This window comes from Gigantopelta aegis, chromosome 3 (genome assembly GCF_016097555.1).
Source record: "Gigantopelta aegis isolate Gae_Host chromosome 3, Gae_host_genome, whole genome shotgun sequence".
NCBI classification, from domain to species: domain Eukaryota; kingdom Metazoa; phylum Mollusca; class Gastropoda; order Neomphalida; family Peltospiridae; genus Gigantopelta; species Gigantopelta aegis.
In genome coordinates, this window is record NC_054701.1 from 84,545,261 (window position 1) to 84,689,439 (window position 144,179).

At 37.3% G+C, this 144,179-nt stretch overlaps 8 protein-coding genes across 13 annotated transcripts in view; 3 read left to right on the forward strand and 5 right to left on the reverse strand.

Annotated features, from left to right (window-relative positions):
• Positions 1 to 5,296: 5,296 nt before the first annotated feature.
• Positions 5,297 to 30,599, reverse strand: LOC121369211 (PX domain-containing protein kinase-like protein). 3 transcript variants are annotated; one of them, XM_041494142.1, is made up of 15 exons: positions 30,404 to 30,599; positions 28,744 to 28,932; positions 28,229 to 28,325; positions 26,907 to 26,984; positions 25,080 to 25,153; positions 24,034 to 24,108; positions 23,042 to 23,285; positions 19,442 to 19,566; positions 18,238 to 18,355; positions 16,811 to 16,889; positions 15,538 to 15,664; positions 14,967 to 15,050; positions 12,029 to 12,185; positions 10,875 to 10,910; positions 6,082 to 6,217 (listed from the first exon to the last, which is right to left on the reverse strand). In XM_041494142.1, exons 1-14 carry the CDS (start codon positions 30,506 to 30,508, stop codon positions 10,900 to 10,902), a joined length of 1,563 nt encoding a protein of 520 aa, XP_041350076.1. In that variant the 5' UTR covers positions 30,509 to 30,599; the 3' UTR covers positions 6,082 to 6,217; positions 10,875 to 10,899. The 3 variants fall into 3 exon arrangements, with proteins under 3 accessions (XP_041350074.1, XP_041350075.1, XP_041350076.1); XM_041494140.1 differs by lacking the exon at positions 10,875 to 10,910 and having other exon boundaries at positions 5,297 to 6,217; XM_041494141.1 differs by lacking the exons at positions 10,875 to 10,910; positions 30,404 to 30,599 and adding an exon at positions 29,588 to 30,389 and having other exon boundaries at positions 5,297 to 6,217.
• A 4,513-nt stretch (positions 30,600 to 35,112) lies between these two features.
• On the forward strand, positions 35,113 to 47,699 carry LOC121368897 (N-acylglucosamine 2-epimerase-like). The gene is made up of 11 exons (XM_041493655.1): positions 35,113 to 35,252; positions 35,695 to 35,807; positions 36,129 to 36,729; positions 37,606 to 37,681; positions 39,583 to 39,658; positions 41,109 to 41,278; positions 42,209 to 42,433; positions 43,322 to 43,403; positions 43,945 to 44,252; positions 45,944 to 46,031; positions 47,482 to 47,699. Exons 1-11 carry the CDS (start codon positions 35,146 to 35,148, stop codon positions 47,541 to 47,543), a joined length of 1,908 nt encoding a protein of 635 aa, XP_041349589.1. The 5' UTR covers positions 35,113 to 35,145; the 3' UTR covers positions 47,544 to 47,699.
• A 2,247-nt stretch (positions 47,700 to 49,946) lies between these two features.
• Positions 49,947 to 71,331, reverse strand: LOC121369212 (emerin homolog 1-like). The gene is made up of 7 exons (XM_041494143.1): positions 71,194 to 71,331; positions 60,226 to 60,359; positions 58,819 to 58,929; positions 55,392 to 55,416; positions 54,403 to 54,444; positions 53,327 to 53,443; positions 49,947 to 51,420 (listed from the first exon to the last, which is right to left on the reverse strand). The coding sequence occupies exons 2-7, from the start codon at positions 60,317 to 60,319 to the stop codon at positions 51,258 to 51,260; spliced, it is 552 nt and encodes a 183-aa protein (XP_041350077.1). The 5' UTR covers positions 60,320 to 60,359; positions 71,194 to 71,331; the 3' UTR covers positions 49,947 to 51,257.
• Positions 71,332 to 71,428: 97 nt separating this feature from the next.
• LOC121366369 (DNA-(apurinic or apyrimidinic site) endonuclease 2-like) lies at positions 71,429 to 81,446 on the forward strand. The gene is given in 7 exon segments (XM_041490847.1): positions 71,429 to 71,572; positions 74,485 to 74,568; positions 76,872 to 76,910; positions 76,913 to 77,054; positions 77,369 to 77,512; positions 78,969 to 79,038; positions 79,879 to 81,446. Coding segments are annotated over 7 exon segments (1,767 nt in total). The 5' UTR covers positions 71,429 to 71,457; the 3' UTR covers positions 81,052 to 81,446.
• Positions 81,447 to 83,291: 1,845 nt separating this feature from the next.
• On the reverse strand, positions 83,292 to 97,176 carry LOC121369213. Of its 2 annotated transcripts, XM_041494145.1 has the most exons (7): positions 97,055 to 97,094; positions 96,711 to 96,739; positions 94,098 to 94,256; positions 93,484 to 93,728; positions 92,508 to 92,646; positions 88,835 to 89,188; positions 83,292 to 87,549 (listed from the first exon to the last, which is right to left on the reverse strand). In XM_041494145.1, exons 3-7 carry the CDS (start codon positions 94,195 to 94,197, stop codon positions 86,471 to 86,473), a joined length of 1,917 nt encoding a protein of 638 aa, XP_041350079.1. In that variant the 5' UTR covers positions 94,198 to 94,256; positions 96,711 to 96,739; positions 97,055 to 97,094; the 3' UTR covers positions 83,292 to 86,470. The 2 variants fall into 2 exon arrangements, with proteins under 2 accessions (XP_041350079.1, XP_041350078.1); XM_041494144.1 differs by lacking the exon at positions 96,711 to 96,739 and having other exon boundaries at positions 97,055 to 97,176.
• Positions 97,177 to 103,888: 6,712 nt separating this feature from the next.
• Positions 103,889 to 121,913, reverse strand: LOC121366381. 2 transcript variants are annotated; one of them, XM_041490859.1, is made up of 7 exons: positions 121,778 to 121,913; positions 116,112 to 116,245; positions 114,379 to 114,626; positions 112,726 to 112,867; positions 111,562 to 111,918; positions 106,060 to 106,398; positions 103,889 to 104,596 (listed from the first exon to the last, which is right to left on the reverse strand). In XM_041490859.1, the coding sequence occupies exons 2-7, from the start codon at positions 116,212 to 116,214 to the stop codon at positions 104,082 to 104,084; spliced, it is 1,704 nt and encodes a 567-aa protein (XP_041346793.1). In that variant the 5' UTR covers positions 116,215 to 116,245; positions 121,778 to 121,913; the 3' UTR covers positions 103,889 to 104,081. The 2 variants fall into 2 exon arrangements, with proteins under 2 accessions (XP_041346793.1, XP_041346787.1); XM_041490853.1 differs by having other exon boundaries at positions 106,060 to 106,401.
• Positions 121,914 to 123,340: 1,427 nt separating this feature from the next.
• On the forward strand, positions 123,341 to 133,541 carry LOC121369214. Its single transcript, XM_041494146.1, has 6 exons — positions 123,341 to 123,453; positions 124,474 to 124,589; positions 127,413 to 127,660; positions 129,183 to 129,315; positions 130,726 to 132,780; positions 133,155 to 133,541. The coding sequence occupies exons 2-6, from the start codon at positions 124,499 to 124,501 to the stop codon at positions 133,382 to 133,384; spliced, it is 2,757 nt and encodes a 918-aa protein (XP_041350080.1). The 5' UTR covers positions 123,341 to 123,453; positions 124,474 to 124,498; the 3' UTR covers positions 133,385 to 133,541.
• A 7,029-nt stretch (positions 133,542 to 140,570) lies between these two features.
• Positions 140,571 to 144,179, reverse strand: part of LOC121366398 — a 4,781-nt gene continuing 1,172 nt past the window's right edge. Inside the window, exons 2-4 of one of the 2 annotated variants that reach the window (XR_005957151.1) lie at positions 142,870 to 143,005; positions 142,126 to 142,280; positions 140,571 to 141,039 (exon numbers count right to left, since the gene is read on the reverse strand). Coding sequence is in view for 1 of the 2 variants with exons in the window: in XM_041490866.1 (XP_041346800.1) it covers positions 140,768 to 141,039; positions 142,126 to 142,280; positions 142,870 to 142,990 (548 nt within the window). In the remaining variant the exon portion in view is untranslated. The remainder of the gene's footprint in view (positions 141,040 to 142,125; positions 142,281 to 142,869; positions 143,006 to 144,179) is intronic. The other variant, XM_041490866.1, reaches the window with a different exon arrangement.

Genomic DNA, 144,179 nt, shown 5'->3' on the forward strand with positions numbered 1-144,179 from the left:
TACACATGTTTACAAACTACATGCTATCCCCTGTCACTTCAGTCAAACAGTTGCCACTTCATAGCTGTCTGCCATGAAATAATCACAGTCAAACAGCAGACTACTTGCGCGGTGAAACTTCCGGATTTTCGACAACCAAATGGGAAGATAACTGTAATCTGAGGCCAGATGTATTAATTCAAGTTCCAACCAATCACAAACTGTGTTACTGGAGCATTTTCAATATGGCGTCAGTTCTGTATACTCTTCTACTAATCGACAGGATCTAGAGCAGTCTGTAGTGTGCTCCTGAGGTGCTTGGGTAACAAGATCGAATCCCTGTGACTTTTTTTCTCTCGATGATGTTTCGTTAATCAATATACTGTAGTGGTATCATTAAATAAAACATGTTTTAAATACTATAAATCAAGGCACCAAATAGTTATAGTTTAAAATGTGCCGAAATGTAGTTTAACACAGATTTCATTCCTTGTCACTTGTTTTTTTTGTTTAACAAAAACATTGACCATAGGCTACTGGACCTCGAATGTACTTTCATGCAGACAGGGCAGTACATACCACAACATTTTGACATTTTATAGGGCACTGGTTGGAATAAGAAAACAGGCACGTGAGCAGGAATTTATGGTGAGCGAAGTTAAGGGTGTGTGTGTGTGTGTGTGTGCTCCCCAGAAAATATATTGGAAAAAAAAGAGGAGAATTTGCTTGAGCAGGTGTTTGTGTGTTTTTGTGTGTGTGTGTCAACCCCAGCACCTAGATCCCACCCATTCTTACTACTGGGTGTCCGTTTAACACAGGTTTGACTGTAATGTTGTCGGCAAACTAATCAGTGATATAACATCTTGTTGCTTCTTGTTACAAACATAAAATACATTAAGATAAGTAAAACTGTAACATAAAAAACATACTAATCAATAACATGTTTCTACTCAAAGTTTCTTGTTGAAGCTTGATCATAAACGTGTACACATTGTACTTTACATCATATATGACATACCAGAGAAAAAAAAGCAAACAAAGACTGCATTTACTTCCTAAAACTTAAAATTAAATAACTATTCATCTGGAATATGGGTAGATTACATGTGTAAATAAAGTAAAACATAACAACCATTGTGCACCCTTGAGTAACATCTATTCATTAGATTTTGTTCCTATATACATGTAAATACAGCACAGGTATTTAGTAAAATAATACAATAAAACTCATAACAGTATCGATATAGATAAACATGTATAGATACTGTAACACACATACAGGGAGGGATGCACCTAACTACATTATTATGCATGCACGCACACACACACACACACACACACACACACACACACACACACACACACACACACAAGGAATGGGTATATATTATAAGTATAGATAACACAGACACACACACAGAATGGGTATACAGTATAAGTACAGATAACACAAATATACACTAGGAATGGGTATATAGTATAAGTCAGATAACACACACAGTATATACATGTATGTAGTATCAATATTAGTGAACAATCAAACCTGGAATATATACAGCACCGTGATATACTGGATCAGTCATTAACAACTGACAATTACAGATAAGCTTCAAGCATGTATAAGTGTTAACAGACAGCATGATAGAGTTTACACAACCGTGGCCAAATTCATTAACAATTCTATGGAGTTTGATGTCCTAAGACTGCAACATTCTAAATGTCTGGGATTGTACTTCGGAGCAGCTGCTTAAAGGCATCACACTACCATTCTGTTTTTAGGAAATAGATTATAATACTGAAATGCCTCTTAAAATCTTTCTTTTTAATTTGTTTATGATAACAAGTATGTTGACCTCTGTAGTATTTTGGTAATTAACCCATTGGCATTGGTTTTAAGTTACTTGTTATTTTTAATATTAAATTATAACAAGTGTGCAAGTAATACACTGTCACTGTGCATGTGATATACTGACGCGTATATAACAGCTAAATGAGGTGGTACTCTGTCCTAGGTATTAGACACTACAAGAATAGGACATTCAGATGTTTAAATGTGCAATTCTTTCTGTTTTTATATATATAAATATTATGATTTCATACCTGGCAGTGGTATATTCTAAATTGCTTGGTTCTAATAACATGTCACTATATGACTTTAAAATATATAAAATGTCAAAAACAACAATAACACAAGTTGATAAACGTCATATAGTACACATGCGCGTAAAAAAAAACCTCTCTCGGGAACGGCGGGGGGACATTGGGGGACTGACTGAGATCGAGAGTGCAAAGTAAAGTTTTTAGAGGGTTCGGGGGGTATATTCCCCTGTACAATGTTGAAAACTAGGATATCCTGAAATCCAATTTCCTGCATTCAAAAGTAAAATTGTCTCTGCATTAAAATTCACTACCAATAATATTTCTGATTCAGAATTGGGGGTCCCCCCTCTGCTTCGCCATGCCTGTCTCTTTAAATAATATATTATGCTGAATATCATTGCCACAAATTTGTTGTTTTTTTTACACAGTTAATGAACACTTGGCATGTAAATTTAAAACTTTTTTTGCTTCGAAACATCAAAACTAAATAAATAGACATGTTAATGCATAATTCTTTTGTTCAGTAGTAATTTCATCTAAGATACGATTAATAAAATTACAATTCAAGAATCTAGCTTCATTTTGTAGTACAGATTGCAAGTCAGGGGTAGATAACTCACCTGAGGTGCAGTAGGTCACAGGATTAATTGCCCTTGGTAGACATAATTAATTTTTCTCCCATGCCCGAAATGGTGCCCCACAACTTTTATATCAAAGGCCATGGTATGTGCTGTCCTGTCTATGGGAAAGTACCTATAAAAAAATCCTATGTTTTTTATTTTAGCAGCAGTAACTAATGTGATGGTCTTTTATTTCTGAGAAAGCTTTGCACCATTCTTCATCCATCAAAACACAGCACTATTGTTGCTTATTATAATTGCAGACTTAACATTAGGTGCAGACCTAGGGTTTGTGAAATGGAATGGGGGGGGGGGGGGGGCACCAGACATGCGAAGAGGTGTTTCAACATGTCAGGCTTTTATTTTTATTTTTATTTATTTTTTCACGTCTGAAAAAAAGCGGAGGGCACCTCACCCTGGATCCACACCTGGATCCATACCTGGACATGACTGATGAAACAAACAAAACAATGATTTCATTTTTTAAAATAATAATAAATAACATCAACAGTAAATGTTAGTAGCACTTTGCTGTATTAGAATTTGAATAACACTGGATGGAATGATGACATTTCTCCACTGGAATGAAAGTCTTTGATGGACACATTTTAAAGACGCTATTCTCGATTCTACTGTTGTATGATATTTACCAGCTCAGTGGTAAAGCATCTGACTGATGCATGGTCATTTTGGGATCAAGCCTCATTGCTGGGCCCATTGGGTTATTTCTCGTTCCAACCAGTGCACCACGACTGGTGTATAAAAGGCTGTGGTATGTGTTATCCTGTCTGTGGGATGGTGCATACAAAGATCTCTTGCTACTAATGGAAAAATGTAGTGGGTTTTCTCTCTAAGACCATATGTCAAAATTACCAAATGTTTGACATCCTTAATAAATTAATAAATCAATGTGCTCTAATGGTGTCATTAAAACAAAAAAGACTGTTTAATGTTTAATGACATCAGTGTCCACTAAAGAACAGAGCACAGTTATTTACTGATCCTCAGCGATTGGATATCGAACATTGGGTAATTCACAAGACATTGAGTGTATTTAGTGGGATACATATCATATTCTTGTTAGTTGTGTATTTAGTGGGATACATATCATATCCTTGTTAGCTGTGTATTTAGTGGGATACATATCATATCCTTGTTAGCTGTGTATTTAGTGGAATACATATCATATCCTTGTTAGCTGTGTGTTTTGGGGGAGTATTCCCATACATACATACATTGTAATATATGCTAGAGAATTTTTTACTTTTGATTATTGTAGGTGCCCATTTTAAATGTTGTGCCCCTCTCTTAATACAGTAAGTGCCTTTTTAAAAATGTTACACCCCTCCCTAGAGAAATTCTGGATCCATCTCAACAGGTAGGTAGTGTTAAGTACGTCACACACTTTTCCACTTTTATCATTTAAATAAACACAAAATAATTTCTTACAATGTAAGTAATTTGTAACAATAACACATACATTTATGAGTATTAGTCCATCTAAAATACAGCTAATGGCCTCGTGTCTGATGAATGCACATGTATTTAAAATAAAGATGGACTATGTCGGATACATATTTAAAATATAAATGGCCACAAGTCTGATAAATATTTATAGAGTTTCTTAAACAGAACTGGTTAGAGACTGCTGGTACCATAAATTCATTACTTCTCTTACGCAATATAGCTAAACAAACAAAAAGACACAAACATTTTTGTGGCTTGTTCGGTTATCAAAATTTTCACAAGAATACAAACAGCACTATTTTATGGTACCCGTAACTACCGTACTCCATCTTAAAAGTGTACATAAAAATGATGATGATTTTGAAAGGAGTACTTTTGGAGGGTTTTTAAAGTATACACTAGCCGTAACCTCCTCATTAGCATATGGTAGATTTAGAATTGTCAACGGCCTCTGAAGCTAATTTCATATATAGTCAAACTTGATATTATAATGGCCACATTGTATAACCACCACCCTGAAAAACCACCACTCCTTGTAACATCCACCCACAGACCCATAGGAATGATATGTGAATTAGGGGTCACATGCTATTTGGTGGCGGAAGAAACATTTTTGGTTTATATATACAGAAAGAAAAAATGTTTTAGATCTCATGTGTAGGTGGGTGGGGGTGGGGTGGCACAGACCCCCCCCCCCCCCCACCTCCTGTTCCTATCTATCTTAAGCAGTTACAATATGCTTCGTTCTGCACATAAATGCAGTTATTTTACCTGTATCATACTGACCCTTGATAATAAAGGCCATACTTGAATATTGCTTAGGTCGTCTCTATATGCAAGTTTGACTGCAACATAATGTAAACATATTTAATTGTCTAATGATATAACAATGTAATAAATGACATATGGTTTTAGTTTAGTTTATTGACTATAACATAATGTAAACATATTACAGTATTTATTGATACAAAGCGCTAGCTCGATGCGCGGTTGGTCTAGGATCGATCCTCATTGGTGAGCTCATTGGACTATTTCTCGTTCCAGCCAGTGCACCACGACTGGTATATCAAAGGATGTGGTATGTACTACCCTACTACTCTGTGGGATGGTGCATATAAAAAATCCCTTGCTGCTAATCGAAAAGAGTAGCCCATGAAGTGACGACAGCAGGTTTCCTCTTTCAATACCAACGGGGATCGATCCCAGACCGACAGCACATCGAACGATCGCTTTACCACTGGGCTACGTCCTGCCCTTCATAATCCGAAAGTCTCGTGTTTGTATTTGTAGCAGTGGACACACACACACCCCACCCCCCAAAAAAATGGATATGCCATTTGTCTAGACAGTTGTTAATCTCTGAGGTGTAGTAACAAAAACATGATGGGCCGAGCTTATGAAACCTGTTTTTCTTAAATGCAGGTATTTCAGCATTGTAAATCTATGTAGTTACACACACATACGTATAAGACATAAACAGACTTTGTAAATTTGGTCCGCTGTGTCTCAGTTCACACATAAATGAAGTAAGCCTTTACGTTTGATATGGTATTTCATAAATGTTGTCATCTATTAATTTAATCAGAGAGAATGATGACTACAAAAGGGTGGGGTTAAATTCACAAAATACAGAATCAATATGTACCAAACCCCATTATTAATATTGGTAATTTGGTATTTGGACCTCCCACTATTAAGACCAATTTTAATAATTTCTGCAGATGGTCGTAATAGCTTCACCGTATATCCATATAATACATGAAATATAGTTTCTAGTTTATTTCATTAACATTAATGACAGATGTGAAATATATCGAATTAACTCCCTTCACTGAACTCTCCTGCTGCAGAACATCAAAGAGCTCTCTATACTTTCGGCCCACTTTTATCAACCGTGGTTGTCTTCCTCAACGCTCCCTTACTGAAGCCGGCAATGGATCCCAGCAGGGCTCCTCGTCCTTCTACTGGTGCCACAGATGAAGGGGCCGCTCCAGAGGGTGGTGGCGGGGGTGGAATTGATATCGGAGGTGCAGCCGGAGGTGGAGGTGGAGCTGAAATTGATAAAAACAGAAGAAAAATATAGAAAACATGTACATTATAGTTACTAGTAGCACTAAAGTGACATTTACAATCATTAGTATATTTACCAGCGTACAAAGCGTATGTGTTTTCTTTACCTCTTCCCCCTCCTGAAAGCATGTTAAAAGAATTTCATTTTGCTAAGAATATCAGGAGTGTATCTAGGATAATTAAAATTATAAAATTAATATAACACGGAATGTGTCAAAAAGTAGGGAAGGGCACACACACACACACATATATATATATAAATACATGTATAAATATATAAAAACCATTGCTGCTTCTACAAAGTGGGGGAACACATGCACCCCCACCCCCTCCCCAGCTTCCTACCCCAGTGTATAATGTACATTGTAGTTCAATAGCGTTGATAAACAACACTCAAACAAAATTAATACAGTCAAACTCCTCTAAACCGGACACGCTCACGACCAAGTAAAAAGTCTGGTTTTAAGAGGTATCTGGTTTACAGAAGTTCTCTTCTGCACAGATATTTAAACAGGGACCATGAAAAACGTCCAGTTTTAAGGGAATTCCGGTTAAAAGAGGGTCCAGTTTTGAGGGGTTTCACTGTACCCTATCTCAATCAGAACCTGGATATTTGTATATACATTATTTTTCAGTGAAAAAGCCTCCCCCTACTTTGTACAATTAATAATTGTAAATGGCCCCAAACTGTCATGAAAGTATTACACAAAATTATATCAATTTGGGATTGAAAAATGAAAGTTAGGCCATTCTTTTATTTTAAAGCAACAAACTGAAGTATACTTTTAATTATTTATCCATTTAGAATAGATAGTCCACATTTCTGTTTCTTCCATTCCATTATATTACATTACATTGCATTACATTACATGCCATTCTTCTATATTCTTTACACATAGGTGCAGTCACTAATTTAGGTTGTTAAAAATCTACAGTATTAATTCATCTGTAACACTCAAATGTAAGACAACTGTTTGGTGTAACTATTTTTTTAAAAATGGTGACCGACTTGCTTGCCATTTCAAGGAAGTCAACCATGTACACCATTGGCGAAGATTCATATTTATTAAAATGGTAATTGTGTTTGTATGTTGCATTACAAAACAATGTCAATACTTTAAAACGGGCCCCACTAGTCTACAGTATTTACTGAATGTAAAATATATTAGTCACTTATTTGCGATCAAAATGTTAATGCAAAAATAAAGTGAGACTGTTTATTTGTGTGAGTTAGTCAACATGTTATGCAGCATCATTAGAGCACCTCATGGTGTGTAGTATTTGTTTATTTGTGTGAGTTAGTCAACATGTTATGCAGCATCATTAGAGCACCGCATGGTGTGTAGTATTTGTTCATTTGTGTGAGTTAGTCAACATGTTATGCAGCATCATTAGAGCACCGCATGGTGTGTAGTATTTGTTCATTTGTGTGAGTTAGTCAACATGTTATGCAGCATCATTAGAGCACCTCATGGTGTGTAGTATTTGTTTATTTGTGTGAGTTAGTCAACATGTTATGCAGCATCATTAGAGCACCGCATGGTGTGTAGTATTTGTTCATTTGTGTGAGTTAGTCAACATGTTATGCAGCATCATTAGAGCACCTCATGGTGTGTAGTATTTGTTTATTTGTGTGAGTTAGTCAACATGTTATGCAGCATCATTAGAGCACCGCATGGTGTGTAGTATTTGTTCATTTGCGTGAGTTAGTCAACATGTTATGCAGCATCATTAGAGCACCGCATGGTGTGTAGTATTTGTTCATTTGCGTGAGTTAGTCAACATGTTATGCAGCATCATTAGAGCACCGCATGGTGTGTAGTATTTGTTTATTTGCGTGAGTTAGTCAACATGTTATGCAGCATCATTAGAGCACCGCATGGTGTGTAGTATTTGTTCATTTGCGTGAGTTAGTCAACATGTTATGCAGCATCATTAGAGCACCGCATGGTGTGTAGTATTTGTTTATTTGCGTGAGTTAGTCAACATGTTATGCAGCATCATTAGAGCACCGCATGGTGTGTAGTATTTGTTTTTGTTGCATATTATAACAAGGAATTATGCGAACACACTCAAACATATGACCTCAAAAATCTAGGGCTCTTTCACAATTGTCAACATTTCAGGAGAATAAAAAATTGGTATTCCTGTCACCCCTTCCTAAAATAAATAAATAAAAAAAAAAAAAATAAAAAAATATAATAATTATAATAATAATAATAATAAATAAATCTATGTACACTGGTATTAACACTTTTAACATTTCAAAAGGTGGAGAGAAAAAAACCTCTTTTTGGGGTATTTTTTCTACTCCTAAAAGCAAAACTATTTATTTTGTGAGAAATATTTTATCACATTTCAGTAGTGGCAAAAAAACCCCTCTTTTTGGTATTCCTCCTACTCCTTCATAATAGCAAAAATATTGATTTTGTGAGGAATATTTTATCAATATTTCTTCTTTTAAAAAAAAAAAAAAAAAGTGAACACTGGCATTAAGACAAGCACCCAGCATAAAGCTTGTATGCTTGTGAAAACATTAACTGTGAATGGGCAGTCAGAGACCTGAATAAATCTAATTTCATTGTTAGTTTGATGTATAGCAAACCTTTATGGCAAGTGTGGTCGTACAATACTTAGAGCAGTGTGTAATGTGAACCACACAAGTAACAACATGCATGTACCGGTAGACGAGAACAAAGCAAAGAGAATCAATCCTCTACAACTTCAGGCAAAAGAACCTACTATTGTACATGGATATATATGTTCTAAAAATGTCCTTTGATTACTAGAATTACAATAAATATTCATGCAGAGTAATAATAAGTAAATTAATTAACAACTAGAATAAGTTATAAGCATCTACACCTGTACACCTGTACGTGTGTCTATTAAGAAGCATACTTTTATTTCTGGTTACTCGCGAACTAATAGATAAAATATTTCTATCACTGTATGTACATCTCCTAAACAGTTTAATTAATAAAAAAATATATATATCTGGGGCATAACCAGAGAGGAAAAAATGCTGAGGCAAACCCAAACCTGTAAAATAAATATCAATGTCATGGGAAAAATAAAATAAATCTGGGGAAATTCCAGACGAGGCAAGCACCTCGGCTGCCTCATGCTGGCTATGCCATTGTATATATGCATTTTTATTTCAAAATTATTGCTTAATTCTGAAATTAGTGTTCTATTAAAAAAGAACAAAAAAAACCCTACTTTTTTTGTATGCACTAGCTTGACTGTGGCAAAGAGGATAACATTTAACAAGCATTACAAAAAGTGTAAACCATGTGCTGACAGCAAAGTCAACTTTCCACAACGGCTGTATGTCTCAGAGCTAGGAACTACTGATCAAGCAAAATGCATTAAACAAGCATTTTGCTTTCTTTTCATTCAAACTTAAAATGAAAATGAAATGACTTTGAAATTAATATTTTTAGTACACTTTTTATAGAAATGTACACCCAATATATTAGTTACACAGTAGTAAAGCAAGCAAAATAAAAGTTATTGAATTTCTTACCAAATGCTTTAAGAATAGCAGTACTGGCTCGTATTTAGCATGTTGAAAACCAACCATGCAAGAATGCATTTAAGTATACTAATATTTATTATAAAACTGTATTACCCAGTACATTTTTAAAATGTATTGTTTATCATCTATAATTTCCATTTGTTCATATTGTCTTGAATACTTCTATTTAAATCAAAAGGAATACATGGCACTGCAGAATGCTTTTAAATGAAAGAAAGAATTCATTGTAGTAACTTCTATGTCACATATTGAACTAATAGAAGCAAATAAAACAAATACTAAACTTTATATGGTCTTGGTTTTCTTTTCTCACAGTACACAAATGTCATGTATTCATTTATTTCATTTATTTAATACATTTATTTATGTAAAAAAAGAATTTTATTATTTATTTATATAATTATTAGTATTTTTTTATTAATTAATTTAATTTTTTTGTTAATTATTAAAACATTTAAAAATTATTTTTACTTTTTTAAATCATTAGTATTTTTTAATTTATTATTATTTTCAATCTATTGTTTTTGGTAGAGTATATTTAAATCTATAAAATTAACAGAGCATCAGCTTAGTTGCCACTGTTGGTATTATTATGTTCCTATTCAAACTGGATAAACATTAGTTTTTATGCCATTATTCTTCTAATGGCATGTGGTAGTCTAAAATGGGGAGTTTTGACAATTATATAACCTAATGACATTGTTTTTGACAGGAAAACAATTTGGAAGGTAAGATGTCTGAAACCCATCTAGATATTTTCTCTGATTCTTAGTTGACAATAAGCTTGAAAATAGATCATCATCATCATCATCATCATCATCATCATCATCATCATCACCACCATCATCGTCATATCAACAGAGCATAACACATAACATTAAAAATATTCTACATGCATGTACATGTATATATACATTTTTTAAAGGTTTATTAGGCCATTAATAGAAATTTTACATGTTAAAACTCATTAATATATAAACATGGGTTTCCATGGAAACGACCCGACACCAACAGCTACAGTAGTAAATGCAGTATTAAGTAGCATGCACCAATACACTGACAACAGAGAAAAAAGCCACTGAGAGAATGGACGATACCTAGTCACACTGGCTGTTACTCCAGTCACGGTTCTCCTGTTGGCAAAAGAAACCATAGCAACAAGTGTAATCATACAAACACAGCAAATAAACATCAAACTCTTAACTCCTGGTACATATAATAATTCTATTTTACTGGCCTTGGTGGTGTCATGGTTAAGCCATCAGACATAAGGCTGGTAGGTACAGAGTTTGCAGCTCAGTACCGGCTTTCACCCAGAGCGAATTTTAACGACTCAATAGGTAGGTGTAAGACTACTACACCTTCTACCCACTGTCCTGGACAGACAGCCCAAATAGCTGAGGTGTGTGCCCAGGACAGCATGCTTGAACCTTAATTGGATATAAGCACGGAAATGCGTTGAAAGAAAGAAAGGATTCTATTTTTCCGACTTTCATTTTTGAGTAACTCGAGCATTGTTGTGCCTCTGTGGACAAATCAATTCAATAGGAGGGATGCGATTTTCCACTTCTCAACAATATGAGCAGTGCAGCTTTCTATTTCCATGGGTTTTTTCAAAAACAAAAGTATTTATGTGCAAATGTGAAGCCAAATTCAAAAATATTTAACCCTCATCCTCACCCCACCGAAATTTTTCTATTGATGTTGATCATCACCTTATTTGTTTCCATTACCATAGTTTGACACCCAATAGCCGATGTATTTTTCGTGCTGGGATGTCGTTAAACATTCATTCATTCATTCATTCATTCACCCCACCGAAAAAAAGAAAACCCAACAAAAAAACCAAAAAACCCAAACTCCCACATAAAAAAACAAAAAGACAATCTGAATGAACCAAGCTAAATCCTCTTCATGTGCTTCAATTTGTTATCTGTGAATTTGTTGTTTAATTTAGTTAAATATTATGGGAAGATTATATTCAGCATTTTATTCAAATTTAACTAATTTTTTTTACACCAAACTGTGCTATAATCCACTGTTGGCCAATGCTTCATTTCAGTTTACCTGTGATTAATCAAACATTTCATGCAGTTTTTAACACTGAAAACATATGAGGGCCTTGCTATACATGAAACTGGTTAAAACCGTGTAATATAAACGTAGAGTAACACAGACTGACTTACGATCGACTGAAGCATTAGACGCAAGCCAGGGAAGGGTTTAAAGGAAATATGATCTTTAACTCTACCTGGACTGGCCGTGGTTGAGGTTGTAGTGGTGGATTCCGGGGATGCTGGGAGGGGAGACGTGGGCGACATTGGTGTAGATGGTGTGGTCGGTGTAGTTGGACTCATTGGGGACACCGGTGATGTCGGCTCTAATGGATCTCCATTTTCTAAAGCTTTCTGGAAATGGAAAGACAAGGAATATCAGCACATTTTAAACCATGGTTATTTGGTGTTTAACCTAAAACACACACAGAGAGAGAGAGAGAGAGAGAGAGAGAGAGAGAGAGAGAGAGAGAGAGAGAGAGAGAGAGGGACAGAGGGACAGAGAGACAGGGACAGAGAGAGAGTGAGACATAGACTCAATCGTTTTCTGTTTAAAAAAAGCTATTTTCCGTTTCATGTTTTTGTATATTCCGTTTCAGAATACAATATGTAGGCCTAATTAACAATTTAAATAACACAAGTTGTGATAAATTAACATAACAGGCAGACAACACTGTTTACTTTTTAATTTTTCATAATTCTTGGCGAAAATAAATTATAATTTGGTTAATCTACAAACCTGTAACACACTTAGATCACGTTTTTATCAAATGGAGTGAAAAAGCAGGTTTTATATCAATAAATACCATGGGAATCCCCATGTCCCAATTGCTTGAAATAATTTTGAAAGTTAGTATTCTGATGTCACCGGTAGATGTCGCTCGAAGCACAACAATGCCTACGTCACGACAAATTTCACAGACTTGGGGTGCGTTCGTTTTACCTCTCCTGGACATGTTCCAACTGTTCTGACCTGGTTGTATCCCCTCTCCAGATATCGTAAGACTTAGCAAAATTATTGCTTTTAAGGGTTTGTAACGTTTTGTATTGAGACACTTACTTGTCTGAACTTTATTGTTACTGAAAATGTTCACGAACTGTGAAGAAAAATCTCACAAATGAACAACAACAAATCGGATGTTGATTGCGCGAACCGTGCACGAGAAAACAAACCGAACCAAAATGATAACGGTCACGTGATATACCAATGTCTGTGACATTGAAATGGAAATATCCCCTCTAAAAATAGATTGGACCTCGCTTGCTTAACGTTTTTTTCTCAACAACACGTCTTGTGAAAAAATGCAAAATATTTGTGAAAAATGGGGTTTAATAGCGAAAAAAAACGCCGTAATGGTTAACAAATAAACGTAACTAGGGTGTGTCCCTTTGAAAGATGAAAAAAGTAAAAAGTACCTTTTGTCATATATATCATATATAAAACAAATTACCGTTGGGTCTGTTTTATTTACTTTGTACAAAACCAAAACAAGGGTCCGAACATTGACTGGCGTCGACATGCGTCGCTATTTGTTGTTTAATCAAAGTAGGCCTTCATATTAGTAGCGAAAAATCGGAGCAAAGTTACAATTATAACAACTATATAAAGCATATTTGTCCAACAATTGAGTGCAGTTTTATTCAACAGGGCTTAGTGTTAACAAAACGTAAAAATTAATTTTTATCACCGCTTTGACAGTCTAACGTCGTCTGCAATGTGAAGTATGCGCATGACACAGCAGAAATAAAGTAACATTGCAATGTTCAGCCAGCCATTTTTTGCTAAACATTTGCAAACATATTTTGACTGGTTCCCGAAGTGGTCATTAAGTTTAATGTGTAGCGTAAAAATCAGTCTTCCAAGACGAGCGTTAGTGACAAACCGCTGGCTGAACTTACTCCTGAAAAAAACAACCTGTCCCATCTGCGCAGGCGCAACAGACTAAGCAGTAAACCAGCCCCAAGTTCAGCCAGCAAACGTTTCGCTAACGTTCGCGAAGTATTTGCCATTTGCTTTACCATGAAGCGTATAATCCAGTCTAGCGGACGTTTTTACATTCAGTCTGGCTGAATGTAGCCCGGTAAATACGACACTACACGTTTGCCAATAGTACTGCACACAGGCTAATCATCAGTTTTACAGTGTGTGGCAATAGTAAAATGGTATTAATGTTTTTAACTTCGCAGAAAATTGTAATTCTGTTTCACAATGGGAATTCCGTCCGTTTTCTGCGGTCGCGGAAAATCACTGGGTCTAGAGACAGAGAGAGAGAGTGAGACAGAGAGAGAGACAGAGAGAGTTTTATCAGTTTGCTTAAATTATTCTGAGTAACCGTATCCAAGCATGTACATTTAAAAACATTATAATAAGACTTATGTTTTACTACAGACAGCTTCGAAACTTAGTATGAAATGTACAATTCGGTGACAAATACTTGTTACATTTTTAAAGAAAGCTTCTTAAGACCTGAAAACAGCAGATGATGTGGTTAAGAAGAATAAGTTTGTTTTGCTTACCGGCACCCCTAGAACACACTGATTTATTCATTATCGGCTATTGGATGTCAAACATTTGGTGATTTCGACACATCGTCTTAGAGAGGAAACCTGCAACTGTTTGCCATTAGCAGCAGGGTATCTTTTATATGCATGTTCCCACAGACAGGACAGCACATACCAGTCATGGGGCACTGGTTCGGGTAGGAAATAAACTGATCCGAGAATAGTTCCACTGAGGTGATGGAAACCTACGATGCAAGCACCTCAGGGGAGTTCTCTAACCGACTCTTAGCTCCCACCCTCCATGATATGGTTCAGTAAATTCACTGGCCTTGGTGGTGCAGTGGTTAAGCCATCAGACTACAGGCTGGTAGGTACAGGGTTTGCAGCCCGGTACCAGCTCTAACCCAGAGCGAGTTCTTAAGGGCACTACACCCTCTTCTCTCTAAACTAATCATTAACAACCTAACAACTAACCCACTGTCCTGGACAGACAGCCCATATAGTTGAGGTGTGTGCCCAGAACAGCATGCTTGAACCTTAATTGGATATAAGCACAAAAATAATTACAAATGAAAATGAATTCATATCTTTTATAACTGATGCAGTAGTCAATTGAATTATTTTAACTCCAACCTTTCTGGATTTTCTGCGTTTCTTCTTCTCTTCCTCAGACATGTGGAATTCTTTAGCTTTTGAAAGACGTTTCACTTTGCTTATCTGAAAAAAAGGAAAACAAGAAAATAAAATAAAAAATAACAATAAAATTACTTTGTCAGTACCTAATTAAAGTTTGAGCCAACAAAAGAATGTGAAGGATAAAAGGAATGGATAGCAACATTTGTTTATGACATCTCAGCACTTTTAAAATTATTGTTATTTCATATCTAATATCTGGTCGAGATCGACAGCGAGTGAGAGAGAAACGAGAAAGAGAGAGGGGAGAGACCGAGAACAGAGAAAAAGAGACAGACAGAGAAAATGACAGACAGAGAGGGAAATCAGCTGCTTATATGCACTTTCTCACAGACAGGACAGCATGTACCATGGCCTTTGATGATATGGACTGGATGAGTGGAGGGAAATACTGAGACCACCGGGGATGATGACACGTCAGGTATAGTAAGCCTTCTAACACCAAATTACATCTGACCCAGTGAAAAATAAAATATAAAAGAAATAGTTAATTATAGAGAGAGGTTTGTACCAGTTTTTGTTCTTCTTTGAGCCTGAGTTCCATGGAGTCTCGTGCAACCCTCACACATTCCTTCAGTTTGCTGGGCACCTTGAACTGCGGCTTATCCATCAGGCCAAATGTCACATCACTGAACAGTCTGAAAAATAATACATGTATACACTCAACCATCAGGCCAAATGTCACATCACTGAACAGTCTGAAAAACAATACATGTATACACTCAACCATCAGACCAAACGTCACATCACTGAACAGTCTGAAATACAATACATGTATACACTCAACCATCAGACCAAACGTCACATCACTGAACAGTCTGAAAAACAATACATGTATACACTCAACCATCAGGCCAAACGTCACATCACTGAACAGTCTGAAATACAATACATGTATACACTCAACCATCAGGCCAAATGTCACATCACTGAACAGTCTGAAAAACAATACATGTATACACTCAACCATCAGACCAAATGTCACATCACTGAACAGTCTGAAACAAAAATTCCACAGAATAAAATGTCTCACCTACCGTAAACCAAGTTTGATGCACTGTGATGAACTATAAACCAAGTTTCATTGACCCAGGACTTGTATCTTATAACAACTGAACTATTCACACATTATACTGTATCAAGTTTTTGTATAAATTTTTTGTTTTTAAATTTCTGGTGTACGTTTGTATCCTGTGTTACTGAGGTGTATAACATATGTTCAAATTAAAGGTGATTTTGAAACATAGGGGTAATTTCTGCACTTAAGGTCTCACTACACAAATGTCATCTGCCATTGAAACCCATGTTAAATTGCCCAACTTCAAATGAAGATTGGCAATAGAATAGGTTCATGTTGGCACTAACAACATACACTATTGAGAACATACATTATATAAGCATTTATTTTCACTCCAAAATTGAGAACATTTCTATCTCAGTTTTTTGCTATATGATCACATCTGGCTGTAGTACCAGTCCAAACAGGTGGATCATTAACCGATTCACTCTGGCTGTCTCTTGTGCTATATACCCATGTCCCAAAAGGTCAATGCACAATATTACAAATAACATGGGCAAAATACAGCCAGAAGGCTTACCATTAAACATAAATATTGTTTTAATTCTTTACCATTTCCTAGAAGTGAATATGTGAACCATAACATGTGCCACAATTAAGAACTATAGTGGACCATGATGAATGAATTCTAACCTGGAAGTCAACTGTGTAGTGAGACCTAAGTAAAAATGTATCTTTAAAATTTCAAAATAAACTTTGTACTTACGCATGCTGTAGTAGATCTCCCACTGTGGGCAGTCCATTCTTACAGGCCTCGGTTGTTAGAATCGATTCCAGCACAGACCCTACAGACAGGCAGTTGTAACATATATAGCGATTGGTTCAAACCAACCATCTCGAAGGTACATCATACAAAGTCATGTCACATGCTTAAGCTATATTTAATAACAACTATTTCCTAAGAACTGATTAACCATTTTTGCAGTGCATTCTTCAATATTTTGTGTTACCCATATTAAAAATATATACGAAAGAAAAAAATAATCTTAGGATGAAGCGAGTGTGTCGTTTTTATAAATCTGTTACTTTTTCAGTTTTATTTTAACAATCTAGTTAGAAAAAACCCCAGTTAAGTATGATGCTATCTTAAAGATATATATTTAATTTTTTGTTCATCATTTTGTGTTTGCATTTACCATAGTTTGACACCCAATAGCTGATGTATTTTTTGTGCTGGGTATCATTAAACATTCATTCATTCATTCATTTTTTGTTATTGTTTTTCAAAGACAGTAATGCATATAAAATGAAACTACCTCAGTCAATTACAGAATGGATGAAGCTGGATAACAAACAACAGGTCTACATGCTTTGAAAGAGCATGCGATAACAGAACAGAGTGGATGAAGCTGGATAACAAACAACAGGTCTACATGCTTTGAAAGAGCGATAACAGAGTGGATGAAGCTGGATAACAAACAACAGGTCTACATGCTTTGAAAGAGCGATAACAGAGTGGATGAAGCTGGATAACAAACAACAGGTCTACATGCTTTGAAAGAGCGATAACAGAGTGGATGAAGCTGGATAACAAACAACAGGTCTACATGCTTTGAAAGAGCGATAACAGAGTGGATGAAGCTGGATAACAAACAACAGGTCTACATGCTTTGAAAGAGCGACAACAGAGTGGATGAAGCTGGATAACAAACAACAGGTCTACATGCTTTCAAAGGGCGACAACACGGTAACCAGGGCTAACTCTCGCACTCGACAAAACAAGTAATAACTGATATTTTGTTGGAGAAATAACTGTGGTTTTGCTTTTTTAAAGATAATTTGGTGAAATATTGAGCTCATCCAGAGCTAGTTCTGGCAACACTTAATAGACATGTGTCAATAATTTGTTTTAACCTGTGCGTTCGTGTAAGTCAGTATCTTCTGCTTGTATATCTTGACCCTATTTATGTGCATGCATGTGTTGAACTTGAGTGTGAATCAGTTTCTGTTAGTTTTGTTACTTTTTAAAGGGTTCTTTGGTTGCCTAGAACCTGGATATGTATGTAAAGCAGTGATTCGGGGCTTCCAACCCCAACATTGCTATATGATCAGGGACAATAAATATATCTTTTAACCAAAAAAACCCAACTTAACAGTTGGTGCAATGAATGTGAGTAAGTTTACAAAACATACGTATCTGTGCTGGACAGGATGGAGGGAATGAATCACAGGACGGTGCGTTCAGCTGGTAACCCAGCACCATCTCGTACAACAGATGTCCAAACGTGTACACATCAATCTGTTCTGTTGTCTGAAATACAAACAGAAACGGAGATACAGTGAAACCTGTCTAAACCGGACACTGAACAAACTGGAATCCTGTCAAAACCAGCCACGTTTCATGGTCCAGAATTTTATAGGTGATTTCTGACAATCAGTAGCAAGGAATCTTTTGTCATTTCCCACAAATGGGAAAAAACATGACATCACCTTTCGCATAGAAAAAAAGAAAGAAAGAAAAAAATGTTTTATTTAACAATGCACTCAACACATTTTATTTACGGTCATATGGCGTCGGACATATGGTTAAGGACCACACAGATATTGAGGGAGGAAACCCGCTGTCGCCACTTCATGGGCTACTCTTTTCGATTAGCAGCAAGGGATCTTTTATATGCACCATCCCATAGACAGGATAGCACATACCACGGCCTTTGATATACTAGTCGTGGTGCATTGGCTGGAGCGAGAAATAGCCCAATGGGCCCACCGATGGGGATCGATCTTAGACTGACCGCGTATCAGCGAACACTTTACCACTGGACTACGTCCCACCCACCCACCCACCCCCTTTCACATAGCAACCAAGCTCTGGTTTGGACAGTAAAACAGTCACCAGGGAATGTAGGAGGATTAATCCTATAACCCACCGACCCACTGGCAAGTGTTCAAATACTTGGCTACATCCTGTCCCTATCATTTATTATGGTTACAATTTAGCAAATATTTTTCACAATTTAGCAGTATTTTGTTTTGTTTTTTTAATATAAATATGTAACCAAACTGCACTTGTTTTAACACAATAAAGGTCTTTGAATTATGTCTGTTTGTACTTAAAGCCATTTAAGATTCAAGCACACTGTCCTGGAGAGAGAAGTTGGTATAGTAGCCTTACCCATTGAATTACTAAACATGCTCTGGGAGAGAGCTAGTACCGGGGTGCAAACCCAGTATCTACCAGCCTCAAGACCGATGCCGTAACCTCTACACCACCAAGGCCGGTATTACCGTGTGTGAATTTGTTTGGAAAAATATCAACAACAGTGAACGGTAGTTCAAGCACTGAAAAAACATTTAATAAACGTTTGGTATTCAATTTAGGTGGTTGCCATGGTACCTGTATCTTTTTAAACTCGGTGACGTAAACTCGGTAGTAGGATGGGACGCCCAGTAACCAGTTCTCCAGCTCGGTCAGACGACAAACGTTCTTCTCCACAAACACATTCCCTGCATGCAAATGTCCTACATATGGAAAGAAAGAAGAAATCTCTAAACAATTTTAAAACAATAAGCAGTAATTGCTAATCAATTTTCAATTGACAAGAAATATCGCTAATCAATATTTTGAAAACAAAATGTTCCCTGTATACTAAACAATATCACATACAATCACGTAAGGTCAGCCGTAACAAAATACTCAGTCTATGTAGTGTTATTGCTACATCAAACAAGACAATCAGCCTATGGAGAGTATTTGCTAAGACTACAATGTAATTCAGTGTATTGACGGGAATTGCCGTAGCTGCGATACGAATTGCTGTAGGTCAGGAAATGGTTTATTTAACGACACACTCAACACATTTTATTGACGGTTATATGGTGTCGGACATATGGTTAAAGACTACATAGATATTGAGGCAGGAAACCTGCTGTCGCCACTTTATGGGCTACTCTTTTCGATTAGCAGCAAGGATCTTTTATATGCACCATCCCATAGACAGGACAGCACATAAAACGGACTTTGATGTACCAGTCATGGTGCACTGGCTGGAGCGAGAAATAGTCCAATGGGCCCACTGACGAGGATCAATCCCACTGGGTTATGTCTCGCCCTTACAAATGACAGGTTTTTTGTAGCTGAAGTGATAATATCTGTAGGCAGGTTTAAAACTGTTCTTGGTGAGTATTTTAAGTTCAAGTCCTGTGTTTGCTGGCATCTTATTTTTATTTTAAAATATATTAAAACAATTAATAATTATGACCAAATTAAGTTAGTTTTATGTATAAACATTTCAAGAATTTTTTTTTTATAACTGAAACATCAGTATGGTGTATACTTCACAAAACACACCCAAGCATATCCTACTAATATAATGAGATATTGGGCATCAGTATTGCTTTTTTTCCTACTAATATAATGAGATATTGGGCATCAGTATTGCTTTTTATCCTACTAATATAATGAGATATTGGGCATCAGTATTGCTTTTTATCCTACTAATATAATGAGATATTGGGCATCAGTATTGCTTTTTATCCTACTAATATAATGAGATAATGGGCATCAGTATTGCTTTTTATCCTACTAATATAATGAGATATTAGGCATCAGTATTGCTTTTTATCCTACTAATATGAGATATTGGGCATCAGTATTGCTTTTTATCCTACTAATATAATGAGATACATGTATTGGACATCAGTATTGCTTTTTATCCTACTAATATAATGAGATACATGTATTGGGCATCAGTATTGCTTTTTATCCTACTAATATAATGAGATACATGTATTGGGCATCAGTATTGCTTTTTATCCTACTAATATAATGAGATACATGTATTGGACATCAGTATTGCTTTTTATCCTACTAATATAATGAGATACATGTATTGGGCATCAGTATTGCTTTTTATCCTACTAATATAATGAGATACATGTATTGGGCATCAGTATTGCTTTTTATCCTACTAATATAATGAGATACTGGACATCAGTATTGATTTTTATCCTACTAATATAATGAGATACTGGACATCAGTATTGCTTTTTATCCTACTAATATAATGAGATATTGGACATCAGTATTGCTTTTTATCCTACTAATATAATGAGATAATGGGCATCAGTATTGCTTTTTATCCTACTAATATAATGAGATATTGGACATCAGTATTGCTTTTTATCCTACTAATATAATGAGATATTGGACATCAGTATTGCTTTTTATCCTACTAATATAATGAGATATTGGGCATCAGTATTGCTTTTTATCCTACTAATATAATGAGATATTGGGCATCAGTATTGCTTTTTATCCTACTAATATAATGAGATATTGGGCATCAGTATTGCTTTTTATCCTACTAATATAATGAGATATTGGACATCAGTATTGCTTTTTATCCTACTAATATAATGAGATATTAGGCATCAGTATTGCTTTTTATCCTACTAATATGAGATATTGGGCATCAGTATTGCTTTTTATCCTACTAATATAATGAGATACATGTATTGGGCATCAGTATTGCTTTTTATCCTACTAATATAATGAGATACATGTATTGGGCATCAGTATTGCTTTTTATCCTACTAATATAATGAGATACATGTATTGGGCATCAGTATTGCTTTTTATCCTACTAATATAATGAGATACATGTATTGGACATCAGTATTGCTTTTTATCCTACTAATATAATGAGATACATGTATTGGGCATCAGTATTGCTTTTTATCCTACTAATATAATGAGATACATGTATTGGGCATCAGTATTGCTTTTTATCCTACTAATATAATGAGATACTGGACATCAGTATTGCTTTTTATCCTACTAATATAATGAGATATTGGACATCAGTATTGCTTTTTATCCTACTAATATAATGAGATATTGGACATCAGTATTGCTTTTTATCCTACTAATATAATGAGATAATGGGCATCAGTATTGCTTTTTATCCTACTAATATAATGAGATACATGTATTGGGCATCAGTATTGCTTTTTATCCTACTAATATAATGAGATATTGGACATCAGTATTGCTTTTTATCCTACTAATATAATGAGATATTGGACATCAGTATTGCTTTTTATCCTACTAATATAATGAGATACATGTATTGGGCATCAGTATTGCTTTTTATCCTACTAATATAATGAGATATTGGACATCAGTATTGCTTTTTATCCTACTAATATAATGAGATATTGGACATCAGTATTGCTTTTTATCCTACTAATATAATGAGATACATGTATTGGGCATCAGTATTGCTTTTTATCCTACTAATATAATGAGATATTGGACATCAGTATTGCTTTTTATCCTACTAATATAATGAGATATTGGACATCAGTATTGCTTTTTATCCTACTAATATAATGAGATACATGTATTGGGCATCAGTATTGCTTTTTATCCTACTAATATAATGAGATATTGGACATCAGTATTGCTTTTTATCCTACTAATATAATGAGATATTGGACATCAGTATTGCTTTTTATCCTACTAATATAATGAGATATTGGACATCAGTATTGCTTTTTATCCTACTAATATAATGAGATATTGGACATCAGTATTGCTTTTTATCCTACTAATATAATGAGATACATGTATTGGGCATCAGTATTGCTTTTTATCCTACTAATATAATGAGATATTGGACATCAGTATTGCTTTTTATCCTACTAATATAATGAGATACATGTATTGGACATCAGTATTGCTTTTTATCCTATGAGATTAAAAAAACAAACTACAGTGAAACTCCTCTAAACCGGACACCCTTGGGACCAAGTAAAATGTCCGCTTTTAAGAGGTATCCGATTTAGAGAGGTTCTCTTCTGTACAGATATTTAAAAGGGGGGCCGTAACAAACGTCTGGTTTTGAGGGAATTCCGGTTTACAGAGGGTCCGGTTTTGAGGTGTTTCACTGTATTTTTAAAAATAAAATGTAAACATTAATCTGTCAACACTTACCGTAAGGAAAACCTTTATCTTGCATATATTTCAAAGCCTCTAGTATTTGCTTCCCATAAGTCTTAATACACTGCACATCTAACCCTGATGGGGCTTTGGATAGAGAATATTTTTTCATAAAGTGTCCTTTTGGTTTGCATTTGCAAATAATATCCCTTAGACTCCCATTTTCATTGAAAGACCTCGTCACCATTCCTCCTGTTTCATTGGTTGTCGCATATAAAATGGGATGCAAAAATGGATGCTGTAAAAGAAAAAGAAAGGAATGTATGTTTAATGACACAGTTTAAGCCAGAGCTATTGGTATCTAACATGGTTATTTCAACACTTGAAAAGGAAAGGAATGTTTGTTTAACAGCACTTCAGCATATTGTAAACTACAGCTATTTGGTGCCTAACTTGTGGATAGTTCAACATTTGGCCGATAGAGAGAAAATCTGCTGCCATAACAGATGCTAATCCTAATGATAAAGTATCAAGAAAATCTTTTTAAATGCACTTTTCCTTAGACAGGGCAGTACATACCATGACCTTTGATGTACTAGTTCAAGTGGTAATATTTCAAAGAAACCACATACGATAACAGCGAACTCGATTCACTATTTGTTGGTTCTTTTATCTTTTATTTCAACAGTAAGCCATCAGCAACATCCCTCCCCTTACAGTACATGTTTGGGGTTTTGTACCCTGACCTCAAATAAAAAGCAGAAGCCAATTACACAAAACATCGTAAATCTACATCTGTGAGTAGCAGTTAAACCGGTCATATGTTTACATGTGTTTGGAATCTATTTCACGCAGAATATGACATAATTACGGAAAATGGTGCATTTTATTGATAAAACAAAATGAAATATGTGTATTTTAAACTATATATATTTTTTTTTTAGTAGTAACAAGAACTGTGCTTTAGTCGTAGATTTATGTTTACGTGCAAAACTAAGCTGGCAACGTTTTGTGAAATTGGGCCCAGAAGCCTGATATTGACTTACCTGTATTGTAGGTAAAAATTTCATTAACGCTGAAAGCTCCTTTTCTGGAATGGTTTTGTCTGGACCAAAGTCACACTGAAATAATTATTTTAAAAATCAGTCTCTATTATCATGGACTGCCAAAGTGACAGGAACCACTAGTGCACATTGACTAATTAACCATCAGTCAAACATCTGGCAACTCTGACAAGCAGTCTTCAGAAAAACCTACTACATTTTGAATTTTCCATTAGCAGCGAGGAATCTTTTATATGCACTTTTTGCACAGACAGGACAGCACATACCATGGTCTTTGAGGTACCAGTTGTGAAGCACTGGTTGGAATGGTAAACAATGACACAGATGTATTGATGTGATCAATCCAACAACATATTACAGTGCAGATGAATGGTGTACACACTGAGCTACATTCCATTACAGGTGGCTGGGTTAAAGTAGAGCATCTACAATATAGTAAAGGGACATTCCCGAGTTTGCTGCAATTTTTAAGATGTTATTGACTAACAGAGACTTTTTAACAATTGTAATTACATATTAAATATATTTTTCTGCATCAAATACTATTGGCTGTATATTAAATGTGTTTCTGATTGTTGTAATATTTGTACTAGTTTTTCATTTTATTTCCTAAAATATTGCTTTTTCATACGTACGAAATTATTTGAAGACAAATTCCAGTTTAGGCTTCTTACAAATATTAAGACGACCAGAAACACATTGCATATACAGACACTGATATTCTAAACAAGAGATTATAGTTAAAATTATGTAAGTTTAATCGTAGAAATATTTTATTAGTCGGAAACATCTTACAATGCAGCAAACTCAAGAATGTCCCTTTAATATAAACTTTCATCTAGTGTGATCTAACTATTAGTTTTTAAAGAAATTTCATTACAATAAATTCTAACATTGTTTTTAAAAGTCACTGAAGTGAATTCAAACATGATTTTTAAGTTATGACAACACAAACATTGCAGAGTTATTTTATTATCATAACAAAAAAAGTAATAATGGGGAAAAAACCCATTAATTGGAATCATTACCCAAGATAACATCTGACGAACTTTAGGTTGAGCAATAGGTCTGATCAAGATGTGAGCTTTTCGTAACCGCCATCCTGAAATTAATAATATAATATAATTAAAATCAACACAAATTAAAATTAAAGCAAGTTAAACTGAGAAAAATTTAAATGTTATGCATCGTATTGGTTATGTGGTTTTGTAAATGAGGGGCAAGGTTTTGTTACAACTAGAGCTGGGCGGTATTGAAATTTCCGTTCAGTATTGGTATTTTGGGGGTGATTTACCCAGTATCGATATGGTATTTGGTATTGATAAAATATCAAAACTGAGCTGTGTTTTCAATATAATCGGCTTTAAATGCATGCCCGGGTTAAGTCTCACCTGTTAATTTCATCTAAACAAAATTAAATTCCATACACAAGGTCTTCATCTCTCTCTTCTTTATAGCTATTTTGTGGTCGTCAGATATATTGTTAGTGCATTACTAAATGGCGTAAAACATTTTTCACATTTTGATATTTGCTTGGTATGGTAAATTGGTATTGACATGATACCAATACTGAACAGTATATAGGTGTACCGCTCAGCTCTAGTTCTAACTAGAAGTATTTTGTGATGGGTTAAAATACAATTCTTTTTATAGAGCTTCAGCTACAACATGATCCAAATCTATATTAGTGATGGGAATCGGCTGGAATCCAATCATTGATCATCACTTATAATCAGTCTGCACCATCCGATCATAGAGATTATTATACAAGCTTGTGTGTCGTACTGATTTTATGAAACGAGTGTCAAGATTACTGTATTACCTAAGCAAGAGCGAGGGTAATACATGAATCCTGACACAACTTTCGTAAAATCAGTACGACTCACACGCGAATGTAATAATTTCTTTATTGTTCTGAATAACAAGCTAAGACCATGTCAAAACGTTTAAAACGTAACTAAAAAGAGAAGACAAAATGATGTCATTTTCCGAAATGACGTCGTTTACAATGACACACGTCGGTCATACTGATTATATTTCCCTGAATATCTTGAACTATGTGAATAATAAAACGCTTTATTACACAATCAGTTAGAATTTGAATTATAAGAACCATGGCACTTTAGTGGAGAGACCCTACAAACCACTATGTTTCCTTCAATAACGGTTTAATTAGCTTTTTCTTTATGTACACATGAAAACAAACACCAACCCAAATATATTTACATCAATTCCATAATCTAAACTGCAAGAACAATTACATAGTTAACATTTTCTGTGACAATCGATTATAAATTATTTATAATCAATCATCATACATGTACCAATAGAGGCCAACCAATTAGTTTTTGGATTATAATTGATCATTGGAATATATAAAGTTTATTCTGCCGCGGTTATGTGTCCAGAACAGCATGCTTGAAGCTATAATTGGATATTAGGCCTTTGATGGGTAACTAGGAAGGAAGGAAGGAAATGTTTTATTTAATGATGCACTCAACACATTTTATTTACGGTTATATGGCGTCGGACATATGGTTAAGGACCACGCAGATATTGAGAGAGGAAACCCACTTTTGCCACTTCATGGGCTATTCTTTTCGATTAGCAGCAAGGGATCTTTTATATGCACCATCCCACAGACAGGATAGCACATACCACGGCCTTTCATATACCAGTCGCTGTACACTGGATGGAGTGAAAAATAGCCCAATGGGCCCACCGACGGGGATCAATCATAAACCGACCGCGCATCAAGCAAGTGCTTTACCACTGGACTACGTCCCACCCCGTTGATGAGTAACTAGATGATTAAACATACAGACCAGACAACTGTTACCGTAATACAAACTTACCACAGTCTGGAAACGGTTCCACCACATCCCAGTTTGGTTCTGATCGAAACAACATTGATACGTGCTGCAATGCCATTTCTGAAAATATCAGTGCATCATTTCTAGTAAAGAAAAGTTTGTTAAAATGTTTAATGACACCACTAGAACACATTGATTAATTAATAACTGGCTATCAAGCATTTGGTAATTATGACATACAGGTCTTGAGAGGAAACTCGCTATGTTGTTCCCATTATCAGCAAGAGATCTTTTATATGCACTTTTCCAGACAGGACAACACATACCACAGTCAGTTGTGGTGCACTGGTTCGGACACAGATAAAACCCAATCAGCAAATGGGGTCACTGAGTGGACTGAATCCTTCAACTCAAACACGGCAGACAAGGGTTCTACCATAGGTACCCCCAAACAGAAACCCCATGTACAAATACTAAAGTTGCATACAAAAAATGTACTCTTTATTATATAACGTACGTATAACATATCCGACGTTATTGTTTGGGGATACCTGTGGTTCTACTAACTGAGCTAGATCTAGACCCGCTCATTTTTAGTATAAGAACACAAAACAAACTGTATTGAAATGTAAATAACAAGATTACTACTTGTATTTATTTATTCCAACTTATTTTTGTTCTTATATCCAATTGAGGTTCAAGCACACTGTCCTGGGCACACACCTCAGTTATCTGGACTGTCTGTCCAGGACAATGGGTTAGTTGTTAATTGTTAGTGGTTAGTGAGAGAGACGAGGGTGTAGTGGCCTTACACATACCCACTGAGTCGTTAAAACTTGCTCTGGGTGAGAGTCTGTACAGGGCTGCGAACCCCGTACCTACCGGCCTCAAGTCCGATGGCTTAGCCACTGCGCCATCTAGGCCGGTAACTACTTGTAACTGCATTCACCTACATGTACTCACATGGTCAATATTATTGTTTTTATCTTATGGACTAAGTAAGAAACATCAAGGTGAAACATCAAGGGTTACTACAATGCTAACTGAATTAAGGCTGTTTCAAAATTCACAGGGGGGATGCTATGAGATGTTTTATTTTATTTTAATGCATACTAGTATACTTCAAATGTTAACACATTATACACAAACAATCATACAAAACAAACATGCATACACAGACACAACACATCATCATACAGATACAACACAAACCATACATACTCAAACACACATAATATATACGCTACACACAAAACACACAACACATATACACACAGACAACATATATATTTAATTTTTTACAAAGCAGTTGTTAAAATATCAACAATTTCAAGCAAAGACAGAGTGCTGTAATTCAAAGTTACCTAAAAAGTTTGCTGAATATGTTTTAGGATCAAGGAACCTCTTCACTATGATGCTCTCACTCAGCAAATGCTGGCTCATGATCAAGTGCAGCAAATTCTGCAGAAAACAATTCAACATCACTGAATAATAAAGCAAAGTGAACTATATACAGAAAACATAACACATCTGATTCATTCATTCTCTGTCTCTTCGTCTCTCTCTGTGTCTCTTCATCCGTCTCTCTCTATCTATCTATCTCTCTATGTATGTCTTTTCATCTCTCTCTCTCTGTCTCTTTGTCCATCTCTCTATCTATCTCTGTCTGTCTTTTTGTCTCTCTCTATCTCTCTCTGCCTGTCTCTTCGTCTCTCTCTCTCTCTCTCTCTCTATCTCTCTCTCTCATTGTTATCATATATATTTTAATATTGGTGTGTAGATCAAGTGTCAAAATAACTGCATGTTTTTGTAAAATGTTGTTGTAATTTAAAATGTTTTAAACAAAACATTGCTTTCCTTCAAGTGAATCTGAAATTACCTGAAGACCCTTTTGCCTCACAGCGACAAACTCTCGGTCAAAGTTACCGAACACTTTCTTTGGTGGTATAGGAAGTTCCATCCCGTAACCTTTGAGTTGTGCAACGAGGTTGTCAAAATCACTGTATCGTTTGGTCAGCTGCCAGGAATTGTCCTTTAATGGTCCACGCTGCACTCTAATAACATATTCCTAAATAAATAAATAAAAACAAATAAACAATCAAATAAATAAATCATAACTGTTCACTAAAATATAAAACAAATTTCCAGATTTTAAAAATACATGCAATGTCTGCAATACATTCTGAGCTCTATTTTTAGAAAGACCCGGCCCAAAACTACAGAAACTGAGTCTGGCACTGTCAAAATATAATGCATGTTCTATGTCTTCTGCTGCTGTAGTTCGCACCAGCATAGACGCGGTATGTTTTGTCACATTTGATTCAGTTTCATGCATTTCTTTTTTAACTGGTACTATACTCTCCAGACCCTAAAATCAATGGTCACCCAATGGACTACCTTTGTAAAATTCTTAGTCGCCCTTAACCAATAAAGGTCACCACGGGCGACTGCTAATTTTCAACCCTGCAGTACATTTTAACACAGAACAATATTTCATGCAAATTGTTCATCTACAGGTTCGCATGTTGGTTATGCAACTTTACATACACCAGGGAAGATTTTTTTAATTCTTGATTAGCGATATTTCTAGTCAATTGAAAATTGATTATCAACTACTATTTAATGTTTTAAAACTATGTATCGATTTCTGAAACTTGGGTAGCAAATCACAACGCGATACTGAATAAAATGTTCCCTGTACAAGTAAACATCTCTCTCCCTACCTCTCTCCATCTTATCTCCTTTATTTCTCTCTCTTCCTCTCTTTCCTCCATCTTCAGAGCTCACCCTGTTCATTGCCAAATTAGCCAAATGCTAAGGTTTATATAAACAGACTACATTTAGTCTTTGGTTTATAAAATATTCCTTAAATTAATCACGTTTTAATAATTTTCAAGGAAATATACCTGAAAAATGGCTATGCTAGAATTTGTTCCAGTGTGAGTCCTGCATCTTATTTCTCTCTCTCTCTCTCTACCTCTCTCCTCCATATTATCCCCCTCCTCAATCTTCTATTTCACTCTTGTCCATATCCTCTCTCCTACTCTTACAACAACCACTCTCTCACTCTCTCTCTCTCTCTCTCTCTCTCTCTCTCTCTCTCTCTCTCTCTCTCTCTCTCTCTCTCTCTCTCTCTCTCTCTCCCTCTCTCTCTCTTTATTATTGCCTATGTGAATGTGTTCAGACACAAATACATCAGTTACATGTATTGCCATGTCACAAGTTTTACATGTTAATTTCCTCATAGGAGAGCTGTAAAACTCTAAAGGTCACCAATATATTCAAGCTATCACGTAACACTAAGAACGTGTGTTGTAATTTAAGTATTAATTTTTGTTGGTTTATTAAATTAACTTTATAAAATATATTTTGCTGAAACACATTTGTACTATCAGTAGCAATGTTGCTAAGAAAGATACATTATTCAATTGTTTGACTGGCATTGGCTCTAAAAAGCTCTACCAATCAATTAATGAATACGTGTTAAAACGGTTCCATTTGTCGTTTGACAAACCCGGAAGTAGGATCCAAAAACTTACAATATGATCTCCACTCTTTTGGGCAGTTTCTATGAAACATGTTAACAACTGCGTGTCATCTAGCGTCACCTTGGATGATTTAATGTCTTCGAATACTTGCGCCATATTTACCAGGGTGAAATATTTATGGCATGTTAGATTGTTTAAAACATAAAATGAAGCGTCAACGGATTTGTTTTCTTCTGGGGGCGTGCCATCCAACCATGTTGCCAAAAACAAATTCACAATATTGTCGTAAAATTAAATATAAATTTGAACAGGGACCTAAAATACTGTTTGTTTTTGTTTTTTATCTTGTAAAGCAACATATACGTTACTTTTAATAACGTTATTAGTGTTTGTCTCATTCCATTCAGATAGTATAATGCTTCACGACTATATAATAACATCGGCAATTTTCGGACGTGTTCGTTATTTCATAGTCGGAAGCCAAACAACAGCTGGTGCTTTGGATAGGTGCTGTTAGCCAGACGACTAAATATTTTCCCGACGATTTATGTTTCATTACTAGTACTATATATCGCATTGCCATGTGCATAGTCAGGCACGTGTGTCGAGTGTGGTTTTAGGGGGTCGAAACTCCCTTCGCTTAAGCAATTTTTTTCCATTCTCATGATCCTGCACCCCCTACCCCATATATTTTCCGGGGGAGCATAAGGACCCCCTCTATAACTTCGCTCGCCAAAAACTAGACCCCCGGCACATATTAATCAACCAATCATGTAGCAATGAACATCAGTGATTACTTCATGCTCTTATCTTCAATTTGTGGCGTGATGTATAAACCTACCATTAAAACTTTTAGATTCATATATCATTATGTTTCCCCTACCCTTAAATATAAGAAATTCTGACAAACTTCCATATAACAAAAATCATGCCATTATATATTTTATATCGGAACCAGTTAACTAAACCTGTTGTTTTTCTCCTCTATTTGCCAAGACGTAATAAACCACATTTCATAGAAATAAGAGAGAAGTTTGACCAAAGAAAATCAAATTTTAGGCGTTACTTAAAAACAAAGTATGACCTTTTGACCTCTTCTAACCTCATTAATCAACCAACTATCTAGAAATGCACATCAATGATTACTTCATGCTACTACCTTCAATTTGGGTGGTACTATAAAATCATACCATTAAAACTTTTAGAGTTATATTGCATTATGTTTTCACTACCTCTAAATGTTGTAAATTTACAAAAACCGTCATATCACAAAAATCGTGCCATTAGGGCCTATATATTTTAAGTCGGAACCATTTGACTAAATATGTTTTCCTCTTCTATTTGACTAGAAGTATACAAAAACTGTTTAAAAACGTGATAAATCACATTTTACAGAAATAAGTCTCACCAAAGAAAATGGACCAGTTTTAAGCTTAGGTTAAACATTGTGACCTTTTGACCTCTGGTGACCTAATTAATCAACCAACCGTGTAGAAATGCAGATCAATGATTGCCTCACGTTATCACCTTTAATTGGAGTGGTAATATATAATCATATTTTAAAAACTTTCAGAGGTATGTGGCATTATGTTTTCCCTACCCTTAAAGGGACATTCCTGAGTTTGCTGCAATTTTTAAGATGTTATCGACTAACAGAGACTGTTTAACGATTATAATTGCGTATCAAATATATTTTTTCTGCATAAAATATTAGTGGCTGTATATTAAATGTGTTTCTGATCGTTGTAATATTTGTACTAGGTTAAATTTCATTTTATTCCACCAATTGTTTTTGTTTTTTCGTACGTACGAAATTATTTCAAGATAAAATCCAGTTTTGGCTTCTTACAAATATTAAGACGACTAGAAACAAATTGAATATACAGACACTGATATTCTAAACAAGAAAATATATTTAATATGTAAGTTTAACCGTAGAAATATTTTATTAGTCGAAAACATCTTACAATGCAGCAAACTAAGGAATGTCGCTTTAAATATTGGAAATTCAGACAAGCTGCAATCTCATTAAAATTAGCTTCACTATTACATGTGGATCTAACACCAGCCAGTTGGAGCTCATGTCCACCAATCAAAACCTGACTTGCAGAATCCTGCCAGTGATTTAAAAATAATTTGAAAACATTCCGAATTATCCTGAGGGTATACGACATATTTCGTGTGAATTACGAATGCCTTAAAACATGTTTTATTTTATAAAATAAATAATTTGTAATGTGAAACTGAAGACTGATTTGGTTTTGGGTTTTTTATAAATAAATAAATAATTTTTAATGTAAAATTGAAGACTAATAACCCACCCCGAACGTATTGGTATGGTTCGCTGTACTGCGGCCACTAAAATAGACTCGCCCGGTATTTTTAGAATTTGTATGCTCCCAAATAACGTTATAAAAAGCGAAGTGGATTGGTCAATATTTAAATTATTATTTACAGACGAAATGTTACCTGGACATTGGGGACTACGCAGTGTTGTTAGTTTTAAATCACTGGCAGGATTCTGCAAGTAAGGTTTTGATTGGTGGACATGAGCTCCAACTGGCTGGTGTTAGATCCACATGTAATAGTGGAGCTAATTTTAATTAGATTGAGACAAGCTGTTATATGAAATCGTGTCATTATATATATATATATATATATATATATATATATATATATATATATATATATATATATATATATATATATATATATATATGATATGTCGGAACCAGTTAACGTTTTCTATTGTTCTCCTCTTCCATGTACACAGAAAGTATACCAAAATAGTTTAAAAGATTTAATAAATCACATTTTACAGAAATGAGAGAGAAGCTTGACCAATAAATAAATATTTACCTTGTTTGAAAGTTTATGAATAGATAGTAGAGACCAGTAGCGTTGATAGGGTCATTTGTTATTATACCTAGTATATTGACCGAACTACAGACATTTTAGTTATCCCTACCCCCAATTCCTTCATCGCGCAGATTTCAACACTATCATTGAAAACATCTTTTTTTTTTTAATCAGAATAGATTTGACAACTAAGAACTCCTATTCCATAAACTAGATATATCAGGGTATTTTTGCCCTCAGACCTTTTGGATCTGTTCGGTTAAATAAACAACCCCCTGGCGCTTGGACTATATCTGGACTCGTGCTTATAAAACGTTTAGAATATAGACTCTGTTTTTAACTTTATTTCATTTGTGTTTTATTCCCCTGAGGAAGTTTAAAGCTTTTGAACGAAACGTTGGCATTTTTAGATAGTTTTTTAAGACAATTTTAATATATATTTTGCACCAGAATATAGACTCTAAACGTTTTATAAACACCAGGCCCGGCGCTGAAGCTCCCGCTGGTACAGCTCTGAGTACTGAGCCATACAAACTACCCCACCACGCCAAGCAATGGACGATGAGATAGAACATTTTGTTTAAAGGTCAGAGAAAAGAGACACTTGAATATACATGTATTTAGGGAGGACGGGTCCCCTGGTACCACCCTAGGGTCTTCCTCTGCAATACAGCCGCCAAAAACATTTCTACAGCTTCCATAAATTGCGTGCACAGATGAATGTTTCAAGCAAGGGACTCTTTTGTATTTTACACAGATCTATATTAAATAGTATTTAATAGTTTTATCGGTCAGATTCAATTCGTATATGGCTGTTTCAGCGAACATCTGCAGCCAATATGTAAGCACAATTGATATGCTCCACTTTCCAATCATGTAACGTAATATGTTACTGCGTATAAAGTTAAGCACAAAGTTCTACAGCTTTTAATAATATCGCCTATCTTCAATTGCAGCGGCAACACACAAAAGATCGTTAAAGTCACTGACCCTGTAGTTTCCGAGGTACATGTACGTACCTTTCAGGCCCGGGGGAACAATATCTGGGGACACAATCTCTAGTGGGGTGGGAGCGCAGTTTACATAGTAGGCCAGGTGTGTGTTGGGGGAGGGGGTTACAAGCAATATTTGTACCTTTGAGTAGAGTAGGATAAAAAAACAAAAACATTGCATTTTCGTCCTCGAGGGGGTCATAAACCTCTGGTTCCGAAGGGCTCGACTTTTCTGTTTCGTACAAAATGCTTTAGCAGTTACTACAAAGAACACGATGATCACAAATACATTGGACTGACAACTTAATGAAGCAAGTAAGTAATCTGTAATTTGATGGGGAATTGGCTCTATTGGACAGTAATTTACAATGCTTAATAAAAAGGATCGGTATCTTTAGTATAATATTGTACTACTAAATAGGCCAGACGCATTCCACCTTCAGACACTGATATAGCGGAAACAGAATGTACAGTTCGCTTGTTAAAGCTATACAAAAAGCGAACTACTATTTAAGGAACGAAGGACATGTTTTATGTAACGACGCACTCAACACATTTTATTCACGGTTATATGGAAGAAGAAGTAAATGTTTTATTTAACGACGCACTCAACACATTTTATTTACGGTTATATGGCGTCAGACAAAGATATTGAGACAGGAAACCCGCTGTCGCCATTTCATGGGCTACTCTTTTCGATTAGCAGCAAGGGATCTTTTATATGCACCATTCCACAGACAGGATAGTACATACCACAGCCTTTGTTATATATATATATAAAATGACGATCCAGTCTGTATGCACAGATATTAGTGAGACTGGATCTTTAATACAGAAAAACTAGGACACATTCAATCGAAACTGTGCACATGTTAGATAAGCTAGTAAGAAGTCACTATCTGACCGAAACTGGTGGTGTTTCGAAGGCAATAATTAAGGATCATGTCAAACGTAAAAGAAAGACTACCCGAGTTTTTGGAAACAGTAACCAATGATCTTCACAGATGCATCAAGTTCTGGTTGGACCATTCACACGATTCTGAACACGGGTAAGAGTGTGTGGTTTGGTGATGCTATATATAGTAACATATGGACTAAGTGGGCCAAAGCAACGGGAGGGAGGGGATGGGGGTGGTGGATACTGTTACGGTTATGTCGTCATACGATACGAATGCCTATTAGAAAATACCCGATTGCATAGCTACTGATGAAATCGCACTACTGGGGCGTAGCCAGAGAGGAAAAAACGCCGAGGAAAACCCAGACCTGTAAAATAAATATCAGAGTCATGGGAAAAATAAAATAAATCTTGGGAAATTCGTCTGCCTCATGCTGGTTTCCTCTAAAAAAAAACCCTGTCAGAATGACCATATGTTTGACGTCCAATAGCCGATGATAAGATAAAAAAATCAATGTGCTCTAGTGGCGTCATTAAATAAAACAAACTTTACTTTTTACTTTTAATCCTATGGGACATTCAAAATTCAATAGTACCACGAGTGCCCCCGCCTGCTTCGTGCCCCCGCCCGCTTCCGACCCTGGGTGGGCTGCTGGTGATCTCTTGCACTTGCCAGGGCTGGCATCAGTCAACATTAGTGCACGGGGTAAAAAAAAAACCACTTACTGCGTCCCTCCGGACTAGGGTTGACACCTGCGTCCATGGCAGGCGTGCGCTACAACAGCTTGCTCTGACTGTGCACGTTAAACCCTAACACCAGATCAGACCAGACCAGGATACTCCATTACTGATCCCAATTATCTTCAGTTGTCGGTCATTATGTAAACTGTATTAACATTTATTGACGGCTGTATTTCTCATTCCGCTGATTGATCGCTACGAAGCTGGACGTTTCACCGTGCGCTCCCAACTCCCCCCCCCCCCCCCCAACTGGGGGGACTTATGGCAAGTTTCGGAATGCTTTTAGAGTTTCGCGTTGCGTACATCGGGTCACGGATGGTGTACGGGGACGCAGACTCTAAGAAGAGGACGAGAAGAGGAGGAAGGAAGAAGGAACGTGCGCTAGGGGCGGCTCAGGGGAGACCAAAGCGGGCGGCGGTCCCTTCTGCGTCGCCGCCCCCCACTACTTCGCCGAAGAGGAAGACGAGCCACCGGCTGAGACGCCCTCTGACACTAAGTACGGCTTGCTGGACACCGCCATGGCCCAGTCGCCGCCGCCGTCTCCAGTCTCTACGTCTACGACCATGCCTGCTCCGATGCAGCGGTAGACTTTACAGGCCGCTCCCATTGAGCCGCATGTGGATGTTGTTGGTGCGACCATTACCAGACGAATGCTACTATGAGCTCCACACAATCAGGCTACAAGAGAACAGGAGGGGACTCATCGTGACCCAACGGCGCCAGAAGATCTACCGCCAAGCGATTCTACTGACAGAAATGGACAACAACACTATCCATCGAATCGTCACGACAATCTGCGGCGCCGGCTACGAAGTTGTCCTCAAAGACTTGGTCACAAGACGTCAGCTGCTTCCGTCCCTGCGTGTGACACCGGTCCTCAGCTCGCCGTAGGCCAACCTTTCCTAGGACAGGTAATCTCCTTTTTGGGCTTAGTTGGACTTTAAAAATGTTCGGCCGCGGTTCAAAATTCTTATGTTTATTTCTTTGTAAACAGTCCAACGCACTTTACTTTGGCGCCCGTTCAATTGCTCAAATCACCTTAAAACCTTTTAGGCCGAGCATTCAAAAATACTTTTGGATTTAATTTCTCAGTCCAAACATGTGTAGGATACAGCAGGTTATTCTCTTTAGGACTTAGGTTTTTGACCGACCACTAAATTTGTTTATTCCAAATTCTGCCCACCTCAAACTTAGCCCCCTCGTTGCCCAGACTTAGTCACTGGCGAAAGTCAGAGATTAAGCCTGTGACAGGCGTGCGTGAAGCTTTCGTGGCATATACGCACGTGAAAAACTTACCATGACCATGGCTGTATTTCTAAACGTAAAGTTCAGCTATCAGTGGGGCAGTAATTTAATTTAATTATTTCCAAGTACTTTAACCATTTTATTTTTATAATATACTTTATTATTACATATAGTAATTTTATTCATACAAATATAATACAAATTTTGTTTCTTAGTCTGGCCTGTACATTAATATTGTTATTATTATTAATTGTTGTTGTTGTTATTGATGTTGTATGTTTGTTTGTTTTTATCTGTTTGCTAACACCAATTTGTTTGGTAATATGCAATAAATTGAATTGAATTGAATTGAATTGTGCGTGTGTACATGCGTGGTATATTGTGAATGAGAAAGCTGTTATTGATAATAGCAAGTGTATGAGTGGTGTAGTTGCCACGACCGTAGGCCTGCATGATTAACTAGCGGGACAGTAAAAGAAGTCTGAACTGATTTTGAAAATATTTCTCTATATTTATAGGGGATTTTTCTCGTGTCTGTGTGAAGATGGCAAAATATATGATGAAAACAAATATGGCTGGCTGCTCAGCAGACAGGTACATGTACTAGTCAATCTGATTAAAATTAGATTGATGTACTAGTATGCGATGTAGAACCTTTTGCATGATGCATGTGCCGCAAACAAAAGTTCAGGGACAACATAACTAGAAGTAGCGAAAAACAAAGTTGAGAATTGTGTCCGATCACTTACTGCAAACCAATTATTTTCTCTAAGTATTGAATTTTGAGTACACTTTGCCAGTTAATTAGATATCAGTGAAAAATTTAAACTACATTCCCAGAAATATTTTTATTATTTAAGCATATAGAACAGAAAATCCAGTTACGTTTAGTGCATATATTACGCCGCACTCCGCATTGGTTTCACTACGCTGGCTTATCCAGGTCAAAAACAAAGCCATGATTTTGAAAGTGGAACACTTTTGACGGGCTCGTACCAATCTCGGTTTTCATTGGCTTATCACAAGTATAGAATTCCCCAACAAGAGATCACGTGAGATTTCGCAATTTTTGAACAAATTTAACTGTCTTGATTGAGGGGTCGTCTCATATCTCCAAAACATATTTATATCCATAGAGATATGGTACAATGCCTTTCCAGGGGTCGGTGAGTGGGGGATTTGCCTTGAAATTTCGACAGTGGCCAGCTGTTGGCATACGCGTTACATGTAAGGGTGTGTTACTAATTACGTGACGCTCTAGGGGTAGAGGAAGAGGGTACTGTGTTCGATTTACGTAACATTTTTCAAGACTATATGTTATTTTTATTCATTACTTAGACCTAAAAAGGTGTTTTTTTGAAAATGTGCGGTCAGTCTAGGATCGATCCCCATCGGCGGGTATATAAAAAGACCATGGTATGTGATATCCTGTCTGTGGGATGGTACATATAAACAATCCCTTGCTAAAGAAAAATGTAGGGGTTTCCAAGGCGCGTGTGCAGGGATTTCAGCGGGGCTGGGGTTATAGACTGTGTTAAGCGAAGTTTATATGGGGCCATGTTCCCCACAAAAATACATTTCAATTTTTTTTAAGCTTGGGCAAGTAACGGTTTCGACCTCCAATACCCTCCCTCTGCACATGCACCCGATTCCTCTCTAAGATTATGAACAAATGTTAGACATCCAACAGCAGATGGAAGGAAGGATAGGATATGTTTTATTTAGCGACGCACTCAACACATTTTATTTACGGTTGTATGGGGTCGGATGATTATTAAATCAATATGCTTCATCTATGATGTCGTTAAACAACCCCCCCCCCCCCCCTCAACTTTACCCTTTCCAAACGAAATAATATTTATTTGAATGTGTCGATTTTAACACGTAAAATTAAGAAGTTCATTGTCTACTTTAGTATATTTTATTTTAAAAATATATACATGATTAATGTGTTACTAGTATACAAACTAAACTTTGAAAGTTCTACTAACACTTTATAAAATATCAATTCTGAAATAGGAAGGTACGACTGTCGATAATACGTTTTCAAGATCAAACCGGTTTTAACTACAGCGCAAGATTTCTTTTTTATTTTTTGAGACGAACCCTACAATTTGAAATCGGCAAACGCACGTGTTAACTGAAACTGACAACAGGCTGTTGTTTGTGCTTTGCCGAGCTATGGCGGCACAGGCGACGAATCAAGCGTATACGTTTGACGATATCCGTTCATAGCGAACACACACGACTGTTTTTAAAAGTGCATTTGAGCTTGTATTTCACATTTGTACATGATGTTATAATATGGTAACCAGATAATGTAACTTTAATAATTGGAGTGTGATTTGGTTTTATAACTATTAACTTATAAAGATATAAATATTTAAATTTATTATTTTCACTAAAATTTTGAATTATTGTACATTTATATATATATATATATATATATATATATATATATATATATATATATATATATGATACGTGTGTTTCAGGTGTGGACGTACGCCAGAATCTACAATGAGGTAGAGGGTTATCAAAAAGAGGACATATTAACTGCAGCAAAACAAGGTATGAACATGAAATGTGTTATGGTAGCTACAATATATACAACTTATATACATAAAACATAGAAATAATTATGTGTTTTAACGAAGAAAAACCACACACACACCCAACAATCCCCCCCCCCCCCCAAAAAAAAAAAGAAGAAAAAACAAAAACAAACAAACAAACACCCAATAACAAAAAAAACTAAAAAAAAACTATACACATGTATATATATATGTGATCATTAATGAACTCCTTTCCCTGCTTTGATAACTGGGATGTCATCAGTGGGCCTAGGCTTCTTTTAAATGACAGTGATTATTGTTTTGTTGTTGGCAGAATAGTTAGAAGCTCGAAAAGACTTGGTGATCTATTTGCATGGACATTTACGAGTCTGTTTTTTTGTTGTTGTTGTTTGTGTGTGTGTGCGCGCGCGCGTGTGTGGGCGCGTGTGTTTTTCATTACTGGATTACCGTACGCAGCAATACCCAGTGCAGGCCTGCACAAATTGCACGAACGATCGTTTCGTTCTGCTCGGTTATGAAATTTATTTCGCATAACCGATGTTCGGAAAACTTTCATCAGTGGAGTCCTAAGCTTATTTTAAAATGACAAATGTATTTAATTTTTTCTCTCGGAACAAAGCAGTTTCCGTGTTCGTTTTCGCTTGTGGGTGACATAGTGTTCGCACATTCTCGCACTATTGCAATTACAAATGTGAACGATCAGAAACGTGTGTGTCGACGAAAACGTGTGACCGTACGATACATCGCGGGTACAAACAACTTGACTGGTTTCCGATGGTTACGGAAATTTACGAGTCTAGCTGAATACTTATATTGTGAAGTGTAAGATATTCTCATTGGTTGTTGGATGTCACCGAAGGGAATTCCTTCAAAATGCGGCCAATCAGAAATTGCGATACTTCCATTAATAAACGTTAATCGGTAAACTTCGGCTGATTACGGGAAAATTGTCAAATATCACACATGGCGATGAAAAATTTGACTGTATAAGTTTGACGTGTATACGCGTGTATGGGCGCGTGGTGTTCTTTCATTACTGTTCTTTTTTTAAAAAAAACCGCAAATCAATAGGTACCCAGTGATTTTCCGGTTAAAATTTTTTAATTTGTGCACACCGACCCTTGAAATACAAAATGATGTGATGGTTGTCTCATCTTAACTTTGTCGAAATATATAAGTTTTTAAATTTTCCCACCGCGAAGTACAGCGTCAACTTATAAATGTGTGTAGTTCAGCGTTACGAATTTATGTTTAAACCATCTCTCACAAACAATGCAACTTGAATTGGTTTATAGTTGCACACGTGAATGTTCATCTCAATGCATGATTAAAAATTTTAAAATGTATTAAATTAAAAATAATAATAATAAAACTAGATTAATCATAATCCTAAACATAACAAATGATTTCTTTATTCACCCTGGAATTAAATATGACTTCCACAGGTGGTGATTTCATTATGAAATTTGTGAAAGATCCGAAATCTATGAGGTGTTGTCTTAGCCTGACTAGAGACGGGAAGACTATCAAAATCCAGAAAACAATCTTCTCGGAGTGTTTTTACGCGATGGCCATGTCGGAGCTTTACAAGGCTACTAAAACACAGATATACAAGGTATAGTCATCTCACTAGATCTTGCCTGAGAAGAAAGGCGGCAATTTGGTTTAAAGGGTAATTTAAAAATGCAAAATACTCTATTAATATTAAAGAGACATTCACGAGTTTGCTGCAATTTTTAAGACGTTATCGACTAACAGAGACTTTTTAACGATTGTAATTACATATCAAATATATTTTTCTGCATACAATATTAGTGGCTGTATATTAAACATGTTTCTGATCGTTCTAATATTTGTACTAGGTTAAATTTCATTTTATTTCCTAAAATATAGTGTTTTCGTACGTACGAAATTATTTGAAGACAAAATCCAGTTTGGGCTTCTTACAAATATTAAGACGACCAGAAACATATTGAATATACAGACACTGATATTCTAAACAAGAAAATATATTTAATATGTAAGTTTAATCGTAGAAATATTTTATTAGTCGGAAACATCTTACAATGGAGCAAACTCAGGAATGCCCCTTTAATGCCTGGGTAACATCATATATATATATATAGGCACAACAAACGTGGAAACTAGAAATAGGTTTGACCGATCTACAAATGTCACTATTTTTGAACGTACAAAATAACTCCTTTGTGACCAGATGTCTTTTTGGTTTTCTAGTATAATATAAAGTTGGTTAATAAAGTTAAAACTTAATAGTATTAGTGTCATAGGCGTGCATGGCGTATAATATTAAAGGAAAGGGGTCCTTTTCTTAGTTCATGCTGTATATATTTTAATAATTTTCCTTATAACAAACATTGGCCATATGAAAGCAAAAATCTCATATCTCTCTCTCTCTCTCTCTCTCTCTCTCTCTCTCTCTCTCTCTCTCTCTCTCCTCCTCCTCCCCCCGCGTCTGTCTGTCTCTCTATCTGTCTCTAGCTCCTCTGTTTCAAAAAGCTTTGTGAAAATGATGATTTTCTTTCAGGACGAAGCAATAAACATTTTTGAAAAAATCATCTTCTGGGTACAGCAAGACGACAGCGAATTAACAGGTCCCAAGTTACCTGGACACGAACCCATAAACCAACTGGCAGTTCCCATGATGCTCTTTTGCGTTAATGGCCAAATGGAATCAATGGACTCCTCCTTGTCCTCAACATGTGCCGCGACTGCAGACTGGTGTATTAAACAGATCCTGCCTCACGTCCAGGTAAAAAAAAAAAAAAATTAAAATTAAAAACTGTAAATTGTTTGTTGTCAGTGTTTTCCGCTCAGTTTACAGGTTCAAACATTTTCATAATTTATTGTTTGTTGTTCGCGTTTTTACACTCAGGTAGAAAACGCTATCAAATTACCCATTGATCGTGTTTTACGCTCACTTGCAAATTGTCTATTGTTAGTGTTTTACGCTCAGGGAGCAAATGCCTACACATTATATGTTATTCGCGTTTTACGTTCAGGTAGAAAAAGCTTACAAATTATCCGTTGATTGTTTTACGCTCAGGTAGCAAAGACTTGCAATTTTGCAAATTGTCTGTTATTCGCGTCAAGCCTCATGTAACAGACGCTTGCAAATTACATCGTATTAATAATATTAGTGTTTTATGATGGACGCACACTTGCAAATTAGTCGTTGGTGTTTTACGCTTGGGTAGCGAACACTTGCAAATTAACCGTTGGTGTTATACGCTCGGGTAGCAGACACTAAAACATTATCAGGTTTTAAAAAAAAAGTTTTTGTCTGTTTTACGTTCGGGTAGCAAGCATTTGATAATTATACGTTGTCATACAGTGTGTTATACTATTTTCTTCTATTGTATGTCTAGTTTAATAGCTTCATGTTCGGGTAGCAAGCATTTGCTAATTATACGTTGTCATACAGTGTGTTATACTATTTTCTTCTATTGTATGTCTAGGTTAATAGCTTCACGTTCGGGTAGCAAGCATTTGCTAATTATACGTTGTCATACAGTGTGTTATACTATTTTCTTCTATTGTATGTCTAGTTTAATAGCTTCATGTTCACACATAATTTTAACAACATGCCGCCTGAACGGTTTGCTACTCTCCAATACTAATTATTAATATTGGTTTCTAGCGTAATGGAACAGCTGTCTTGGAAAACGTGTCACTAGTTGGAACCGAGTTGACAGGAAGCGCGGGTCGCCTTATGAACCCAGGTAGTTTACCTTGTAATCAGAGACGTATTATACAGTATTTTTGCGCCCAACTACACCCGTGTCTCCAATACGATAATCGAAATACTATGTAGGATGGATCTGGCGTAAATAATAGATTATACTGCTTAGTGTGAAAAGAGAGAGAGAGAGAGAGAGAGAGAGAGAGAGAGAGAGAGAGAGAGAGAGAGAGAGAGAGAGAGAGAGAGAGAGAGAGAGAGAGAGAGAGGAGCATGACACCAAACACTACTTACGTTCCTATATTTCTAATTAAGGTTTAGGCACACACACAACAACGCTTACCACAGCTTTTAATATGCCAGTCATGGTGAACAATCCAGTGTCCACCATCATGGAGGTGGAGGTTTCGATTTACAAATAAGAAAAGTTACTGTTGAACAACCTCCTGTTCCACTACCGATAAATACAATGTATGTATAGTGTAGGGGATCATTATATATGTATATATATGTAATTACAGTTCAAGCACATTTGAAACAAACAAAATAACCAACGCAAAAGATGATTATGTATTCATGTCTAGGTCATGCCATTGAAGCTGGTTGGTTTCTTCTGAAGCACGCCGTTAAAACGAACGACGAACAACTGAAAACTACAGCAATCAACAAGTTTATGGTGAACTCCTTCGATCGAGGCTGGGACGAAAAGCACGGCGGGATCGTCTATTTTGTCGATGTTGAAGGGTTGTCCCCTACTCAGCTAGAATGGGACATGAAACTCTGGTGGCCGCACAATGAGGCTCTCATTTCGTTCCTGATGCCGTACAAAGAGACAGGCGATATTGAACATTTGCAGAGATTTGCCAAGGTTTTAGACTGGAGCTACTCACACGTAAGATTAAGCACACCACCAATCAAATTCTCAACCTATTATATACTATTGACACCTTCTAAAAACTGTAATGTGTTCATGTGTTCCTCGGTGAATAGCGTTGTAAAGGATATTCGTAGTATAAGCTTTCGTCTAACATACAGACTACAGTGAATCCTGGAACACCTAAAACTGTTATATCTATATTAAACATTTAACAAAATCGACGCACCTTCATGGAAATCTGGAGCTAACGAATCATGTATGCACGTTATTAAACATCTGAAGATTTTAACATCACAAAACATCGGCGTGCATAGGGGGGGGGGGGGGGGGGGGGGGGGTTCGATGGGTTCGACCGAACCCCCCCCCCCCGAAATCGCTTTTTTTATAATTTAATATATCTGACATTATTATATTTACTCAACATAGAAATATATGCCCAATATCTCTGCAATCTATTTTGGAACCCCCCTTTTCAAAATCCTATGTATTGGAACCCCCCTTTTCAAAATCCTATGTACGCCCATGCAAAATGTCACAAATTGTTCAAGAGTCCTCTCCGTATATGTATATTTTTATTTTAAACATTTACTACTAAATAATAAGTCGCCCAATTCAAAAAGCTCTCTTGGACAAAGAAAGAAGTGTTTTATTTGACGACGCACTCAACACATTTTATTTACGGTTATATGGCATCAGACATATGGTTAAGGACCACACATATTTTTTTAGAGGAAACCCGCTGTCGCCACATAGGATACTCTTTTACGACAGGCAGCAAGGGATCTTTTATTTGCGCTTCCCACAGGCAGGATAGCACAAACCATGGCCTTTGTTGAATCAGTTATGGATCACTGGTCGGTGCAAGTGGTTTACACCTACCCATTGTGCCTTGCAGGGCACTCACTCAGGGTTTGGAGTCGTTATTTGGATTAAAAATTCCATGCCTCAACTGGGATCCGAACCCAGTACCTACCAGCCTGTAGACCGATGGCCTGCCACGACGCCGGTCCTCTCTTGGACAACGTTGTGTATCGTCTTTTTGCATTGCAGTTACGAAATTGTAATTACAAAAGTGTAGTGAATTAGGCCCCTGAATAATTTCTCCTCTAAACGTTTTCTACCTCAAATATATAATAGTTTTGGGCAAAACAATAGTTCAGGGCCATACCCTCCAGGAGGGAAGGGGGCAGTTGCCTCCCCTCCCCCCCCCCCCACTGAGATTCTCTTCTTTTTTTTTTACTTCAAAAAATAGCACACATCTCAGGGTTTAATTTGTATGTTTCATTTGTTTATAAAAAAATAGTGACCCCCCAAACCCAGAATTTTGATCAGGGTACGGCCCTGTATTTCAATATTGCAATTAGTGAGCATTCATTAGGGGGAGGGGGAGAGGGTGGGGGCGGGGGCGAGAGATCATTGGACGATCAGTGGCTGGTGGGTTTTGTTATACTTGCACATTCGAGTTAAGTCCATTATATATATGCAGTTTGTTCACACAAATTTGATAATTACTACTGATAATCAGTTTTATTTTCCAATCGCAACTATCTTGGAATTTTCAAACCGTTTGACTAACTTGGCAATATTTTGCATACGGCAAACGTACTTTACAAATATCATAATTTTTTAATGCACTATTAGAATTCCATTTGTAAAGAAACACTTTTATGTAAGCTTTACTTTTACTCTTAATTTTCAATTTCTAGTTTGTAGACTATGTTAACGGCGAATGGCATGGGTACCTTAATCGACAAGGACAAGTCACACACAATTTCAAGGGAGGACCGTGGAAAGGTACCCAATGTTTGTAAATCTGTCAAATCAAATTATCCCTCAGTAGTTAGCGATAGATACATAAAACAAAAACTTAAATGTGTCTTAACTGTTCTTTTAAAGACGTGTTACAAGTTTTCTTTCTTTCTTTTTGTATAATAGTGGATTAAAAACAAAAATACTTTTGTATTTTCACTTGAGATATTAAACATGGCTATTCATAAGACATGTAACATGTAATATTGACACGACTTGAAATATACCAGTTGTTTTCATTCAAAGCTAACGCTAACCACAATAAACCGTTTTGCAAACATTTTGAACACATGAAAGTTACCTCAAAATACTTTTTTCTTTTATAAAAATGACAACATGAATTACCAAAATATCAATAGTAACAAGTGGGATGAAATTAAATATATATATCGGGCGATAACGCACCCCCCTCCCTCCTCCCAAAAAACTCACCCAACAACAAACAAAAAAAAAAAAAAAAAAAAGACACACACAAAAAAAAGTATGCACCAAATAATTTATTATAATATGTATGGATGGTTGAATTTTCATTTTGATACATAGTTTACTTTTAAAATGGCACGCAATGTAACATACATGTAATATACAAAATTATCTATACCAATGAGAACCTGCTCAGCATCTACGTACAACCAACTGCAGGTTCTCACTGGTAGAGCTATTTTTGGAAATATATATGTTTTAGGCAGCAGTTTCAAATAGGCAAAACGCTAAAATTTAACAATTTCGAACTAGTACACATTTAAAAGGAAGAAAGTTTCTGTTTTAATTAATATTATGTATGATTATTTGCAAACAGGGATTATATACAGAGCAGGGCTCACACTGGAACAAATTTTGGTTTAGCCAATTTTTAGAAATATGATAGTATCTTCTTAAAAATTATTGAAATGTGGTTAATTTAATGAATATTGTATTAGCCAGAGACGAAACGTTCTTGCCACTTTGTATACAAATGAGCCCTGACAGAAGGAAGGAAATGTTTTATTTAACGACGCACTCAACACATTTTATTTACGGTTATATGGCGTCAGACATATGGTTACGGACCACAGATATTGAGAGAGGAAACCCTCTGTCGCCACTTCATGGGCTACTCTTTTCGATCAGCAGCAAGGGATCTTTTATATGCACCATTTCATTGACAGGATAGCACATACCACGGCCTTTGATATATCAGTCGTGGTGCATTGGCTGGAGCGAGAACTAGCCCAATGGGCCCACCAACGGGGATCGATCACAGACCGACCGCGCATCAAGCGAACACTTTACCACTGGGCTACGTCCTGCCCCAAAGCCCTGACAGAGTATTAAATTTTTATTGATTCACGTTTCTATTATGGCTCAGTATATTCTCAGATCAGCCGTGGCATAATCAGGAAAGCAAACAAATTATCAACTGAAATCTAATGCTTGATACGGTCTTTAATTCCAGGATGCTTTCATGTCCCAAGGTGCTTGATGATGTGCCAGAAAATGCTACAAGAACTTCAGTAGGGTGACCACAGACAATGTATCAAATGGATCACTATTCATTTCTGGGACAAGATAAACCAACACGTGAAACAACCATTTTATACGTGTTATGTTTAAAAACCGATTCCATGTAGTTTATGGGCAATTGTAAAATAAAATAAAATTTAAAAAAATGGACAGTGGACTATTTATAAGTCGACCAGTCAGTCAGTCAGAAAGAAATTGATTGATATATATATATTGTATATGTGTAAATATGTGTATACAAGTATATATTTGTTTTTTCTTGGTTTTTCTTTTGAATATACTACATGTAAATATACAGGTGGAAATGATAGCATAACAAATTAAATAATTACAAGAAACCATTCTAGAGATTAACCTTTGCAACAGTTATTTTCATGTAAAATAAAGACCTTTAAAGGTAATAAAATATTTTAATTTAAAGATTTTCCTTATTTTCTCAGTATCTCACAGTTAGTGATGTATACAATAAACATGGGATTCTCAAAAGCTTTTAAATAGAACTAAGGAGAAATGCACATGTATCAATTAAGAGTATTTTAGATGTGTAGGTTTTGGAATAATTTGTTCAGTAAAATGTGATATCACAAAATTAAATAATCCAAACTATCACACTGATAGGTGGTTTTTTTTAAATATGGCTGTTGAAAGTAATAGTATGTCAGTACCTATTTGAACCATCACCCCCCCCCACACACACACACACACACACCTCAAAAACAAAACAAAAAACCCACAAAAACAATCCCTAAGGACATTTAAATGAAAAATAAATTTGTAACTACTAGTATGTCGTAAACAGGTATAGAAATATGTTCATAAGTAATTCAGGTTACCAGAAGGTACCACGAGACTGGCACTCCGTTATCTACAAAATCAAGGGGTGATGCCCGATGTGCAGTCGGTGTGGGATCGATCCTCGTCGGTGGGGCCATTGGGCTATTTCTCGTTTCAGCTAGTGCACCACGACTGGTTATCAAAGGCTGTGGTATGCGCTATCATGTCTGTGGGATGTTGCATACAAAAGATGCCTTGCTACTAGTGGAAACAATTAATGGGTTTCCTCTCTAAGACTCTATGTCAAAATTACCAAATGTCTGACATCCAATAGCCAATGATTAATAAATCAATGTGCTCTAGTGGTGTCATTAAACAAAAACAAAACTAAACAACAAAATCATATTAAACAAAATTATGGACCTAAATTTGGATAATTTGTTTCTAAATGAAATATAGACATACATGTACAAGAATCAATATAAGGACACTGACGCAAATGAATAAAAAAACATATCAGTGTCTGTCAAGGAATTTTGTAATAATAATGGGAATTGTAAAGTCAATCTACACTATAAGCTTATTTCAATGCCTGTTATACAATTCATAAGTACACCTACTAAACAAAATATGCACAATGCAGTAATTGTTTTGAAGTTTTATTTTAACATGAAACTTTACAAGCAGTTACAGAACACATTTTGACATCTTTCATTCAGTAGCTCACTAGTACAAGCTTCACAAATTTCTAACATAAACAATAAACAATGCACAATCAATGAAAAATTTGCATTTAAAAAACTCCACCCAAAACAATCGATAATCAAATGTACACCATATTGCCATCTTTTTGTTAACACGATTCATGCAACAATCACTGAAACGATACAAACTTTGCAAGATTCTGCAAAAAGCAAAACATACTTTAGAAAGATAATACTTTTTAAAAAGTTAGTTCAATTACTTTTAGAATTCCATATGAAAAGAACCAGTTTTAATTAAATTTAACAATAACACTGACAATTATTTTGAACCAAAAAATTGTCCATTTATACATATGGCACATACATGTAAATGCAGAATAGTTGTGTAGATGTCATCCTAATTAATTTAAACACTTTGATTATATTACAAACAAATAATAAATAGACAAGCATGAATTCCACAAATGCTGTTACATCGTTTACTAGACATGGCCACTGCGATTATATTTCGGAGGGGGGGGGGGGGGGGGGGGGGGGGGAGAGAGAGAGAGAGAGAGAGAGAGAGAATTGGTGAACTGTTATAAAAAAAAAAAGGAAATCTAGAGGGGTTCAGGACATTCTTGAAATCCTAGGTTAAAATCTGTGCTATCTGACACATTTTGGAGGAAAGGATGATTAAAATGCGCGGAAACGCAATGTTCCATGAGAGGAAAACAGCTGATCCGAGGAAAATTATCACCCCTGATATTTTTAACAAAAACAACCACGTACAATATTTACGAGTATGTTGGGAAACAGCAAACAATATATTTTCAAGGATGACCCAGTTCTCAATCAAAATGTAGTTTTGTATTTTGCTCCAGGAATTTAATTTTAAAATCATCATTACTGAATCTTCACTCTTATTCTATGTTTGATGAAACTGCAATTGAAAATGAAAAAAAAAAAGAGAGAGAAAAAGAAAGAAAGAGAAAATGGAATGAATTATCACAACTTGCTCAAAACCAAATACTGAGTTTAAAATTTAAACAGAAGCAATAATATTTATCTCCCCTACCAGGGCAAGTTCAAAGGTCATAAGTTAAAGCTATACATAAAATTTAATCACATTGCAAAAAAACTACCATGGAAAACTAATTTTTGTATATCAAGGGCTGTAACGCTGTCAAAAATGGATAAATCACCATGAAAGTCAAACTTGATCTATAACAGTACATGATAAAGCTATATACAAAATTTGAACTCAGTATCTTGAGGCATAGTGCAAAAAAACATTGTGAAAACAATAAGTGGGACAGATAGATGGATGGACAGAAATAAAACTGTAGTCCCCTCCATTTGGACGGGTAGCAGACTAAAAAGTAATGTTAATATTTATCAAAAACAAAGAATGGTGTTAAAGTAACATTTTATGAAATGCCATTGCAGTTTTAAACAATTGTTATATATTTATAACACGTAGATGTATTTACACAGAATAAGTAATTTTGTGTGGAAAAATATGTTACACAAACAAAAAATGTGACACAAAACATGCTGTTTTCCAAGTGCTTAATGTATAAACAGTCTGTCACGGTCACAGGACTAAATACACACCAGCACATAACCCTTAAGTCTGTCATCACTATGTACACAACCATTCATCGCCAACAAAGTCATGCATGTTAAGATCTGTTTTAGTCACCACCCTACCCTCCACCCACCCCGTGAGCACTTATCTGACATGGCAGTTTTTATATAGAAACCAAGGCTGGAAAATGACAGAGCAAAAGAAAATTTCGCACACAGATTTCCATTTCCATTTCAAAACACTGCACATCTATTCAGATTAAGTAGTTAGCACAAACCAGGGCTAGCTCTGGCAGTTGCCAAATGGCAAATTTTATTTTAATTTGGTGAAATAATTTATTGAAAATAATGGTGGGTTTCTGTAGTTTTTTAAGTTTAATACATAATTTGGCGAGGTTTTTTTTTGCAGACCCAGAGCTAGCTCTGCCCACTATGTCGACATTAGGATGACCAATATGTTAAATAATCCTTTTGGTCCAGCTTAAACCATATAGATAGATATATATAGATATTATTTATTAATTTATTTTGTGCTGAAACCTAACTTTTTATTGAGTACGTTGCATTCAATCGTCCAATTTCAGATTTTAGATCACTCAAAACCCAGAATTAATTAAGCAGAGTCTTTTAAGTATTTCTGTCCATACTTGTATTCCAGACCCTATACCTCAGCCTCGATCTCCTGTGGTATGTTGCTTTGTGCACTTGATTCCATATTTTTAACAATCAGAAAAGCTAAAATGAGAAGAACCACAAAGATGGAGACTTTAACCACGAGAGGTATTCCCTTCTTCTTCACTGGAGAGGTAGCAGCTGGCATTGGTCTGTTAAAAAAAATAAAAAATATATATATATATAATGCGGTAATAGATCGAAGACACATGTTCAAGATTGATGAAAATTCCATAAACCAATAGAAATTACTGCAGCATATGATAGCCATTTACAAATAAAGCTGAAATGATCTTTACAAGCTGGTAAAAACACCTCAAATATGTAATTTTTCACAGCTTTTCAGATCAAATGAAATCACCCTACTTCAAAATATTCTTCTAGATTTAAACATATCAAAGAAATGTGACGAAAAAAGGAAGAAAACTCCAACAATAACCATAAACCCATGGGATATGTAAGACAAAAAAAAAACCCACCATATAATTTTTAAAATGTATGTACTGTCACTATATATGAGCAGCACAATATTCAACTGAAGTGAAATGCATGATGTGACAGAAAGATTGTATTGAAAAATATGCCTTTAAATTAAAATACGGGAATTCTGTAGAGTGGTCTTGACGATAATCCTCATTTTCATGTGTGTACAAATAATATTAGGGCCTAATCTTGCTGGCAAAATGAACATTTTCATTGCCGAAAGTCGGCCCAAGTCACCAAGTTATTAGCAGTAGTGAGAATGAATGAATGAATGAATGAATGTTTAACGACACCCCAGCACGAAAAATACATCGGCTATTGGGTGTCAAACTATGGTAATGCAAATAAATAAAGTGATGATCAACATCAATATAAAAATTCAAGGTTTAAACAAAAACAGTGTAAAGAACTGTGCAAAAATACAAATACAAATATCACAGAATTTTACGGACACCGAAATTTACTCTAAACTTCAATTTGTGCTGTATTGGCCATTCTCAAAGTGAATGTTACACCCCTGCACCACGGTGAGGTTACAGCACACGCAGGGGCAGTAGTGAGAAGTCGAAGTGGCCGTAAGATTTTGTATTTTTCCAAAACCAAATAACAAAACAGTCGTCAAGACTTGTTTAGTGTCATAGCTCACTTGTCACCTTGTTGCCCCATGTTTTAACTTTGGCGCAAGACTGTACATCGACGAATGTCTCGTAGTTTGCTGTGACCAGTCGAGCGTTGTTAATCCTCGGCTACATTCATTTCAGTAATGCCAGAACATATCATACTAATTATTACTTTCATTTTAACATAATGACACATTATCAACTACAGTGGACTCTGTCTAAACCGGACTCACTTCGTACGTCGAAACAGTCCGGTTTACATAGAGGACCAGTTTAGACAGAGTTCATCCAGAGTTATGGTTCTTGAATGATCGACAACTTTTTTATTGATTTAATACACATCAAATAGCACGCAGAGTTTGTTGTTTTAACAAGTGTCACATTGACTGAATGAACTATATCGAATAAACAAACATTTTATTTAGTTAAATAGCAAGTGTGGAATCAGTTAGGTATCAACACACACACTTATATTAATTATTTGATAATAAATTTGACCATTTTACCAACAATGAAAATAAATACATTTGGGAATATGAATTATAATTTGTTTTCAAAAGAAGGTGTGGTCTATAAATTAGCTGATTGTAAAGAAGTGATTGGAAGTAATGGTTGTAAATACACATACCGGTAGCCAAAAGTTAAAGTGACATTATTATTTTCTTGTGGAAGTTATGACAATAAAGGACAACCCGTTTCGTTTGATCACTCGTGAAAGTGATGACAATAGTGGACAACCCGTTCAGTTTGTACACCCATGAAAGTGATGACAATAGTGGATAGCCCTTCAGTTTGTTCACTTGTGAAAGTGATAACAGAGGACAGCCCGTTCAATTTGTACACCCATGAAAGTGATGACAATAGTGGATAGCCCTTCAGTTTGTTCCTTTGTGAAAAGTGATGACAATAGTGGACAGCCCATTCGGAGTGATGACAATAGTGGACAGCCCTTTACCTGCGAGGCACTGGTCGGAGATTGCTGGCCGGGTCGCCAGCGGCCTCGTATCTCGGAATACGTCCTGGTGATGGCTCCTCCCGCTCCAGCCGTCTCCGGGGTTCTGAATAGGCCGACCTGCAATACAAGTGAGTAACCTATAGTCCGAGTAACCTATAGTCTGTCCCACAGGGAACACCTTTGTTCATACTATGGAATTTACTACAACTTATTATTTCTGAGCAGACTGTTTTCTAAACTGCACACAAAAATAGTATTTTTTTATTATTTCAAAACAGTTACTTTTATTCTTACATCAAACTAAACTGAAATTATTTACAAAAAAAATGTTTTTGTAGGAGGATGGGATAGGTTCAATACACTGAAAATTTTGTTTTCAAAATCTTGATTAAGGACATTTCTAGTCAATTGAATACTGATTAGCAACTACTGTTTAATGAAACTTGCATAGCGAATGGCAACGCGATACTGAACAAAATGTTCCCTGCAGTGCAGTTCGAACACTGGTGTGTGCTATAACAAAGGGATGAATGCTTAACAATACCTCAGCATGAAAAAGTACTTTAATGAAGACAACAGCACTATATGGATTCCCTATAACCTTCTGATCAAATATAAAATGCCTATACTTGTTTTGTATATTCGGCATATAAAGAAGTCAAAACTTCGTTTTGTTTAACAACGTCACTAGAGAACATTGATTGATCAGGTATTAGATGTCAAACATTCGGTAATTTTGATAGAAACCCACTACATTTTTTCCATTAGTAGCAAGAGATCTTTTATATGTACCATCCCATAGATAGAACAGCACATACTATGATGTTTCATATACTGATTGTGGTGTACTGGCTGGAACAAGAAATAGCCCAATGGGTCCACCGACGGGGATTGATCCTACAACGTCCTTACCACTGGGCTATGTCCCACCAACGTCAAATTTAAAATGCCTATACTTGCTTTGCACATTCGATATATAAACTAAAGGGACAGAACATATGAGAGAGAGAGAGAGAGAGAGAGAGAGAGAGAGAGAGAGAGAGAGAGAGAGAGAGAGAGAGAGAGAGCGAGCTCACCCAAATAGTGTCTTCTGCTGCCGTACTGGATTTTGTGTTGACCTGAATAACAAGAAAGTCAAAAACACTTCAAACAATCAACGATATCAAATCCAGAATTATAGGATGTGATATACATGTCTGTATGTATGTCCGTCCATCCATCTGTCTGTACCGGCCTCGGTGGCGTCGGGGTAGGTCATCGGTCTACAGGCTGGTAGGTACTGGGTTCGGATCCCAGTCGAGGCATGGGATTTTTAATCCAGATACCGACTCCAAACCCTCAGTGAGTGCTCCGCAAGGCTCAATGGGTAGGTGTAAACCACTTGCACCAACCAGTGATCCATAACTGGTTCAACAAAGGCTATGGTTTGTGCTATCCTGCCTGTGGGAAGCGCAAATAAAAGATCCCTTGCTGCTAATCGGAAGAGTAGTGGCGACAGTGGGTTTCCTCTAAAAATCTGTGTGGTCCATCCAAAATAGGTCGTAGTGACCTAGCTATCATATGCAAAACTCACATCCCTAGTTGTAGTTGCATCCAACGGATTGATGATCCTATGTGAATTGATACGGAAGATACGGTCCAGACAAGAATTTCCTTTAATATGAGGTAAAGTGCAAAAAATAGGTCACTGTGAGCTAATTATAGCACGTGAGATATAACCACCACAAATTGTACTTGCAAGCAAGGTTTGATGGCCTGGACAAGGATTTTCTTCAATGTGCAGTAATGTGTGAAAAGTAGGTTGTAGTGACCTAGTTATGGGATGCAACACACCACCATCCCAAGTTATACTTGCATGCAAGGTTTGATGATCCTATATGAATCAATAAGATATGCTCCAGAAACAAAAAAGTTTGTGGATGAACTCCATACCATAATATGATAAAAAAAAAACAGGAGATAGAGTAGGACAGCTTTGTCTATGAAATATTCAATATGTCATTCTGTCTTAATAAACATACCAACTCCAATTAAATATGACAAAACATAAATGTTTGCTACATACCTTGTATATACCGTCTCTATGATATCTAAAAAAGAAGAAGAGAATTTTTTTAAATACATTTTAAAAATAAAATACATGTATTTATCACATATGATGAAGACACTGGTCCATATCAAAGATATGATCAATCACTAAAAGTAATGTTGACTGGTACTTTTGTATTTGCAACAACCCATCTCACAAAACATTGTCAGTTAAAAAACCACATGGATGTTTTTATATTTCATGCGAATCCAATGAAGTTGCTGCTCTTTATGTTAAATACACTGCTTATAAATATTTGTGCAGCAGAGTCATTCAGACAATGTTCATCATTTGGTTAAAAGGGTAGTTTCATTGAAAAATAAAGAAAAAAATATATATAACACATACATGACATGTACATGTATGTTAAAAAAAAAAAAATCAGCTCCTTTCATTATTTCAATAGTTTTGATTTATTTTCAGCTTTAAGACTGTCGTCATGTACAGTAAAGTTTGTTTTATTTAATGACGCCACTAGAGCACATTGATTTTTTATGTTATCATCGGCTATTGGACGTCAAACATATGGTAATTCTGACACTGTTTTTTTTTAGAGGAAACCTGCTGTTGCCACATAGGCTACTCTTTTACGACAGGCAGCAAGGGATCTTTTTATTTGTCCTTCCCACAGGCAGGGTAGCACAAACCATGGCCTTTGTTGAACCAGTTATGAATCACTGGTTGGTGCAAGTGGTTTACACCTACCCATTGAGCCTTGCTGAGCACTCACTCAGGGTTTGGAGTCGGTATCTGGATTAAAAATCCCATGCCTCGACTGGGATCCGAACCCAGTACCTACCAGCCTGTAGACCGATGTCCTAACCATGACGACACCGAGGCCAGTCGATATCTACAGATACTAAACACTGTATTAGATTATTCTGTTGTTAATGTCTCTAATAGTTGGAGGACCCATCTTATAGGATGTGTATCAGGGCTCACACTGAAAAGTATATTGATTTTGCCGATTTTCACATCCTCACTGGAAAGAATTTTGGTTTTGTCAATTTTCACTTAAGTACAGTATTTCCCCCAAAAAATTTCAATAGTGGCTGATTGAAAGACAATTTTATTAACTCATTCATCCAGCTTTACAACCAGAAAACATCATCACTGACCCAAGTTTTAATTCACCACGGCACTTTTTTTTGTTTTTACCTTGGACCATATTCAGGTTTTTTCAATGACATTTCATTTGCCGTGAACATTTTCTTAATTGCAGGGTTTGCTTTCAACAAACATTTTTTCAACCTTAAATTGTAAGAAAATTTAACTAATGTTACATTCTCTTGATTTGTGTAATATTTTAGGGGATATCTTACACAAAAAACTTTCACAGCAGAACTTAATTAGTATATTAAAAAACTATTTTTTAAACCCTACCAATAGTAGCATCATGATCCATGACATCATTGTTTATGATGCTTTCACAAAGTTTATTTTCACTTTTAATCGATGACGAGTATCCTTTACAAATCTTCAGTTTTCATTAAATAATAATGTCCAACATGTTTAGAAAGAAACATTTTATAAATAGCAAGAAATCGAACCCCTGTGCAAGTTACATCATCAATAACGTTTACACAAATTTAGACCAGATTTTTTAGGTTCTTTTCAATATTGCGATAACAATTTAAATATGAATACAAAGTCAACAAAATACACTGGATGTGTTCGATTGTCATTCTACAGTGTCCTAGTGTTCACTGAATCAAGATAGATAACTCCTGTGTTTACGAGGACCGGTCGCATCTCGACTAGTTAAGAATATGTTTTTATGTTAGTTTTGCACATCTCGACTAGTCGAGAATGGGAGGGAAAGAGTTAACCAAATACTAAATGTTGTAGCCCCTCTGTATGGATACAGTGGAACCTCGTTAGTCCGGACAGTATGGTTATTGAAAAAAAGTCCGGATTAATGAATTTCCGGATTACTGAAATGTATGTGATGAGTAACCTCCCTTGATCACAAACAAAATAAAAACGAAAATAAAAATGAAAAACCTTTAAAAAAATTTGGTCAGAATTATATACATGTGCCGTACAGCAAACGTCATTTACATCAATGGTTCACAAAGTACTCTGTGATAGCTGGTTGTCCGATTGAACAGTTTGGTGCAAACAAGTTTTGCATTGTGTTATACGCATTTAACAAGTCACGTAACTCGGACAGTGGTATGGCATCGTCTTCATCATCGTGTGCTTCAGTCTCCGAACTAGGTAGAATGTTAACATGCCGGTAACAGTTGCAGATCATTGCACATGTCACCTCACCCCATGAATCTTAACGCCTGTCGTAAACTGAGCACTTGCGGTTCGCCATCTTCAACACATCTGAGAAACAGCGTAACTAAATACCATTGGTAGTGTGTCTTGAATGCTCGAATAATTCCCGCATCCATTGGCTGTATGTGTGCTGTGGTATTTGGTGGTAGAAAATGGACTTTAACATTACCCAATGCCACATTCCCACAAGCGTGGCTGGCCGTGTTGTCAATGAGAAGAATAACTTTGCGACCACGTGATTTCATGGGCAGTAATTTCATGACGTTTTCTTTTGGGGGGGGGGGGGTTGACTCGACATAGTGATTGACAGCGAATTGTGTCATAATTGGCGTACATTTGTTTTTATGTTCGGACCTGCTGACCACTTGTGCTCAGAATTGTATTAACTAACGAATCGAACATTTATTATAGATCAAGGAAATTATATTTTAAAAAAAACAACAAACACTTGTGAACATTTGTGCTCTATACGACTAACACTAAATAAACACAGGTGAATGGTTAAATAAACTGCGGTGTGAAACCCTGTGCAGCCATTTTATCTCTGTCAATTCTTTGAGCGTTAATTGGCGGATTAGTTTTATGTTCAATCAGTTCAAACCGGTCAAACGAAGCAATTTGCCGTTACTTTTTACATTTGGTTCAGAATTATAACCGTCCGGTTCCGCAAGTTGAATATCTGGATTAATGAATAACTTTACTGAGTGGTTGTTTCGTTTTGAGAAAAAAAATGTCCATAAGGTGAGGATTCCGGAAAACTGGAATCCAGGCTAATGAGGTTCCACTGTATTAGCAAAAGGCTAATTAGGCAATGGACAAGGAGAGCACTGGTGTATGTATGTAACATTTATAATCCACTTGAGAACATACAATTTTGTTCTTTTCGGTCAACATTCTTCACTAAGGGTGGGTATAGGTATCATTGTTTGGTTAAAATACAGAAACTGTGACCAATATTTGTTTTTTTTACAAAGTACATATATCAAAATTGATTTTTTTTTTTTTTAAAACTCTTCATTATATTATATTATAATTTATATTTTTATGTCAATCCGAACTGACATTAGGGACAAAAAACACACTGAGCTGGAACAGGGTGTAAGTCTTATAGTATCACCTTCATCAGACTCTTCGTCATCGTCAACTGGCTCGTACTTGCTGGGGCTCTCAAACTCCACCCCTGACAACAGCTTCATCAACTTCTTCTCATACACGCTGCGAGTCGTCACTGGAAAATCATTTACATACATGTACACTGCACCAATACAGATGGGACTGGCAAGCAAATCTCAAGCCCCGGGGTTTCAAATTTTATGACAAAACACCTTTTTGGTTCAGAAAGAAATGTTTTATTTAACGATACACTCAACACATTTTATTTACGGTTATATGGCATCAGACACATTGTTAAGGACCATACAGATATTGAAAGAGGAAACCCGCTGTCGCCACTTCATGAGCTACTCTTTTCGATTAGCGGCAAGAGATCTTTTATATGCACCATCCCACAGACAGGGTAGTACATACCTTGGCCTTGGATATACCAGTTGTGGTGCACTGGCTGGAACAAGAAAGTGCAATGGGGCCACCGACGGGGATCGATCTCACACCGACCGTGCGCTGTACCACTGGGCTACATCTCGCCCCTTTTTGGTTCCGTGTCCTGTAATCATCGGTATGCACTGTAAACTACTTTTTGGTAACCATGGTAATGGTGGATCGTAATACATGATAATGGGTAACAGACTTTCGGTTTCATGATTGTGCCAGTATGCCACTGGAATCAATTGTTTCCGTGAATTCCTGAGGCTTGAAATCGCCAAACATTTTAACTATTATAAAGACATTATAAACCTTAAATAACCGGGAAGTCAGTTCATGCATGTTTTACTTACAGGTAAGTAATTGCTCGGTTACACTACCTACATTGGCATAACCAGTAACACACTTGGTCTATGGTCCTATGCTACACTGATCGTTCAAATGTATCGATTAATGAACTGATTTTCAATCTGACTTCAGGATGTGCTCTTAATGTTAAAATGTAATGATACACCATGTAACTGATTTATTTATTTCAACTTATTTTCGTGCTTAAAATATATCCAATTAAGGTTCAAGCACGCTTATCCTGGGCACACATCTTAGGTATCTAGACTGTCTGTCCAGGACAGTGGGTAAGCTGTTAGTTGGTTAGTGGTCAGTGAAAGAGAAGAGGGTGTAGTGACCCACTGAGCCCTTAAGAACTCGCTCTGGGATGGAGCCGGTACGGGCTGCGAACCCTGTACCTACCTTTCTGTAGTCTGATGGCTTAACCACAGCACCACCGAGGCTGGTATGTTACCAATGAGGCAGTTTGCATGATTAAACCAACATGCAAACAGAACATTATCCTAACTGGCTACAGAAAACAAAATGGATTACTTTAAAAAAAACAATTTTTTAGACATAACCCATAAATATATATTTTTTAATTTTACATTTTCAGACCTGAAATACTAGCTTAAATTATGACTGTACTTACCAGTAATTGGTCCCACGTCCACTCCATAATCCCTCAGCTTTTCTACTAACTCTTTGTTCGAGAAGTTTGAAATTTCCCTAGGAAGGGGAGGCATCGTTATACTGGTCCTTGTGGCTTCTTCCTGCTAGATTAACCTGAAATACAACAGTACATTGAAGGGTGGTGGAGGGGTGAAGAAGGTGGGACCAGCCCGCACTAGCAGGTGCAAGGAAGCATAGGAAGCCTGACCGTGGTCGGTAACAGGTGGGGTAATAATTGTGAGATAAAAAGGACTATATTTGTAATACAGTGAGATGACATCACAAAACTGTTATAGATAGCTGGGTTATAAATACACTCTGAACTTCACTTTCATTACATTTTATTCACATAGCCCAATATACGTATTATGATATAAACTGAACGATTGTAATAATAAAAATGTGTCGCCTGCATCAAGACGCTGAAATCAGCAACAGATATATTTAGCAAGAAGCTGAACTCTACAACAGCAACCATTGGTGGGGCTCGGGAAAAAAAAAGAAGTTTGTTTTTGTTTAATGACACCACTAGAGCACATTGGTTTCTTAATCATCGGCTGTTGGGTGTCAAACATTTAATAATTTAAGAGATACACTACAAATATTTAGTGCCAGTGATTTTGGTTCAAATGTGTAACGCGTTTGATTTGAGCACATGTTGGAATTGATTCGGGTTTACCTGAACCGTAACACTGAGAAGATCGGTTAACACAACAATCCGAATCGAGTCTCGTGATTGTGTCAAACACATTTCTTCAGTAGTCATACTCAATATAATAATCAGGGGAAACGAAATTTTAGTTCCGTAATTTTACCGACACAGAACCAGAAACGACTGTGACCGTGAAATCTGAAGGCCTGTATTTGGATGGGATGCAGATGATTCATCCTCTGGACGTTTCATCCACAGATGATTCATCCATTAAAAATTCATCCATTGTTGAACTCGAGACGATTCGTCCACAACCAAAAATTGTTCTTGGATTGTCCACTATAATTTTTTTTTTTATTAGTTATTTACTGTATATTATGTCCACGGACTAAATAAATATACGGACACTTTTTATTTTAGTGGAATATCATCACAGAGAATTGCCAGAGAAGTGCAAATTGTAACTTAACCTAACAGCTTTGCCATTCCTATATCTCTGACATCGCCAGTGGCTTTGCCCGCTGCAGAAGGGGGGGTTACCAAGTATGATGGGGACAGTTTGATAGTCTATTATAGTTATGATATTGTAATTATACTAGGGAATGGGACAATTAAAGTAAATTTATTATTATTGTATTTACAAATTTATTATGATGCTATTTTTTAACAAGCTCTCAAAATTAATAATAATTATAATATAGTATAATATAGTATAATATATATATAGTTTGTGGACAGTATAGCTGATCATTCAAGAGTAACAACATATCAATAAAGTACTATAATGGACAGACAGACAATTTAACAAATTAATAATGCCACTAAAATTTAGTTTGTTTCATATACTAGTAGTTTACCACAAAACGAAAATAATTAACCATTTCAATGACTAAGAAATAACATTTTAGATTTATTGGTCTAAATGTTGTAATCGAGTGGACAAATTGTCTGAGGCTGAGTGGTCGAATTGTACATGGACGAATTAGAGGACAAACCGTCTGGAAAGCATTTGGACAGGGATAATCACTCTCTCTCAATCACAGACAACTCCACTGTAAACAATTTATATTTCTGCCGACCACGGCGTAAGGCAAAGATTCCCACTCTTATTCAATAATAATCCTATGTTTAACTTTTACATTATCATTTTTCAGTTCACAAATAACAATTATTTCAGGCCTCTGAAAATTAAAAATCTATGTGACCCATTTATCGGTTACCAGAAACAAAGTAACCCATTTCGTTTTTGTGTAACCCGTTATATGATAATATCCAAGTAAATGGTGCTCCAAATTTGTTTGTTTTTAAATAGCTTTGGTTATTTCTAATTGTATTTTTTATCTAAATATTTTTAAAATATTTATTCAAATATAATACTCACTATACATATTGTAGTAATAGCCTATTTTTAATGTAAAACTGTATTAATCTACATCTTAGTTTACGTTTTCAAATTTTAGCGCCCTTATTTGCTTGCATGGAAAAACGATTGATGTGTGACCTCACATTGTTCCTGACGTCACTCACTAATACGTAAAAATAAACATGCACATGCAGACAACACTTCGATATATATTTTGGGCATGATCGCCATAAATTACGAAAACTACCAATGTTTTAATTGGCATACGGGTCATGTGATTTTGACCTATTTTGGTTCCTGTGTAGAAAAAAGAATTTTTAAGGTAAACTGTAGCAAATAATTGGATATACTTCAAATTTCTTAGCTATTTGACTGTCTACACATCTTATTGTGAGACTTGGAACGTAAACAAATGGTAGGTGGTGTATTGCTTTAAAAAGGGGTAAAACCCCAAATGGCACAACTTAATAGAGACAACGACTCAACAGGGTAAGAGTATAACATTTGTATTTAAAGTCAAACATAGGATTATTGTGGTTGTAAAGCGGAAATTATTTTTTTAAACATTTTCACACGTAGTGTGCAACTATAGACCAATTGCCATAAATCTATCATTATTTGATGACTTATAGTTTGCGAGAAATTGAACTCAAGTTTCTAAACAAATAAAATGTTGCCGGAATTTCAGAAAAGTATTTTTATTTAACTAGAGACCGCACCGGAAGACTGGTATTGCCACCCACTTCTGTTACACCATTGCCATATGCGATTTTTGAAAAACACATGTTCCATCAACGGGGTATAAAACATTTATGTTTAGTATTGCAAGAACACCAGTACTTGTAACAGGTATACAATACATTTATAAAACTTTATACCAAACATAGAACTGATGTTACTTGCCACTTTACGTTTTATTCAGTGGCAAAGTGAAAAAGTAATGATACCACATTTAATTATTAAAAAATAGTGTTGTTGTCTTTATTGCAAGTATTTATTTTTGTGAGGTAATTATATTTAATTTACTACTCATGCAGTACATGACAAAATTTAGATGTTTTGATTTATTGTAAGGTTGCAAAGTTTAAAATGGGCAGCTAGAGTATACCCATAGTGTACCATCGACGTCCCAAACTGCGTTCACCTAACGATAAAAACACGAACACGATATTTACAGAAATACTATTCTACAAAATAGATTGGAATCAATTAACGTAAAAAATCAACAATGTGGATGTAAAACAAATCCATTCTAGTAAACAAAAATGAAACACCCTCTGGTAAACAGGAGAGAGTGCAACATTTCTAACTGCATTCAGGCGCATGCGTTTGTGAAAAGTATCTTAACGAGCATGTGCGGTTCATCATTTTCCATTTTTAACACCACTATATGAAAAAATATATGTTCCTTAACTATGCACAGTTGACAAACACTTAGTTTAATATATGTTTTAAAGGAAACATTCAATTTGTCAAGCATTCTGGTCCGGTCCGTGTTTTATCAACACACATGGCTAACATTTGATGTCAATATTGATAGGCATTACATTTATACCAGTGAATAGTTAGTAAAATATAATTTTTTTAATGAACTGATTCATAATTAACACAATTTATACAGTCAAAAGGGTCATTCCACACCAAAACAACTAAATTCCAGAAATCGTCCCGGGTGACCATCTCTGATTTTGATGAAATTTCACCCATTTGTGCATCTATATAAATGATGGATGCATGCAAACTTTTAAGTCCAAATGCTAAGTAGTTTTGAAATTATGACTGGTCAAATGCAGGGCCGTTTGACCCATTTTTTGCACTCGCAACTGTGTCAAGTGATTTCGGACGATTTTTGGATGCTAGTAACTTTTTTTATAATTGTACGTATACAGGCAAAACATAGTCATTCCAAGATACTGTGATCCCGTTCCTATATGCGAAGTTTCGTGAAAATCGGATGAGAAATCATAGTTTTAGATCTCAATTTTAGTGTAGTAATGTTAACAATAGCTGATAAAGAGTACATTATATATATATATATTCAGAAATGAATTTCAAGTTATTTTAATTTAATTACAACTTAACATTTCATTGATTTTAGTGTGAACTTTTTTAAGGTTAACAAATGTACAGCCCTAAAAATGATGTCGATAGAGTAGTGACATTGTATGCAAAACAACTCAAAAAAGTTTATTTACCTATCAAGGAGTTGAGCTACGAAGTTTAAATTTGGTACATATATACCTGTAGGTATATACTTCAAATCAAATAACAGTTTGTATCTGTGGTAAATAATCAGGTAGTAATAGTTTCCCAAAATATAAAAAATATCATTTCCGAATGATAAAAAACTAAACTTTAGGGGTCTCCAGGTCAGAAACTATGATAGATCTGTACAAAATGAGTATAATTATAGATTCTCCAGGTATGAATATAGCAAATTGCAGCTTGATATCTTTATAATGAATTAAGTTATTAGCATTCAAAAGGTGCCTGAAATCACATGACAGTTGCAAATGTCAAAAATAGGACAAAAGGCTCTGCATTTGATCAACCATAATTTTAAAACTAATTACAATTTGGCCCTAAAATTGTGCATGCTTCCATTATTTATATGGAAGTATAAATGGGTGAAATTTGATAAAATATGGAGATGGTGACCCGGGATCCTCTGGTTGAGTTGCAATCACGATTTAATAAAATCAGGCATACACATATGTGCTTTATTTAAGAGCCTCAAAACGTACAACATATTTTAATAAATTAATATATTAAGTACAAATTACAATACCTTTGGTAACCTTTCCAGGATTAGATGTTTGAAGATGACACATTTTTACATTTGAAAGCTATTTTTATCCTGGCACATCGAAAATGCAGAATCAAAAAATATTGCGGAATGAGAATTATTCGTATCAAGCATCAAGAAATATTGTGGAACTGAATGGAATTGATTATTTATTTTGTTATTTTTGTTTCTATATATGTGCTTTGTGTGAGTTGCATTATATGCATTATTAATATTATCACATTAAAGTTTTGGGGTGTATTATTCTTTTTCATTATTAAAAAAATAATGATTATCAGTACAGGTCATTACTTATTTTAAGGCCTTCATTTATTTACTTTTTTAAAAATTATTATTTCCTTTAGTTAGTTTTTTTTTAATATTATTATTACAGGCCGTTGTTTACATGTGTTTCAAAGGTTTTTCTCTCTTATTTTTTTCTTTAAAAAAATCTTAGTTTAATTATCATTGCAGGTTATTAGTTATTTTAAGGGTTTTATTTAATTATTTATTATTCATTTTTATTCTTCTTTTTTGTTTTATTTTTTGTTAGCTATAATTACTGGTTATTAGTTATTTTAGGGTTTTTATTCAATTTTAAAAAATATATATATTATAAATTTCTTATAATTAACCTGCACAACCCCCAACCCCACAACCTAAAAAATCATTGATTATAATAGTTTCATTAATCTTTCATAATATTTATATTAATCTTTTATAGCAAGTTCTGGGAAAAGACACACAAAGAAATGGGGAAACAGACAATATGAAAGTTAAACTGGCCGTTGAAAATATTTTATACATGTAAATCTAAAATGTTATAATGATTTTCACTGACACATTCAAGTCTGAAAACAGTAACATCAGATGCCTCATAGCGACAGTTGCCCTAGGCATGGGCCTCGATATACCTGACCAGGGCAGCTTCTAGAATTTTTATAAAATCCACTAGCCATGGGATCGGTGATTTTTTTAATTTACTAGCCACAATTAAAAATTCATTAGCCCTACTTTACAAGTTAATACAATTTTACTAAATAATAATAATAATCAGATATGTCACCTAAAGAGTGATAAAGCTTAAAAACACTAACATTGGGGGTTTGGGGTTGGGGGAATGATATTCATATTTACAAAATAGACTTAACTGCAACATTTGACAAATTGTTTTCACTAGCCGTCGGGCATGGCAATAGTAGTTATTTACTAGCCCCACTTTAAATATTACTAGCCATGGTAGTTGGGCTACCATAATCTAGAAGCCCTGTAGACATTGTCGTCCATGTTGGTGCCCCAAAATCGGTGTTGTCATACTAGTAGGAAGTTGGCAGATGTGCACGAGATGGAAGGAGAGGTTATGCCATGACCGTATGACCATTTTACTCTGTCCTTAAAAACCACAGAAAAAGATTTGGCAGAGCTTGTTCGGAATGCAAATCATGTTTGTATTCGTACAAATGTGATGAATAAATTTGAAGGTATCACCAGTGATGCTGGTGGTAATACACAATGTGGACAATGTGATACAAATGCTATTTGCAAATGTGCTAGATACAAATGTTGTTCTACCTGCATTGCTAAAAAATAAAATTTGGAATTTCTAAATTTGTAAATTATATTATGGATACGTGGTAGTAAACATCACCTGTGATATGTGTCTTGCACTTTTCAATAATAGATGTGGAAAATGTTAAGAGTTGCTACCATAGCCTCGCAACCATGTGAAGTTGTATTGCACTGATGTATTTCATCCATACTGTTGATGACAACTGCTGTTAGTGATAATTTATTCCTACTTACCTAATTTAACATTAACTGTGTTGTTGAGGATTGCCTCTCAACCATATGAACATTTATTGTAATAATTAATGTATAACTGTGACTTGGTGACAACTGCTGCTTGTGATAACTCCCTTGTACCTGTCTGCACATTGGCTAAACCGAAGTGTACTTTGATTCCTACTTAACCATTTGAACATTAACTGTGTTGTTGAATGTAATTAATTCATAAGTGTGACTTGGTGACAACTGCCTCGTACCAATGTGTGTTAAACACAGGTAAGCACACTACATTACGAATAATACACATTAACTACGAATAATGCACATTAACAAGAAAACAACAAGATCTCGAAACAAGCAAATGCATGATCTCTTGCCACCCCGTTTCATCCCTCTATGTGTGTCTCCCCCAACCCCCCTATGTGTTGTGGTATATGTGTGTGTGTGTAAAGGAAACATTTATAAATGAAAAAAGCATGTTTTTATTTAGTTAATAATTAAATTAATTTATTTATTATTATTATTAAATCAATAATTTTTTTATTATATTATTTATTTATTATAATTACTAACATTATGCAGTAATTTATTATTATATTATTATTTATTAAGTATTAATTAATTAATTTTTTTATTATATTATTTAGTTATTATTAATTAATTTATTATTTATTAATTGATTTTTTAAAAATATTATTCATTAATTAGTTTATTTATTATTATTATTATTAAACGTGATATTCCATTAAATATTGTGGAAGAAACTCGTGAACTCGAGACGAATAATAATAAAAATAATCCAATTCTGTCAACAGTTTTCAATCACATTTTAAATATGCTCATAATGGCCTGCGGGAATATTCAAGATTTTGTTCGTAACTGAAAATTGGATTAATCAATTTAATGTAGGATTACTATTTGGACAAAATGTCTATTTATACTAAAATGCAATCAGGAGGTTTTCTTTATACAGTATCCTCGTTTAATCGAAAACCGTACGACTTAGAGGAAATGGCTGGTGCGCATGCTCAGTCATGTCAGGCTATCAATTTAACGACATTAATGTTTACCGTGTTCAATTTAGAAATAAAATGTATAAAAAGGTAAGTACATACTCGCATGTTATCCCTGTTCCATAAAAAATCGCACCAGGTGGTAAGAAAACGTCATTTTAAAAGCATTATCGAAAACCGTACTATGACGTTATCAACTTAATGGCAACAACATAAAATCGGCTTTTCCCCGCGAAAACAGTAACATGACAGTCACGTGTCCTAAAAGCAGCTATCCGGAAATGATCCGTCATTACTTATTTGGCAGTGCTAGCAGACGTGTTTGGTTGTGTGGATTCCGTTGTGCACCTGTTGCTCTTTAGGGATGCATTTGTATAAGATTCCAGGGTGCAAATTAACAAAGGTCGACGACAGTCACTTTTCGCACCCTTGTTTTGGCTTCGTACACAGTAAATAAAACATATCCAACGGTAATTTTTTGAAATGATATATTTGACAAAAGGTACTTTTTATTTCTTTCATCTTTTGAAACTTAAAATTAATATTTTGTCCACAATTATGAAAAATAACAAAATACCAACCTGTAAACAACGTTTTGTGGACCAGTTTTTATTTTAATGTGGCGAAGCATTGTAATAATATAGCGAATTTTAAATTTGAATGACGTCAGTATTCCAATAACGTCACTTTGAATCGCCTTACAATAACCATACACTGGGTACATGACGTTTCCGGTTTACGAATGCTGGAAAAAATCCAATGCAAACTTGCTATTGAAAATATTTTGTTTGAACATTACTAATGCATCTGAATGTGTTTGAAGAAAATCTTGTGATTAAAAAATTGTACCTTTTAGTTTTACGAAATATGGATTTCAAGTGAAATTACGGTAAGATGTGCTATATTTATTGTGTACGAACCCAAAACAAGGGTGCGAAAAGTGACTGTCATCGACCTTAATAATACATTTCACTGTGCATAAAACTTACTCTTACCTTTTTTCCCCGCATTTTTAAGGAAATTTGTTTTACGTGCACGGCCTTAACAAGAAGTTCTTGTCGTATCAATGATTAAACATGTGCAGACATTACAAAATACGGTTTTTGATTTCGTACGGTTTTCGACAATTGGCAATAAGTGTTTATATGGTAACAGGTCGTTTCGCCCCTGTTACTAGATCGCCTGTGTCGTTTCGACCCGGGTCCATTCGTACTGTTAACCGAGTCGTTTCGCCCTTTTTTTATTCATTGCTTTATCATATATATCGGGATTTAAAAAAAAAAAAATACACACTGCCGTCAATAACCAGAGTTTGGTCTAATATGTGGATAATTTATACTAAAATTCGAGCAGATTGAAAGAAGTTGAAACATCTGCTGAAAATAAAACATTTCCTTTCTTTGTTTTTATTTGTTCCATCTTTTTTAATATATATTACACTGCCCTCACAACGTACACGTAAAATAGGCGAGTAGGTCTAGTCTGATTTCGCCCAGTTCCAGGTGACAGAAGGTAAACAGCTAGATTGCCAAAGACAGAAAGCAAACACATATAAAGATTTATTTAGCTTATTTATTAACTGGGGGAAAACAAACGAAAAACTCTGATAAATTCGGGCCTGAGCATAACCTAATGAATTTATTTTGTTTGTTTTGCAGGGGTTTTTGGGTTTTTAAAAAAAATTTTTTTTTATAGTATTTCGATCTCATTTAAATAACTAATGTGTATATATGAAGTATGGCGATCTCACCCCGTGTCGATCTCGCCCTGGCGAAGTCGCCCCGGGCGAGTTCGCCAGGACTTATTTTCATCGTTAGGCGAAGTTATCATACATATTAGACTTGCTAGAAGACATATATTACAACATATATTATAGTATATATCTACTGTCATTATCAGCATGTTTTTGTGCCAAAACTACAGGGTTATACCTCGTATACTACTAGTTTTGTGTTGGGACACGCTGTGGCGAGATCGCCATATTTACTTCCGTGTTGCATGTCTGTTTAGCGAAGTCGCCAGTACATTATAACTCAACAATATTCAAGTTACAAGCTGTTTTATGTTTACTTCATTAAGTAAATACATGTGCAGTAGTCACAAAATTGCACATTACACAATAAAAACAAAACAATAAATGAATGTTGTCTTGTTCATATATTTATTATACCAAATTGAACATCAAAGTGTGCACTTATGACAAATAGTTGCGTAGTAACGTGTGACAACTTCACCAACATAAAAATGCTACACTGAGAAAATCCTGGCGATCTCGCCACAGCCTGAAAAAGTGAAATAATAAGAAATGTAAACTTAATTTTTTTTACATTACATGATGAAACAAACCATAAATGTGTACTTTACGTGTATTTATTATAATAAACTGTAAACTGTAAACTTAAACAAGAAAAAACAAGATCGACACGGGGCGAGATCGCCAGGCTCCGTTGGAAAATCCTGGCGATCTCGCCCCGGCTTGCAAGTGAAATCGTCAGAAATGTAAACTACCAATGTATTACATTTTACAACAAGAAAATCAAAACATGACTACTGCACATGTATTTACTTAATGAAGTAAACATAAAACAGCTTGTAACTTGAATATTGTTGAGTAATAATGTACTGGCGACTTCGCTAAACAGACATGCAACACGGAAGTAAATATGGCGATCTCGCCACAGCGTGTCCCAACACAAAACTAGTAGTATAAGTGGTATAACCCTGTAGTTTTGGCACAAAAACATGCTGATAATGACAGTAGATATATACTATAATATATGTTGTAATATATGTCTTCTAGCAAGTCTAATATGTATGATAACTTCGCCTAACGATGAAAATAAGTCCTGGCGAAGTCGCCCCGGGCGAATTCGCCAGGGCGGGATCGACACGGGGCGAGATCGCCAGGCTCCGTATATATTCATGTTATTTAATAATTATAAACCCTGCTGTTAATAATCTGGGCGAATCGACTCACTTTTGTGGCAAAAGGACTCGGTACGAATAAGATTTAGAACGAACCAACCCTGGGTGAACTGGTCTACGGGCGAAACAACACAGGGTTCGAAATGGGTTTTACTACTTTTGGGCGAAACGACCCGGATTCGTTTATATTTGTTATTACATGTGATATTTCGCCACGAAATAATTAATTCCACGATTTTATCGATTCCGCCTGAAATCTGGGCGGAAAGTGCACGCTTGTGTCGGCCACAGAAGTTGTAAACATCGCAGGTCCAATAAATGTCAAAATGTCCCGTAGTCCCTAATTTTAATTTAACTTCGTAAATACTAAATGCGAGGGGGAAAATGGTGTTGTAATATACTGAAATGTCTCCACACTTCTTTACCTTTCAGGCTTTTGTAATTTTATGTAAGTCGCACAGGAAGTATTTATACACTTTTCTTTTAAGAAACGAAACTACCAGTGAAACAACAATTAAATTCGATACTCAGAAAATGAAATGGCGCCTATATTTGTCAACAAAATATTTATAATAAAACAAATCTCATTGGTCTAGCTGTGGTATTTAAAAATAATTGACCAATGAGTATGTTGCTTAACCATTACGGTGGTCACAGGAACTCTGTTTCCGGTTTCCTTTTGCTCCAAAATGAAAATTTTATCTTGGAATATAAATGGAGTCAGAGCAAGCAAAGTTTCCCTCAAGTTACTTTTTGACTCATTAGATGCAGATATAATATGTCTGCAAGAAACCAAAGTTACACGTAAGTCCAAAAGGAGTTGTCATATCAGAAAAGTATGGGAAGTCACCCTAACACAGTAACAGTTACCAGACGTTTCGTCCCAAGACCAAGTAATTTTGCCCCCCAGTTTGACCAGTACGTCCCATGTGTCAGTTCGCCCCCAACTATTTGTCATTTCGCCTCTTCCCAAATGACATGTCAGGTAATAAAGACGATTTCGGCTGAGGTTGATTGTTTTATTTTTTTAAATCTGTTTTGTATTTTGGGTATGCACACCTGTGACAGCTGTGTTGAGATTAATGTGTGTGTGTGTGTGGGAGCCTGGCGATCTCACCCCGTGTCGATCTCGCCCTGGCGAAGTTGCCCCGGGCGAGTTCGCCAGGACTTATTTTCATCGTTTGGCGAAGTTATCATACATATATTAGACTTGCTAGAAGACATATATTACAACATATATTATAGTATATATATCTACTGTCATTATCAGCATGTTTTTGTGCCAAAACTACAGGGTTATACCACTTATACTACTATTTTTGTGTTGGGACACGCTGTGGCGAGATCGCCATATTTACTTCCGTGTTGCATGTCTGTTTAGCGAAGTCGCCAGTACATTATAACTCAACAATATTCAAGTTCCAAGCAGTTTAATGTTTACTTCATTAAGTAAATACATGTGCAGTAGTCATGTTTTGATTTTCTTGTTGTAAAATGTAATACATTGGTAGTTTACACTTCTGACGATGTTTTGTGAGTTCCGTTTTCTCAGATGCACACTACACTTTGACCTTCAATATTAATTCATATCACTATCAAGCTTTTATTTTACAATAGTTATTTACAGTTACATTTACATTTACCACTGTTTAGTTTCAACCAAAGGATGTACTCACTCACAGTAACATACAATTTAATTGTGAATGCTGTACATTTATTTATTTACTGTAATGAAATAAACGAATATGCATCACTCAATAAAATCATAGTGATTTGGCACAGCTTGTTGAAGTGGAATGGACAGAACTAATAATTACGAATATATCACATTATACAAGAAAACAAACAAGTAAGTACTGTTTATGTATTTATTATTAAAAAATTGCACATTACACAATAAAAACAAAACAATAAATGAATGTTGTCTTGTTCATATATTTATTATACCAAATTGAACATCAAAGTGTGCACTTATGACAAATAGTTGCATAGTAACGTGTGACAACTTCACCCAACATAAAAATGCTACACTGAGAAAATCCTGGCGATCTCGCCACATCCTGAAAAAGTGAAATAATAAGAAATGTAAACTTAAAAAATGTTACATTACATGATGAAAACAAACCATAAATGTGTACTTTACGTGTATTTATTATAATAAACTGTAAACTTAAACAAGAAAAATCCTGGCGATCTCGCCCTGGCTTGCAAGTGAAATCGTCAGAAAGGTAAACTACCAATGTATTACATTTTACAACAAGAAAATCAAAACATGACTACTGCACATGTATTTACTTAATGCAGTAAACATAAAACTGCTTGTAACTTGAATATTGTTGAGTTATAATGTACTGGTGACTTCGCTAAACAGACATGCAACACGGAAGTAAATATGGCGATCTCGCCACAGCGTGTCCCAACACAAAAATAGTAGTATAAGTGGTATAACCCTGTAGTTTTGGCACAAAAACATGCTGATAATGACAGTAGATATATACTATAATATATGTTGTAATATATGTCTTCTAGCAAGTCTAATATGTATGATAACTTTGCCTAACGATGAAAATAAGTCTTGGCGAACTCACCCGGGGCGACTTCGCCAGGGCGAGATCGACACAGGGCGAGATCGACATACTTCTGTGTGTGGTTGCTAGTCACTTCGTACCATGGTCATTACGTACCTAATTTGGTCATTTCGTACCATTGCAAAAAGTCATTTCGTACCTTGGTCATTTCGTACCATTGCAAAAAGTCATTTCGTACCCTAGTCATTTCGTACCTTGGTTATTTCGTACCATGGTATAACAATTTATAACAATTATCCCGGTAATATCTTTTACAAAATAACATTAAATTACAAATTTGTGGTTAATTTAAGAGATATTTTATAAACAAAAGACTAAAAATTATTGCCACTTTGTATAAACATTAGCAATTGGCTAATTTGGCAATCAGTAAGGTAGTTAATGTTTTAATGGTTGTTATTGTTTATTTCTTAAACAAATAAGATGCAAATAAGCAAGCTTGAAAAGAAGAACTAATAAATAAATAATATTTTGTTGGTCCATTATGTTGTTTTTGACTAATTATCTGGAGCCATTTCACACAAAATCGCAGTTGTCAGTTAGTAGTAAATACCATATACGGCTCTTGTCAGGTAAAATGGAAATAACAGTTGACAGGTATTATGGGTACGTGTTCTGGTTTTCAAACTGTCAAAATAAAGTTTTAAAACAAAACCCACTGCTTTTATGCTATAGTCAATTCGTTTTCTATATACTGGAATGAAATGACTTGGGTACGAAATGACTTTTTGCAATGGTACGAAATGACCAAGGTACGAAATGACTAGGGTACGAAATGACCAGGCAGCATGGTACGAAATGGATGGTACGATATGACTTGGGTACGAAGTGACTATGATTCGTCTGTGTGTGTCTGTAGTGTATGTGTATGTCACTATGTGTATGTTTGGAATCCATGACGTTTCGCCCACAGTTTGACCTGTTTGCCTCATGTACCAGTTCGCCCCAAACTTTTAGGCGAACTGGTTAGGCACATGGGGGCGAACTGACTGAGGGCGAACAGACCTGGGGGCGAACTGGCTTGGAGCAAACTGGCTTGGGGGCGAAATGTCTGGTACCCGCCTGTCAAACACTGGACACATTGGTTCATGTAAAAATGTTTAGTATATGTCGATACATTTATTTCAGGTGACATGTTAGATGAGCAGACTGCAGTGGTTGAGGGTTACAACTCCTATTTCAGTTTCTCCAGGAAAAGAAGTGGCTATTCGGGTGAGTCTGTGTATATTTATTACCCATATGGTTTATAATAAATGTATTGTAGTTACAAACTTTGGAAAGGTTTCCGCCCGCACCCTCTTTGGGGTATTTGATTAGCGATATCAAGTGGACATTGCATTAAACACTACAAACGACATAGTGCTTGGGTCTGGATTTAAACTCAAGACCATCGGGACTTTCGCTGAGCACTGTATCCATTCATCCACGCAGTGGATCAACAAGTGAGACTGCATTTTAATACTTATAAATCTCATGAGGTGTAGTGTATTTTGACGGAATGAACCGAGCGTCTATGGAATAAAATGAACCTTTAGTCCCATAATGCCTCATTGTCAATGTGTCTTCTGTGCTATATTTCTACCAAAAGCACCAACAAAAGCACCATTGTGGAGGAAATTTTACACAGAATAGTCAGAATGTCTAATTTTTCAAAGGCAAAACGTAGTGATACTGGATTACGAAATATAAACATTAAGTTGCTTTTATAGAACAAAATGTCTAAAAAGGTATTGGATATAACTAACCCTAAGCCTAACCCTAAACTTACATTAATTGTAACAAATATTGTTAGGGGGTGGAAATTATACCCAAACTTACATAAATAAATTGTATTTTACCAGTTTCAGTGGTGTAGTGGTTAAGCCATCGGACATATGGTTGGTAGTTACTGGGTTCGCACCCCGGTACCGGCCCCCACCCAGAGCTAGTTTAACGACACAATGGGTAGGTGTAAGACCACAACACTGACTTCTCTCTCACTAATGACTAACCCTCTGTCCTGGACAGACAGCCCAGATAGCTGAGTTATGTGCCCAGGACAGAGTGCTTGAACTTTAATCGGATATAAGTATAAGGTATAAGTGGAAAAAATTAATGAATTGTATTTTCCCACACTATCTTTATAGCATGAGTCATAACAATACATTTGTCCCAGTTCCCATTTGAAAGCTGAATTAATAACTTGAAGCTGATGGTATCTTATAACATATATTATACATACATGTTTGTGTTATACTTATTTTCATGCATATATCCAAGTAAGGTTCAAGCATGCTGTCCTGGGCACACACCACATCTGTCTGTCCAGGGTAGTGAGAGAGTTTGTGATCTTACACTGAGTCGTTAAACTTGCTTTGGGTGGGAGCCCGTACTGGGATGAGAACCCAGTACTTACCAGCCTTATGTCCGATGGCTTACCACTACACCACCGAAACCGATAAAATACAATGTATGTGTGTCTATTACATGTACATGTACAGCTACGGTACAGCTCCATGATGAATACACCTGAATTGTTTAAGAGGTAAATTTATCTAGGAATAGCCTATCCAATTTCCTTAGTATTATCAGTGCTGATAGGTAGTAACCACACTTCATGCTCATTGGGCATTTGAAAATGTTTTCCAGCCAATTGTTTTGTCCGTTTCACATGTATTTATCATTTCGGTGGTCATCAATTGATTGGAGATGTTCTTGTAATTGTTGTGGGAATCAGTTCTGGAAATTAGAATACTGGTACTAATTAAGGACATGGACAAAAGTATAAGACTATATAATTCCCTGAAATTCAGTGTATCTGCTTGTGACATTGATTATCAGAAAACGTATGGTATGTTTGTAACATTGATTATCAGAAAACGTATTGTGTGTTTGTAACATTGATTATCAGAAAACGTATGGTGTGTTTGTGTCATTGATTATCAGAAAGCGTGTGGTGTGTTTGTGACATTGATTATCAAAAAGCATGTGGTGTGTTTGTGAAATTGATTATCAGAAAGTGTATGGTGTGTTTGTGAAATTGATTATCAGAAAGCATATTGTGTGTTTGTTAAATTGATTATCAGAAAGTGTATGGTGTGTTTGTGAAATTGGTTATCAGAAAGCATATCGTGTGTTTGTTAAATTGATTATCAGAAAGTGTATGACGTGTTTGTGAAATTGATTATCAGAAAGCATATTGTGTGTTTTGAACAACATTTCTGTGTGTTCCCTGTCAGTTCTGCTCATTGACCAAAAAAACCCTACTTTATTAAAAAATATATATAGCATATATTTTAAAATATGACAAAGTAATAGATTAGTAAAATAATAGAATTAAGTATTTTGTTTCTAGTGTTCTATATTTTTCAATGAGTTTTTTTCCAGTTCTGTTAAATGCATGTACTACATGTATATACCCTGTCTGTATATGTGTAGCAAAATATTAAATATTACATGAATTCCTGAACATTATTTTAAGATCAGAACACTTCATGGTTTTGATACCACTGTGATTGACTTGTTCTTACTTTCAGGGGTGGCAATATATTGTAAGGAATCTGTTACTCCTGTGAAGGCGAAGAGGGACTTTCAGGGACGCTTACTACAGATGCACAGGGATCTGTTGGTTGCTATGGTAATCACCTCGACTTCAGTGCAGAGGAACTAAACTCACTGGACGCGGAGGGCAGAGCAGTAATTACACAACACAGAATCAGGTATCGTCATGACAACAGAAACATGGGTAATAATGTGTTACTAATATTACATGAGGTGGATGTCAGCATATTTTCATTTGTGAAGTCATTAGAAACAAGGCTTGTAAGAAAATTTGTATGTATATTTATTTATGAATTAGAGTTTAGAAATGTGTTTTTAATGTTACACAATATATTTAGCATCTTATAAAGAATGTCGTGTATCTTGTATGATGTCATACTGCAATATCCTTGCTAGGCTGATGGTTTTCAATGGTACTCAAGTTTTGTGAACAGTGAAAGTCAGTAACACTAATTTAATTTTTACGTTACAGAAAATCTGACGGCAGTGTGAAAGAGCTTGCGGTTATTAACGTGTATGTACCACGGGCTGCTGACAGTGAGGAAAGACATCACTACAAACTGAAGTTCCTGGCCCTGCTACAAACACGTGCGGAGGCTCTGGTCGACAGTGGAAGGCAAGTGTGCAATAATCAGTTTACACCAAGAGTAGACAACAAGGATAAAATTACATCAGCAGTGTTTTGACTAATGTTTGAGAAAGTCACTAGCCTTTGCAGAAGCTTTGGCTAGTGCCCTATGTGTGGTAGTTAATACAGTTGATCATTTCTACTAGTCCTGACAAAATATTCTCTAGCCGAGACAGAGGGCTGGTGGAATTGACGAAACTTGCATCAGTATAACTGGATATGTCCAGGAGTTTTGTTTCAACTGTTTGTAGCATGGCTTTCAAAACACACTTATCTTTTAAAGATTCTGATCGTTGGTTTTAAAATTGAAATAAACGTTAACAATGATGAGGTGTCAATTTTAAAGCTCCATTATTCTTTCTCGTTTGAATGTCTTACGGTTTTATTCTTTTGGAGAAGCTCAAGTGAATACTCTACGACTTAGGTTCAACCCACCCCTATTTTGTGATTGGTTAATTACATTCTTTTTCCGGGATCAAATAAAAATAACACCCGGAAAGCTAATGACGTCATTAGAAACTGACGTCAATAGTAATTGGAACATTTGACGATTCAAGGGTCTACAGTTAGATTGTAGCCAAGTTTTTCTTTTTTAATAATACAAAATATAAAGTTAGTTCCTTAGAAAAACTATTAGTTTACAATAGACATAACCATATGGAGTTTTTAGATTTTCGGGTGTGTTGTCTATTTGATGATGGCAAATGTTTAATTTTTGACCGTAGTCCTTCGGTCAAAAATGACATTTGCGAGATCAAATATACATGAATACCCGCAAATCTAAAAACTCCATATGGTTATCTCTTAAAGTACAAAACATGCATAACTGAATTTCAATTCATATTTGGCTAATAACCGATTAAATCATACAGACTAGATATTGCACACCACCATTCACATGAGCATGAATTTCAGTTCAAGTTCTATGTCAACATAAATTTTGTAAAACATATATGTATCATATAGAGAAAACTATGTGAAGGAAGTGCAGTTGCTGGGTAACTGACATGCAACATACCAATATGTTGACCACAGAAATGTGGAGTCATTGAGCCAAACACCAACTTATTTTGCTGTTAAAGTGTACATGTATATAAAATTATGGTACAAGTAGAATACCACGATACTGTACAGTTGTTTTTATTGAGTAATAAAAATAACAAATAACTTCATTGAAGTTTGAAGTTCAAACCACTGGGTTATCTAAATACATGTACTACAGAGGTCAATGTACTTGTAATCATTAAAGAAAAATTTGCAAAAGACAGTTCAGTATTTTTAATATTTTAATTAAGACGGTCACTATTTTTGAAGTAGACTAGACATTAGCTGCTACACACAGTAATGGCATAGGGAATGGTGGTGAGGTGTCTATACTGTAATTGAATCCTGTGTTTGATTTTAATATTGGAATAAAATTAACGTACTTATCTTTTGTCTCCAGTCATGTCATAGTTCTGGGAGATATCAACACAACTCACAAGAAGCAAGATCACTGTGACCCTAACTGTGAGGTGGGTTTCTCCTCTGTTTTACCTGTCGCACTAGTATTAAAACAATCTGAACTGACCAAGTTACTCTGCTATGAATGTACTGTGAATGCTGTGAAGTATACAATGTTATCACAAAGGAAAAGAATGTTTATTTAAACTATCACTAGTCTACGCTCTCTTCTCACCACCAAGTTTTAAGAGAGTGACACATTGTTTGCCTGGCAATAACATGTTTAATACATTTTATTTGAAACTTCATGCGATTGCTCACCATTTTAGGAGAGTGATCTTCAGCTCGCCTTGATTTTGGTGTTTAATAATGGTTATTTTGATATTTTGGAGAAAAATTGTTGCTGCCAAATAGGCTATGCCAATAAAATGGCAACTTGGGACATGGCAACATCAGTCATGACATCATATAACCACAACTTTTGATACACAAGTCATGGGACAGTGGCTGGTACATGTATGTGGGGGGTGGGGAATGAGCCCATCGATGGAGATGGAGCCTGTGATCGATCACATCTAAGGAGAGCACACTACCACTGAGCTAGATCCGAATCAGCAGTTATTGCTGTCTGGCTGCAAAGTGTTTTGTTCTTGATTTGGGGTGGAGGGTTTTCATAATAAACCATGTTGAGCTTTCAAAATAATTCTGTAATTTATTTAAAAGTTAATGCTAAACAAGTTATTTAAAAGAAATTTAATTATTGAAATGATAATCTTAAAATTGTTGGGTTTATTCCAACTGAATGACATGATCTTTGTAATTTGTGATTTTTGCGACTTTCTCAGGAGCAGGAGAGATCATTTGTACCACCATCTTCATAGTTGTATAAAACATTTGTTTTTAATTTGCAGGAATTTCTGCGTAAGCCCAGTCGACTGTGGGTAAATCAGTTCCTGTGGGAGAAAGACCGAGATCCCACTTTAACAGTATGCGAAGACACTGAGCTATACATTGGAACCACACCCCACACAAAAGGTGGCCTGTTCGTCGACGCCTTTCGTTATTTTTACCCAGACCAGGAGAACGCCTACACCAACTGGTGCACGCTTACTGCAGCCAGACAAACAAACTATGGAAAACGTCTGGACTACATATTTGTCGACACCGATCTCGCCAATCAGTGTCTGGCAGACTGCACCATCTTGGCAGAGGTTGATGGTTCGGATCACTGTCCTGTTGTTGTGGAATTGTGTTGTCGTGGCGACCCAGCCGAGAAATGTCCGCCCTCGTGTACAAAGTTTATGCCTGAATTTTCAGGAAAACAGCAAAAGTTATCTTGTTATTTTAAGAAGTTTCAAACAAAAGACAAATCTGTCGATGATAATATTTCTGATTCTCAAAATACCAACAGCTCACAGGAATCTGTGAATTCACAAGCTGACACAGAAAAAGAGGAAAATAAGTTATCATCTTCTTCGGGTTCTGAAGTAACTTGCAGTCCTAATTTGAAAAAAAGATCATCAGAAGTTAGTAACAGAAGTCCACGTAAGAAGGCTAAGCTTAATAAGAAGTCTGATAGCAGTGCTAAACAAGGAAATTTGATGAATTTTTTCCAAAAAAGTTCCAGTGCTAAAACCATTTGTAAATCCGAAAAGACGTGCAACCAAAAAGTTGAAAAAAACAATAGTTTTTTTACGTCCAAAACATCAGAAGCAGGTCTGCAGAAAAATGACAATAAAAGTTTTTCTTCTCAATCTTCAGAATCTAAAGACACATCAGACTCGGTTGAAAAATCAACGACAATATCACCTAGTCTTAAGGAGACCAATTCCGACATAACCATGGTAACACTGCCTGTACCTGTACACAAATCTGCTGCTCAGGCATGGAAGGGTCTCCTCGGGGGCCCTGGAAAGGCTCCTCTTTGCAAAGGGCACAGGGAACCTTGTGTTTTGAGGACGGTAAAGAAAGAGGGGCCCAACAAGGGTAAACAGTTCTATACTTGTGCCCGGGGAGAAGGACTCAAGTCAAACCCAGAGTCGAGGTGTGATCATTTTCAATGGATAGACAGAAAGAAAAGATGACAACGTTTAAAAGACTAGAAATAGTAGAGTGTGTGTTAAGGTTTATGTGCCCATGTGTGTTAGTAGGATTTGACTCCTGGCTAGTGAAGGCTAGCGACTTCCTCAAATATTTGTTGAACATTTTGTCTTCACAAGTGTATATATGTATGTACATGGAGTGTATGTGATAGGGTTGGTTCAGAATTAATCAAATATGGGGGGTGGGGGAGTGGAGATTTGCAGTATCATAATTATTAGTTTATGCCTAGTATAGTGAATCTGCTGAAATTGTTTTAATATATGTAGTACACTTGTTGATTTAAATATAATTTTATTTAGAAATGCCATCAGTATCCTCTCCAACCCAAACGTTTTCCAATCTGCAACAAATAATGGATAATAAATATATTACCATGTATCAAAGTGTTTTAGTTTTTTTAAAGATTTATCAAAGGAATTGAAACCAGACTTTTTGGCTCTGTTGAATTTAAGGCTGGTAGTTTCCAGCTTTGCATAGTGGTTCTGTGGGGAGGTATAAGACCGTATACAAGACCACTAAACCAACTTACCGTATACATAGTGGTTCTGTGGGGAGGTATAAGACCGTATACAAGACCACTAAACCAACTTCTTACCGTATACATAGTGGTTCTGTGGGGAGGTATAAGACCGTATACAAGACCACTAAACCAACTTACCGTATACATAGTGGTTCTTTGGGGAGGTATAAGACCGTATACAAGACCACTAAACCAACTTACCGTATACATAGTGGTTCTGTGGGGAGGTATAAGACCGTATACAAGACCACTAAACCAACTTCTTACCGTATACATAGTGGTTCTGTGGGGAGGTATAAGACTGTATACAAGACCACTAAACCAACTTCTTACCGTATACATAGTGGTTCTGTGGGGAGGTATAAGACCGTATACAAGACCACTAAACCAACTTACCGTATACATAGTGGTTCTGTGGGGAGGTATAAGACCATATACAGGACCACTAAACCAACTTACTGTATACATAGTGGTTCTGTGGGGAGGTATAAGACCGTATACAAGACCACTAAACCAACTTCTTACCGTATACATAGTGGTTCTGTGGGGAGGTATAAGACCATATACAGGACCACTAAACCAACTTACTGTATACATAGTGGTTCTGTGGGGAGGTATAAGACCATATGCAAGACCACTAAACCAACTTCTTACCGTATACATAGTGGTTCTGTGGGGAGGTATAAGACCGTATACAAGACCACTAAACCAACTTACCGTATACATAGTGGTTCTGTGGGGAGGTATAAGACCATATACAAGACCACTAAACCTTCTTACTGTATACATAGTGGTTCTGTGGGGAGGTATAAGACCGTATACAAGACCACTAAACCAACTTCTTACCGTATACAGTGGTTCTGTGGGGAGGTATAAGACCGTATACAAGACCACTAAACCAACTTACCGTATAAATAGTGGTTCTGTGGGGAGGTATAAGACCGTATACAAGACCACTAAACCAACTTCTTACCGTATACATAGTGGTTCTGTGGGGAGGTATAAGACCGTATACAAGACCACTAAACCAACTTACCGTATACATAGTGGTTCTGTGGGGAGGTATAAGACCGTATACAAGACCACTAAACCAACTTCTTTTTAACAACTAACCATGCATTTCATTTCAACTTATTTTTGTGCTTATATCCAATTAAGGTTCCAGCATGCTGTCCTGGGCACACACCTCAGCTATCTGGGCTGTTTGTCCAGGCCATGAGTTAGTGGTTAGTGAGAGAGAAGAGGGTGTAGAGGTTTTACACCTACCCATCAAGTCATTAAAACTCGCTCTGGGTGGGAGCCGGTACCGCTCTGGGTGGGAGCCGGTACCGAGCTGCGAACCCTGTATCTACCAGCCTTATGTCCGATGGCTTAACCACGACACCATCAAGGCCAGTAACTAACCATTAACCTATAATCTGGACCTTAAAATAGATGATATAAGAAACCTGCTGTTGCCATATCATGGACTACTCTTTTTTTTAAATTAACAGCAAGGGATCTTTCATATGCACCATCTCATAGACAGGATAGTACATGCATGTGTCATGGCCTTTGTTACATCAGTTGTATAGAGCACTGGCTGGAACAAATAATAGCCCAGTGGGCCCACTGACAAGGATCGATCCTAGATGGACTGTGCATCAGGCAAGCACTTTACCACTGGGTAATGTAATTTTAAAAGAAATAAAGAGACCAATATTTTTCATCATCAGATTTATTATTTCATTCAAAAGTGAATAACACTGATTTAATAAGACATGTAATGTAAATCAAAATGTATAAAAATGTGTAAAACAATACATTATATTTGTATATTATTAAAACAGCACAGTTATACAACAATATATGTTTTCACTTTATAATGCACAAAATATACAAGCATCAATCAAAATTTAATCATGGTAAGTTATATGTACATGTATGTACAATGAGCTTTAGGAGTCGGGGGGAGGGGGGGGGGGTTAGTTTTCTATTGCAGAAGTACCATATTAAAAATTAAATGGTAATGGTTTTGTTCTTCAGATTACTAAAAAGAAATGGTTACAAATTAATTTTTTGCCCAGAAAAAAAATTGTCTGAATAATTGAGTGTTGCGTAAATTAATGGTTATACTGCATAACCACCTTACATCACTGCACATATCTACAATACTACGTCAAATGTGCAGTAAATCAATACATAAATGTGAATATGGAATGTACTATGCTAATCTGAGCAAATGACAAAGTAATTACATACATGTATACGACATAATATAGGATGACTTCCATCTAGGTACAGAATGTTATTTTAATATTAATAATAATGCAGTTTTACAACCACAAGTTACAAGACTTTCATATTATGCAAAATGAAAACAACTAGTTTTAACAGGCCTTCTGGAATTTTTATAAAATCCACTAGCCATGGGAATCAGTATTTTAAAAATACTAGCCATAATTTAAAATTCACTAGCCCAAGATTATTTTAAGTTAACATAATTTTACTAAATAATAGTAATGATTGAATATGTCACCTAAAGAGGGAGACAGAGCTTAAAAACACTAAGATTGCTGGGTGGGGTGGGGGCAGGATATTCATATTTACAAAATAGACTTAACTGCAACATTTGACAAAGAAAATTTCTCTAGCCGCCGGGCATGACAATGTTAGTTATTTACTAGCCCAACATTGAATATCATTAGCCATGAGAATGGGGCTACCATAATCTAGAAGCCCTGTTTAATAAACCGATTTTGTTGTTTTTAAACATGTACCTAGAACTTTGATACCATGACAACCATGACAAACAAGATCTGTGTGACATTTTGTTATATACTATTATAGTGACAACTAGAGAAGTGTCACATATTGTTATATACTATTATAGTGACAACTGGAGGAGTCACATTTTTACCATTACTGGCAAGTGACCTAGAATGGTGTGTAACAGGGTGGAGAGGGAGGGGTAAAATATTTTCTAACTGGTTACATAATAAAAATTATTACCCATATGGTTAAAAAATATCTTGGTACATATCAAAGTAATATGTCCCACTAGAACGCCAAGTGGGACGTAATACTTTGTGACATCATCTATTGGTGCACTACAACCTTACAGGGATGTCAACCAAACGAGTTGAGTGATATAAATTAAGATCGATTATGGGTAATAAAGAGGATATTAAGCTCACTACCATTTTGTATCGTGTTTATGTCCCTCGTGAAATAATTTTCAATGTCATTCGCTAAAGCTCGTGACAACTGAAAAATATTTCATTCACAACATAAACCTGATACGAAATGGAAGCTTATTTAATGTCCTATAAATATACTGCAAGATTTGGAATATGACTGACCAACTGCAATAGATGGGTTTTTTGTTGTGTATTAATCAACATTTTAACAAGGTATTTTGGTAATTATTATAATCTGAGTATTCACATGCTTTCACAATGATACACAGTAACATTTAAACAAATTCTGGCATATTATGTTATGCAATGGTTAAATTATTATTGTATTTCAATCCAAGCAAATATTTATAAATGAAATCAACCGAATTAGTACACAAACAAAAATAAAGGTTTATCAATACCATTTTCTGGGAGTTGTTGGATCAGATTTGGGGCAAAGTTAATATCAAATGTATTTGTCAAATTCAAAAGATTTAGTTAAATGAAATTTTATGCTTTACTAAGTTATTTTTGTTGACAAAAAGCAACATCTATAGTTATAACATTTAACATATTTTTTTATTCATGTCACATTAATAATGTTTTCATTATATATATATATATATATATATATATATATATATATATATATATATATAGGTAAAAGAAAATATTGTAAAGATAATAAAAGGCAAATTTCTTTGAAATTTCCACATGCAGAATGTTTATAAATTATAGGAAGCATCTACAGTAATCAAGATGGGGGTATGATGCTTAGAAAGGGCTCTCACAGTAAAACAAAATACACTAACTCCCAAACCAATCAAGATATTACATGTCAAACGTCCATGTAAAAACCTAATACATTATTGTATTCTTGGGGCATTCTGAATTTTGTGGGTGGGGGCATGCATTCCCACAATCACCCCCCTTGATTCATGACTGATATTTATAGCTTTATGTTATCTATATAGATGACTTCATAAATAAAGCTAAACCAGACTAAAAAAATATATATTCTGTTCGGAATGTTAATTACAAGGAAAATCTCTGATGAGGATATGATTATTTACACATATGAAAATGACAGAAAACAGAATGACTGAATGAACATTTAACTATACCAACACTATTTTGCTATTTAATAGTAAAATCATAACTGAGATAAGAAATGAATGTCATTAATCTCAGGTTACTCATTTGATTAAACTGCACTCTGCATGTACTATAGTGTTCTCGTCCCAATGTCTATTTCATAAAGCAAACATTAGTTCAACATGTCAAAATTTATTTTTCTAAATTATTTAAGTCTTATCCTGTATTCACCAACAAAGATTTAAATTAGATAGCAGTTTATAATTCTAACTGAACATTTTATACACCTGATGCATTGAATATACTTTATACACTTGGCATTCTATCCATGTGTACAGTGTCATTGTTAAAAAATCTATGGCATTAAAACAATCACTTGGAATATATGAAATTGTTACAAAAAAGCTTTGTTTAAATGTCACTTAAGATTTATATCCATATATAAAATTATTGTAATATCTACCATGAGTGCCATATTTAAAAATCTATGACAGAAGCAACAGAACAATCACTTAGCACATATCAAATTTATAAAAATAATTTTTTCTTGAAATGTCCATCTATGGAATTTAGAACGACCAACAAATTGCTAAAAAAACCAAATCCTTTGCTAAAACGTCAATACTTCTATCTCCTCATGAGTTCCACACCACTGTCAAGCTGGGGCATGCTGCTCTGGTCTGGTTCATCTGTCGCCATGACGTGGCGGCTTGCTCCCTGACTGGAGACACTCACCGGTGACTCCCGACCACCACCAAGTGGCACACAGCCACGCTGGGCGAGGTAAGAATAGATTGGAAGATCCGCCTCCCTGTCACCCACTCGTCTCTCTTCTCCAACAGCTGGTCGAGCTGCAGACTCTGGAGGAACTGGACAAAACTGGTTTGATCCAGATGGTACTGTACCAGACTGGTTATATCCTGGTGGTGGTCCTACAAACTGGTTTGGTCCTGATGGTGCATTACCAGACTGGTTATATCCTGGTGGTGCGGCAACAAACTGATTTGGTCCAGGTGGTGCAGCTACATATTGGTTTGGTCCTGGTGGTGCAGTAATATACTGATTTTGTGCTGTTGCTCCTGGATACATCATGTACTGAGGAACATACTGTGGTGGCTGAAGGCTCATGAAATGCTCCTGTGGATGCTCACTCGGCTGCATATGTTGGGGTTGATGCTGTGGATGAACCGGATTTCTGGCTTGGGAGATACTTGGAATGTCTTGAGTCGCATTCCTGTAGTCTGGTGGCTTTTCATTCCCATCCGATTCGTCGTCTTCTTCTTCCTCTGATTGTTCCTCCTCAGAGTCTTCCATTTTCTTTTCAGTTACTTCCTCTTCTTCAGTGTCTTCCTCTTCAACATCATCATCATCATCGGAATGCTGTTCTTCATTATAGTCATCATCACCAACAGCTTCATCTTTCAGGTCCTCCTCCTCTTCCTCTTCAAGATCCCATTTTCTTGGTGTGGTCTTCACGCGCGAAGTCAGGATTCTTTCAACAAACAGTCTAGGAGAATGCTCCTCTTGATCGCTGTTGAAGGAATCGTCCCGATTAAACGAGGCGTCTCTACTTCTGTTCATTGCTGCATCTCTCCCTCTCAGTCGGTTGTGATCACGACGGTCAAAGCCTCGTCTCTGGCCACGGCTTGAATCGGCAAGTTTCTGAAGGGAATCCATGGCAATTGGTCTACCTTTATATGTCGTGTCTAAGAAACAAAAGAAAAACATATTATGTGAAAATGAAGCATAAACTACTTTACAATTTCAACTGATTCAGCAATTCTTGCGAAGGTGATAAAGCTTTATGAAAATCATGTATCAAGTACATTGTGCTATGAACCAAACTAATTCTTACAAATGCCTTAATGTTATAGAGAACTTAAGAATAGCTCTTTTTTATCAGAGTGATAACAGATCTCCACCTAGTAGAGGCAAATTAACAAAAGAATAATCAAATATACAGTTTATATTAGGATAAAACAATAAAATAAAAAATTGTATTTCCCATGAAGCAAACAATATTCTTCACTAAAGGTAAGAATTTATTTTTACACCGACCATTGTTTTTTAAAATTGCACTTAAAATAGAATATTTTTGTTTATTTAGATTGAGCTAAACTGAAATTATTGACCAAAAAAAAATCATCACCCAATTCTAATGGTACAGGGTATAAAGGTATAGTATAGTAAGGTGGGACATAGTCCAATGTTAAAGTGCTCACTTGATGTGCGGTCAGTTTAGGATCGATCCCAGTCGGTGGGCTCATTGAGCTAGTTCTCGTACTAGCCAGTGCACCATGACTGGTATATCAAAGGCTGTGGTATGTGCTATCCTGACTGGGATGGAGTGTATAATAAATCCCTTGCTACTAATGGAAAAAGTAGCAGGTTTTCCTCTTTAAGACTATATATGTCTGAATTACCAAATGTTTGACATCCAATAGCCGATAATTAATAAATCAATGTGCTCTAGTGGTGTCATTAAATAAAACAAACTTTTAATACATTTTTTAACTTAAAATGTTTTTTTTTGTTATTTCCAAACACTTCTTTTCTTTTTAGATAACACAAAACTGAAATTATTGACACAAAAACCAAACACACCCACTACTAATGGGAAGGAAGGAAGGAAATGTTTTATTTAACGACACACTCAACACATTTTAATTATGGTTATATGGCGTCGGACATATGGTTAAGGACCACACAGATGTAGAGAGAGGAAACCTGCTGTCGCCACTTCATGAGTTATTTTTTTCGATTAGCATCTAGGGATCTTTTATATGCACCATCCCACAGACAGGATAACACATACCATGGCCTTTGATATAGCAGTCGTGGTGCACTGGCTGGAGCGTGAAATAGTCCAATGGGCCCATTTTAGGGATCGATCCCAAACCGACTGTGCATCAAGCGAACACTTTACCACTGGGCTACGTCCCACCCCCACTTCTAATGGGAGGCTGGTACAGGTTATAAGAGTATTCCTACCATTGTCAAACACGCTGTTGGCATCCTCGCTGGGTCGAGCCATCCTCATACTGAGAGGATCCTTCGGCTTGGTGGACCTCATGTCTGTCGACCACGTCGCTGCCGAGATGTCGCTCAGATTGCCCTTTGGCTCGTAGCTGATGCCGGTGTTGGTGAAGCCGACCACGTGTTCCTCCCCATTGCTGTGCTTGGCCTTCTGTCTCCGGTAGCACTTGACCGTCACCACGACGATGATGATCAGGGTCACGCCGAGGGCCGCTCCTACTATTCCCAGGGTGGCCTCAATTGGAAACTGCTCCGGGTAGATTCCCTGATCTCGCCCAAAGTCATTCTCCCAGCCAGGGCCTCCACTCACTGCAGGGAAAGAGGAAATATGTTAGTACAACTATTGATCCTATAACGTGCCAATAATATCCTTGTCATAAATCCATTTGACATTTACCATTATTAACTTGGTTAATAATGTTTTACTGTCAATGGGTCATTTGTTTACAGCCAACAAGACAATAAGCGTAACATTTTGATAAGATTTAGTTAAAAAGTATGTGACGGCAAACTACATTTGTGCTAATTGCAATGATGTCATATTACTGGTGAGGCAACTTCAGAACTTTGATTTTATAACATAAAAATAAAATGTTAATTTATCAGTGTTATAGGATAAATAGAATTAGCTACTGTAATTTTATGCATATAGTCCACTGCACTGAATAAGCTGCATTAGGTAATAAATGGCTATTGTGTAAAAAAGATGATCGGATAGCCCGCTCCAACACATAGCCCAAATTAGCTTGCGTAGTTAAGGCCTGATGAGGAAAACATGAGTCCAAAATATTGGGCTTGAGTACACGTGGGTCCAACTCGACTCAGACCTAAGTACCCGACACTTGCACTAGATGATGGTGACATTAAGGAATAAAATGAAACAACATTATGAGTATGCGTGGGTCCAACTCGACTCGGACCTAAGTACCCGACACTTGCACTAGATGATGATGACATTAAGGAATAAAATGAAACAACATTATGCATCTTACTTCCAGCACTCAACATGGATGTCAAATCATGCCATTGTACTATATTTAGAAACCTGCTGATATGTTTAGTGTTTTGACGGACGGCCAGTTTAAAAAGAGAAACTAGCGCATGATCATATAATAATTGTGTACCTTATATCCTTGATTATTTACTGCTAAAATTATTGCCCTACATTGTTCATTATAGTTGATCATTGTATTCCACCTTGTATGGGTATTCGAGTCCTGTGAACGGACTCGAGTCTTGCTAGACTCGGCCCGTGCCCGTGCCCAAGTACTCGAGTGCTCTTGGAGACCCTACCAGCCATTGTCAGCTTAATTACTGATATGCGCATACAGCTTGCATTGTTATTTTGCTCTGAGTGTTAGCTTACATTGGCAAATTAGTGAACACAGAGAGTCCCTTCTGCGACGCCGCCCCCAGTCCAACCTGAGACGACGCGACCAGCCCCAAGGGAACCGTCGGCCACCGAACTGGACGAGCTCAACACTGCGGTGTGTGAGACGCCCAACGACCCTCCATCACCGACCGTCACATGGCCCAGGAAGAACTGGCCGGTATCTCTGGTACAGCCAGTTGCCTCGCCATCGGCCCGATCGACCACCGTTGGAGAAAAAAGGAAGGCAACATCACCGACCGACCGGCCAGCCAAGGCCGAGAGACCAGCCCCGGTAGTCGCTACCCCTGAAGAGTCCGAATGGACCGTCGCTGTGAACGGACTGAATAAACAACTTCACCAGTACATGCAGGGGGACACGACTGACCCGACGCAGCTACGAGGCAGCCACCTCAACACAGACTGGAGATCCCTGGAGGACGGCAGCAAATACGAACTCCACAACAAGATGTTTGGAACTCATGACACCGTAGTCGTGACGCACCAGAGGGACAAGACCTACCGCCAAGTCATACTTCCGGCCAAGTTGGACAACAAGAACATCCACAAGATGATCCGGGTGGACTGCGGCCCCGACTACGGTGCTGTAGTGCGTACTTTGCTACGACGCCAACATCTCCTGCCTCTACTCCGGGAATCTTCAGGCTCGCCAAAGTAGACACCAACTTCCATTTTCTTTTTTTGGGCTTAGTTGGACTTTAAAAAATTTCGGCCGCGGCTCAAAATTCTTATGTTTATTTTTTTATAAATAGTCCAACGCACTTTACTTTGGTGCCCGATCAATTGCTCAAATCACCTTAAAACCTTTTAGGCCGAGCAGTCAAAAACTTTTGGTTTTAAATTCTTAGTCTGGACATGTGTAGAAGTGTAGAATGTCGTTAGGATTTTAGGACTTAGGTCTTTGACCGACCACTAAATTTTTTATTCCAAATTCCGCCCACCTCAAACGTACCCCTCCCCCCTCCTGGCCCGGACTTAGTCACTGGCGAAAGTCAGAGATTAAGCCCGTGACAGGCGTGCGTGAAACCTTCGTGGTATATACGCACGTGTAAAACTTTTACTCACTCACTCACACAGAGAGTTGTTTTTACCATTGAACTGCTAGAAGAGCATGGAAATAGAGAGACTGGGCTCTGACTTTAGTGGGTGGGATTAATGTGTGTGCGGTGCCATATATCCACTGCAGTTTACGTGTTCGTCAAATATAAACAGATCAATTAAATTTTGACATATTATGTTTTTGTTTTTTAATTTGTCTCAACACCGCATTTGGCAATAAATTGTTACTGAATAAAAAATATGGATTGTATAATCTGCAGCAGGAGACAATTTTGCAGGCTATACACGTGAAATTATGGTACCGGTATTCGTATTTTTAAGATATGTAAAATAACAACCTTGTCTAGTTAATCGGTATTTGTCTCAGCAGAGCCTCAACAAATACTAATTAACATAGAAACAGTTGATATCTTCCATATTAAAAAGCACTCGTGACGAATCCTCTATATCTATTGAACTGGTTTAAAGAATATTTATTTCTGTTAATATTCCCAGAATGGCCTAATTCGGAAACCTGTCTAGATAGATTCCTTCATAATGGCCAAAATTATTCTCCCAAGTTGGGCCTCCCCTCACTATAGACCAACAGTACAAATGTATTTAATGAATTGGTTTAAAGAGTATTTCTGTTAATATTCCCAGAATGGACTCATTCAGAAACGTCTTTGGGTAGATTCATTCATCTTCGCCAGTTGTTCTCCCACCCTTATAGGGCTGTACCCTCTTGAGAATCTCACTTTTTTATATTTTTCTTTACTCCAGAAAATAGCATACACATCGCAGGGTTTAATTTGTATAGTGTTTCATTTGTTTATAAAAAGTGGTGCCCCTAGGATTTTGATCAGGGTACGGCCCTGCCTTACTATGTGAATTAGTTCAACTGTATTTATTGAATTGGTTTAACCAGTATTTAGTTGTTCATATGTTTAACAGTTATAAAATTATATATTCTGACACCATAATCAATATTACAAATGAATTCTTCAAGCCATCTTTAAACAAAATAGATTTATTTTAATTTCTCCTACACTTTTAGAGGTATTTTATTGTGGTGATAATTTTTTAAATATATATTTCACTGAAAAAATGAAACAAGATTCTGTCCTTTTTTTAAAATAATTTTAAAGAGATTTTAATACAAGCAATTTATTTATTGTAGTTTTGCACATATATACTCACCAACAAGGGGTGTTACTATGATCTCAATATCATAGAAAATATCTCTCTGGTGGTTCTTCTTCAGTTCAAACACGGCCGTATCGGACAAAGTGTAAATGAACTCATAGTTGCCCTTCCCTTTTTTACAGTCATACGAATCCTGTAATGCATAGAAATCAATTTTTTATAAGAATAACATTAAGAAGAAGAAAAAGAATTTATTACATATTACGCTTTCTAGAGGCCATTTGCAAATTACAAATTTAATAATTAAAATTATGAAAACAATAATTCACAATATAATATAATGTTGGAAGACAATGGGTAGGTATAAGAACACTACACCCTCTTCTCTCACACTAACCAATGACAACAACTGATCAAATGTCCTGGACAGACAGCCCAGATAGCTGAAGTGTATGCCCAGGACAGCGTGCTTGAACCTTAATAGGATATAAGCACAAAAAATAAGTAGAATAGTAAGTACATGATCAATTCTAAAAGGTTAAATAAAGAACATTGTCAAGACGGCAGCTTTAAAACCTTTCCTCAAGTCATGCAAGTGGCGATTGGCTGACCTCGCGGTCGTAAATGAATGACATAAAGACCTCTCAAGTCTAACCAGTGGTGACTGGCTGACCTCGCGGTCGTAAATGAATGACATAAAGACCTCTCAAGTCTAACCAGTGGTGACTGGCTGACCTCGCGGTCTTAAATGAATGACATAAAGACTTCCCTCACGTCTTACCAGTGGCTGACCTCGCGGTCGTAAATGAATGAAATAAAGACTTCCCTCAAGTCTTACCAGTGGCGACTGGCTGACCTCGTGGTCGTAAATGAATGACATAAAGACTTCCCAAAAGTCTTACCAGTGGCGACTGGCTGACCTCGAGGTCATATATGAATGAAATAAAGACTTCCCTCAAGTCTTACCAGTGGTGACTGGCTGACCTCACGGTCGTAAATGAATGACATAAAGATTTCCCTCAAGTCTTACCAGTGGCGACTGGCTGACCTCGCGGTCGTAGATGGTGAAGGTGACAGTGCACTCCTTGATTAGCGCCTGTTTGATCTGGATGCGAAAATACGTCCTCTCAAAGTTGTTCTCCGTCTTCAGCGTCAGCTTGCAGTTCTGCGGACTCTCCCGAGACTCAATCGCTCCCTGGCCATAGATGATGGCGCGCTCGTTCTTGTAGAGCAGCCGGGTTGGCCCAGTACAGTTCAAGTAGCTGTCAAGCCAGACTGTAAGAAAACAAGCATTCTGAGAGTACTGCAAAAGCAATACATGTCCCCTACTGAGTCTAGAGAGGTACATTTATGGATATTTATTACCCACATGGTTTATGATAAATGGTTACATAAATAAATTGTATTTCCCACACTAACTTTATAAGATAATTCTTGAATTCTGGTTAAAAACAGAGTGTGAACAAAAATAATAATCAAAACATAGATGGAAGGTGGTTGAAATACAGAAACAGAAACATCCTGATGCCACATACCGGGGTAGGCTACTCTTACACAATGGTGGGAAAGAAATTTTAACATGCATTTTCGAACTCTACAGACATTTTAAAACCATTTTAAAGACACAAAAATAGTTGAACTTACAAGGTAAAGTCTTCACACTCAAGCCAACTCCCAGCCAACAAGATAAAACCCAAAGTTTTATCAACATAATGGTCGACAGTTTCCATGGTAACCTAGCCATGTCACTGGTGAAGTTCACAACAGCCTACATGAATATATCTACATTTGTGACAGCCACAACTGAAGAAAAAAAAGCATAAATTATATTTCAAATGTGTTAATCAGACTAATTACACTAGTTTAAAATCAGTCCGTGCAAAAATGTACACTTGTAAGTAAACAAAAATACCAATAAAGCATAATGTGAAAGAAAAAAAAAACCCATTACGAATTTGTTTAAATGTAATAAAATACATTTAACAGACATTACAGTGTATAACCTGCAGCAACTGAAATGCAGGGGATCAAGCTGACACAATGTACATCATCATTATGGACTCAGCCAGAATAGATCATTTGATCTATGGTGAGACAGTTAATGTTATTATTATACATACATTAGTGTTTTCCCTAGCTTGTTTTAGCATGGTGCAGCACCATGGCTCAATAGTCTAGCACCATCTTGCCTTAATCAACACCATGCCTTTTTCAGTAATTAATTCTAAAATTGCCTTATAAAACACCCAAAATGTTATTATTAATTAATAAAAAAAATTGCCTTTTATATCTTTTGCCATTCATTTATTAAAACAAGCACATAAATTACATTAATGTTTATTTCAATTAATTTTTGTGTATTTTTAATGAAAAACAAGTGCCCTGAAAATGGTGAAAATGCCCCAAAAGTGTTTGGTCTACCATACTGTGCCAAATTTCTAGGGAAATCACTATGCATATACTAGTATACAATACTGGAAATGATACATCTATATTATGTAGGGGCGAGGTGTAGCCCAGTGGTGTCATTAAACAAAACAAACTTTAATATGTACAAATTAACAAGTAGTCAGTTTTTATACTACATGTATGCCCAATTCACCTACACACAAGTGCTTTGTTTGACCATTAATTCCATGTAGATGATTTCTGAGTTATTGTAACCATGTATGGAGTCAGTTGATTGGGATATAACTAAAAGGTTTCAAGGAAAAGAAAGATAATAATGAGGTCGGACTATTTCATAAACAAGTATGGCAGTCCAGTGGCATAGCGTGGATTGCCAGTGCCCGGGGCAAGGCAAATATTGCGCCCCCTAACCAGTGGACCGTTAGCACTCCCCAAGTCCCTTCCACCAGTCCAGAATTTTGTCCCCGGGGCAACAGCCCCGCAACACTACACTACGTCACTGTGGCAGTCACATTACAGCAATCAATTATTCTGTGAGTCAGTGTGTTGGAACTGGTACGTTCCCTAAAGAAAAGAATTTAACCTATTACAGCAATCAATTATTGTGTGAGTCAGAGTGTTGGAACTGGTACGTTCCCTAAAGAAAACAATTTAACCTATTACAGCAATCAATTATTGTGTGAGTCAGTGTGTTGGAACTGGTATGTTCCCTAAAGAAAACAATTTAACCTATTACAGCAATCAATTATTGTGTGAGTCAGAGTATTGGAACTGGTACGTTCCCTAAAGAAAACAATTTAACCTATTACAGCAATCAATTATTGTGTGAGTCAGAGTGTTGGAACTGGTACGTTCCCTAAAGAAAACAATTTAACCTATTACAGCAATCAATTATTGTGTGAGTCAGTGTGTTGGAACTGGTACATTCCCTAAAGAAAACAATTTAACATATTACAGTAAAACCTCTCAAAACCAGACGCTCTGTAGACTGGAATTCCCTTAAAACTGGATGTTTTTCATGGTCTCTTTTTTAAAACCAGTACAGAACTTATATTAACCTCTCTAATCTGGATACCTCTAATAACTGGACATTTTACTTGGTACATAGGGTGTCAAGTTTGGAGGGGTTTCACTGTACCTACATGTAAAGTGAGTGTAACCTATTATGGTTGTTCTTGTTCAAATCAGGTCAGAAATAATCAGAGTATCAAAGGCTATGATATGTTCAAACTTCCCTACTGGGGAAAATTCATATTTTATTTTTTAAAACTTTTTGCAAATTGGTCGCAGTGACCTATTAGTGCAAGGTGTACATTAAGTCAATACTTTTCTTAGAAAGAACCACACTTTCTATGTCTGTTCGGACTAGTGGCCCAAGTCAATTTAGTAGCCAATTTCTCTAAATCCTGTGTCAGATTTTATTGATACATCTGAGACCTAATAGTTGAATCTAAATGACAAAAAAAAAACATTTTCTGCAATCATAATTGTATCTCTGCACAACACAGAGTTTAAAGTGTATTTTGGCAAAGTTGTGATTGTTTCCATGAATCTCTATCCGATGCAGGGTGGGACGTAATGATGTTAGATGACAAAACATCAACATTATGTAGGTTTTATAGAATAAAATGTTGTAAAAGGTTTATTGTATATAACTATCCATAACCCTAACCCAACACTATTCTAACAAATATGTTTAAAATTTGTTAAAGTGTGTGTGTGTGGGGGGGGGGGGGGGGGGGGCAGAGACGAATAAGGACGACTTGCACCATGCCCTTGTGGAGAAAATCTACAATTTATATAGAAAGTCCAAAATGTCTCATTTTTCACAAAAGATATGAACATTACCTTGATTTTTCTTGAACAGTCCTTGTAACCTAAACATAACAAATAAAAATAAATAAATTGTTGGGGTGGCTGGGGTAAGGCAGACTTGCCTATATTATTAATATATATTACATATAAATAAACAGTGTAGTTAACACTTATGTTAGGCCTACTTCCTATACGTAACTGTCAACACCCACGACGGCTTGTACTGTGAGAAATGCTCGTTGTTTATGATCCATAAATCACTACGTTCTGTGGCTATCTTGTTTCACTAATTAAAAATACACTGCAAGGCCTATTACTTTATTTTTGTTTTTATAAACGCAGTATGTGTACTTCCAACAATAACAAAATGACCTCACCTTTTATTTTCAAATGGAAAAGTTACCTGCGTCATCCGCCATTGCTGATACTAAAAATAAAATGGCCAGGTAAAAGTGTGTCAATTTCAGGTGTCACTGTCATTTGTTTACTTTGTGAGTTGTTTCCCTTTGCTTTGTAAGAAATATGTGACGGTTCAGTGATGGCAGTCTTCATTTCAACTTGATTTCCATACTTAAATCCAATTAAGATACAAGCACGCTGACCTGGGCATACCCCCCACCCCCCCCCAGCTGTCTGCCGAGAACAGTGAATTAATGGAATCTAGGAAAAAAGTCACAAGTAGAAAATGTCATAGAAAAAAGTCACAGGAAAAAAAGTCACAGGAAAAAAGTCCCAACTTTTATTAAAAACTATATTAGGCAATGAAAGACAGATCAAACACATTTTGTCACTGAGATTTTTTGTCAATGTTCTTTGTTTTCAATGTTGGTGGTTCAGGGCCGTAGCTAGCGGGGAGGGGGAGGCGCCAAAAAATCCAGAAAAAAATTATAGAAACTTCTCTTCTTAACCGTTTAAGGAGTTTTAGACTATTAACTACTCAGTCCCCCCCCCCCCCCCCCCCCCCCCGAACAAAAAAACATAGCTAAGGCCCTGTGGTTTAAACGGATGTTCCACCCGGTGCCAGGGAGAAATTTTGCCACAGTCTTGCGGTCCTCAAGACGACCGAGACACAGGTTGCCAAGGCGATCTTACACTTGCAGATGCAGTTCCTGCTGGATGACGGTGCTTGCTGTTGTCTGCTCACGTTGAAACCATTCAATAACCCGCCAGGTTGAGGGGCGGTAGTAGCCCACAAGGTCGAAGAACATGTTGTTCCAACCTTCAAACAGGTTGTTGTACGAGGAGTATTGTTCATGGTGGCGTCATAAACGTTTCACAGGACAGGAGTGAACATTGGTGGAGCACGGCGCAACCTGAGCTGATCGAATCTGTCAGAAAGAACCACTGATAAGTAAGTCCTCGACTTCAGGTGGATCTTGCGGCATGACAGCTTTAAGGTGTTCCATATCCTCCTCAACTTCATCTAATGTCAAAACATCATACCACAAAATAGGCGAAAGTCAGCATGTAGTGTGGATCTAATTCTATAGTCCTGAATGACGGAAACAACTCTTACCGTTAACGTCACGAACGAAGACAGCATGCAAGGACAGCTGGCAGTGCACCATCCTCACTATGGTTTGCTTATTGAAGTGTAACAAGTCACCGCTCCTGCAAATTATGAAACCTCGTTTTTTAACACTAGCCTAACTGACCCAGGTACAGGAAGCCACTTTACAAACCCACCCGTATCAGTAAGTTTAACAAGTTCCCCCTGCATACTATGACACTTTATTTTAATTCAGCCACATTCAATACTCTGCAAACCCATACATTTTGTTATGAAAATTGTGACTTATTTTCCTGTGATTTTTTTCCTATACTAAATTGTGACTTATTTTCTGTGACTTTTTTCCCTGTGACCTTTTTTCCAGAGCTGTCGGTGTAGTGGCCTTTCAATTCCCTCAAACATGTGGGAGTGAATGAATGAATGAATGAATGAATGAATGAATGGATGGATGGATGGATGGATGGATGGATGGATGTATGGTTAACAACACCTCAGCACAAAAATACATATCGGCTATTGAGTGTCATAAAAAGAATACCGTATATATATCCCCTAAAACCCCACACAAAAACCACCAAACGGAATACAACTGTAGGTAATACAAGCCCGTAGGAACCGGGTGTGTGTGGGGGAGGTGGACAAAATGTATGTTTTTGTCCTTTGTACATATGTTAAATAAACCTTAAAATCTAGGTTGTGCCCCTATTACAGACTGTGCCCCCTCTTTTAGACCCCCCCCCCCCCCCGATATGGTTCCTACGGGCCTGTAATACTATGACATTACCCCCTGGTGTTGTTGTGTGCATCTGTAACCACTATGACACCTTTAACAGTGATGGCCGTACGTCTCTATATCATTAGTATGAGTGTCACGCGTGCATATTAATTTATTAATCATCGGCTGTTGGATGTCAGTATAGTTCCTATTTCTAATAGTAGCAAGAGATCTTTTATATGCACCATCCCACAGCCAGGATAGCACATACCATGGCCTTTGATATACTAGTGTGGTGTACTGGTCGTGGTACACTGGCTGGAATGAGAAATAGCCAACTGGGCTACATCCCGCCCGTTGAAGGAACATACCAGGATCATAATGTCTATTAGGGGTCAGTCCATATGACATAATGTCTATTAGGGGTCAGTCCATATGACATAATGTATATTAGGGGTAAGTCCATGACATAATGTCATATGTCCAACAGACAATCTATGAATCGGCATCTGCCATGTCGGATTTAGGTTATACACCGCTATAGTTCTACCAGTACTATTTGCATCATTTACTGGCAGAAAGTTGGTGTTAAAAATCAAAATTCTTTTCATCTATAATTTTCAAGTAAACAAGTGTATTTTAACTGCCTCTAGTAAATGTTTGCTTCATTCTATAGCTACTAGTATAAAATCATTAGCTATTATTCGACTGTGACATTCTAGCACTAAACTAACTTTTTAAAGAAGAAACAACAAAAAATATTTTGCCAGTTAATTAAACATTTAATTCAGTGTAAAAATATAATATCAATCATGTGGCATTTACAACAGTGTTATATTCATAATAATAATCAATATAAATAAGAGTGAATAACATTTCAAACCTCAATCGAGTATCTGCAAAACAGTGACACATCAAGCTTTGGGTTTCCAAAGAAGACTCGACCACCACAACCGGACTTAATCCCTAAAAGGGGCACCCCAATAAAATTTTTAGGATTCTTGAACAAAAATGTAAACAAAGTGTTACAAAAAGGTGGGGAGGGATTTAATTTTTGGGAGATGACAGGTCTCCTAGTCCACCATCATGGAACTGTCCTTGTATATATGTGACAATTAATTGGTCATCTGAGGTAAACTGGCCTCAGTGGTGCTGTGGTTAAGCCATCGGACTACAGGCCGGTAGGTACAGGGTTCTCATCTCGGTACCAGCTCCAACCCAGTGCGAGTTCTTAAGGGCTCAGTGGGTAGGTGTAAGGCCACTACACCCTCTTTTCTTTCACTAAACACTAACCAACTAACCCACTGTCCTTAACAGACAGCCCAGATAGCTGGAAAATGTGCCCAGGACAGTGTGCTTGGACCGTAATTGGATATAAACACACTAATAAGTTGAAATGAAATAAATACAAATCTGAGGTAAAGAATGGAATGTTGATTAAAACTTTCATCTTATGTTGTTTAATAAAACTGTATAAATAATGGTAAAGAATGGAATGTTGATTAAAACTTTCATCTTATGTTGTTTAATAAAACTCAATCACATTGTTTACTTTAGATTATTAAAAATAAATAATAATACAATAAAAATTTTAAAAACCCAAGCATTTGGTATATCCAAAATGCAGAACATTTTAAAACAAAAACTCTGTTTAACGTTTTAAACTATTTTGAAAATTCTTTAATAAGAATACTAGTACTTTGTAAATCTTTAAAATAGCTTACCTAGCACACCATTTAAATTGGAATGTGGATAACAATTAAACAGCAAGAGGAATTAAAGCCACCAAGGAAAATAATATTTATTATCTCAAGTGTGGGGTTGGGTGGAAGGGGGGTTAAGTTGTACCCCCAGAAAAATATTAGAAAGTGTAAATTTTAGTTCAAAAATGTTCTTCTGATTACTATATGTGAAGAATCCGAGCTAGCTCTGGGTTAACACAAACTTTTGTCAAATTATCTATTAAACTTCAAACATGGCAGAAAACCAGTTATTTTCTAATAAAATGTAGTAAAATTATTTCGCCAACTTGAAATAAAATTCGCCAATTATTTTTAAAATTCGCAATTGGCGAATTTGACAACTACCAGAGCTAGCCCTGAGAATATCCTCTATAATTACTGTGCCTTGATTCTTCTACGCTAAGTTTTTTTAAAATGTCTTTCCAGTAACCTGGCGCTAAAAAAAGGATCAACCAATTTCCTTTCAATTTTTGTTTGTTAATTTTTTAAATATATATTTTTTTCATTTTTAAAAATTAATATAGAGGTGAAAATAGTACATATATACGTAACTATTATATCTGGACGTGTAATAACGAGGGGTAGGAGCTGACCCACTCTACCTAATTTGTTTTAAGCTTTCTGGGAAATGACTCTTCCATCGAGCTATATTCTGCTGCTCACCATGGAGTCGCTCAAAACTAGTGTCCTGTTAATACACATCTTCAACTTTGTATTCAAAAAACATTTTACAAGACCTACATTATCCAGTGAACAATTAAAAATACATTTTACAAGACCTACATTATCCAGTGAACAATTAAAAATACATTTTACAAGACCTACATTATCCAGTGAACAATTAAAAATACATTTTACAAGACCTACATTATCCAGTGAACAATTAAAAATACATTTTATATTTATTTTAATTTTCTGACGGGGAAAATGTTGACTTCGGTTTAATAACAGAAATTAGGGTTGGATTAGAAGTTGGATACGCACTAAGGCAAATGTTTTCTTCAAAAGAGGGGCATTCAAGGCTATTTATTTTCTATCAAGTTTTCAGAGACAAAAATCCATGGATGAATTTTACCACACTACCAATAATAAATTTAATATCTTACATACACAACATGGAATGTATGAGAATGGCATGGTTACCATTGACAACATCTAATTTTTAGGGTAAAATGGCAAGTAAGGAAAACATTGCTGTTGTTGCCATGGTAAAACTGGAATCCTAATTCTCCATTCATAATTTTAAATATCCATTTATATGTTAAAAATGACATTCTTCACTCATACTTTAAAATGATATTATCCATTTAGATTAAAAATTACATTCTTCATTCATACTATAAAAATGATATCCATTTATACTTTTAAACAATGACATTCTCCATTCATACTTCAAAATTCATACGTTCAGAAAATGATATGTAGTGCATAAAAAGTGTAAATATTTAGAAAGTTATAAAGAAAACATAAAAATCAAGGTTGTTTATGCACGATGATTATTTCTAAAGGAAATGTTTTGATATTTCTTCACCTCATTCTGTGTTGTATGGAAGCAACATTATAGAGGTATAATATAAGGTAACATTTCAGTAAAATAGGCCTATTTAGTCTCCATAAACTTACAAAGCCTGTCCTTACCTTACATGCACGTAGCATACAGAAGAATTTAGGCCATCCCATTGGCTTTTGGGATGTTCGGACCAGGCTACTAGCAATAGCGGGTGGGAAGTGCACTTGTTTGAGGACAGATAATGTTGAAAAGAAATTATATTTATAATTCTTAAACACCTGTTTACGATAAACATGCTTAAAAAGTTCAACCAATAATCTTTGTCTTATTAAATGCTGTTCAGTGACCAAGGGCATATGCAAATTAATTGTACGGAGTGTGGGTAAAATTTTTTTATGTTGTAACATTAACTTATTTTCAATTTGTGGATACAGCAATTTAAAAAAAAACCCATGAAGTGCACACCTCTCTAGCCCATCCGGGTTTCATCCTGTCTATTGTGGCTACAACATTTAGTCAGTGGCTAATAAAATATTCTTTAAATTAGCCACATTTCAATAATTTTCTAGAAGATACTATCATATATCTAAAAATTTGCTAAACCAAAATATGTTCCAGTGTGAGCCTGCAAGTCTTCACGACAAGATATAAAACAATTTACAATACAGGTCTGCACCAGAGGTGGGGAAAAGCCCTTTTCTCCCGGTCTGGGACTGATTCTCGATCTCTGAGACCGAAATTATTTTTTTAAAACGTGTGTTTGCCGGTCCCACTTTTGTCATTCTTGTCGGTCCGAAGCACCTGTCCATTTCTATTATTGGAACAAATTCTCATCCGTCAAGTGGACCGACCTGCCCAGACATCGGTATCTCATGCATGATTTAAAATAATAAATAAATAGTGGTCAATATGGCTGGTGTTTCAGACGTCTGTGATTTTAAAGTCTGCCTAAGTATATATCGTCTGTCGCTGAAGTCGGACCTACAGTAGTGTCAATCCACAGCCACTAGGCTAGACATTAATTTTGTCAAAGTTGCAGAGCCGGTCAAGCGATTAAAGAGATGTTAACAATAACACCATTCTTGGCGAAAGAGCCATCAAGGTATTACACTCCAATTAAAACAAGGACCCAGAGTTTGCAACTGGTTACAATCAACACCTGTCAACACCTATGTACGGAGCTTTGTCGGGTCGAGTGTCCTAGTCCGAAACAAGACACTTTTGTGCAATACAAACTGCTTGAAATAACATAAAATATACTGAAATAATCTATAAATGTATTTATTGTTGACTGTTCAATGTAGTCTATCCAATAATTATAAAAGGATTTTAAAATTAACAAAAGGTTTCCACTTTTTTGTTAACAAGTGGGAGTAAGTAGAACAGCTACATGTACTGGTTATCTCAAGAGCCAATAGAGGTCAAATTTCGTCCAATCAGTGATGACGTTATTAATCTCTTTGTCTAAACATGTGCTGGCTCAGGCTGTCAAACGCTTCAACGGTGCGATCTTTTATTAATTTTCAGGACACAGTACTGAATACTGGTACTTTTTATACATATATGGGATTTAAATTCATAACTTTTATTCCTTCTTTATATTATTTATTCCATTATGTAAAATATATATACAATTGGGGGGGTTCACTGATGTGATAATTTTTTTTTTTATTCCTTTCTTTTTTCCACTCGCACCCTCCCCCCCCCATCCGTTAATGATGACATCAAGTGGGACCGATTGACAATTTTATTTTTCCCCACCCCTGGTCTGCACATATTTTCAATCCAGTTCACCACTCGTAAACATAGCACAAATTCAGTGTGTGAATCCATTAATTTGACATAGTGATGGTGACTTCCCTGCACCCTCCCATCATCTTTGAGTGTTTACCAACTACCATAACACAATCAACTCTTCTCCTCCTCCTCATCTTCTCATCAACTCCACACCACTTGTTAGACTTGGCTCCGACAGCTCAGACTCACCACTCCTATGAAGTCGAGGGTCTGACCCATGTGTTCCAGGGGTAGATCTGCCAGCAGGGGAGTTCCTGCCCCCCTGAGGGTCGTAACCCCTTCGAACGAGATGAGAGTATGTGGGAGGGTCTCGGGATGTCATTTTGGGAGAAGGTGGTTTCCTTTGTTCCCGTTGGACCGGTGCTCCAGGATTGACTGGCTGGAACTGGTTCGGACCGACCGGGACTGGGTAGATGACATACTGGGGAGCTGGTGCTCTCATCATCATGTTCGGTGGCATCTGGACTGGTGGGAGTCTGCCCTGGGGAAGAAACATCTGAGGCTGTCCAGTGAGCTGGGCGTTTTGAGCAGGTGGACCAGGGACGCTGGTTCTAGGAGCAGCCTGTTGATTTCCTGTTTGCGGCTCTTCATCCTCTTCCTCCGATTCTGCCTCACTTTCTTCAGTTTCTGCTTCTTCTTCCTCTTCTGAAAGTGAGTAAGAAAAGTAAATATTAATAATATGATAGTTAAGTGAGTGAAATAAAGTAAATATCAATAATATTTTCATAGTAAATTAAGTAAAAATAGTAAATATTAATAAAATTATCAGAGGAAAACAAACTACTGAAATAGAAAAGAAACATGAAGATTACTTTAGTTTTCTTTAATTCCAAGTGGCTTTTATGGCTATTAAAATTATCAATCTTTTGTGCACATTTTAGGCCCATTTTAACACACTATTTACCAAAATAACTGTATCACTATTTGTGTTTAACAAATAGTTAGTTTGACACTTGGTCTGAGGTGAACAAGGAAATTTTGAGGTGTCACCGAGTCAACATTCCTTTCCTCAGTTGCCTGCCCAGGACAGAGGTTAATGTGTTAGTGTGGGAAAGGAAATTGGTGCTCTCACCAAGGCTAATCATTTTACTAATTATAGCAGGACAACATACTAGTCCAAGGATTTAACACTAGTTAAACACAAGGGCAATAACCCACCAAGTTAACATGGAAGATATAATTTTGAATGCAATACACAGAGGATATTTCATGTCTTTTGTCAAATATGATTTATATCTCATCAAGTTTGCAATCATATCTCGCGACGAGTGTGATATGATTGCAAACTTCACGAGAAGAGATATAAATTATATTTGACAAACAATATTAAATTTTCTATTTATTATATAACTTTTGGCAATTTATCTTTATTTTAAAAATGCCAGCAGCAAAATAGTTACGGTTTTCTTACAGTGAAGATAACACTTTCTACAGTGACGATAACACATTTTAGAGTGAAATAGTGAAAATTTCACTCCAAAATGTGCTATCATCACTGATTGACTGATAACACTTTTATTTCACTGATATTTTAAGATATTTCACTAAATGTTATATAATAAAACATTTTATCCACTTCTCCTAAAACAGCAAAGGACATTTAGATGCATTTTATCATAGGCAGGACATTACATACCACAACTTTTGATGTACAAGTAGTGGGGCACTGGTTGGGACAGTAGGCCACTGGCCCTGACAGAGACCGGACTTGGGATGGATGTGCCTGAACCTTAAATGGGATATGGGCATGTTAATAGAGTTCTGAATATGAGTTGGGACAGTAGGTCACTGGCCCTGACAGAGACCAGACTGGGGATGGATGTGCCTGAACCTTAAATGGGATATGGGCATGTTAATAGAGTTCTGAATCTGGTTGGGACAGTAGGTCACTGGCCCTGACAGAGACCAGACTGGGGATGGATGTGCCTGAACCTTAAATGGGATATGGGCACGTTAATACACTTCTAAACCTGGTTGGAACAGGAAAACATGTAAGTTCATTGAGGACGATTGATCCTGCGACCAATCACACCTTAAGCAAGCTTTCTATCAACAGAGATGCCCCTGTCAATTTTAATGCAGTCATTTTTTATCAATCACACAGCTACCTTCAGATTCATCCTTCTGAGCCGCTGCCTCCTCTTCCTCTTCCTCATCAGCACTTCCAGCTTCTGCCCAGTGGTTCCTTCTCTGCGGTGGTTCATCATCATCATCATCCTCGTCGTCATCGTGGTTCTCCACCACCCACCTCCTGGGCGCGGTCTTCACGCGGGGGCAGATCACCTTCTCCTGGTACGAGTCCTGGGGGTGGTCGTCGTCAGCCTGGACAAACGAGTCATCACGTGGACGGTACTGGCGGTCACGGGCGGCTGGGTGATCTGAACGGTGGTCATATCCTGATCGTCTGTCGTGGTCGTCATACACAGGGCGCTTCCTCGGAAGTGTTTCTGCTGGAAAAACAATTGATAAATAAATAAATAAATGATGTTAATTTAGTTACTAAGATGAAAGCATAGTACCCTAGTGTTATTTTTAAATCAAATGGATGAATGGATGGACAGACAGATGGGTGGATTGGTGGAGTGATAACAAGATGGATGGATGGCAAAATGAATGGATGTACGGATGGGTAGATTGATGGATGGATGACAAGATGAATGGATGGATGAGTGGATGGTAAGATGGATGGATGCATGGATGGATGGATGGTAAGATGAATGGATGGACACATGGATGGATTGTTGGATGGATGACAAGATGGATGGGTGGATCGATGGATGATAAGATAGATGGATGGATAGATAGATGCATGGATGGACGAACAGATGGGTGGATTGGTGGATGGATGGATAGCAAGATGAATGGATGGAAGGATGGATGGTAAGATGGATGGACGGAGAGATGGATGGATGGATGAGTGGGTGGATGGATGAAGAGATGGATGGATGGCAAGATGGATGAATGGATAGATGGATGGATGGACTGATGGATGGATGGATGAGTGGGTGGATGGATGAAGAGATGGATGGATGGCAAGATGGATGAATAAATGAATGGATAGATGGATGGATGGACTGATGGATGGATGGATGAGTGGGTGGATGGATGAAGAGATGGATGGATGGCAAGATGGATGAATAAATGAATGGATAGATGGATGGATGGACTGATGGATGGATGGATGAGTGGGTGGATGGATGAAGAGATGGATGGATGGCAAGATGGATGAATAAATGAATGGATAGATGGATGAATGGACTGATGGATGGATGGATAAGATTTTGATGGATAGATGAACAGATGGATGGATGGATGTACGAGTGTGGGTGTATGGATGGATATACTACACTATATTGATTTTATTCACACAAAAATACCAAATAGCATTATTTCATGTTGTTAGTAATTAGCTATAAATACAATGAATACATGTAAATACTTTGGTAAATACGTGCTACACTGATCTTCAGCATCCTTAAAGCTACACTGATCTTCAGCATCCTTAAAGCTAACGAGCAAAAGTATTCCAGTAATTCCACAAATTAGTTATACAAATATCAAATTCAGTTTAATATTGAAATACTGGAAGTATAAATGAAATTAACACTACAGTACATGTACTTACACATATACAGCCAAACCTGTTAAGCAACCATAAAACGGAGTATCAAAAAGTGTCCTTTTAAAACAGGTGGCTGCTTTACACATGTCAGTTTATACTGTGCTAGATGATTTGGGAGTTTCAAAATGTGACCTCTTTATACAGGTAACTGTTAGAACAGGTTTGTGTATCTATTCATATACAATACCATCAACATTTTCATGAAAGTACAAATCATATGCTAGTAGTGTTTGGGGTTAATGCCAACATACGCTTTCAAAACAAACAAAAATGTTGATAAAAACATTCCTTAATAATCAATATTTCCTACATACACTTTTATGATAGAGGACAGGCATACCAAAAAAACATTATGGTTGGTACATGTGTATGCAAGCACTGATTATGTGAAATATAGTCTATGACAACGTTATCATAAGAGGTTCATAACTCATAAATTAGCCATGAATTGCACTTGAGCATGTGGAGTCAGCACTGCAAGAAATATTTATTGCCGTTTGTTACATGCCATAAACTGAAAACAATCAACAGCAGATCTATAGTTAGGGGAATATATACTACATGTATTATAAATTAATCTAGGAATTAATACAGTGGAACTTGCCTAAACCAGATCACCTTGAGACCCTAAAAAACATTCAGTTTAAAGAGTAATCCTTTTTACCAAGGATTTCATTCGTTCAAGCAAAAATCATACCAGAGTTATTTCCCTTGTCAGAGTTTTCCGAAGATTACCGAGCATAACTAATACATGTAAACCAATACCTTTTAATAGAGTTTTTAATCCCCTTACTGGATTCACCTTTCACAGATAAAGTTTTGTCGGGTAATGCCCACCAGTACAACTTGGTTTTGTCGCAATTAAACACGTTTTCTGGCTCAAAATTAGCTACAATATCAAGAATTCTCTGTTTATATTCATCTATCACCGTAACATCCACCCCGGAACACTCTCCACTAATTTTGAAACCTTTAATCGCATTTCGTGATTTCCAACTGTCTAGCCAACCATCTGAAGCCAGTCGCTAGTGACACCAATCTATTTACAAGACCAGTCTATACATGGACGCCATTGTGTTTGATTACACTCGCGTACACACAAGCCGGTTTGTCAAGGGTAATTAATTAAGGATTTTCATTTTAGGTGTATAAAATAAATCCGGTAGCCGGTATGGACTGGTTCTGGTTTATTCAGGGTTTTAATACATAGAAGACATAGAGAAAAAATCGGGACCAAAAAATCGGGCCGGTTTTAACAGGAATCCATTTTATTCAAGGATCGGTTTAGGCAAGTTCCACTGTACCATGGCATTTCTATAAATAACAAGGGGTGGGACTAGCCCAGTGGTAATGTGCTCACTTGATACACGGTCACTTTGGGATTGATCCCCATTGGTGGGCACATTGGGCTATTTCTCATTCTAGCCAGAGCACCAAGACTGGTATATCAAAGGCCAGGGTATGTGCTGTCTTGTCTGTGGGATGGTGCATATAAATTGTCCCATGCTACTAATGGAAAAATGTAGTGGGTTTCCTCTCTAAGACTATATGTAAAAATTACCAATTGTTTGACATCCAATAGCTGATGATGGTGTCGTTAAACAAAACAAACTTTCTACAAATAACAAGCATTTTGAGAGTACTGCTAAAGTCAAATATGTTCCATCCAGAGCCCAAGACATAAGGCTGGTAGGTACAGAGTTCGCAGTCCAGTACCGGCCTCGGTGATGTCGTGGTTAAGCCATCGGACATACGGCTGGTAGGTACAGGGTTCGCAGCCCAGTACCGGCCTCGGTGATGTCGTGGTTAAGCCATGGGACATAAGGCTGGTAGGTACAGGGTTCGCAGCCCAGTACCGGCCTCGGTGATGTCGTGGTTAAGCCAACGGACGTAAGGCTGGTAGGTACAGGGTTCGCAGCCCAGTACCGGCCTCGGTGATGTCGTGGTTAAGCCATCGGACATAAGGCTGGTAGATACAGGGTTTGCAGCCCAGTACCGGCCTCGGTGATGTCGTGGTTAAGCCATCAAACATAAGGCTGGTAGGTACAGGGTTCTCAGCCCAGTACCAGCCTCGGTGATGTCGTGGTTAAGCCATCGGACATAAGGCTGGTAGGTACAGGGTTTGCAGCCCAGTACCGGCCTCGGTGATATCGTGGTTAAGCCATCGGACATAAGGCTGGTAGGTACAGGGTTCACAGCCCAGTACCGGCCTCGGTGATGTCGTGGTTAAGCCATCGGACATAAGGCTGGTAGGTACAGGGTTCGCAGCTACCGGCCTCGGTGATGTCGTGGCAGTACCGGCCTCTGTGATGTCGTGGTTAAGCCATTGGACATAAGGCTGGTAGGTACAGGGTTCGCAGCCCAGTACCGGCCTCGGTGATGTCGTGGTTAAGCCAACGGACGTAAGGCTGGTAGGTACAGGGTTCGCAGCCCAGTACCGGCCTCGGTGATGTCGTGGTTAAGCCATCGGACATAAGGCTGGTAGATACAGGGTTTGCAGCCCAGTACCGGCCTCGGTGATGTCGTGGTTAAGCCATCAAACATAAGGCTGGTAGGTACAGGGTTCTCAGCCCAGTACCAGCCTCGGTGATGTCGTGGTTAAGCCATCGGACATAAGGCTGGTAGGTACAGGGTTTGCAGCCCAGTACCGGCCTCGGTGATGTCGTGGTTAAGCCATCGGACATAAGGCTGGTAGGTACAGGGTTCACAGCCCAGTACCGGCCTCGGTGATGTCGTGGTTAAGCCATCGGACATAAGGCTGGTAGGTACAGGGTTCGCAGCTCAGTACCGGCCTCTGTGATGTCGTGGTTAAGCCATCGGACATAAGGCTGGTAGGTACAGGGTTCGCAGCCCGGTACCGGCTCCCACCCAGAGTGAGTTTTAACGACTCATTGGGTAGGTGTAAGACCACTACACCCTCTTTGCTCTCACTAACAACTAATCCACTGTCCTGGACAGACAGCCCAAATAGCTGATGTGTGTCCCCAGGACAGCATGCTTGAACCTTAATTGGATATAAGCATGAAAATAAGTTGAAATGAAAACCCCAAACATACAGATAGCAGCTACATATAAGATTGACCACAAAAATGATGAATACATACTAAACGAATAAGTACTGGTATTATAACAAGTATTTATTAACCCAACAGGCACTCATAAGGTTCTGGAAAAATTAAGTAAACATTAAAATACAGAAACAAGCTTCCTGTAGAGAATGTTTACATTGGCACAACATCCTATATGGTACGGCCACTGGCAAGTAGTGATATAAATAGCAATGATGTAGAAAAGGTTCAACAGCCAGGGATGTAGATCTTCCTTAAATGAAATCTAAACTTAAGGATTATTTTTTAGAAAAAACATAAAGCTTGAAGATGTTGCATCTACAGGTTACTACATTTTGATATCATGTTTAATTGGTTTGGTTCAATAAAGGTGTAATAAGATCGCTGAAACTCGCCTGTTACACCGTTAACTAAACCTCATCAAATAAACACAAATTTCAAACTGTAGTAATTTCAGAGAGGGGCTGGAACAAAAACGCTTACTGCTCACCTTCTTTCTTCCCAAGTCGAACAAAGACTTTCTAATAGCATATCCTGAATTGGACAAAACCGGCCAATCACAGCAAAGCTGATGAAATCCAGCCAAGGGAACGTACTACACACGAATACTTTAGTTTTTTTTTTTTTTTTTTTTTTTTTTTTTTTTTTTTTTTTAAGACGAAATGGAAAAGCGCATTTACGCATAGCTTTCACATCCCTGTAATTCTATATGGATATTTATTCTCGGGGCCTAATTCAGTAAACTCTCACAACTTTGCAATCTCACAGTGCATTGCAAAAAGATTTGCAAGGGTTATGTGATGTTTAAGAGAGCTTAAGGGAACTTTGTAAATTAAGTCCCTGATTCTTTGTATACTTTCTCCACACCCTTAAGTATTTTAGTTTAGGTACAGTCCTGATTGTAGAAGCGTATAACCTACCATCTTCGAAAACACTGTCTTCATAACTTGGTGGTCTCCTCAGGTAATCTTCATTTGACACCGCCCTCCTGGAGTTCTGCGACGCCCACAGCCTTGTAGAGGAGTGATTGGCGGACTTCGGTTCCTCGGCCACGCCCATGTTGATGTACGCCAGCTTGTTGTGCTCCACCCACGGCTTGTCGTCGCCATGGTGCTTGCGGTAACACTTCACAGTGACGATGACAATGATGATTACCGTGATAACCAGCAGGCCCCCGACAATGCCAATGATGGCCTCTGTTGGAATCCGCTTCTCAAATCGTATATACTCATCACTTCCTCCACTGCCTGGAGCACCAGGGTCAGGGTCTCGACCAGCTATTTGGGTGAAAAGGAAAGGAATGTTTGTTTAAAATCATATATACTCGTCACTTCCTCCACCGCCTGGAGCACCAGTGTCCTGACCAGCAGTTTGGGTGAAAAGGAAAGGAATGTTTAATTTAAAATCATAATATATACTCGTCACTTCCTCCACTGCCTGGAGCACCAGGGTCTCGACCAACTGTTTGGGTGAAAAAGAAAGGAATGTTTGATTAAAACTGTACATACTCGTCATTTCCATCAGTACCTGGAGCACCAGGGTCAGGATCATGACTTGGGATTGGTGGGGTTTTATTTTTTTTCAAATAAACTTCAATGTCCAAAAACATTTTGATAATGTCCTGGTTTAATACATAATAAAGTGGTGAAGCGCTTGCCTGATTTGCAGTCTGTCTAGGATCGATCCACATCATTGGGTACATTGGGTTATTTCTAACTCCAGCCAGTGTAACTAAGGCTGTGGTATGTGCTATCCTGTCTGATTAAATAATAATGTCCAACATGTTGTAAGAGAAATATTTTACAAATAGCAAGAAATCAAACCCATGTGCATGTTACTTCATCAATAATGTTCATACAAATTTAGACTGTTTTTTTAAATTTCTTTTCAATACTGTGATAACAACTTAAATATGAATACCAGTCAACAAAATACACTTGACATGTACAATTGTTATTCTACTAAGTTCCAGCATTCACAGAATCAAGATCAAAAGCACATGTGAATTTTGACAGCTGTGTTTAGAAAGACGGGTCGCGACTGGACTGCAGACGAGAAAGGGAAGGAAAGAGTTAAATACTCACTAAACAGGGGGGTGACAATTAGCTCCATGTCATACTGGGTTTCAGAGGTTTGGACGTCTCTTCTCTTCAAGACAAACGTCACCCGGTTGCCCGTGGTTAACAGGGTAACTCTGTTCTTGCCTGTGTTACAGTCATATGAATCCTGAAACAGTAAAAAAAAAATCAACACTTAATATTCTCAAACACATATTAAGTAAATTCATCATCTCTATCCATCAATCATCCATTCCTAGAAATTGGAGAAAACTTGACGTGTTTTCTCTTTTATAGATACATTACCTGTCCTCAAACAAGTGCACTCCCCCCACCTCCCTCCCTATGGCTAGTAGTCTGGTCCGAACATCCCAAAAGCCAATGAGATAGCATAAATTCTTCTAATGTATGCTCCCTCTAGTTCCGGTCACATGACTGTAACTTCCTTCTTAATTCCTACGATGTTTGGTTAAGTATCTATTTTAGTTGAAATTTTCTTGAAATATTCATTAAAACTTGTTGCTTAAGATGTGTTCCCATTATGCGATTAGTCTCTTATTTAAAACAACTTGACCGGCACCAAATAGTCAGTTACTGAAACACTGACAGAAGTTTATTGGCTGAATAAGCAAATTATCTACCCTGACTGAAGAGTGCAAAGACGAAGATGGAACTAGTAAGGGTAATTGATCATATGACCCATCACAGCCCAGCCAAGCATTCTACCACTGAGCTACATCACTAACGGCCCTGTGCTGTAAAAAAAAAAGTATATACCCAGTATGGTACTTTACTATTGCTAGGGATATACTAAATATATGTCATGATAAACAATTTATGCACATGTTAAATTTGTGCAACATGTGATCAATGAGACTATGCAGTTTGGATGTTTCATTACATCACTATAGTAAAGTTTGTTTTGTTTAACCATACCACTAAAGCACATTGATTTATTAATCATCAGCTACTGGATGTCAAACATTTGGTAATTTCGACATGTAGTCTTCGAGAGGAAACCTGCTACATTTTTCCATTAGTAACAAGGGATCTTTTATATGCACCATCCCACATACAAGATAGCACATACCACAGCCTTTGATATACCAGTCATGGTGCACTGGATGGAGCGAGAAATAGCCCAATGGGCCCACCAACAGGAATTGATCCCAGACGAACTGCGCATCAAGCGAGCGCTGTACCGCTGGGCTACGTCCTGCACCTATCACCATAGTAATGTGTGACAAGAATTAGATCTCCATTATCCATCAAACACAATAAATGCTTGACAAGAATTAGATCTCCATTATCCATCAAACACAATAAATGCTTGACATCTGTTTCAAAGTTGAGTAGTATATATATATATACATAAAATCTATAATACATGTTTTTTTATTAATATAAGTTAAAAGTTTGTTTTCTTTAACAACACCAATAGAGGACATTGATTTATTAATCATCGGCTATTCGATGTTAGAGAGGAAATCTGACATTTTTCCATTAATAGCAAGGAATTTTTATATACACCATCCCACAGGTAGGACAGCACATACCACGGCCTTTGATATACCAATCATGATGCACTGGTTGGAATGAGAAATAACCCAATATGCTCACCAACATTTTATAATAACAACAACATTCATGACAACAACTACAAGTCAAAGTTGAACCTACAATGATAAGCTGTTCTCTCCCGCCATCATAGATGGTCAGTGACACATCGCAGTCGTAGATCTTGAGTTTGGTTACTTCGATCTGCAGTACGGTCTTGGCGGCTATCACATCAATCTCGGACTTGAGACTCAAGTAGCAGGCAGTCATCGGAGCCGAGGACTCACGCCCTCCCGTCCCATAGATGTAGGCACGACGTTTTGACAAGTCGTACATCTGTCCCTTACAGTTCACCCGGCTGTCCAAATAGACTGAAATTGACAAAAAGGGAAAGGAATATATTATGTTTAATGACACAGGTCTCAGCATGTAATTAAACTGTGGTGGTTACATTGACAAGAGAGTTAGAGAGAGATAGACACAGACAGACATACAGACAGACAAACAGAGAGAGAGAAAGGGTGAGAGACACACACAGACAGAAAGACAAACAGAGAGAGTCTATAGCTGCCTTGACACACTTTAAACTAGTTTAACAACACTGATATATATACTAAACTAGTTTAAAATGCAAGTGTGAATGTTATGTTTCATTATACTGGTATAGCGAAACTGGAGTTGCTAAAACACTTTGATATGTGGTTTAGTGAAACTAGTATAACTAAAACTGTTTACATTTAAGTGTGAACGCAAATTGTTTTAGGTAAACTGGTATAAGGTAGAAGTGACAGTGACTTTAAAGTCACAATAAGCAGTAAGAGCATTAGCAATGGCCTACTATACTTGTGGTCCATTGTCGTTTTGAAGGAAGGAAATGTTTTATTTAACGACGCACTCAACACATTTTATTAATGGTTATATGGCATCAGACATATGGTTACGGCCCACACATTGAGAGAGGAACCCTGCTGTCACCACTTCATGGGCTACTCTTTTTGATTAGCAGCAAGAAATCTTTTATATGCACCATCCCACAGACAAGATAGCACATACCACGGCCTTTGATGTACCAGTCGTGGTGCACTGGCTGGAGCGAGAAATTTGTCATTTTGATGTCTGCACAAGTGTGGATAACTACACCGGTATAGGTTAAAAGTTAAAGTTTGTTTTGTTTAACACCACCACTAGAGCACATTGATTTACTAATCATCGGCAATTGGATGTCAACCATTTGGTAATTTATAGTCTTCATGGGCGGATCCAGGAAATATTTTTAGGGGGGGACCAAAAAAGAAGGGCACATTGACTCGTCAAAAGGACACCTTACTACAAGTTTTGATATTTACAATTAATATGAATTCCTACAGTTCTACGTCATAATATACTAGCAATAATGAAGTAAATTGGCGTCACTCGCGTTAGAACCTCAATGGGGCCCCATTGAGACTCAATAACACAGACACATATCTGCAAGCTTGCACATGTACACGAAAATCTTGATTTCATTTATCTACAAATGCTACAAACAAAAAGGGCACTTGGACATTTTGAGGGCACTTGAACAATTTTTGGGGGGGACGCGTCCCCCTGGTCCCCCCCCCCCTTGGATCCGCCCATGGTCTTAGAGAGGAAACACATTTGTGACAAGGGATCTTTTATATGCACCATACCAAAGACAGGATAGCACATACCACAGCCTTTAATAAACCAGTCGTGGTGCACTGGCAACAATGAAAAATAGCCCATTTGGCCGGTATAGGTATTACACTGTGTGAAAGCTCATCATTTAAAACCAAAAGTGTGTTAGTTAAACCAGTTTAAGTTGTGTAAGTGTGAACACATCTGTTGGTACTAACAACTGAGGTTGTCTTCTTGGATCTGGCCTCCACAGCTCACCAATGTTGCCAGGAACACATAGACGCTGACGCCCATCACTGCTCGACAATGCAGGATTGCCATGGCAACAAGAATCACCTACAGTCGTGTCATACTGAAAACAGACAGAAACAACGAATGATTGATTGATTGATTACGAGAGTTGTTGGATGGATGGATGGATGGATGACTGGCTGGCTGGCTGGGGTGTTAGATGGAATGGTGAGTAGGTAGAAGGATGGGCAGATAAATGGATGGATAAATGGATGGATGGATGTGTAGAAGGATGAATGGATGCATGGGTAGTTAGATGGATTGGTGAGTGGGCAGAGGGATGGGTAGATAAATGGATGGATGGATGGATGGATGGATGGACAGATGAATGAATGAATGGATGGATGTGTAGAAGGATGAATGGATGCATGGGTGGTTAGATGGATTGGTGAGTGGGCAGAGGGATGGGTAAATAAATAGATGGATGGGTAGACAGATGAATGAATGGATGAATGAATGGATGCATGGATGGATGGATGACCGGATGGAATGGTGAGTGGGTAGGATGGGTAGATAAATAGATGGATGGATGGATGGGTAGAAGGATGCAAGGATGCATCAATGGATGGATGGAAGGATGGGTAGAAGGATGAATGGATGGATGCATAGATGGATGGATGGATGAATGGGTTGGGATTTGGATGGATGGTTGAATGGTTGAATGGATTGGATGGATGGATGGATGGATGGATGGATGGATGGATTGGATTTGGATGGGTGAATCAACATCCAAAGAAATGAATGAATGCATGAGGGGGCAGTTTGGCAGTAAGAGTATTACTGTAAGCACAAATATTTATCACATATATGCAGTAGACTGTATACATAATGAGTATGTATATGAAAGCATATGCTGTACAGTGATAATTAAAATACAAAAACAAATCTATCATAATGTTGTTCCATGAAAGAATTGTAGCTAAGGTTAATTGTAGTGACTTAAGGTAAGTTTTACAACTGGCACCATAAACTTTACAGCCATTCCACAAAGCAACATTGCAGTAGTTGTAAGTGCCCCTTTAATAATTAAAATCTTCTTTGCAAAGAAGTACAAATTAATTAAATAATAAATTGATTACCAACTTTTTGGAATATCTTGGATGTATTTATTGTTATCGGACATCCATGGAGTAATGTTGTCAGTTTATTTGCTTAGCAATAATTGCCGAATGCATAAGACATGACAGTTATCTCCTGTATTTTCGTGTGAAGGTTGTATGGCCTAGACTTTTTTCATTGAACGCAGAGTTTCATAAAGGGTATTTGGTATATATTAGAACCATATTTTTTACACAAAAATTTAGTACCCCTCTTAGAACATGATCAAATCATCATCTAACTGCCATTTGACATCTATGTTACTGGCTTACAACTGCCGTGTACCAAATATAAATTTTCTGTAGTAATCTATGCTGCGTAGTGGAATGGGCTGGCAATTGTAGAAAGAAGTTAAGGTCGCAATGGTAGGTATTTACAACAATAGTAGTCCTAAGATCACTTCATGGAACGGGGTCCAGTATTCACATTACACCCGTATGTATAATGTGGTTCATCTTGATGGACTAAACCTATGTCAGGCTATGAGAAGCATTACCCCTGACAGGGTAGATGTATACTGCATAAGTCATAGCCATTGGGAAAGAAGAAATGTTTTATTTAAGTTAATAATTTAACAATGCTTTCAACACATATTGGGGCGGGATTTAGCTCAGTCCGTTGAGTGCTCGCTTGAGGTGCTTGCTTTGCAGGATCTATCACCTCTGTGGATCCATTCACCTAAATGTTTTCTCGTTCCAACCAGTGCACCACAACTTGACAAAGGCTGTGGTATGTGCTTTCCTGTCTGTGGGAAAGTGTATATTGCTGCATTAGGGTCATTCTGTGTCAAATCACCAAAAAACCCAGATATTTTAAACCCGACCATCTCAGATTTTTTTATAAAACTTGGTATACTTGTTGATTGGGATCCCACAGCACCAAATTCAAAATTTTAGGCCAAATCGGACCAGTGGTGTGGGAGATATGGCCCCCCAAATTTTGAGATTTTCGGCCAAAATGGGCGTGACCGCCAACCTTTGAACCCTCATATCTCAGGAACTACTGGGCCAATCTTCATAAAATTGGTATTGTTGGAAAGGTAATTTGACAAGGATTCCAAATCTGTCATTATTGTTCAGATTGGAGAATGTTGGGGGGTACACTGACCATTTGACCTTTGTCACCAGTTCAGCAGTCACAGAATCATTCGGTCACCCACTTCCCACATAGACTTGCAATTCTAGCATCATCCTTTTTACTCAGAGAGTACATCCATCGAGAAGATGCAATAGAAGGTGTAGCAATGACACAGAAGATGTCCCCTTCACTAATCCAACAAGTGTCTTCTTCATTTGGCCAGTGAAATAACTTAGAAGGTCCGCGAGGGTGCATGAAACGAATGAAGAAGTCTCCATGCTCTTCTGAAATGTCCTCAACTAGCTCAACCAATGCCTCATTGTCATACAGACAACAAACATAGTTTTGCTTCTTGGCTTCAATGGGAGGCTCCTCTGGTAACTCTGTCATATCATCCTCAGAATCCTGGTCAGATACTAGTTCTGGTGGGTCACTCTGCAGGCTCAGCTTGTAGGCATGCATCTTTGACTTAGACACTGGAACTAACCGGTGAAATTGCTGTGTTCCATTGACCGTTTTAGCCACTTGAAACCTCCCTTGTAGTTCCAACTCATGCTATGCTATGTGTTCTGGTGTGATGTTAAAAAAGTGAATACCTGGAATACTCTTGATGCAGAAGTCAATGATAGCCGCACTGGTCAGGATTGGGTCTGTGTAGGGACGCTGCAAACTGGCCTTTGTCAGCAACCTCTTTACCATCCCCCCAATTCCATCACAGGCACAGGTTAACAAAATTGTTCTTATTTTTATATTGTCCAGCACAGCCGTCAGTGAAATAATGAATCTTTTTTCACATGAGGAAACTCAGTCTGAAGGTATGGAATAACAACACTCAAGAAAACATACACAGTTAAAGTTGAGTGCTCCCTAGTGTCACTCACTATACAAATGTTACAGTGTTCGAGGGTTCCATCAGCCAATCTGCAGTATGCCATAAAAGGATGTACGGTAGCCTGTTTATTTTCCCAGTGGAAACTCTGAATCTCATCCTGAACAACGTATGAGAAATTTTCCACAAAATCAGAACCTTGCAGGATTACATCGTTCAGAGGTCACTTTTTCAACATCACACCAGAACACATAGCAAAGCATGAGTTGGAACTACAAGGGAGGTTTCAAGTGGCTAAAACGGTCAAGGGAACACAACAATTTCACTGGTTAGTTCCAGTGTCTAAGTCAAAGATGCATGCCTACAAGCTGAGCCTGCAGAGTGACCCACCAGAACTTTGAGGGTGATATGACAGAGTTACCAGAGCAGCCTCCCATTGAAGCCAAGAAGCAAAACTATGTTTGTTGTCTGTATGACAATGAGGCATGGGTTGGGCTAGTTGAGGACATTTCAGAAGAGCATTCTGCACGGAGACTTCTTCATTCGTTTCATGCACCCTCGCGGACCTTCTAAGTTATTTCACTGGCCAAACGAAGAAGACACTTGTTGGATTAGTGAAGGGGACATCTTTCTTGTCAAATTACCTTTCCAACAATACCAATTTTATGAAGATTGGCCCTCGTATCCTGAGATATGAGGGTTCACAGGTTGGTGGCCACGCCCATTTTGGCCGAAAATCTCAAAATTTGGGGGGCCATATCTCCCACACCACTGGTCCGATTGGCCTAAAATTTTGAATTTGGTGCTGTGGGATCCCAATCAACAAGTATACCAAGTTTCATAAAAATCTGAGACGGTCGGGTTTAACCCATTGGGTGATTTGACACAGAATGACCCATTATAAAAAAAATGTAGCAGGTTTCCTCTGATGACTATGAGTCAGAATTACCAAATGTTTGACATCCAATAGCCAGTGATTAATTAATCAATGTGCTCCAGTGGTGTTGTTAAACAGAACAAACTTCAACACATTTTATTTAAAGTTATATGGCATCAGACATGTGGTTAATGACAAGATCAAGATAATGAGGAGAAACTTGCTGCCACCACTCCATGGGCTACTCTTTTCATTAATTAGCAGCAAGGGATCTTTTATATGCACCATCCCACAGCAAGGCCTATAGTAGGCCTACATATCATGGCTTTTGTTAGATCAGTTGTTGAGTGCTGGTTGGAACAATTAAACAGTCTTATGTGGTTTACATATAAACATCAGGGTGTTTGACAATCTAATTAAAATTGGCTCCACTGTTATATGTGGATCTAACAGCAGTCCGTTGGAGCTCATGTCCAGTTGACCTTTCATTCGACCAATCAAAACCTTACTTGCAAAATCATGCCAGTGATTTGAAAAGAATTTGAAAACATTCGGGATTATGCTGAAGATATACAAAATGATTTGGGTGAATTACGAAGTATGCCAGAAACTAATTTCAATATAAAATTTTATATAAAATTTGTTTCAAGACGGAAAAAAAATGTGATGGTATAGCCATAAAAATCTGTTTATACTAGTATACAATCAAGAGTTTATTTCTGCACTTTTCCGTTTTTTCAATGTTGAAATAGACCAACAAGTTCGCCTATTGCATAAATAGTCTCACCTGATATTTTCAGAATTTGTATGCTCCCGAATAACGCTATAAAAGGTGAAGTGTAATTGGTCGATATTTAAATTGTTATTTATAGATGAAATGTCACTTGGACATGGGAGTCCACGCAATGCTGTTACTGGTGAGACCAGTTGAGCTAATTTTAATCAGATTGGGTGTTTGAATGATATGTTCTGTGGTATAATATCTGCCCGGTCCCCTCCATTATTATTTTTAGTTAGGTTAGGGGTTAGGGTTAGGGTTAGGGTTAGGGTTGGGGTTGGGGTTGGGTTGGGGTTAAGGTTGGGGTTAAGGTTGGGGTTAAGGTTAGGGTTAAGGTTAGGGGAGGGGGGACCGGGCGGATATTTTTCCATGTTCTGTCCTGGAGAGGCAGTCCAGTATGCTGGACTGTGTCCCCAGGACAGTGTGCCTGCACCATAATTTGATATACTATAGATACATCAAATATGTGTAAGTAAAATTTAAATGAATGATGTACCCACATTTAAGGTGTGTGAAAAGTTGCGCACACCTAACACTAAAATGCGTCGCGGGGTTGATCGGTTTGAACTTCCATCAACGAACCTTTTTAAAAACATAACAAGAACAAATTGGTTACGATGTGCCATAAAAAAAAATTCTTATTAGTCATCACTGTCATGTAGGCTACTAAGTAACTATAAGTAACGCCACTTAAATGATCCGGACTTGGTCTAAGTTAATGTAAAGCGCACATTAAGTGAAGAACCATACACTTTGTACGTCCGAGTCGGACTAATCCTGAACTCCGTGACCAGGAGTATATACCAGGCGACAGTTTTAAATCATTATTTGACAATGCACGGACTGTGACGGAGAATTTCAATTGTACTGGACCCCAAATATTAATCTAATTTAATGAAAATCGTTTAGCGACAATCGTGCAAAACAAATTTACCAAACATCTGAACTGATCTTCTCAACGTAAACAGAGATTTGCAACACGGATATATTCACTCGACAAATCAAATTGAATCGGCCATTTTGTTTCCATAAATAGTTTGCTCAGGTAATCGTCGCAGGTGTTACCGATCGATAAGTTTTTACCTGTGGAGTATGCTGACTGGAGTTACATCCCTTGACTTTAATAACATCTCTTTTTAACACTCATAAATAACTAAATAACTGAAAAAAATCATAATAAATAACGGGGACATGGGGGTTCCCTTTACTCTTGAGTTCTATTTTTTCAATCATACATTTAATTTGATATTGGTGTAAAATAAAATAAAAATCATGGTTTATATTTATTAAATTATTATTTGGATATGCATTTTCCATTCTTTACTTTACAAAAAAATCCAGATAACTAAAAAGAAATATGATTTTTTGTTTTGACATGATGTGCTTCCAAAAATAATCCACATACTCTGTGAATGGGTGATGGACGGAAATACGGATGGATGGATGGACGTTTCAGGTCACGCCAGCAGAAAGGGAAATAGGATATTCGGTTTAAACTATGATCAATCTACACCTAAAACAACCTAAACTACATAAGATTCCTTTGATATACCAGTCGTGGTGCACTGGCTGGAGCGAAAAAGGGGCTCACCGACGGGGATCGATCCCAGACCGACCTCGCATCAAGAGATCACAAATATGATCAGTACTTACAGAACGTATTCTGAAACGTTTAATAGAAAAACAAGTTTGTTTTGTTTAACGACATCATTAGAGTACACTGATTTATTAATCATCGGCTATTGGATGTTAAACATATGGTAATTTTGACACAGTTATAGAGAGGAAACCCGCTACATTTTTCCATTAGCAAGGGATCTTTTATATGCACCATCCCATAGACAGGAAAAACGTTGAACAGATACTGACGATCATATATATGCTGTATTCGTCACTCACATGAACTTACAATTAGCATCCTCGAGAATGTTATAAAACGTTGTTTGATGTCTAGAAACGAAATGTAACTCGATGGTATGTGCTGTCTTTCACCGAGAAATGCATATTAAAGACGAACCTTTCTTGCCATTTGAAATGAGAAACCTATGCAGTCATAGCGAGTTTCTTCTCTACTATTTTGTAGGACGTGTTAAAGTTACAATGAGTCTTATAGCCTACTATCTGTTAGCCTTAATAATAAAACAAAGAGTCAATTATAACGAAACCCCCCAAAAAACCCAAAATACAACTCACAAACCCCCCAATAAATAATTTAAACAGCAATAAATAAATAAATAAATAAATAAATAAATAAATACATAAATACATACATACATACATACATACATACATACATACATACATACATACATACATACATACATAAATAAATAAATAATATGCAAATAAAAAGATAATATCAAACCAAAAGAACATCAAATAAAATAAACAAACAAAAACAACACATTCATTACTATAAATGGCATAAACTTTATTATAATCCATTTTGTGTTTATTAGAGACAGTTTATCGACTGGTCGTGTCTTGCCAGGTACGAGGACAGTCCAGCGATTATCTGTAGAGGCTATGTAGGTCATATTTCAACAGTGATTCAAAATGGCTTCCAAAGTGCATTCGTTTAAAAGTTGGATTTACCTAATCTGATTGTAGGTAAGTGTTATTAGATTATCTCGACGAGCGTAACATGAATGACAATCAGACTGTGTACCGTCACATACCTGTGTCACCTGTTACACCTGTGTACCAAACTATACACAGCTATGTAGGTCGTAGTTCACTTTTCAATACCATTACATAGGGTAAATACCAAATTATGACACATACATGTCAACATTAGTGTTCGCTTTGTTGTTTTAAATGTTGGGCTCCATTGCTTTGCAATAGAAACGCAATAGAATTAATTTGTATTATCTCATGCAGTACACTACTTACCTATTTACTTGTGTTTCTCTTGATAATTTAAAGTTTGTTTATTCTCTTTGTCCTAATCTTTATTTTTCTTATATCATAATCAGGCTGAGTATATCCTTCCTAGCACTTTCCACTTGAGGGGGGGGGGGGGAGGCAATATCACTGTCTATGAGTCATGTGATGGTGTGACAGGAAAATATATAATGTGATGAGAGAAAGAGGTGGAGCGGCAATTTCCCCATACCCCTACCCATTTCCCGACCCTCTCACTCTTCCTCTCCCGTCCCCTCTTTCTCTTCCTCCCCTCTCTGTCCCGTAAGTGTTTAATTTCCATATTTAAGTTAAATCAACACAGCTAAATAATTAATCCATATGTTTATATATATATATATGTCGAAAAATAAACATTTCCTTTTTTCCATATGTTTAGTCATACTTGTATGATCATTGACCTAATTTGTGTGTGTGTGTGTGTGTGTGTGTGTGCGTGCGTGCGTGTGTAGTGTGTGCGTGCGTGCGTGTGTAGCGTGTGTGGTATGTGTGTGTGTGTGTGTCGTGTGTATGTGTCTGTAGCGTGTGTGGTGTGTGTGTGTGTGTTATGTGGGATGTATGTGTGTGTGCGTGCGTGTGTCTGATATATGTGTGTAGTGTGTGAGTGCGTCCGTATGTGTGTGTGGTGTAGGTGCGTGCATGTCAGTGTATGTGAGATGTGTGCGGTACCTGTGTAATTGAACGTACACGTATTTATTCCACTTTCAGACTGAATACCATCACACGATATGTTATGGTGAAAATAGCAAGATCTCCAATTTGCTGGCACACATTATGTTTGATACTTGTAGCTCTCTGCAAGAGGGCGTGGTCGATAGATGTATGTAAGTAAAAACTCATTTATTTGTGGGGGCGGGACGTAGCCCAGTGGTAAAGCGCTTGCCTGATGCGCGGTCGGTCTGGGATCGATCGCCGTCTGTGGGTCCTATGTAGTATGTGCTATCCTGTCTGTGGGATGGTGCATGTAAGATTCCTTGCTAGTAATAGAAAAATGTAGCGGGTTTCCTCTCAGACTATATGTCAAGATTACCAAATGTTTGACATCCAATAGCGGGTGATTTATAACTCTTGGCCTCTTCGGAGAGCTGTCAAAATATACTCTTCAAAAAAAGAAACGCAAAAGGGTACAAATGGGTTATAACTCCGATTTTATGTTTCCTACCGGTTCATGCTTTGTGAATATAAGGTCATTGCATGTCCCAAACACATTCCCACGGTTACATTCGATAAAACGCAGCTACTGTACAATAAAGTTCCAAAATGTGAATATTCGCAAAAACGCAGCCACGTGCAAACCATGTCACCACTGCACGTGCGTTGTCTGCATGTGCAACATGAACACCGACAGTATAAAAGTGCAGGGTGTTAGCTTGCCTGGCCTCTGTATCTGGCCGACAGTTGACAATCCAGGACATGCCACGTCTCAGTGAACCGCAGAGAAACAATGCCATCGGCCGAATAGACGCAGGCGAATCCAGAACGGCCGTTGCCAGGGCATTCCATGTGTCCCCAAGCACCATCTCCAGACTGTGGGACCGTTACCAGCAACATGGATCAACACGTGACCTCCCTAGATCCGGTCGACCACGGGTCACTACCCCCGGGCAGGACCGCTACATCCGGGTACGCCACCTTCGGGAACGATTGACTACTGCCACCTCCACAGCCGCAGCAATACCAGGTTTGCGCAGGATATCCGACCAGACCGTACGGAACCGCCTACGTGAGGTAGGAATTCGTGCCAGACGTCCAGTTCGAGGTGTCATCTTAACACCACAACACCGTCGACTCCGACTGCAGTGGTGCCAGATTCATCGACAATGGCCTCAACTGCGATGGAGACAGGTGTGGTTCAGTGACGAGTCCCGATTTCTGTTCCGACGTCATGATGGAAGATGTCGCGTGTATAGGCGTCGTGGTGAACGTTATGCGGCAAACTGCGTGCAGGAAGTGGACAGATTCGGCGGGGGTAGTGTCATGGTGTGGGCAGCCATCTCACACACTGGCAGAACTGACCTGGTCCACGTGCAGGGCAACCTGAATGCACAGGGCTACATTGACCAGATCCTCCGGCCACACATCGTTCCAGTTATGGCCAACGCCAACGCAGTGTTCCAACATGACAACGCCAGGCCTCACACAGCACGTCTCACAACGGCTTTCCTACAGAACAACAACATTAATGTCCTTCCTTGGCCATCGACATCACCGGATTTGAACCCAATTGAGCATCTATGGGACGAGTTGGACCGACGCCTCCGACAGCGACAACCACAGCCCCAGACCCTGCCCGAGCTGGCAGCAGCCTTGCAGGCCGAGTGGGCCACCATCCCCCGGGACGTCATCCGTACTCTGGTTGCTTCAATGGGCAGGCGGTGCCAGGCAGTTGTCAACACACGCGGAGGCCACACCCGGTATTGACATTGACCTTGACCTTGACATTGACCTTGGTGGTGTGTCCTATCACTTACTCACAATGGACTAGAGTGAATTGTGAACAATCCTGCAACATTTGGTAATTATCGGACTCACCATTCAATAATTAAATCAGTTCTCAAAATGTTACGACAATGTGGTTTTGCGTTTCTTCTTTTGAAGAGTATAGTTTGCATAAAAACATTCGCCGTTATACATAGCAATTAAACCGGAAAAACAATGTTTACCCTTCTACTAGAAGAAGACTGCAACCCTTGTAACGTCATTTTCTAGTAAAACAAAATATTCACCATCGTTTTGGAGTTTGAAGTATTGTCGCTCACAGGGACGGATTTAGACCTTGGGGGGGGGGGGGGAGGGGCTGGGACAGGGGCCCGGGGCACTTAGGTTCGGGGGTCCCTCAACATATACATTATATGACAATAATAAAAAAAATAAACTAATTTTATTTATAATTATTACATTTTTTTTTATAAAGAAAGTCCTTAGTCTGGATGGCCCCTCTGGCAGGGGGGCCCGGGGCATTTGTCCCCTTATAAATCCGGCAGCTCTTCCAGGTAATGGCGTAGCGACGATTTTATATTGAGGTTTTATATGGGGCAACCACATTGTCTATGAGTCCTCTTATGTCATGACAGGAAAATATACATTTGTACAACGTGGATGGGGAAAACGAGGTGTGATTAATTCGAGGGGGGTGGGGGGTGGGATGGGCATTCAAGTGAACTGAATCCAGTTTCAACATTGCATAGCCTAACAGATAGATCAGTTCTGATTAAATCAGCATAACATCTAAACAAAAGGAGCACTCTTTTCAATGGGGGGTGGGACGTAGCCCAGTGATAAAGCGTTCGCTCGATGCGCGGTCGGTCTAGGATCGATCCCTGTCAGTGGACCCATTTGGGCTATTTCTCGTTCCAGCCAGTGCACCACGACTGGTTCATCAAAGGCCGTGGTATGTACTATTCTGTCTGTGGGATGGTGCATATAAAAGATCCTTTGCTGCTAATCGAAAAGAGTAGCCCATGTAGTGGCGACAGCGGGTTTCCTCTCTCAATACCTGTCTGGTCCTTAACCATATGTCTGACTCCATATAACCGTAAATAAAATGTGTTGAGTGCGTCGTTAAATAAAACAGTTCCTTCCTTCCTTCCTTCCATAACAATATTAATAAATATTCGTATCTTTGCATTGTTTTGTTTGACCTGTAGACGAGATGGACCGGTACTCGGTTTGTGGGAAGGAGTTCTTCGTCTCCGACAACGACATCACGCTGATGTGGCCGTCCAAGGTGGCGCCCGCCAACTCGCCGCTCGAGTGCATCGTCTTCCTCACGTCCAGCTACACCGAGACGAACGGACGCTACAGACTGCAGATCATCGTCGAGTCCCTCGCCATCAAAGACTGCGGGATCAACCTGGACATATTCAATGGGCGCGGGGCGTTTGGAAACTTCATTGTGAGTACCACTCGCGTTTATAAGGTGGGGGGGGGGGGGGGGGGGGGGGCAACCCACACTATTTATGTGTGTATATATGATTTTATCAAATTTAATAGTTTAAAAAAGAGGTTTGATTGGGGGCCATGGGGCACCCGTACAATTCCCACCCACCACCCCACCACCCCCCCCCCACCTCGCTACGCCACTGGTGAGTAGACTACACACACAAATCTAGCGCGAGTACTCTGACTGTAAGACAGCAAGACGGACATTTGGATAGATAACGCTCTCTTTACGTAGTGAAATCGTTATGGTTGTCCAAGTGTCCGTCTTGTTCCATTATGGTCAGAATAGTGGGGATAACAAAAATATATCAAGTATTTGTGAATGTGTAAATATCATCGTAATGGCGGGACGTAGCCCAGTGGTAAAGCGCTCACCGTATACGCGGTCGTTCTAGGATCGATCCCGACACTGGGCCCATTGAGCTATTTCTCGCTCTAGTCAATGTACCATGACTGATGATTAAAGGTTGTGGTATGTGCTATCCTGTCTGTGAAATGATACATATAAGAGATCCCATGCTAATAATGGAAAAATATAGTATAGTCCCTTTAATGGTGTTCACTATATTAAAAATAATATAACTTTTAATGATTTATTAATTATTATTATTATTATTTTTTTTTTTTAAATAGTTTATTGCCCCAGAAATATGTTATGATAGTGTCAGGGTTGGGGCCCTGAATTCACTACCTTACAAAGTACATAGCAAACAATATACTAATATATAAAAAAGGAGCAGTGACAAAAGTGGAAATAAAAAGAAGATTGAAAAGAGAAAACTTAAAATAAAGTTATAGATATACTTCCAAACTGGCGTCATACTTAAAATTATACACATAACAAAAGTATTAAGTGTCTCAGTTGTGGCCTTCTAGAACTTTTAACCATGGTCCCTAATTGTCGTCGAATTCTATATGTAAAAAGTTTTTATAATATATGTATTTTTCTATTTGTAACTTATCTTTAATCAAATTGTTGATACCAGTTTCATTTAGTGTACTCTTTTGTAATTTTTATTTGTATATGTAATATTTTACGTTAACAATTAACCAGTTTACAAATGTATGTTTACTATTTATAATTCCAAATAAAACTGTGTTTCCTATTCAACTGGGTATAATCACCTTTTTGTAATAACCATTTTTCTATAATACTCCAGAGTTCAACGACTTTAGGACAGTCATAAAATAGATGCTGCAGTGTTTCTGGTTCATGTGAACAAAAGTTACATATATACTAGAATCAATCAGTTTTATTTTATGTAAAAAGGTATTTGTTGGTATAATTCTATGTAAAATCTGATACTGAAACCACAACAGCGTTGGGTCTTTTAAAGTTTAATGATTTATTTCATTTTATTTTATCATTTATTTATTTGTTTTGCTATGTTTATTATTGTTTTATTTATTTATTATATCATATTTGTTTCTGAATAAAAGTTTACTTCTTTTTAACATTTATTTTCTTATTACAGAGAGCGATTGGCTGCAGTAGTAAGAGTACCGACATCATGTACTCGACTGGTCGCCAGATCACGGTCCGATTGTCCAGACCTTCCGTGCTTTACGAGACTAATAACGAGTTCGTCTTCAAAATCAGAACATACCGTAAGACTTACTCATGAATGAATTAATGAATTGATTAATTAATACAAATCGCAGGAGACGTGGGAGCGGGGGAGCAAATCCTCAAATTCGGGCAAAAATGATAATGATATTCAAGGTCTTTTTACCATGTATTTCCATCATTCTAATCACAAAATTGGTTGTAATCTATGTAAAAATGCGTAGTGATTTGTTTGTAAACCTATATAGGTGTTTGGTAGTAATGCTAATATGAAAAAAAAAACTAAATTGTTAATTATTCATATTCGGGTTGTTTTTTTTATTCGGGTAAAAAACAGCCTGTCTCCCCCCAACCCCTCCTACAAAAAATGGAAGCCCGTATGCCTATGAAATTGGCTACTGAATGTCAGAGATTATCAAGTCTTTGACGTATAATAGCCAATGATTAATTAAGCCACGTGTTTTAGTCACGTTGTTAAACAAAAATAGTCTTTTAACTTTGAAGATTGTGTTAGAATTATTAACCTTTTGACATCCAGTAGCCGCTGATGGACCAATCAGTCTGCTCTAGCGGTGTCGTTAAACAAGATAAATTTTAACAAACATTAGGATTTATCGTATACCAGTATTAAAGGCCGTGGTACGTGTTATCCTGTTTATGGGATGGTGCATATCCCTTGTTACTAATTGAAAAATGTAGCTGGTTTTCTTTCCGTGACTATATGTGACAATTACGAAATGTTTGAATGTGTTAATAAATCAATGTGTCGTTAAATAAAACAAACTTTAACTTTGTATCTATATCTGAATCTGAACTTTATTAACGTGCTCATGTAACAGTAGGTTTTCAAGCACGCCCATTACGGACTTAGCCTCTGACATTGATAGTGACTACGTCCGGGACAGGAGGTGGAGGGTAATTTGGCATACAAATTTAGTAGTTATGTCAAAGACCTAAAGCCAAAATGGAGAACTGTAACACAGTCTACTTATGTCTGGAATAAAAAAACTTTAAGTCCAAAAATAAACTTTGAGTGCTCTGCCGAAAAGGTTAAAGGTGATTTGAGCCATTTTGACGGGCTGCCAAAATAATTAAAGTGCGTTAGACTATTTTTTTTTTTTTTTTTTTAACATTACGTGGGTGAAGAATTACAAGGTTCTATTTGCACCTCATTTTGAGAAATCGCCACTTGAAGTTTGGAGCTGCCATATCTGAATCATAGAGAGGTCTTTGCAATAGCTTTAATATAACAACTGTGCCTTACAATACCATATTCTAGGACTGTTTACCATGTAGATAATTTTATTTTCGATCAAATAAGATGGATAACTCATTTTTGGAAAAAATGCAGATAGAACCGTGTAATTCTTAGGGCACGATAAGTTTTTGAACAAGCGCCGAAAAACTTTGAGATGCGTTGTTAAAAATAAAACATGTCTTTCTTTCTGCAGGAGATGCTGACGAAGGTGGTGTCGTGTTCGGGACCCTGAAGTTGACGATTGGCGCCATCATCGGCATCATCATCGGCATCGTGGCCCTCATCGTCATCGCCGTCCTTCTGGGCTGGTGCTACAAGTCGGGCAAGCTGAACTACTACACGGGTCGCACGGTCGACGATGAGGTCAAGGACAGCGAGTCGAAATCAGACGCGGTAGGAATCAACAATGCGGCCCTCACGGAGAAGTCGGGGTCTGTGGAATCAGGCATCGACTACCGCAACCAGGCCATGTGGAACAGCATGACAGGCTCGCAGAACTCGACCAAACTGGGAAGAAACTTCTACCAGCAGAATGCCACCAGCAGATTTGCTACGAGGGGGCAGAGGATTCCCAGCGAACCGTCCCAGCAGTATTCCAACGAGAATCAGAGATACTACCAGAATGCGGATCCCAGACGCCAGAGCGAGAGTGGGAATGGGGACTACGAAAAGTATCAATATCAAACCGAAAACGCGTACGGAAATGACGCTGTAAGGCTGAATGTGGAAAGGAATGGATCGCCTGGAGGTGCTACATGGAGGAGGGATGACAACGCTGCTATAGACAGAAATGATCCCAAACGATCGAGTGCTGGGATGGCCTCCCAAGGACAAACTTTACCTCCTGATTCCAAAGACGAAAATGTCGGCATATTGAAGAGGGATGACGGAACACGTGGAAGCAGAGGTAGTCGAAGGAGTACAGGCAGTAATAAGGCAAACATAAAACAGGAGGATGAGGCGGAGGAGAAGGACCCAATAAACAGACCACCTTCAGGATTCTTTGAAAACCCCGATGCTGAAGGTTATCTGTACGACTATGACCACGTGAAAGCTTTATCCGACGAGAATATTGACCCTGCGCTAAAACCAGCTTCTGATAAACAGGGATATGACGCGTTTGTCCGTGACGCTCCTGGTGGAACAAGGTTAAGGTCCAGCGACAGAGAGAGTTTGAGAGGGAGTAAGCGAGATGCGGCGCATAAGCCATCTACTTCGCCCAGAAACAAGAAACGGGCCGATGGCGCGGCCGACGACGTTAACACGCCAGAACTCGGGGAGCAGGATCTGGAATCGTCTCAGATGAAGAGGTATCTGTCCAGCGACCTCCAGAGCGAGCCGGAATCGGAACAGATATCGAACCCGAACCTTGTTAATGCTGCTGTCAGGGCCACTGTTCCCAATAAAACAGAATCCCCGTCTACGAAGAAGAGAAAGAAGAAGGGAGGGAAGCACGGAAGGCAAAAGAGCGGGGATGGAGACCATGAAACTTCTGATCTTCTTCCCCCAGAAGCGTACGAGCCGGTTTTCACAACGCCAGTATCGTCCGATCCGTACCAACCAGCTAGTGTTCCATATGGGCCATACGGAGCTCCAGGCTATGGCAACAACATGTACCCACCGAATCAGCCGTTTCTGCCGTTCGGGATGATGCCAATGACGACATTTGTTCCATCGCAAGGTCAAACTGTTGCTTACGCCTACCAAACTCTACCTCAACCAGGGGCGGTACCTACAGGCCAACCGCAGCAGGTGGCCGGTCAAGCAGCGTGGATGGTGCAGTCCACCCCTACGAACGAGGGTCCTGTAAATAAAACAACATTCATGATGATGCAGGGACATTCAACTCCAAGCGAGGCATCGAGTCGCATTGGCGACAGTCCCGGTGATTTGAATAATATGGGTCACCCGGCGTTTTCCTCCACACCTGGCACAGAGTTGACGCCCCGAGGGAGGCCGAAGTTCGGTAAACACAGACCTGGTGCTGACCGACCGACCGATCCCATCGATATGTCGGTCATCGCTGCCGGGGCCGTGCCCCCAGACCCGGGCCCGGGCCACAGGTCGGCCGTAATGAAGTCTGGGATCGATCCAAACACGGGCATGCAGACGACGCAGGTCACGTGGACAGACAACATCGTCGACCCCAGCGATCCTCCTGGTCCCAATCCGCAGGTGACGAGGAAAACCATCACCAGAGTGACAGCAAGGAGCGGACAGGGGGATCTTCCTGAAGCTACATCAACAAGTAAGTTTAGTCTAACGTCTCGCTGATGGGTGTAGTGAATAAACCATAGGCCTAAAGGCTCTGGTAGGTGCTGGGTTCGCATCCCGCATCCCACATCCCACTACAGATGATTTTTAAATGCTATTTGAGTATATTTTGAAAAGCGACGCACGTGGAAATCGTGTATGCAATCAATTTTTTTTTCTTTTTCTTTTTGTACCATTACTATAACTGTATAGTGAAAAATGCCGAACATATTTACTGGTCCTTGTAGTTAATTTAGTTTTTGTATATTCGAATAGTAGAACGGCTTTATCTCGAAACTTTTTAAAATCGGATTATAAATGACACATTTAGCATAAGTTTGTTCATGGTTTAAGTTTTGTACATTTCAGTTATAAATCAGCTGGCAGGTCCAGAACCCGACGAGCCGGCTTTTCTGTCGCCGTCTGCGATTCGTCCAGAGCACCACGCACCTCGACCAATCACCGACCAGCAAACACACGACAGGGGGAACATAGGTTTTTACCTTGGACAGGGGGCCCCAGAACCCGTGGTGCACGATGCACCTGGAACGCACAGAGCATTTCTTAATCAAATACGAATGGACGAAACGGCGGCTTGAGACTGCAATATGTACCGTAGTAACTCTGCTAGAAAAACATTTATATGAAACCAAAACAGAATGGGCCGAATTTACAAAGCGTTTTTTTTGTTGTTTTTTTTTATATAATTGGGTGTTTTTTTTAAACGAGCAGGGCCGTAGCTAGCAGGGTGGCAGTTGTCCCCCCCCCCTATTAACTATTAACTACTCAGTTGCCCCCCCCCCCCCCAAACAAAAAATCCTAGCTACGGCCCTGACACCTATGTTTAATTTTAAAAAAAATGGCTTTATAAATTCGGCCTGAAACATTTTTCAGTGCTTGTATTTGCGAATGATATAATCTTTTTATTTTTGTTACTATTGAGTATTATTTATTAATGCTCTTCTTTTTTTGTGTATTTATGATTATTACTATTAATGATATTATTCATTGATTGTATAAGTTTTTTAAAATTGCTTTTTGCTGAATTGAAGTTAACAATAATGTAAGATACGCTAATTAAGTCAACCGAATGAGGCATGATTTAAACATAAAAGTTAATTACGTGTATAACATACACAAATTATGTATCACAGGGCCGTAGAAACCAGGGGTGGGGTGGGGGTTGTGTCAACAATCCGAGACCCGAAACAGTAGGGGTCTTTTTACCATATAAAAATGTGTATTTAAAATGTGCTTGAGTCCACTCCATCACCAACCATATTGTGTGCGACCTACTTCATATATCGGTCCTACGAGTCTGTATAACATTAAATATATTAGGTACCACCGTATTTTTTATCTTACATTTCATTATTCATTTTTTTAAATTTAAATCGTCTTTGTTTAAATGTAAAACCTAACACATACTGAAGTCTTTAAAATCCTAACATAGCCAGTGCCGGATTTATAAGGGGGCAAGGGGCCCCCAGACTAAAGACTTCCTTTATAAAAAATAAAAAAAAGTAATAATTATAAAATTAGTTTTTTATTTTATTTATTTGACATGTAATTTAATTTCTATGTTGAGGGCTCCCGAACTGATTGGTGATCAGTATGCCGTATGCGTGTCGTCAGTACTTTATTTTTTATTCTTCGTTATTTTGTCTTTCTTTCATCTTTTTCTTTGCTATCCTGTGTGTTCCTCCTCTATCTACTACTGTCCCCTACTCTGTCCTATGCTTTGCCACGTCCTTCTCATATCAACCATTCACCGGTCTTAATAACCATCCGTAATCTGAACCATAGAGATGTCACGTAGACTGTTGTTGGAGAGATCCCCGTGCCTCCATGCATAACGTAACAGAAAATCCAGCTAAATACATGGTTTTACGCTTAAAAAGTATTTGAGAAAAAATACCAGTGTTTTAAATAACTCACAAAGCACTATTTTGTATTTGAGATTCAACATGTTCCAAGAGATAATTTCATTTGGTGACTATAGTTATATAATCACTGCTCATGGAAGAAGGTACTCAAAACAGAGATGTAGGGTGCATTTTGTATTGGTGATATTGGTGTTCTTATGTATGCATAGAGTTTGTTTTTTGTAGTGTTTGTGGGAGTTTTGGGATTATTGTTTTTTTCAAAGACCTGGACCCATAAAACCATCCGAAATCGCTATGTTGTAAATTATTTGTAGATATATAATATCATTTTGTCTCTGGATATCACAGCAACATTTACCAATTATTAAAACTTTAAACATTATTATCGATACTATCTTAATTGAACAGATAGTTGTCAGAAAAATGTGTATTAATGTTAACAAAACCAGGTGTATATATACGCTGGTATACTGGACTCCAATAGAAATACACCACCTAACTTTCAGTTGTTATTGCTATCGTGTATGAGGATTGTTATCAAACACACAATAACGCTAATCCTTGTATACAAGTTTTGGCTTATTTATTGCCTACCAGAATACATCCAGTTATATAAGATCAGTCAAATGCTTTTCTTCTCTTATCCTGTTTACAATCACAAATCTGATTAGAACGTTTTTATTGGATTTTAGTATATATATGCCTACATATTTAATTATAACGTCTTTACAGAATAAGTAATGTATTGTTATAGTCACGCATATGAGACGAGGGCCGGAGATGGGGTAGGGGTTCTCCCTTATGGCAAATATTGATTTTTGTTATAGCAGATTCTTCTTATACGTTGTTGTTTTTGGGGTGTGGGATGGGGGGGGGGGGGGGGGGTGTCTTTATTATTCTTGTGGATTAAGTTATTATAATTGTTTATCTGAAACGTTTGTGGTATTGTATGTATGCTACGTAATATTGGTGCTTACATTCGGAAATAAGGGCACCTTAAAATTACCTGGCATATTCCTTCCGACCTCTCCCCCAATTAAATTGTCATCCCATACACTCAAGTGGTAACGTCTGAATAATATAATTATAATTTTCCAATTATTAAAACTGGGAGAAAACATTGTAAATGTGTTAATGTTGTGCATTACTTTGAAAAAACTATGTAAAGTCGACAATTTTTTTTTGTTTAACCTTACACAGTATATGAAACAAGTATTTTATGTGGTTAATGTAGTTACCTATATATATATATGGTACGTAGGTTGCAGATGTATGTAAGACTAAACTGATAATAGTTCGTTAAGACTATGCAAAGTCTAAGGATTTTATTTACTAATATTTTTAAATTATTTTTTATAGAATAGATTTGAGACGTAATTTATTAAATATTTGTAATTAATAGTCTTATGTAGATATTTTAATTTTTTGCATTTACATGTGGAAAATCATCATCATGTGCAGTTAGATTTAATACATGTATGTATGTATTAAACTAGATCTTTGCTGACAAAATAAGGAACAAACAAACAAAATAACTAACTAAAGAAGAAAAAAGAGAGAGAAAAAAACACAACGTTTTCTTCCATTTCCATTGTACTGTGGAATTGAATTTTTGTTTGAAGAGTGCATTGTTCTTCCTGATTTTAGGTTTGAAAAATGAATGAATTCTAAATTTAAATAATGTGTGTGTGTGTGTGTGTGTGTGTGTGTGTGTGTGTGTGTGTGTGTGTGTGTGCATGTTTGTGTGCGCGCGCGTTTATGGTTGGATGATGGTAAATGGTTCCATATGTTTGTTTGTTTTTATTACTCGTTTTACACTGTTTTCCTTTTTTACACTAACAGCTAATTGTTAATGTAAATACCCGTCAATATAATATTTTGTTCTTTAGTCGTTGGGAAATTGCACTGCGATTTGCTTCAAAAGTTATTATTAATCTATGACAACCAGCTGTTATATATAGAATACTACTTACTTCTGAGGATAATTGACCGTGAATTATATATTTATTAGGTTCTATCAATCAAGAACTTTAGTTTTAAAGTTTTTATTTGGTCACAATTCTTTTAAGTTTTAAGGTGACATTCCTAACAATCTCCTCGGCTGGTAGTCTCAATATGCAGTAAAGTATATTTTCTATTAAAACATAAAATGACCGTTTCCCATGAGCCTGTGTTTGTTTGGAGGGGTGTTTTGGTGGGTTGGTGGGTGGTGCAGTGTGGGTTAAAGATCGCGCACATGAAACGCCCATAAAAAAGTAAGATTACTGGGAGGACACCAAAATGTTCTCAGAGCACCGTGTCACGTGTTTTTAAGTATACTTGCGTGTGATCGGGTACATGTGTTTTATGATGACATGTTATTTTGGTTTTAAACCTTTTTTTTCTTTTCTTTTTTGACAGTTTTATAAAATCTGTACATATGTAAATCTATAGTTTTTAAAAATAGATTATTCTTTTATTTTAAATGTATCATAAAAACTTTTTATATACTTTTTATAAACATCAAAATTAATGTACGCGACATTCAATATTGAAATCATTTTTCTTATTACATTTCTCAAAATTCTGATTTCTTATTAAAAACTGAAGAAAAAAAATTAAAGATACGTTGACGTTCTTATTTTTATAAATGCTTAAATCAATTATCATAATATTTAAGAAAAATAATAAATTTTAAGAGTTTAGCTGTGAAAATATGCATAATTTACAATGAAATAAGATCAGCTGATAATAGTTTATAAAACGAAGCCCAGTATTAAATAGTTTGGAGTAAACAAGGTGACTAATCCTGTATCAAAATAGCCATTGACTAAGCAGGGAACTGTGCCTTTAATTTTCAGTTAATTTAAAAAAAACCTTTACCCTAGTTTGAAAATATGTATCAAATGTCTAGTTGAATAAAATCAATGAGGGTTTTCTTGTACAAGATCAATGCGAATTTTCTTTATGTTGAAAATTAAATTTAGTTATTACATACATCATCCGTTCTTATGATATTTGTATCAGAATTATTGTCTTTTCTGTCAATTTTACAATCATGTTAATAGCAATATTGGTATGATGTGCATGCAGCAGTATGTGTATTTTCATACAGTGTAAGGCAGCCGTAGTCATAGTGAATGTTACATACAGATATATATTGTTTGAGGGTGGATGCAAATACTTCTGTATCATTCCATGGATTGGTCTGTTCACACACCAAACCCGACCTATGTCATTCCATGGATTGGTCCATTCACACACCAAACCCGACCTGTGTCATTTCTGGAATACGAAGACCAGTAATAATGCCATACATAGTCATAAACCATTCGTCATTTGTGAATAAAATTCACACGATTATACATGTTTGTTTTTTTATTTTATCCCAGACGTCTGTGTGATGACAGCGGGTTTTGTCTTGTTTTTAACACTAGATCAAAGATACAATTTTGTCTTGTTTTTAACACTAGATCAAAGATATAATTTTGTCAGATTGCGATTATAATTGACATCCATTATCAGCTGATTAAAAAAAAAACTCACTCCAAAATACCCTCCACAGAAGTCAAAGAAAAAAAAGAAGAAAAAAGAAAGAAAAAAAAGGGGCAAAAAAAGAAGTAAAAACCCCCGACAAACAAAAAAACCCCCACAAAACAAAACAACAACAACAACAACATCAAAAAGAAAAAATATATAAATAAACAACAAAAAAAAACGTACTGAGGTGGCTTTGCGTTGTGCTTTAAATATTCTATTTGATTCCATTTTGGTAGAAGATAAATATGCAAACGAAAAATTCTGCACAAAAATGTATCTGAAGTAGCCATTAATATTAACAGGTCACCTGCATATCAAAGGCCGTGGTGTGTGCTGTCCTTTCTCTGGTAAAGTGCATGTAAAAGATCCTGTGCTACTGATGGGGGAAAAGGGCCAGATTTCATCTGCATACTAATAGCTGAGGATTAATTAATTAACTTATGCGTATACAACACATAATCTGGTGTCCCGTATAAACAGGTATCCAGTATAAACAGGTGTTTGTTATACAAACATTATAAGATTGTCGACAGTATAGACAGACGTCAGTGGGTTAAAAACTACACCCAAAACCCCGCCTCGTCCTAACAGTAAATTATGTAATAAAACAAAAGAAATGCAAAGTAATTTCCTTTTATTTGCACTAACTAAAATATGAGAAACAACTTTTTCGTATAAAGATAAAATGATTATAATATGAAGTCCAATACAAGTGTTATAAATATGTCTTAACATATATAAATAATGTACATCATCTTTGGTTTTAACACAGAATAGTTTTAACAGACATTTGTTTACTATACATGTTTTCAAGTGGTTCGGTATACATAAAATATCAAACAAAAACGATATAGTAATACTAGTCCAAAAATGTATTCTTAGTTAATAAAAAATAGAACTAGTTAAGTAAATGAGTAGTATAAAACGAAATAACAATATTAATAACATGATGACTAACGCCATTTCTCCTGAATAACACAATCTCTCGTACGTATGTACATACATTTATACACATCAGGGGTCGAAAATGACTGACATTCCTTCCGGATATTATGCCCGGTAGGCTAAAGATTATGCCGGCCCAAATCAAAACCTCCAGGACCGAACATGATTGACTAAAACTAATCTGTGAATATAAATGTAAAATAACTGCCGGTCCGATGGGACGACAGGCAAAACACATCTCCCGGTCCGTGGTGTTTTGTTGAATGTAATAAACCGTTCGGAACGGCAGTATTTCGACCCATGTACGTACATAGTAAAATTTGTTTTATTTAACGACGCCACTAGAGCACATTGATTTGTTATCTTATCATCGGCTATTGGACGTCAAACATATGGTCATTCTGACACTGTTTTTTAGAGGAAACCTGCTGTCGCTACATAGACTACTCTTTTACGACAGGCAGCAAGGGATCGTTTATTTGCGCTTCCCACAGGCAGGATAGCACAAACCATGGCCTTTGTTGAACCAGTTATGGACCACTGGTCGGTGCAAGTAGTTTACACCTACCAACCGAGCCTTGCGGAGCACTCTCAGGATTTGGAGTCGGTATCTGGATTAAAAATCCCATGCCTCGACTGGGATCCGAACCCAGTACCTACCAGCCTGTAGACCGATGGTCTAACCACGACGCCACCGAGGCCGGTCTGTACATACATAGAGGCATGCACGCAGACAGACATACGTACATACATAAATACGTACACACACGCATGAACGTGCGCATGCACGCACATGCGCAGATATACACACACATTCATGCACACATACACACTCAGACATACAGACAAACACGCTTCCTGTAATACTGGAAGTGGCCCAAAAATGCTATGGAAGTTACTGCCCCCACCCCACACCCTGTTATCTTATGCTAGACACAGCTATGGTGTGTTCTCAAACGGACGGTAACGCATAAAATGGCCTTTTCTTCTTCTTTTGTTTTGCAAGTCGGGAAGCACTGGTAGCTACCGTAATCCTGGTTTCCATAAAATCTATGACAATGTCACAGATAGTCGCAGGACAGACGAAGATAACATGTTTTCAAATCAGACTCGTCAGTCAGTCGCAGTCGTCTGCGATTATGTTCTACTAGATATTGTTCGTACGTGGCGATCTGTACATGCCTGTAGCGATCTGCGGCGTGCTTAAGATTTTACGTGAACCAGGCTTTGGTCTACAGCTTTCTGAGCGTCTAGATGGTGACTTGTCCACGTGCTGTCTTCGGCACGTACTTCTCTTTAGTGTCAGCCGTAATTGTGTTTGAAAATGGTATATCCGTAGCTGTAAGCGATATTTAAACATCTAATATCTCGATGTAAAGGTTATCTTCACTATACTTCCTGTAACGGTGGGGATTTGTTGTAGGGTAGAGTTGGGGTTTGTGTGTGTGTGTGTGGGGGGTGGGGGGTGTTTCTTTGTAAACAGGGCCTTCTGAATTAGAAACGTTATGTAATCCTGACTAACTGTTGTTGATATTTTTAATAACTAAGTAAATACAGTCTTTCCTGTGGCTCTATCTGGAACCCTGCAATGTCATACACTACTACTGTTTTCCCGAGGCGTGCGGGTGGATTTCAGTGGTTAAATCCAGTGTTGTCGTAGGCTGGCGGGCTGCTGGTGTCAGTCTTGGACACGACCTCAGAATAAGCTGGAGGTGGACCTAAATAGGCTGGAGGTTGGCCTACAAAGGCTGGAGGTTGAGGTATAAATTCTAGTGGCATCGATCCTCCAGCGGCTGTTGGGTATGAGCCTATATAAGATAGTGGCACCGAGTCTGCATAGCCTAAACTGCCTGGTAGAAGGTACGGTTGTGGTAGTCCATTGTTCGTAGTATTGCCATTGCTACCTAAAACGAGGAGAAACGTGATGCAATGTTCAAACTTCATATACAGTTTAAAAGTGGTGGATGTTATTTTTAACAATAAACATTTAAACTGTATCATCACAAGAGAATAATAAACATTTATTTGGTAGAACATATTGTGCTTCATCTGGTGAATTCTTGACGAAAACCTACTTGTATGCTGGTTATAGACAAAAACATTGATTTTGGTATACACGAAGAACAAAGACTTGTGTAGCAAACTATGAACAACACTCGGTTGCTTGTCTGGTAGACAAGAAAAACATATCGTATTTGGTAAACAATGGGCATATGCATACGTATCTAGTAAGTATGGACCAATACACGTAGACAATGTACAACACATATTTACTTGTCTCATAGAAGATGAATGCTAAACACTTGTTCAGTAGGCAATACAATAGTTGTTTGGTAAACAATGGAAGACTTAATTGTTTGGTAGTCAGAGCAACACTCACCTAATTGCTAGATAATGTAACATTTACTTCTTTGATATACTATGCAACATTTGCTTGATTGGTAGTCAATGCAACACATATTGTTGCTAATCCACTCAACAGTTACGTTTTTGGCAGACAGTGAAAAACAAACACTTCTTTTATTGACAATGCAACGCCTTCAGTGAGTAACAAACACGTATTTGATAGATTATAGACAACGACAACATTTTGGTAGACAACGAACAGCAAAACTACTTGGACAATACCCACTTTAATAGTAAAGTATGGACAATAAACACATGTTCAATAGACACACGGCAACAGTTTCGTCTTTGGTAGACAATTGGCAATAAACATTTACATGATTGATAGACAATGGGCAACGTACACTTGTTTGGTAACAAACATTGCTTGTTCGGTACACAATAGGTAGACAAATGAGAACAACGTGTTTGATAAGACAAAAGGCAACAAACATTTGTTTGGTAGACAGTGAACACCAAACACTTGTTTGGTAGACAAAAGGCAACAAACACTTGTTTGGTAGACAGTGGGCAACAAATACGTGTTGGTAGACAATTTGTAACAAACACATTCATTTGGTAGATAATGAGCAACAAACACTCACTCGTTTGGTAGACACAGGGCACGCTATTAGGGCCGGTCGTGTGGGTGACTGGTCTAGATTTGGCCAGGAGTTGTCGACGTCGAATACAGCAGTAGAGAGAGATGACCAACAAAAGGAGGAATCCCCCGATAGAGTAGCCAACTGTGGTTCCCACACTATAACGAAATTGCAAACACTTTTGACTGGTTCTCCAAGTGGTCATTCGGTAGCGTAAAAGACACGTAAAAGCCAGTCTATTAAGCGTTAGCCTTCAACGGTTGACTGAAGTTATAGCCCAAGTGGAACAGTTCAGTCGTATCTAAATTAAAATAGCTAGTGAGGAAGGACATTAAAAGAAGAATCGCTCTCGGTAACAGTGTTTTCTCCAGCTAGACAGGAAAAGCTATTTTAATAAAAAAAAAAAAAAAAAAAAGGCAATGTTTTGTATTTTCCAGGGCCAACCGCTTGCTCTCAGCTAGGTCTGTATATCAATGTGTTCACAATTTCATAATTTTTTTTTTCGTGTGTATGAAATTATTTCAAGGTTAAATCTAGTTGGGGATACTAAAAACATTAGGAAGACAACAAACATCTTGTTTATGCACAGACCTGAACAAGAAATTGTCTTTAATGGATAATTTTAGTCATCAAAAAAAGGCCATAAATGTTTTACAATGGCAGCAAACTCAGGATAGTTCTTTCAAGAGACTACCTGAATCTATAACAGTCGATAATGAGTTTTAATTTTGAGAAGAGAGAACTCACGAAAAGGAGCAGCAGTAGAGATCGCGTGACGTGCCGCAGCAGCCGTAGAGACAGTCCCTGTAGACGTAGTTGTCTGTGCCGCCTGACGTCGAGTACGAGGCGCAGTACGTCGCATTTAGACCTGTACAACATTAACCTATGTCCATAAATAAGTAAATTATTTCAACTTAATTTCGTGCTTATATCCAATTAAGGTTCAAGCACGCTGTCCTGGGCACACATACACACAATCTATCTGGGCTGTCTGTCCAGGACAGTGGGTTAGTTGTTAGCTGTTAGTGGTTAGTGAAAGAGAAGAGGGTGTAGCGATCTTACACTTATCCATCGAGTCGTAGGAGCCGCTACCGGGCTGCGAACCCAGTACCTACCAGCCTTATGTCAGATGGCTTAATAACGACACCACTGAGGTCGGTGTCGAATAGCAATTTTGACAGTAGGACAGATGCTTTTAAATAACCAGATACAGGTGAACTGTGAAAACACATAATATCTAGTTACCGTGAAACATAGTCCGAACGTTCTCTGACCCTGACACATTTCCTTTCGTATAAATAAAGGAGTGGATGATTGTATTCGTTCTCGGTAACAGTATACTGGGTATGGAGAACAAATTGAAGGAAACATCGTGAACTCTGGTCAACTGTATTTTAGGATGATGACTGCAACATATACTTTTTTTTATCTAGACTAAAATAACTCGGTTGTTTGGATTTTTTTTTATTGATTTTTTTTTTTTTGGGGGGGGGGGGGGGAAGGGGTAAAGTAAAAAACCCAACAACAACAAAACAAACAATTAGGGCAGGTCTCTTTTGCCTAAACAAGTCAAAAGGGACACTCTTAATTTAACAAATTACACTTTTTCGTATTTTCTGAGGGAGGAGCACACATTCCGCGTCGCTCATTGCTGGATCCAGACGATGGAACTTAATAACATTTTTATACCCCTTTTTACAAAATCCCGGATGCGCCCTTGCCACTATAAGCTTTGTTTTGCTAGATAAAATGTGTTTTATTACGTGCATACCCGCACAACGTTTCACCACTCACAACCTCGACCATATTTATTGTTCTCTTCTGGATATAAAGTAAAGTAAAGTTTGTTTTATTTAACGACGCCACTAGAGCACATTGATTTTTTATCTTATCATCGGCTATTGGACGTCAAACATATGGTCATTCTGACACTGTTTTTTTTTTAGAGGAAACCCGCTGTCGCCACATAGGCTCGTTTACGACAGGCAGCAAGGGATCTTTTATTTGCGCTTCCCACAGGCAGGATAGCACAAACCATGGCCTTTGTTGAACCAGTT

Excerpts from the sequence above, each read along its gene's own strand:
- LOC121369211 (XM_041494140.1), bottom strand. The coding sequence starts at position 30,508 with ATGGCGCAAGTATTCGAAGACATTAAATCATCCAAGGTGACGCTAGAT. Across the intron at positions 25,154-26,906 it reads GGAACCGTTTCCAGACTGTG|GATGGCGGTTACGAAAAGCT; the intron begins GTAAGTTTGTAT and ends TATTAATTTCAG. Across the intron at positions 23,286-24,033 it reads AATTTTTACCTACAATACAG|CATCCATTTTTGCATCCCAT; the intron begins GTAAGTCAATAT and ends TTTCTTTTACAG.
- LOC121368897 (XM_041493655.1), top strand. The coding sequence starts at position 35,146 with ATGTCAAACGTAAAAGAAAGACTACCCGAGTTTTTGGAAACAGTAACC. Across the intron at positions 35,253-35,694 it reads TCACACGATTCTGAACACGG|TACCACGAGTGCCCCCGCCT; the intron begins GTAAGAGTGTGT and ends AAAATTCAATAG. Across the intron at positions 39,659-41,108 it reads ATTAACTGCAGCAAAACAAG|GTGGTGATTTCATTATGAAA; the intron begins GTATGAACATGA and ends TGACTTCCACAG.
- LOC121369212 (XM_041494143.1), bottom strand. The coding sequence starts at position 60,319 with ATGCCTCCCCTTCCTAGGGAAATTTCAAACTTCTCGAACAAAGAGTTA. Across the intron at positions 54,445-55,391 it reads ATAGAGACGGTATATACAAG|GTCAACACAAAATCCAGTAC; the intron begins GTATGTAGCAAA and ends CTTGTTATTCAG. Across the intron at positions 51,421-53,326 it reads CTCCGACCAGTGCCTCGCAG|ACCAATGCCAGCTGCTACCT; the intron begins GTAAAGGGCTGT and ends TTTTTTTAACAG.
- LOC121369213 (XM_041494144.1), bottom strand. The coding sequence starts at position 94,197 with ATGGCTAGGTTACCATGGAAACTGTCGACCATTATGTTGATAAAACTT. Across the intron at positions 89,189-92,507 it reads CATAGTAACACCCCTTGTTG|TGAGTGGAGGCCCTGGCTGG; the intron begins GTGAGTATATAT and ends CTTTCCCTGCAG. Across the intron at positions 87,550-88,834 it reads CAACAGCGTGTTTGACAATG|ACACGACATATAAAGGTAGA; the intron begins GTAGGAATACTC and ends TTTGTTTCTTAG.
- LOC121366381 (XM_041490853.1), bottom strand. The coding sequence starts at position 116,214 with ATGGCAATCCTGCATTGTCGAGCAGTGATGGGCGTCAGCGTCTATGTG. Across the intron at positions 112,868-114,378 it reads GGAGAGAACAGCTTATCATT|GATTCATATGACTGTAACAC; the intron begins GTAGGTTCAACT and ends TTACTGTTTCAG. Across the intron at positions 111,919-112,725 it reads AATTGTCACCCCCCTGTTTA|CTGGTCGAGACCCTGACCCT; the intron begins GTGAGTATTTAA and ends TCACCCAAATAG.
- LOC121369214 (XM_041494146.1), top strand. The coding sequence starts at position 124,499 with ATGGTGAAAATAGCAAGATCTCCAATTTGCTGGCACACATTATGTTTG. Across the intron at positions 127,661-129,182 it reads GGGCGTTTGGAAACTTCATT|AGAGCGATTGGCTGCAGTAG; the intron begins GTGAGTACCACT and ends TTCTTATTACAG. Across the intron at positions 129,316-130,725 it reads CTTCAAAATCAGAACATACC|GAGATGCTGACGAAGGTGGT; the intron begins GTAAGACTTACT and ends TTCTTTCTGCAG.